The following is a 144,179-nucleotide window of genomic DNA, read 5'->3' as shown; positions in this document are numbered from 1 at the left end:
GATTATAAAGTTAAGCCAGGAATATACAAGCCCCATAGGAGCAGATAGGGAGGAGATGACAATAAATATCATTGTCTATTCAAGGAGGATACCCACATGGCAGCACAGAGGAACTGACTCCAGAGTCACAGTGGCTGGTTGGAGAGTACGTCCATCGATGGCCTCCACGTAGACTGGGCTAAGTAGTCATGGTCTGAAATTCAATGGCATAATCAGACAGGCTGTAGGAGCCCTGATGTAATGTGAATAGGTTGAAGGAGGTAGTATGACTGCAGCCTGGCATGTCAAACACCTGTCTGAAGGTAGTAATGAAGTCATTATAATTATTCACTATGGGTATATTCCGTTCCCATAGAGGAGAAGCCCAGGCCAGCATTCTGTCGTTGAGAAGAAAGATGGAATATCCCACTCAAGCTCTATCAGATGGGAACAGATGAGGGGACATCTCAAAATGAATAGAGCCCTGGTTTAAGAAACCTGTGCAGCCAGAAGGGTTGCCTCCATACTGAGGGGAGGAGGTGAACGCATACTCTGGTTTGAAGTCTGTAGTGAGTGATGCTACAGAGGACAGTAAATCTTACCATGGTGTTTTACTTTAACCCCTTCGAGACAAAGGCTGATTTTACTTTTTGTACCCTTTGTGACAATGGCCTTTTTAACATTTCTGCGCTGCTTGTGTTTAGCTGTAATTTTCTTCTTTCCTGAACCCACACACATTAGATATTGTTTTTTTCAGGACAAGAAGGGCTTTCTTTAGATGACATTGTTTTGATTGTATCATATTATTTACTATTAAAAAAATTATAAAATATGGTGAAAAATTTAGAAAAAAATGACTGTTTCTAACTTTTAGTTGAAAAATCTTTTACTCATCTATAAAAGGTAATGAAAAAACCTGCTAAATAGATTCTACTATTTGTCCTGAGTTTAGAAATACCCAATGTTTTTATGTTTTTTTGCTTTTTTCTACCCATTATGGGGCAATAAGTACAGGTAGCGTTTTGCTATTTCAAAGCCATTTTTTCCAAATCTGGTAATTCTTCCCCCCATGTGCCATTTCGGGTATCTTTGAACCCGGCCAATGCAATTTACCCCATCAAGTCATATATTTTTGAAAACTAGACAGCCCAGGGTATTTCAAATGCTAGTATTTTAACTCTTTCCATGCACCATATCTACCACCAGTCTTTGTCAAACTTTGTGGTAGTCATTTTTTTGCATTTGGTTTTCCACACACATTTTAATTCAGGTATGAATTAAAATGTTCTCGTATATGTCACTATCACAAAACACCCCAATATGTGTTCAGCAACATCTCCTGAGTACAGCGATACCTCACATGAATGATTTTGCCTGGCTGTTTTGGGGCAAAAGGGCCACATTTGGGGCATGCGCTTTTTTCAATGTTGAACTTTGGCATTTGGGATCCACTGCCCATGCCCTATTTGGTACATCTTTGAGCCAGGCCATTTCAGTGTGCCCAACAAAACCATATATTTTTCTAAACTAGACACCACAGGGTATTTTAAATGCTGGTATTTTAACTCTTTGCATGCACATATTTTACCACCAGCATTTTTTCAAAGTTTGCAGTAATATTTTTGTGTGTGTATTTTTCCCACACACACCTACTTTATGTATGAATTTACAGCTCCTGGTATATGCCGCTGTCACACGACACCCCATAATGTGTTCAGCAACATCTCCTGAGTGCAGTGATACCCCACATGCATGGGTGTGTCATTTTTGGGGGGAACTAAAAGGCCACATTTGGTACGTGTGCATTTTTCTAATTGGAAATTAGATGTGTGGCCATCCTTCCCCCCGTGTTAATTGGGACGTTGTTGAACCTGGCCCATTCAATTTACCCCATCAAATCATACATTTTTTAAAAGTAGACACCCCACGGGCATTTAATATGCCAGTATTTTAACTCTTTCCATGCGAGAATTGTTTTAAGCTAATATGCTAATTTTAGGACTTGCTCACAAAAATATATTTTTTATATATATATATTTTTTTTTTATTTTTAAAAAAAAAAAATTTTACATTTTTTTTCAACTTGGAGGTTCCCCTGATAGTGACATCAGTGGGAAATGATTTTTACATTTTACTGTTTTTTTACTATTTTTTTCTAATTATTATTAATTTTATTTTATTTTTTAATTTATTTTTACTAATCACACTGTGATTAGAAAGCTGGGCTCCATTGACTTGCATGGTGAATGCAGTACCTGTATTCAACCTGCAAGTGGAGCCAAAGTTCTCTAGATGGTCTGGACTATCTAGCGAACTTTTAAAATTTGTGGTTCCTGTTACAGGACGGCGGCCATCTTCCTTGATGGCGAAGATTGCCGGCAGCTGCGGCTGTGACCGCTCTCCGGAGCGGTCACAGCCCATCAAAAGGTTAGTGTTTGGTGTCGCTGGATGCCTCCTGATCGAGGCATTCCAGCGACACCATTTAAGTTTAGGAGGCGATCGTCGATCGCCTCCTAAACGCTTTTAAAACGGGCGTCCGCCGCCATACAAAGTATGGCGGATGTTGACGCCCCGTGGAGGGGCCAGAGATGGCCCCTTCGTGCCGATCGCGGCGTTGCTGAATGCCTCGAGGTCGAGGCATTCAGCAACGCTTTTTGGGTGCAGAAAGCGATAGTAGATCGCTTTCTGCACCCGTTTAAAGACGTGCCGGTCCTGGCACGTCAATTGTCGTAAAGCACATGCTTTTCCGTGCCGTGCCAGGACCGGCAATTGTCATTAAGGGGTTAAACTGTCTTCAGCAACCTCACCTTATTAGTGAGTTTGGCTGTTCCTCTTTATTCCTCCTAAACAGCTGTTTCTGTTTCAATGATTGTGTTTCAACTCACATATTACATTGATGATCATTAGCATATGTATGGTATAATTGTTTATTATTTATTATTCACTACATGCCTACAAAATCCTAGACTGTGTGGAAGTGTACCTAAAGGAATTGATGCTGCTTTGAAGGCAAAGGTTGTCATATGAAATATTGATTTGATTTAGATTTTCACTTAGCATTTTGTTATAAAGACCTATTAAAAAGTTTATTTTTTGCAAACTTTTGCAAATCTTACTCTATAACACTTTTTCACACCTGCCTACAACTGTAGTATTGTGTGCTTGTGATATTTTATGATATTTTTTCACAGATGGTTTTGTGTCAGCAGCTAATGTCCTAAGCTTTTATAGCTTTGTGTACAAATTGCATTTTGAGTTACATATTACATATTACACAATAATGATCTCATGACATTCTGCAACATTGCTGTCTCAAATATTTTCCAAAACCATCATTCGCATTTCAAGTTGCATCTACTTATTATTGAACTGTGTAAAACTGTCAGTTCTTTGTGTCAGATCTGTCACAGCTAGAAAATAGGGAGGAAGAGTGACATTTTTATAATGTCAACCATACATGGAGAAGTAGCCGTACCCCAATCAAAATATATAGCAAGGTTAACAGCATGTTATGTTATAGATGTGCAGAATAAAAAAGGCTCTGAAATCAATCTATATCTTCATTTACAAGGGCTAATAGGCTCATCCTGGGTTGTAGCTAGATTTCACATTCTGTTTATCTATTATTCTTACAGCCATTCTTAGATTGACATGCACAGGAGTGATGTTCCTATCCTACTCAGCTTTCCCGTATCCTGGTGACATGCCTTGTCTTTGGGATGGTTAATTTTCAGAGGTATATCAGGAAATGTCATAGAGATCCTTCCATGGACAGCAATAGAGAAAATATAAAAATAGCGATATTGATGATTATGGGCAATACAGTAGGGCAAAAAAGTATTTAGTCAGCCACCAATTGTGCAAGTTCTCCCACTTACAAAGATGAGAGAGGCCTGTAATTTTCACCATAGGTGCACTTCAACTATGAGAGACAGAATGGGGGGGAAAGAATACAGGAAATCACATTGTAGGATTTGTAATGAATTCATTGGTAAATTCCTCGGTAAAATAAGTATTTGGTCACCTACAAACAAGCAAGATATCTGGCTATCACAGACCTGTAACATCCTCTTTAGGAGTCTCCTCTGTCCTCCAATTGTTACCTGTATTAATGGCACCTGTTTGAACTTATCAGTATAAAAGACACCTGTCCACAACCTCAAACAGTCACACTCCAAACCCCACTATGGCCAAGACCAAAGAGCTGTTGAAGGACACCAGAAACAAAATTGTAGACCTGCACCAGGCTGGGAAGACTGAATCTGCAATAGGCAAGCAGCTTGGTATGAAGAAATCAACTGTGGGAGCAATTATTCGAAAATGGAAGACATACAGGACCACTGATAATCTCCCTCGATCTGGGGCTCCACGCAAGATCTCACCCCGTGGTGTTAAAATGATCACAAGAACGGTGGGCAAAAATCCCAGAACCACACGGGGGACCTAGTGAAGAGAGCTGGGACCAAAGTAACAAAGGCTACCATCAGTAAAACACTATGCCGCCAGGGACTCAAATCATGCAGTGCCAGACGTGTCCCCCTGCTTAAGCCAGTACATGTCCGGGCCCGTCTGAAGTTTGCTAGAGAGCATTTGGATGATCCAGAAGAGGATTGAGCGAATGTCATATGCTCAGATGAAACCAAGGTAGAACTTTTTGGTAGAAACTCAACTCGTCATGTTTGGAGGAGAAAGAATGCTGAGTTGCATCCAAAGAACACCATACCTACGGTGAACCATGGGGGTGGAAACATCATGCTTTGGGGGTGTTTTTCTGCAAAGGGACCAGGACGACTGATCCGTGTAAAGGAAAGAATGAATGGGGCCATGTATTGTGAGATTTTGAGTTAAAACCTCCTTCCATCAGCAAGGGCATTAAAGATGAAACGTGGCTGGGTCAGCATGACAATGATCCCAAACACACCGCCCAGGCAACGAAGGAGTGGCTTCGTAAGAAGCATTTCAAGGTCCTGGAGTGGCCTAGCCAGTCTCCAGATCTCAACCCCATAGAAAACCTTTGGAGGAAGTTAAAAGTCCATGTTGCCCAGCAACAGCCCCAAAACATCACTGCTCTAGAGGAGATCTGCATGGAGGAATGGTCCAAAATACCAGCAACAGTGTGTGAAAACCTGGTGAAGACTTACATAAAATATTTGACCTATGTCATTGCCAACAAAGGGTATATAACAAAGTATTGATATGAACTTTTGTTATTGACCAAATACTTATTTTCCACCATAATTTGCAAATAAATTCTTTAAAAATCAGACAATGTGATTTATGGACTTTGTTGTCTCATTCATTCTCTCATAGTTGAAGTGTATGTATGGTGAAAATTACAGGCCTCTCTCATCTTTTTAAGTGGGAGAACTTTTGGTGGCTGACTAAATACTTTTTTGCCCCACTGTATATCTGTTTTTTGTACCTTGCACTCTATGCAATTACTAACATAGATTTATCTTCGTGATTGAATACAGCCAACTGGGATTTGATATATATATTGTACTTTATGAATGAAAGCTTTTTATTTTTTTTTTTATTTTTTTTTTACTGTTTGTTGCCATTCTTGCCTGAAAAATGCTTATTTATCTTTTACTGTGATAAAAGATAGCTTTGTTTCTGATTTTGATGCTATAAAACAATACTTTGATTACAACTATACAATAGTGTGATTGTGGATTGGGTATTTTTGTAATATTATTTTATTAACGCAGAAACTTTTCGGTGTTTGCTTTCAAGAAGACCAGAAGTACAAAATATCTGATATAGCTAATGCGAAAACCTATAACATATAATACAATAAGAAGAAACATAACATTATTGAAAACAGCCTAACATGAATGAGTAAAAACTTATTCAAGAAACCTTGGCCTGGTCAAGAAACAATGAATACCATCTCTTGTCCCACTGTGTGCAGATCATGTTTGTACCTTTACCCTTAATTTTCTTTATCTTTTTAATGCATGAGGTGTAAATGTGAGCAGGGATTAAAGATCACCAGGCACTCTTGTTTCTATCTTACTAGAATGTTCACATCAATACTAAAATGTTTCATTCTTTGGTACTGAATTTCTACCTAGAAACTTCTGTGAGGTGACAAGGTGATATTTTGTAGGTGTTGTATAACCCTATATGCAGGTGTTGTTGAGGTTTTATATAAACTAAGCCTAGAGCCTGGGAGAGTCATTTGTGAGTAAAGCAGGGGGAAGACGCTGCCAGACTGCCTTTAAGATATTTGCATTTGCTTGAGTTGCTTAGCACACAAGCTGCCCAAGGGTAGTTAAAAAAACTACGGTGTCTAGTACGTCCTGTGAAGAGCAAGGATTTGTTTTTGTTCATTTTATTCATCTTACCCTGTCAAGGACCATGCAAAAAGAACAGGGATCTACTTATTAACCCAGGCATGGCTCTGAGTCCTTCTTATTCTACATAACATATTAGATGCTTGAGTGTTTTATATCCTTCTAAGCATTCCTGGGAACTCAGGCTTGACCGAAAAGGATGAAGCCCTGCTTTCCCAGATCTCAGGGCTATTTTCGTTTTTCTGTAGGCAGAGCTGTTTGGCCATGCCATCTCCCAGCCTTCATGTTTCCCATTCCCCAAGCACTAAAGGCTATCTGGGGCTATTAATGTACAGCTAGCTCCACCCCTTCACAAAGACATTGCCCCAGGAGAGGATGATCTACACATAGCCTCACAAATTACATCCCAAGTTCCCAGGTATCTTTCAAATTGAGTTTAAGTCCTAATATCTGATGTTCTATTTTCTTCTCTTCTCTAAAATGTTTTAAGTAGAAGATTCAATGAATTCTGCCATGTAAGTTTGCCAAAATGTTGTTTTTAATCTATTGCTGGCTATTTCTTCTTTTTGAAGTGCTTCCAAATATCTTTTATGCTTATCTGAGAAAATTAGGAATACATTATCTAGGACTGCATTCTCCCAAGAGAAATAATGGAGTAACGGGGGTTTAAAGAATAGTCGAGTTATCAACATGTGATACATCATTTTATACTTTATCTAATTGCCTTTGAAATGTGTTTGTCGTAAATTGCCTATATTAAGTTACTAACGTCTAGAAAAATGTATGTGACTAACAACATGTTTTTAGGACATTACCAATTAGACAAACCATGGTAGAAGCAGAAAACAGTACATGAATGTACAGTATATATACCCCAGAGCTCTGATTTTAATGTGTATAGATCACTAATGATCATGCGTTTTTGCATCACACAGAAAGAGGAGTAAAAAGACAAACACAATGGTAAATTATATCCTGGCTGTCCTGATGCCTTTTTTCATAGGAAGCAATATGATTGAGCTGGGAGGGTTTGGGCAGTGGAGGTGCCTTATACCCCCTATATAACACTTTGCCTCCAGAAATGCCTTTTAACCCCCTATATGCCACTCTGCCTCCAGAAATGCCCTATACCCCTATATGCCACTCTGGCAATATACTTTAACACAACAATAAAGTAATTTCAAATTACCAATAAAATGGTCTAATCGGGTAATGTGAGTCTTTACCAGACAAAGGCAGAACTTAATAAAGGAATATTTATTATAAACAAAAAATAGTCACAGTGATACAAAAAACAGATGATAAACATATTATTTACACCAAAAATACAGAAAACTTGAATGGTAAAGTAACAGTTTTTCTGTCCGTAGGGTCTGTCAAGGAAAGATGGCGACTTACTCAAAATTAGATCTTGGCCCCTAGTAAGCACACTGACCAATTTCCTATCATTAAATTTATACTTTTTCCAGTTCATCTCCAGTTTCCAAGCCGGCCCAGAGGTGGTATAAGCAGAGGCAAGGTGTACCATAGGAGGAACCATAGGTGACCTCCCCCTTGTGTGGTAGAACCATATCAGTCAAAATAACTCATTTTCATTTTATTCTCCATCCTATGCTCGCTACAGCAATAATTCTTGCATTAATGAATTTCTTGTTAGTTATGAAGTCCATAGATATGTCACACTTGCTACGTATGACTGAATACCACGGACTTTACAATTTCTTCCAAACAGCTTAGGTTGTACTAGCCATATTTGTATTCCTTTTGTATGGTGTGCTTTCCCCGTTCTAGATATGCACAAAATGAGATATGATTATCAATCTATGGGTTATTATTGATGTATGTGTTGTATATTACCCTGGAAGAAATGGTTTTCCTGACTGCTAGTGGTCACTTAGCATATCAAAAGAATTCACAATCTATGAGAAGATACAGGCATATGCTGGATTACTCAGCAAGTAGACATAGAGGCACCTCCGCTGTAACAGTTCACACCTTCCAGAGGACCCTGGCTTGATTCTCAGCTTCAAAAGACAAATCCTTCTTATAAGACCTTTTGGCACCACATGCCTATACAATTGAATTAACCCCTCTCATGCTGAAATTGACCATACCATCTCTACCAGGTAGCAAGTCCATGTACGCGTTATACAAGTTGACGTGACACCATCCTCAACCAAAAGATGCCAAAACAAAAATCAAACAATAAAATGTCACTCAGCATATCAGAGAAGACACTGGTGCAGGATAGGACACTGTGACCACACAAGCCTGTTAGTCTCAGAAGAGTTCTTTGCCCTCCAACAAGATTTCAGTGGGTTTCTGAGACTTATATGGGAGACAGGAGGAGAAGAGGTACCACATTGGTGGTATCTCAGTGACTTGTAAAGTATTTGCTTGTTGAGCGAGAGCTTGTATATATACTCTGGTGCACCAAAAGCCCCAAGTAGCTGGAAGATACATTGAAAAATAATGAAATGTTAAAGATGTCGCTCATACAGAGCTCTTTCAGTGTATATACTACACAAAGGAAGGGAAGTTCCACACAGCAAGAAGCTCTCTGAATAACTATGATTGGTAGAAGTCACAATGCTAAAAAGTCACACAAAAAAACAAAAAAGCAAATTTAGTACTCCCCATATTATAGAACTGCTACATAGCAGTGTAAGATTATCCTACAGAAATAAAAATGTTGCTTACACAATAACTGTTTGGGCAAGATTTTAGCATGAGTGAGCCAAGGGTAGTCTGGAGAATACCTGGGGTTTAACCCTTTCAAAGTGCATAGCAAATAAAACGTCTTTAAAAAAAAATATTAAAAACAAGTGTCCTGTTATGTCCGTATATCAATTAAACCCTTAATGACCAATGATGGCATGTCACGGAAAAACAGTTAGTTAACTGCAAGTTTCCAAGAGGGTCTCTCTCAGCTTTCTAATTACAATTTGATTAGTTAAAAATAAAAAAAAATGAAAAAATTAAAATGATTAAAAAATAAATAAAAATATTTAAAATTAATTATATAGTGATGCCACATCAGGGGAACCATCCAGTTCCAACAAAATCTAAAAAAATAAAAAGTCCGAAAATCTAAAAAAAAGTTCATTTGTATGAGCAAAAATTAGCGCTGTATCTTCCTAAAAATCATGGCATGGCCTTAGCTAAAATACTACCATTTCAAATACCCATGGGTGTCTGGCTTAAAAAAATGTACGGTTTGATGGGGTAATTTGAATTGACCAGGTTCAAAGATCTCCCAAATAAGACATGGGCGCAGACTGACCAGATGTCAAAATGAAAAAAAAATGTGTGATTTTACCTCCTAACCAACCCAACAAACCTATGCAGGGGTGGTATAACTGTACTCAGGAGATGTTTCTGAACATATATTGGGGTGTTGTTTGACACTGACATACTGTATACCAAGGACTTACAATGTGTGTGTGAAAAAAGAAATATCTATCACAAACTTTGACAGAAGCTGGTGGTAGAATTAGTGCATTGAAAGCGTTAAACTACCACCATTTGAAATTCCCTGGGGTGTCTTGTTTTCAAAAATACATGGTTTGATGGGGCAAATTGAATTGACTTGGTCCAAAGATGCCCCAGATAGCACATAGAGGGGAAGAGGGGGTGACCAGATTGTAAAACTTTAAAATTGAAAAATGTGCACTTCCAAAATGGTGTCTTTTGGACCCAAACAACACAAAAAACCCATACATGGGTGGTATCACTATACTCAGGAGATGTTGCTGAACAAATATCAGGGGGTTGTTTTGAAGTGACATATACCAGGAGCTGTAAATGTATACACGAAGTACAATATGAGCATTTGAAATACCTCTGGGTCTCTTGAGTTAAAAATATATAGTTTGATGGGGGGGTAAATTGAGCTGACTGGCTTCAAAGATGGCCCAAATAGGACATGGGGACAGGATTACCAGATCTGGAAGAAAATAAGGGTTTCGAAATAGCAAAATATTGCCTTTTAACTTGCAAAAAAGCAGAAAAAACATAAAAATATTGGGGCTTTCTAAACTCACAACAAATGGTGGAAAAAAAATTTCTTTAGATTGGGATATACTATGCTTTTTAAATACTAGAACCAGCATTGTGGTGGCTCTAGTAAATGTGAGTGCGATATCATGCAGTCTACCATATATATGATATACACTGTACAAATTCACACATTTGTGTATCTTTTTGGTTTTTTTACATGTTACCTTTGCTGCCTTGAGTATTATTTTATTTATTGATTCGCTGCACAAACCTTTATTACACTGCAGTAGCACTAACATGTGGTCAATGGCCCCATAACTAACACATGTACTAACATGCAAACTTGCTCTAACACCATACACTAACACTTACCTACTTAATCACATAAGACCACAGATGTCTATTTTACATACTTATAACACAGGTGCGTATAAAATATATGATTGAGTATAAGAAGATGAGGCATTGTATGTTATGTGGAATCTTATGTCGTTTTACATTTGCAATAAATAATGACTAGCAACGAGATTTGGATGGTCTTTGGATGTTGGGTGAGTGCCGCTACATACATTGTACTTTGTATGTATATTGCGATGCGTGACAGACATTTACAGGAAATATTCCTTAATTACATTAACCTTAATTGCAATACCACTACCATTACAATTATATTACCTTAATAATGAAAACAAAAAATACCCGAAATTAATAAGAATGGGAGGGTGAAAAGTAAATAGACCCAGATATTAAGATTTAAATGTGCATGGTCAGTCTAAGCTCAATGTATTTTGGAAGTTGATTGGGTGTCTGAATAATTTTGAGTGACAGGCAGTAGCATAATATTTCTTTCCTAGATCCTAGGCAGTTCTTGGGTAGTCTTACTAGGGCAAATCGGGCTACTGTGCTGTGGCTCTCAATGTGGACAGAACTGAGGTAAAATTGTAATCAGGCCATTCCGATGGTCATGTGCTTCAAGCAGCCTCTATAATAAACCACGCTTGGTTTACACATGTTTGGAATCTCTCAATGTCTGTCAGTCTGTAGGGTTTTATACCAATCTCTTTCATATTGTACACTAATTTAATGATATCCGAGGATCCCAAATGGAAATCTCACTGGCATATGTCATTGGCATGTCTCAGCTGAATGCCCTGCATAGACACAGGTGACTTAAGGATATCCCTACCACCTGACAATTAATGCTTTACATAAGGACTGTTAATAGATATTGTTCACTATCATAGAATCTCTCTTAAAAGGTTAATTTAAAGATTTTGCATGTCAACTAATATGCAAAATATAAGGTAAAAAAATAAATCACAATGCTTAGCATTGGACTTGGCAGTCACTTAAGCACTTTCATAATTTGCTGTTCATGCAGTCACTATTATAACTCATATTTGTACAAACAATGTCAAACCCAAGGCTTTAAACTCACAACTGTGGTATAGTACAGACTTCTTTGACAAGTTGTTCTGCTCAGTAAGATATTTTGGTCAAAATATTGCTTATTATTAGAAACATATTAATCACAAAAAAGTTAGTTTCATTCTCAAAGTACAGATTACCTTTAAATGAAAAGTAATATATAGATTTTGCCCGTATAATAAATAAATACAATTTTAGAAAATAATAATAAAAAATAATATGTATGAGTAAGAAGTAACCCAAAGCACAGTCTCAAAAAAGGTATATATCTGGGTGCATCTTCCAGGCAAAAAATATTAAAGAGAGAACACCTAGGACACTGTCACCATAGTTACTACATTACAGTTTTTTGCAGACCTTAATTCTCCCTCATTTTCTCTTGATTCATGGTCACTTCAGCTAGCTAGTTTGAGATATGACATATTATAATGTTATATTCCAGCGCCTAGAACAGCACCTAGAAAAGTGTCCTATGGAGCATGTTAATATTTTATATACACACTTGCATACATGTACATTATATATATATATATATATATATATATATATATATATATATATATATATATATATGAAGCTCATCACAATGTTGTACAGACAGGTACATTTTGGTGATGTTGTTTTAGATTTAACCCCTGTAATAGATGTGTCTTCTTGTCAATGTCTGTAGGGAGGTTAGGTGACGGTTAGTCGAGAAACGTCTTGTGAGAGCTCAACAAAGTTGAATGTGGCATGAAATGTATGTGTAAAAATGTATCCATTTAGTTTGTGATAATATTCTATGCAACCCACTGAATGATTCACTAGAGGCATTAATATCAATGTAATTTATGTTAGTGGTGTAACAGGTCATATCTGAATTTTAACAGGGAGTTGAATAGAAAACCATATATTTTCATTCAGAGTTCATACCACTTTAAGGTCATAAAATGATGCACCCTAGTACTTTTTCCTAGATGCATCGTATGCTATGTTAAAATACCCATAGGAAAACATGTATTTTTGACAAAGGAATAATAATCTTGCATGGATGTTTTTGAGACTGGCATAATGTCCTTCTCTACACCCATATGCTTTTGTAAGGATTTTTCTCTGCAATAATTGGTTGCTCCCATAGTCAATTAGCATGAGTTGAGCTTTCAATTCTAAAAGACTAATCACTTTAAGGAAGCTTCTTGCAGCTCTCTAACCACAAAGCAGATGATGGCCATCTTCAGAATAATTATTCTTCAAATTATTTAAATGCAAGCCATTTACTCACACCAGTGTTTTGTTATTCAGAATCAATGCCTTTTCTGTCAATTATATTCATGGTTTATTAATTAGATGTAATGACTGATGACTGAACCACTTTGGTTGACTCTCCTGCCAGACCATTGAAACCATTACATATGGAGTCATTTTGGGACATTTGAAATTTGTCAATTTCATGGATCCATGTATTTCAGACCACAGCTACCCTACTTGCACTTGATAATGTTCAGCCACCTTTGGATACATGATATGAGACCAAACACCCCAGAGAGCGCCACGTGATCAGAGTTTGCCACACATTATAGGATCTATTTGGAAAGAGATGCACACCCCTACACAAGATTGTCTCCTTTGAGTGTGACTGTCTTTTTAGACTGGGGAACAGAATAAATGGAGAATGGGGGCGGTATAAATATGTATCCCATACCTGATTTCTAAAACTGCTTTAAAGATACTTAACCCCAAAGACAGCTGGAGTGGATATATCTTACCTAGGACAACCTTCTTTGGAAACAATTACTGGGAACAGAAAACACAACGCCTATTTTTCAGCTGGAAGTTCAAAGTTGTCAAGTACTGGAAATTTTCAACAATTCCTTGTCTAGATTAAAAACCTTGATTAAAGAAAATGAACCATAGAGATAAACAACACATTTAGCTGGAAGTTCTGTTGAATCATATTTTTGTGTCACAGTTTAAAGCCCCTTGGACCTCTATGTTAGCCTTCCATTAAATGGGAGAATAGCAGAGCATGGGCACAATTGTAATTACGTGATCCTTATGATGCAATGTTTTGTTTTTTATTTACTTTCTTTGAAGCGCATCACTGTGAGAGTTACACATACTTTAACGTTTTATAAGAATTGTTATTACTAGGCCATACCAAGTAAAATTGATTTTTAAGACACAGAACAATGCTTTACAGTTAATTTCATGTTAGGTATGTATATCATTGCAGACAGGATCTTTATTTGTAAAAGTGTGTGAGTATTAAGATGAGCATAAAGGTCAACAGACAATCTGAAGGAGACAGATATTCGGATTCCACAGATCAAGGAATGTCCTGCAGCAGTCACTTGTGCGACTCCAAGGCATAGTCTGTCTGCTTGCTCCTGGCTCCATGAGTCTATTTGCATCTGCTCAACAACAAACAAAAAATCCTTTTGGCTCTCATATCCAACCATCAGAATGGATTTGTCTGTCCATGAACATAACAGGGAATCTGGCATGGTTTACCCAAAAGAGGATTTAGAAATTTTGAAGTTGCCAGCACTCAAACTATTTGTAGCATGATAACAAACTCCCTAATGGCCTGTTCTTTTACTCTTTCATGTCTGTATTGTCTTATCAGTGTTTCATATCCTTATGTCTTTATTAATTAATAGCACCATTTTTTGCATACTCAATGCACAAAAGACCTAGAAGTTTCACTTAATTGGACATTTTGAAACTAAACATAAAATAAAACTAAGGTCTTATGAATTAAATGTTTTATTTTTGGAACATAAATACTTACTGTTTCTTGTGCTTAGACTATATATTTATATACATTTACCAGTATGCACCATCCCTCAATTTCCTGGCTGCTGATGTACACCGATCAGCCATAACATTATGACCACCTGCCTAATATTGTGTAGGACCCCCTTTTGCCACCAAAACAGCCCATCAAGGCATGCACTCTACTAGACCTCTGAATGTGTGCTGTGGTATCTGGCACCAAGACGCTAGCAGCAGATCCTTTAAGTCCTATAAGTTGCCAGGTGGGGCCTCCATGGATGCATCCTGGTTCCATGTGTTCTCCAGGTTAGCGACGCACCTGGCCATCCACGTGATGTAAAAGAAAATGTAATTCATTTGACCAGGCCACCTTCTTCCATTGCTCGATAGTCCAGTTCTTCTGCTCACGTGCCCATTGTAGGTGCTTTTCGGACAGGGGTCAGCATGGGCACCCTGACTGGTCTGCAGCTACAGTAGCTCATCTGTTGGATTTGACCAACACGGGCCAGACTTTGCCCCCCATGTGCATCAATGAGCCTTGGCCACCCATGACCCATGATCACTAGTTCACTGCTTTTCCTTCCTTGGACCAGTTTTGATAGGTACTGACCACTGCAGACCGGGAACACCCCACAAGAGCATAAGTATTTGATATGCAAAAAAAAGATGGGTAAAACGCATAAGGTTTTATTCACTAAAGCAAAACTTGGAAGGAAAATTTGAGAAGATGTTTCAACTTCCTGAATTCACAGTGCATTGTAGAGGGCTTTCACAGGCACATTTCTATGCAAACAAACCAAGCTGAATCTGTATGATGTATCAGGGAGATGACATCAAAGAAATATCACTGATGTATATATGTTCTTTAGGACTGGACTGGTGATGCCGAGGCGGCCCTGGAACTTTTTATGCTCATGTAGCGTGTGGCTGGACACATTATAATCCAAACAAACTATTTGCCCATACATGTTCCCACAAACCTCTCTGTTCTATCATAAAATGCAACTATGATCAATAAGCAGCCATATCCTCTCTATTATAGCTTGTTTGAGAACCTCACCATTTGTTTCTGTAAATCAAAATTGTTAAAAGTATCACTGTGGAATATGATGGCATTATATTAATCAATAATTAATAATAATAAGTAAATCTTCACCTATACATTTGTTAACAGAATTGCTAGCATAAATGTAAGTGCACTGGTGCATTTAATTTTTATACAAATACATACCGTATTTGCTCGATTATAAGACGACCCTGATTATAAGACGACCCCCCAAAATCTGAATATTAACTTAGGAAAAAAAGAAAAAGCCTGAATATAAGACGACCCTAAAGGAAAAATTTTTACCAGTAAATGTTAATTCATGTAAACTATTTTTTTTAATAAAAGCTATGATTGAGAAAAATATTTTTTTTGTTTTTATTTCTTGTATTTTCCAACCTGTCCCCCAGTTACGCACATCTGCCCCCAGGCTTGCCACTCCAATATGGCACTGTGGCCCATGATATGCCTTTTAACCCTCTATATGCCACTGTGCCCCATGGTATGCCTTTTGACCCCCTATGTGCCACTCTGCCTCCAGAAATGCCTTATACCCCTATATGCCACTCTGCCTCCAGAAATGCCTTATACCCCTATATCCCATTCTGGCATTTAGGGGGTTAAAATGCATATTATGGGGCAGAGTGGCATATAGGGAGGTATAAGGCATTTCAGGAGGCAGAGTGGCATTAAGGGAGTTAAAAGGCATTGTATAGAGCACTCTGCCTCCAGAAATGCCTTATACCCCTATATGCCACTCTGGCATTTAGGGGGTTAAAATGCATATTATGGGGCAGAGTGGCATATAGGTGTATAAGGCATTTCAGGAGGCAGAGTGCTCTATTAAATGCCCCCTTAACGCCACTCCAGAAATGCCCTATGCCCCCATTTAACACACACACACACACACACACACACACACACACACACACACACCCTATACCCCCATTTAACTAACACACACACACACACACACTCTCCTCTCCCCTCCCCTCCCCTCTCAGCCCTCTCAGCCCTCTCTTACCGGTGCTTCCAGCCGGGGCAGCGGGTTGACGTCGCCTTCTGCTGCAGCCGGAAGGAGGTGGAGTTGGCAGCGGGGGTTTGTCTGCGTCCGTCGCGTATACTTTCCCCGGCTGTCAGAGATCAGAGTTCCCCGCACCGGTGCGGGGAACTCTGATCTCTGACAGTCGGGGAAGGTTTGCGCGACGGACGCAGACAACCCCCGCTGCTAGCCACACCTCCTTCCGGCTGCAGCGGACGTTGTCTACGCGAATCGCGTAGACGTCAACCCGCTGCCCCGGCAATACAGCAGGAAGCACCGGTAAGTGTGTGTATGATGGGGGGGGGTGAGACAGGAGGATCCAGGTCCCCTGCAGCGGTGCGGGGGATCTGGATCTTAGTCTCCTAATCAGACTCTATTTGAGGTCTGATTAGAAGACGACCCCGATTAGAAGACGAGGGGTATTTTTCAGAGCATTTGCTCTGAAAAAAAACCTCGTCTTATAATCGAGCAAATACGGTATTTTAAGATAAGGTGCTGTTCAATTTCTGTAAAGCATCTCCCATTGTGTTTATGTCAAGGCGAGCTGCGTGTTGAAACATCTCACAACATCCATTAAGCTCCAGAGACAGCACCATTCTTGGTTGAGTAAATGGTAAAATGCAATTTCCTCCCAATTTTCACTGAAAGGTTAAAAAAAATTTTGAATAGGGTTGATATAAAAATATATTCCATAGAAATATTCCACACCTAGTTTGGCTGTTTTGTTTCATTTTTCAGGGCAGCTGCACATAGAATCTCCCTAAAGAGTTATACTGAAAGTCTGCTTTTTAGAGGACCTATCAGCTGGAGAATACTGTAGGCATAGAACAGAGATAACACAATTTCTATATAATAATGGTAACGTCTGCAATCATTTATGCAACAATAATAAAACACAAGATCATTGATGCTCACATTAGGTATAGATATACACTACCATTCGAAAGTTTGGGGTTACTTAGAAATGTTCTTGTTTTTGAAAGAAAAGCAAATTTTGTCCAGTAAACTAACGCAAAATGAATCAGACATATGGTGCAGACGTTGTTAATGATGTAAATTACTATTGTAGCCCTTCATCACTACCATCACTCCTGTGTTCCGATGGCTCCTTGTGTTCGTTAATCAAAGTTTAAGTTTAAAAGGCTAATTGATCATAAGAAAAACCTTTTGCAATTATGTAAGCTACAGATTTCCTTGTTTAATAGATTGAGCGAATGGCCACTGGCCCTCCAGGTCTGTCTGTATATCTATCTATTTATTGAACAACCATCATCCTTACCTTCTGTTTACAAATTGTCCAGCGCAGTAGAATATGATGGTGCTATAAAAATTATAATTTATAATTTATACTCCGACAGTAATATTCATGGTTAAAAGACACTTTTATGTCCCTGACACCGTCATGTGAGTCCTTTTTTAAGAAATGAAGTATGTATATGTATAGATAGATATACACATATTGTTTATATTATGTCTACGTATGTATCTTTTTTTAACAAAATCATTTTAATTACAAGAATGAACCTCCTTTAAATCAAGTTTAACTAACATAGCCCTGACCTGATAAAATGCAGACTATTTTCATCAGGTTCATTCTGTCTTCTTGTAACTCAGCAAATTGCTCCTTGAGTGACAGAAAGGGAAAACAGATCGGGCAGAGAAATAAGAGCTGGCAAATCAGAAGCCACTGATCGGTGTCCAATGGAGAGAAACAGGGGAGAGGGAGCTTCTAAACTCTGATGGTGGGAGGAAGAGAAGTACTCAGATAGAGAGGAAAGGAGACAGGCGAGTGGGAGAGCAGAATAGATCAAAACAGCATTAAGGGGATACCCTGAGGGACTTCTACTAAGGAAGGCGTATACATCTCAGCTGGGAGACAAGCAGTCTTCATATAAGTCAATGCAAGGCAGCTGCAGGTAGAGCTTTCTATTACATGCATCTGCAACATAACTACAGAATCAAGAGATCTAGGGATTTCCTAATAAGGATTCCCTAATAACATTCTAGCTTTTTCATTGAAGCGGAACTCTGATTTCCTAAATGAAATAATATCATCAAAAGCTGCATGTTGCACCCTGATCCAGTTGGCATCCAGGAAGTTTTAGGTGCACAGATGGAATAATAAATACATCTGGACAGGATATTTGCTCTTTAGACTTGAAGAAAATTCTTCTTTTGGATATCAACACATTTATTCATACACCACGTAAGTTTCAACTTTTGGGGTTTTTTTCTCCTTACCTAAGATGCATTTCTCCTTCACTCTTGTTTAAGAATGCCACCAATTCCTAATGTGATGTATTCAAGTGTTTTGTATGTTTCACAAGGGAAATGTATGTCCATGAGTTCCTCTGGCAGTCCACGGGTTAACCATGCGAGTACAAAATGAATGCATAAGGCATTGAAACACAGTGATCAAAGCTGTGCATTTGCGAACCTTTCTGGTGCATAAGGGGTTAATTTCTTTTCCACATGACATGCGCTGGGCTTTATCGCATCAGTAGAGATAACAAGCCTTTAGTGTATGATAATTTTGCTAGCAAAGTCTGACACCTGCAGGATGTATCAAAGATTAAATGACAACATATATATATATATATATATATATATATATATATATATATATATATATATAATGGAGTGATAGTCATTAAACACTTGTGTAAGCAATCAAATATTGATTAATTTATAGTGAATGAATAATCGAACAATCCAAACAATGGTGTACTTCAAACATTCTAAAATGGTTAATGCACCCCATTCTCAAGCCCATCCACATTTGATCTCTAAACACTTTGTTATGACAAACAGCTTAAATAGACTAGTAGATTTGGGGATATGATCATGTTTTCACTGATATAGTTAAACATATAGAACAATTACGTAACTATATTTGTAAGTCATTTAAGCACAGTTTGGTTAGTAAAGCTAGATGGGATAAGTAAAGTGCTCAAATTACTGATGCTAAAAGCCACAGTGTAAAAAAAAATGAAAAGAAGGCGAGAACTATGTGCATTCACAAAGCCAGGATGCTGTTTTGACATTTCTGTAATGTCAAATACAAATTATCAGCATCACTGATGCATCATGATGCAGCTATAGGTTGACAATGAGAGGTTTTGCTCTGCAGCTGTAATCATTACTTTTGAGAATGGAATGGAAGGAACCTTAACCCATGCAGTGCCAGATGATTACACTGAAGGATATGTAATATGATGTTGATGTCCATTTTAAATATGTAAACTTTCAGAAAAATCCAATTAAACCCTTTAAAAATAAAATGTATACTAATACATCCTACACATGTGTACTTATTCCAATTTGTATTTGTGATCTTTGGGTTAATATAAATATATATATATATATATATATATATATATATATATATAATATATATTTATCTATATTATATATATATATATATATATATATATATTAAAGTAATTGAGGGATGATATAAAAAACATGGTCCAGAAAAATGTTGCTGTCAAATATTCTATACAATATTTAATTAAAAAAAGTTGTTACAATCTGATACATATGCAATAGCTAGAATGAGATCCTTTGATCTTCTATTGACATTTGCTGGTTGCTTCATATTCAAGAACTAGACAGTGTCTATTAAAACTGAATTTTTCATTGTTAGATGAAGTGTCATGTTAGTTGTATCATGTACATGGTTGGTAATCTGTATTGATTGAGTATCCACTATATATTCACTGTTTCACTGTAGCAGTTAATTATATATTATTAGGAAACAGTTGGAAACAATGACTATAAAACTTTTTATTAATGTTTACTTAAAACATTTTCGCTGTTCATGAAACACTGTGGAATTATTATTTTTTCTAGAGTGAAAATTGTAAAATAAATTGCGCAAAAGGAAAATAATCCTTATAAATTAGTATATTATTGAACAGTGTGATTAGTGCTACAATGCCCATAAATAAATGTAAAATAATAAATTGTGCATTTTTATATCTTGTTGTGTGTGTATACAGTACATGCTTACTTTGTTATTATTTTTAATCCCTGCCACTTCTGCTAGAATGCTTACCCACTAATCCACATACTTCTCGATGAAGAAAGATATTTCCATATATAGGCTATATACTGTATATATCATCTAATAGACTATAGCATCTTATCCTAGTTTTTCTATTCATCTGAAACATACTGTGCTCTAGTTTGTTTAACCTTTTGCTATATTTAAAAGTTTCCACAATGTTTAAGATTGATTTGTATCAGTCTGCTGGTAAACTATAAACATATCAAAGTTTCTATATACTGTAAGAAGCGCTGCGTGATTTTAATATAAATAAAAGACAATAATAATATTGCTATATAATCCATATGTCACCTGAAGAATGATTTTAATGACAATTCTCCCATCATTACAGAAGATGAATTGAAAACAATGCATATTCAAAGTAATTATGTTATCATTCACAAATTTTATGTGTTGATTGGTTCCCCGGGAATGCTTACATGAAGGCTAGCCACCATATGTCATGCTGGTGTTGAAATCAAAATTCTAAGGTTTGTAGCAATCTAGAATGCTTATGGTTAGTTAGTTAGTTAGGCCAGGACTAAAAATGTAAGCCTTTAGTTTGGCTTTAAGTTGCCAAAGATAGCCTGAAAATATTGGAAGATACAGTACATTAACTACAAGGGACCTCTATAGATCATTCTGTTGTTGTCATGTAATCACGGATAACCTACATATTTCTCATCTCTCTTTTTTTTTAATATAACTCTCATAAGTCTCAGCCAGCCCAGTCCTAAAAAAAGCCTGTTGGCATAGAACTATTACCTGTCAGTGAGCCCACTCTGGGCAGGGGTTTAATGTCTAGAGATATGGCTGGGCTTATGGTTGCTCTTAATTACGAGATTGGCATGCTCTAGTCTTTCACTACTACAGGCTTAAAGGTAACCAAAAAATCAGGTAGTATCCCACTGAGCCCACATTTTATAAGGTTAGATTAATGTATTGAAAAATCACTACAGCAAATAGGTAAGCTTCAAATTCACGGCCAGAATTCAGTATGGAAGTATCTTCGAAAGGAATATGGTATACTGTTATTTCGAAATGTCACAAAACGAGCAATGTACAATATCACAATAGTACATATATAATATGATTCAGTGTATGATCAGATTAACAATGTGTTGTAAAATGCAAACATTCTGTTTGCTAAATCTTGAAACCACATTAATAACTACAGTGATATTATGTGGTGATACATTGGTTGTAAAAGACCGCAGATAACTCTGCGGTCTATCTGTATGTAAGATTTACTCAGTCATACTAGATCGGTGAGACGTTCTTACTTACATAAGCAATGCATTAATGCAGGTCCAACTCTGCTTCTCCCTCAGGAGAAATTTACTGGGGCTTGGCCAATTCATAGTGTATTGTTAATGCAAAGTGATGAAATAAATCATAATGAAGTGAAGAATCTAATTTTTTTGTATGAATGAGCTTTTTGTTGGTTGTGATTCATTCACCACTGTATGTTAAATATAAGTATCTTTTTAGTGCAATGCTAATGTTCTGAGTAGTACATATGATAGACATAATACACTATTTTGGGTTGATCTAACATCCCAATTAAAAATAAATAGATTTTGTGTTTTTAATATGACTGTACTGGTGTGTATTTCTAAAGGCTAGTTTCCTCTCTGTTCAGGTTTTGTTTCAGTGAATTCAACAAGCCACGTTAATTATAGTGGATACTAGACTTGTGCAGTCGGATTTGTACAAATTTTAATTATAATGAAAATTGTCAATTTCATTAATTCGTACAAATCTCCTAAAATATGGAGAGACCCCAACAAAACAAAAGAAAACAAAGAGCTCAGAATTTGAATTTGCATTTTGCTCTTTAACGCTCTCTCACACTCATTCTCTGGAAATCTATCTTCATCATTCTGGCCTCTCAGAAGTACTTCTGTAAAAGGACAGAGGTATGGAGACAACCTCTCCCCCATTCTTCCAGTTGGGGAATAGGGAGTGCCTGAATGCTCCACTCTTTTGCAGAAATGATCCATGATGCCTGGTTAGCGAAGCAGATAGTGAGGAGAAACAGATAAAAAAAAAAGAAAGGAGACAGGCACACGGAAGCAGTCGGCATTGAAGGTATGGAGATATTGAGAGAAAGCATGAGATTCTGAATCAAAAGGTCAGGAAACAGTTGTCCGTTAACGAATAGACCTAAAAGGAAACAAAATATTGTGGATACAAGTCACAAGTCTAGTGGATACAAGTCACCTTTCATAATTTTATGGAAGACATGTATGGAGTCAATTGACATTGACTCACTGTCTCGCTTAAGTGGAATATGTTGATATATTCAAGGAGACTCTAGGGAAACTACAACTTCTTAAGTCATCCAGCCTGTACGGTGTATTGCAAATGTTACTTTAATTTTGTTTTCCTACTACTCAGTATGTGATTATAAAGCTTATGAGTATTACAGTAAAATCTATTTTTCAAAAATATTTTGATCAGTTTTTAGATAATGCAGAATTTTCTGTATATTTGTGATGTGTATGTGCTCTATCTCCTTTATCGCTGCCAAATCTACTATACAAACACACTGACTCCTTACCTTAATGTCTTTTGGAATACAATAGAATGCCTCAGAGTTAATCAGACAAATTAAAGTCTATAGAGGAAAGAGTTAAGCAGGACTTCATTGACATAAAGAATTGTTGTTTGAGCAGAGGAAGTCATCCAAAATATCATGTCTGATAACAATGGAAGCCTCCAGGTCTGCACATGAAAGATGTTTATTGGAACAAAATTAAATACTAGGTTTTATTAAATGCTAAACTACATTACTATATATGTCACTTTATTTAAGAGTCAAAGGAAAACTTGTTATGCTTTTTAAAATGTAAAGATGTAATGGGAACTCTTTCATAGTAAGTATTCAATTTTTTTTATTGGTCTTTGCTTTTTTTTTAGTAGATAATATTTTGTTACAAAATTTTCACACATTTAGGTAAAATCTGGCATGTGCAAATACTCTTTTTGTCCATTTTAATTGTTACTCACTATAAATGGTATAACATTTATACAAAAAATAAGATATTTTCATTTAGAAAAATTTCTTTAGCATACACACACACATACAAATACAGTCAGGGTCACGTACTTACTCTTATGCATTTCTGTTCTTTTATAATTAGGTGTTTGTAACCTGTTATTACTCTTTATTTCTCCACCTTGCTGAATCCATAGTTCATACTTATACTCCATTCAAGAGAAAAACTAGGCAAATACTCTAGTTCTTCATAATCATTGAAAATATTTTGTTATAGATCCGTTTTTGGTCTTTTCATATGTAAACCTTTCAGCGGATTTTGTACAGCCCGTTATTTGTTACTGAAGGACAAATTAGCACTCTTTATCAGCACTTGTTGTTAGATAATATGCAATTTGCTTCTTGTACGTTAAACAATGCCTAATTATTGTGTTCTTATTTAACCATGGCATTTTACGGAGCACTTTGTTTTGAAAATGTTTCTTCTTCCAGATAAATGCAATTCTACATCTGTTTTAAAATATATCCTTTACAAAAGAAAAAATAATACAGTGGACCTTGATCTAGACTAGATAAAACATAAAATGTAATGTAGTAAGTAAAAAATCATATATGTTTACTGTATGTGTAAAATATGTTAAAAAAAGGTTTTATATTGAAAATCATACCAAATCACCGAGTATTATTTAAACATTTTCAGATTGGGATGTACTTTTGTGATGTCTTTTTGAGCAGTTGTATGTCGTCACACATGGTTGTGCATTCACAGGCCTTAGAGTGTGTTCATCCATCCATTTCATCCTACCTTCGTAGCTGGGCTCAATTCTGAAGAATAATCTATGGAACACAGGCACTTGTAGGTCCCAGCGGCCATATATCTTTATGGGATTTTCTTACAGATTTTATTTACAATTGCCTTTTCAATGTGGGCAATTTTAAAATTAAGTATATTCAAATACGTTTGATTTTAACTTCTATTGCAGACAAAACCAAAAGCGCAGTAGTTGTAGTTATTTCACTATATTTATCTTTATGTGTCAAAAAGGAATCCATATGTTTAAGCATGTCAAGATCTCTGTTTTTCTTTTTTTTGCCAGTGGGAGAAAAGAAAGAGACCCTTAGTATATATAATTGTAATAAAACTTTATTTCCCAAATACATTATGTGAAACATACAAACACATGGAATAATGTATAATGCACTTTAAGATACCCTTTCCATTGACATACAGTGTTGTATTTGGATAATTTTTTGATCTTGCGCAATAGTGTTTAACATCAAAACCTAATACATATAAGACTACTACATTAAGATATGTACGAATTCCAATTTTAACAAAATTTGCTAACTTTATTGATTTGTACCAATTTCCAACAAGGAAGAGGGACCCTCAACAAAACAAAGAAAATTAAGTAGAAAGCTAAACATTTTCATTTGCATTTCATTTGTTTTTTTAATTAATTCACATTCACAAGCTCATTCAGAAGGTGCCCAGAGGCTTTGCTCTTTTATGAAAGTGCACCAGGAAGCCTGGTTCATGAAGAAGCAAATGAAGAAAGAAGACACGAGGAGAAGTGGACGAAGAAAGAAGACGAAAGAACAAGAAGAGGCAAAAGAAGAACTGGAGCTGCTGGGCAACGAAACAGGAACACAGAAGTCCTCGGCAGAGAATCTAGGGAGATATTGAGAAAGAGTGTGAGAGAGAATGAATAAGTGTATGAGAGCATGAGAGAGTGAATCAGGGGGATTGACAACAAATTAAGCTTGTGTTTGGTCCATTTGCGCAAGTGTAGTACATATACATAAGTAATTTCTGTGGGACTCACATAATGAACCTCCTTAAGTCTTGACATTTGCCTTAATCAACAGCAATGTGACATGACCATGCAGCATTGTGCTAAATTTTTTCTATGTCCTACAGTCTCAATGTGAACAATGTTTAGGCATGAAAGTCCCTTTAAGGTATCTTCTAAGAATTCTCACTTATGCTAAGATATGTTCTATTTTAAGTTTCCTTATGCATTCCGGTATTTTGCTGTGATGAAATATTTTTTTTTCCCTAAGATTCGGATCCGTTAAAGTTGTAATTCATATTCACCGTTCTAGTTCATGGACGTTCAGCACAAATGATGAACATTTTTCTTTGAGCACGTTATTTTGACAGCTCAAATTACTGAAAACAAATTTTATCTTTGCTTGCACAATACGAATAAGTAACATCCATCGCTATCACTCTATATTACACATAATGCTGTCATTTTTGTGGCTTGATGATCCAGGTGCAGTCTAAATTGATGAATATGATTTGTATTCATTGCCAAAGGAAGCACATTGCCATAAAATAACAGTTCCACAACCTAACTATATCTCCTAGTTTATGGCAAAGCATACCATTTCCTTTTTTTTCAGTATCCTGCTGGTTTCTCTTATTTAACCTCCAGGGTGCCAAATTGGTGTTCAACACATTGGAAAGCAATGTGTTGCGTATCCCTTGGGAACTGAAAAAGTCTAAGATGCTTAGTGTAATTGACCTACAATAGAAATTAATAACAGCCATGTACAGACTGTATTTTTGTCAATATGTACCAAACACTCATGACTATACTAAATAACATTAATGATCTTAAGAAATATACAAATCCAAGTCATATTGATAAAGAAAAAAAATGGACACCCTTACAGTGTCTGACTGTCCTGATTTTGGTAATTTAGAATTATCAACCTTGAAGTACCAATAGCTCTTTCTCAGTTGGCAGTGCACATTTATAAAAGGGCTGGGTGGCTCTAAAGTGTAAGTTTGCCAAAAAAGAAAAGACCAGGATATAAATAACTCCTTTAATCCACTTGTAGAAATCAAGGTAAGATAATATCAGCTCATCAGCTGAGGAAAAACAGATGACCAGGATGCACTAAGACTAAACAAACTAATTTTATCTGAATTGTTTTAAAAGGAAGCCTTTGTCAAACCAAACAGCGGATAGATCTAGTGGAACTCAATGTGCTGTATGACTATATGAGAGTTTTTGGTTTTATTCATTTTTGCATCAGCTGTATTAAATTTAAATTGATCCATTCAGTAGGGAATTGGATCAATTTTATCGGATCATATGTTCTAATCAGTTGGGATGGTTACACAAAGTGCCGATGTGTTAATAATGCCTTAAAATCTGTTGGAAGTTCATTTCTATGACTGCCTTTCTCAGTTCTGCAGATTCAAGTCGTCCTTACTCCCGCCAGGCCCAACTATACACGTACCCAGCAGCATACTTTTCAATGTTCTGTTAACTGGGCCTAGCAGAATTTGTGTATATATATATATATATATATATATATATATGGGAACCAACACTTAAGGATCATGGGATGTATAGTTCTACAACCAGTGGAAGGCCCATGGGTTTAGCTACACTTTACTGACACCCTCAGCCCTTTCAAAGATATGCTTTTTGTTCATGTTTATTGACAAGGCTTCTCAATTTATTTAAACAGAAGGGAGACCTCTTGGCACTGAATCTGTAGCAGAAGCTGTAGACTTCAGTTACATTGCCTTCCTAATTGACTCCCACTAGATAACAACAATTTTCAGGCGATGATCATTACAAATGCATAGCACCCCATAACAGAACAGTTGTCTGATCCTGGAAGATAGCTTTTGGACATTCATATATATTTTATTAAATCACTCAGATGATATTTTATTTTCTGAAATAATCTTTAACAACTTTGTTTGTTTAAGTATATTGGTTAAATGTTTTTTGTTTTATTATATTGTGTTAATCTGTTTTATAGTTGCGGGCTGATATATTAAGTTCCTAAAATAAGTAATAGCAAAAAGATTTACGTTAGTATGTGGGGAATTGCATTGAAGACATTCTACTTCTTCCAGGCAACAGTTCCTACCAAATTTTCATATTTTATAGTTATCCTTTCACAGCAAAAATATTGCTCTTTTGACTTTTTTGTCCTTGATTCTTCGGAAATGTGTGACCAACTTGCATTATAAGACCTGATTTTGGTTTTGTCAGTGTGACAATTGCATTTTTACCTTATTTATGCAGCATAAAATCACAGATCTCTGCTGTCCAATTAACACCTGACACTAACGTGTACAGCTAGACAAGCCAGTGTGGGCTTGTGCTATATATCTGGTTCATTAGGACAGGAAGAACATGAGCTCAAACAGATTAAATTGTTTCCTTTTCCACACTGAATGGACTACTCAACTTGCTGGGCTTTAAATGATTCTTGTCTTGCATCTGTATTGCCCATGTTCATACTTGGGAAGTTCTTAAGTTAGCTGACCCTGAGACTCTTAAAAATATTAACCCTTTAATGGTCCATTGTGAAGATTCTTTGCACTGACTCACTTAATATGTTAACCTAATGTTTCTAATACCAGTCCTCATGGAAATCTTGATTTGCCATTACTTAAACATACACTTAATTGAAACACATATATTCAAGAAGGAATAACAACCATAGCATACTGGTAGCAAAAGCACCAACTGGTAGTCTTATATACAGGCAGGGCAGGCTGCTTGGGTCCTAGGATGAAATGCTGCCCTCCACGATCTGAGAATCTGACCCTTCAGCCTGAGCCTTGTGATTTCCCAGGAATGCTCATTTTACACTACTGTTGGCTCACTATTTTTACTTTTTTTTTTTTAAGTATATCATAACTAGAAGTAGCTTTGGATCTTGCATAATAACTTTATACCTTATTTGTTTTGTCCCTCCTACCCACTTGCTTTGTACAAAATGATCTACTGGCTTAACTTTATAGCTTTATTACTTTGCGAAATAAGATATTGGAACCAATAGGATGGCGGTCTGCATGTTTGAAAAATATGAAGTCAAGTTAGCCAAGTTTTATAGGGGAATAATTCAGTGTAGGGAGATGATGAGTAATTTGTACATCTGACAGCACAGGTACCAATTTACATTGGAGACACTGGTTTAAGTGAAAAAAGTATTCCTGTTTACTCCCCTTTTGTCATTGTGCATCAGAATTCCTTTTCATACAGAATCACTACTGTTCTACTTCTTCCTTCCTGCTGGGATATACAGTGAAGGAAAAAAAATATTTGATCCCCTGCTGGTTTTATACGTTTGCCCACTGACAAAGACATGATCAGTCTATAATTTTAATGGTAGGTTTATTTGAAAAGTGCGAGACATAATAACAACAAAAAAATCCAGCATAACGCATTTCAAATAAGTTATAAATTGATTTGCATTTTACTCAAGTATTTGATCCCCTTTCAATCAGCAAGATGTCTGGCTCACAGGTGTCTTTTATACAGGTAACGAGCCGAGATTAGGAGCACTCTCTTAAAGGGAGTTACCTGTATAAAAGACACCTGTCCACAGAAGCAATCAGTCAATCACTTTATGGTATTGTATATTTCAGCTATTGTGTGTCAAGTGCCCATTTTCAGTATTATTCTAGTAATGCTTTAATGCTAAATGAGATAAGTATAGTTCAGTAAGGGATTTTTTTTTCCAGAATAATAAAATCTATATTTTTGCTGAAAATATTCATTTATTTCCTGTCTTGGAATAAAACAGTTTAAAAACCAAAACTCCACTTTTTACATTGAAACAAACATTAAAAATATGTCATATTGTAGCCAGGAAAATACAAAAGAGAATGCATGATTAGACCGCAGTGCACTTCTCCTTCATCATGAGATGTGACAGCTATTGAAAAAAGGAAAAGTGCTTTTGTCCTTAGCTTCCTCCTTTCTATTCCGAAAGGACCTTTATATTTTTTGTGAACAAAGGCTATACATGACAGGAATGGGAAAATCTCCTTTTTACATACTTACAATCTTATATATACTTTATAAATGCATTCTATGGAAACAGTCTAGTCTAGAAATGATGTATAAATTAATTAGGTGAAGTGCTGCCTATTTACTGTTGTCTACTTTCACAGTTCCTTTACACTAGAGATCCACATGAACTGGGTTGTGTGAATGAACCCAGTCAGTTATGAGAACTGGTTCTATGCACCCCAGTATATTTTACATTTGTGGCTTGGTTTGGTGCTGAATTCTGTTCATTAAGCAACCAAAATAGTTCCTAAAACTATTGGGTTTCACACATAGGTTAATCCCATTGGTACTACATAAAATTATATGATTTAGTCACTGCTATGTTTAGTTATTTGAAATATAATTACATAAAAATAAATGTTCAGCCTGACTGGCACAAGACAAGACACACACAAGAGCACAACACTGGCACACACATAATTACAAGAACACTATTCCCTAATGCTCCTTGCTACACTACATTTTCAAAGTTGAAAAATAAATAAAAAAAAGGACCCATAACCAGGACCCATAATTAACCAAAGAGGACCGATATTTGTCTATCCTTTCCGAACCCTGTACTCAGTAGGTCATAGTTGAATAATCCTGGGGGATATATGCCACTTTATACCCCATCTCCTCCACCTCCTGCTAAAGGGGATAGAGAGTGCTAAATAATGTGGCAAAAAACAAGCCACTCCCTCCCTTTACCCATCAAGCCTAGGTCCAGGGCAGTGCCCTTTTTGGCCTAGTGTTAATCTAGTGTTAATTTCATAGTTTAAAGAACTAACATAGGTATGAGAACAAACACTACCCACCAAAGAAGCAAGGAGTATTTTTTTAATATAAAAAAGGCTTTATTACATATAATATATTGTTTTCAAATTTAGTTTGTGTATTTATATATATATATATATATATATACCGTATTGGCTCGAATATAGGCCACACTTTTTCCCCCCACTTTTAAGTCTTTAAAGTGGGGGTGCGTGAGACTTCCGGGTTGGGGATAATGGCTACTGCACCGGGAACTGCCGGGTATTGGTGTGCACAGGAGCTTACACCGCTACTTGCTTCCTGATGGTTCATGATAGTTTTTTGGGCCACATTTTTCATGAAGTTTTATGGAGTAATTATTATTGACTATAATGTTTATATGTGGAATGATACTTCAGCACAAACCATCTTGCATGCCTGCTGCATTTCCCCTGCAGTTTTTTGACAATATTTGTCCTCAACTGACAAAGCTTTCAGATGCTAAAAGTTGTATGATTTTACCATGGAGGTTTTTTAAAAAGGAAGCTCATCTGAATGAACATGTTGTGACAACATTTTTTTAGTGACAAACCCCAAAATGTAATAATCAGTGATTCTGAACGAACTAGTGTGGAACACTGATTTTGAGCCACAAGCAGAAGAGCGTGGTTCTCTGGTGGTAGAATTAGCGCATGGAAGCAGTTAATCTACCAACAATTGAAATACCCTGAGGTGTAAAAAATTCAAAAATATATGGTTTCATGGGGGTAGCCAGCTTCAAAGATGTCTCAAAGAGGACATGGGGACAGGGATATCAGATTTTTTAAAAATGGTTTTGAAATGACACTTGCGTTTCTTGCACTATATCTTATATTTCTAAACTCAGGACAAATATTAGAATCTATGTAGCAGGTTTTTTTTCCGTTAGTTTTTTTTTCATTTTTACCATACTTCATTATTTGATAGGAAATTAGATGATGTGATTAAAAAAATGGTATCTAAAGAAAACCCTTTTGCTAAACATGAGCACACCAAAAATGCTAAAGCAGCCTCAGTCACAGAGGGTACAAAGAGAAAAAACAGCTGGGTATTAAGGGGTTAATGATTTATTGTTTTGTGTTGTCCACAAAGTAGATGTTTTGTCTAAATAGTTTTTATATTGAACAAATAACCTTACAAAATAAATTCTTACATAAAAATGAAACAAAATATGTCTGCTGCAGTCCCTGTATATCAATAATTACTAATACTATATACATAATCCAATCTCCAATCCACCCAAACCCAGTATGTTATCTGCACTACTTATACTACTACTACTGCTACTGCAATATGGTAGATGAACCTCAATCTCAGCCTCAACACTGTAACTGTTATTACCTCTAACTCCAACTCTCATCAGTCTGTCAATGCTACTGACAGGTTAAAATGGTGTCAACACACTCATACAGTATATCCAATGCTTTCCCCTTGTAAATACTGATCGGCCAGAATAAAAAACAAAAAACAAACACAGGTTGTTGGGCCCATCAATCACAGCAATAACCACCAATGAGACTTTCCCCCCATTTTTGGCTACTTCTTCCTACCAGTCTTTGTGATGATCCTCCTCCATACAGTCCCTTCAAGTTTACCTCATCAAAGAGAGCCAAGACAGGTTGTAACAGTGGCAAATGTAGCATAGAAATTAAAGAACCCTAACGAGAAAAAAGAAAAAACAAGCTTTAGTAATTTGTTTTCATTCGTTTGGCTGGGGATCTACCTAGTTTTCCAAGATTCGTAATTCTTATTTTTTAAGGATATCTGTATACATAGAGACTGGTATTTGCATGCATGCATTCTGGTTATTATAATGTGGTTTGATTACAATGTATTGTTTATGTTTGTTGTTTTAAAAGATTTTTTGTTTTTGCTTGAATTGGACTGTTGATACGTGCTTAAACATTTCATCCGCACAAGTATCTAAAGTGTGACTGATTTACTAAGACTGAGAGACAAAACATTTCAAATTTTGTAATTGAGTTTCTATGGTTCTTGTATCATACAAAACATATCCAAAAACTCTCTTTTAAGGTCTAAAAATAACCTCCTCTTCACTTTAATGTGCGTGGAAACATCCATATTGGGTTAAGGAAGGGACGTTAATGTAAAAATGTCACCAGCTATAACTAGATTATAGAGTTCAAAATGCTTTGTAACATATGTAGTCTCATCAATCCAACACTATAAAAGGAAATAATATAAATATCCGTTTTTTCAAAATTAAATCAAGAACAACTCAGAAGCGCTTGCCAAGAACATTATTATAAGTAGACTTGGGCACCAGGGGGCTCTTCGTGTTCGTCTTCGTGCTCGTCTTCGGGGAAAAAAAAATCTTCGTATTCCGCGAATATTCGCCCGTTCCTGTCTTCTCTTCGGGCGAATATTCGCGGACATTCTTCGTGCTCGTTTAATCTTCGTTTTCCTCCTGGTTGCCTAGCAGGGGTTAATACGGGGTTAATAACACATCACAGCAGCAGCAGCTGCCGTGAAGGTACGTGTGTGCAGCTCTATTGGTCGTTTCGGCAGGGGGCTGGTCTGGCATCAACGAGTGAATTGCAGAACTGCAGAATGCACTTCATTCGTTGATGGCAGGCGAGCCCCCTGCCGAAACGACCAATAGAGTTGCACACACATACCGAGGTGTACTGTCCATAGATGTTTAATAAAAGAATAGGGAATATTTTACATTTTTAAATTGATTTTGGACCACTTTACATGCCTAACATTTGCTACCTATTTACAATGGCATACTTTGCAACAACCCAACTTACTTATTGGACAGGACTGGAAAATAGCAGGACTGTCCACCAAAATCTTGGGTGTGTTGGCAGGTATGCTGATGGAAAAATGTTGGACAAGAACTAAAAAATAGCTTAGGGTTAATGTACGGTTATGTTTAAGATTAGTAGCAGTGCACTGGTTTGGTTAAAGATGGATTATGTCTAAATAATAATAATTTAATTTTAATGTTTTTTTTTTAAAAAAAATAGGGGTTTATTTAAATGTATTTTAAAGTTAGATTTATTATTTAGTACTTGATTATATTTATTAAATGTTTATAGTAGCGTTACCTACCGAGCTATAACTACCTATGTGTATTTGCATTTTGCATACCTAGTTTAGCTAAATTAGATGGGACAGGACTGGAAAAAAGCAGGACTGTCCCTGAAAAAGTTGGGTCTGTTGGCAGGTATGTGGATGGAAAAATGTTATAGGGTGAAGTGTGAGTTATAGTGTTAATGTAATGCTATTAGTGAGTGAAGGCCAGGGCAAATAACAAGGAAAAGGTCCTTGTGTTTTGTGCATTGTAAGTGTGTGTGTATGTGTGTTATGTGTGATGTCACTGTGTGTTATATGTGTTATATGTGTTATTGTGTGTGTTATGTTTGGTTGGTTGTGTATCAGAAGGAAAATAATGAAATGGAAAAGGAAATGGGAAAGGCAAATGAGTGGGCAATTGGCGACCCACTCACCTGTTTCACCCCAGGGCAAAGCACCCAAACACTGTCAGTCTTAGACGTTTGGCAGCAGACTTCCAGAGCTCAGACACAAGGCCCTAGCGTAAGCTGGCCACTCCGGCGGAGGTAGCAGGCGTTGCCACACCGCAAACAGAGGCAGCCAGGGGGGAGAAACTGCCCTTACCATTAGGGACATTTTGGGCATGACTCTAGCCAGGAAGCGAACTGGCAGAGAAGAGATGCTGGCACCACCACCAGCAGCAGCATTGAAAAGGCGAATGAGTGGGCAATTGGCGACCCACTCACCTGTTTCACCCCAGGGCAAAGCACCCAAACACTGTCAGTCTTAGACGTTTGGCAGCAGACTTCCAGAGCTCAGACACAAGGCCCTAGCGTAAGCTGGCCACTCCGGCGGAGGTAGCAGGCGTTGCCACACCGCAGACAGAGGCAGCCAGGGGGGAGAAACTGCCCTTACAATTAGGGACATTTTGGGCATGACTCTAGCCAGGAAGCGAACTGGCAGAGAAGAGATGCTGGCACCACCACCACCACCACCACCACCAGCAGCATTGAAAAATTGGAAAGGCGAATGAGAGGGCAATTGGCGACCCGCTCACCTGTTTCACCCCAGGGCAAAGCACCCAAACACTGTCAGTCTTAGACGTTTGGCAGCAGACTTCCAGAGCTCAGACACAAGGCCCTAGCGTAAGCTGGCCACTCCGGCGGAGGTAGCAGGCGTTGCCACACCGCAGACAGAGGCAGCCAGGGGGGAGAAACTGCCCTTACAATTAGGGACATTTGAGGCATGACACTAGCCAGGAAGCGAACTGGCAGAGAAGAGATGCTGGCACCACCACCAGCAGCAGCATTGAAAAGGCGAATGAGTGGGCAATTGGCGACCCACTCACCTGTTTCACCCCAGGGCAAAGCACCCAAACACTGTCAGTCTTAGACGTTTGGCAGCAGACTTCCAGAGCTCAGACACAAGGCCCTAGCGTAAGCTGGCCACTCCGGCGGAGGTAGCAGGCGTTGCCACACCGCAGACAGAGGCAGCCAGGGAGGAGAAACTGCCCTTACAATTAGGGACATTTTGGGCATGACTCTAGCCAGGAAGCGAACTGGCAGAGAAGAGATGCTGGCACCACCACCACCACCACCACCACCACCACCAGCAGCATTGAAAAATTGGAAAGGCGAATGAGAGGGCAATTGGCGACCCGCTCACCTGTTTCACCCCAGGGCAAAGCACCCAAACACTGTCAGTCTTAGACGTTTGGCAGCAGACTTCCAGAGCTCAGACACAAGGCCCTAGCGTAAGCTGGCCACTCCGGCGGAGGTAGCAGGCGTTGCCACACCGCAAACAGACGCAGCCAGAGGGGAGAAACTGCCCTTACCACTAGGGACATTTTGGGCATGACTCTAGCCAGGAAGCGAACTGGCAGAGAAGAGATGCTGGCACCACCACCACCACCAGCAGCAGCATTGAAAAATGGGAAAGGCGAATGAGTGGGCAATTGGCGACCCACTCACCTGTTTCACCCCAGGGCAAAGCACCCAAACACTGTCAGTCTTAAACGTTTGGCAGCAGACTTCCAGAGCTCAGACACAAGGCCCTAGCGTAAGCTGGCCACTCCGGCGGAGGTAGCAGGCGTTGCCACACCGCAGACAGAGGCAGCCAGGGGGGAGAAACTGCCCTTACCATTAGGGACATTTGATTCATGACACTAGCCAGGAAGCGAACTGGCATCGAAGAGACACTGGCACCACCACCAGCAGCAGCAGCAGCAGAATTGGGAAAGGCGAATGAGTGGGCAATTGGCGACCCACTCACCTGTTTCACCCCAGAGCAAAGCATCCAAACACTGTCAGTCCTTGGCGTTTGGGAGCGGACTTCCAGAGCTCAGACACAAGGCCCTAGCGTAAGCTGGCTACATTGGCGGAGGTAGCAGGCGTTGCCACACCGCAGCAAGTGCAACCAGGGGGGAGAAACTGCCCTTACCATAAGGGACATTTGAGGCATGACACTAGCCAGGAAGCGAACTGGCAGAGAAGAGACACTGGCACCACCACCAGCAGCAGCAGCAGCAGCATTGGAAAAGGCGAATGAGTGGGCAATTGACGACCCGCTCACCTGTTTCACCCCAGGGCAAAGCATCCAAAAACTGTCAGTCCTTGGCGTTTGGGAGCGGACTTCCAGAACTCAGACACAAGGCCCTAGCGTAAGCTGGCTACACCGGCGGAGGTAGCAGGCGTTGCCACACCGCAACAAGTGCAACCAGGGGGGAGAAACTACCCTTACCATCAGGGACATTCGAGGCATGACACTAGCCAGGAAGCGAACTGGCATTGAAGAGAGACACTGGCACCACCACCAGCAGCAGCAGAATTGGGAAAGGCGAATGAGTGGGCAATTGACGACCCGCTCACCTGTTTCACCCCAGGGCAAAGCATCCAAGCACTGTCAGTCCTTGGCGTTTGGGAGCAGACCTACAGAACTCAGACACAAGGCCCTAGCATAAGCTAGCTACACCGGCGGAGGTAGCAGGCGTTGCCACACCGCAGCAAGTGCAACCAGGGGGGAGAAACTACCCTTTCCATTAGGGACATCTGAGGCATGATTTCAGCCAGGAAGCGAACTGGCAAAAGATACTGGCACCACCACCAGCAGCAGCGTTGGAAACGGAAAAAGGTGAATGAGTGGGCAATTGACGACCCACTCACCTGTTTCACCCCAGGGCAAAGCATCCAAAGACTGTCAGTCCTAGGCGTTTGGGAGCGGACTTACAGAGCTCAGACACTAGGCCCTAGCGTAAATTGGCTACACCAGCGGAGGTAGCAGGCATTGCCACACCGCAGCAAGTGCAACCAGGGGGAGAAACTACCTTAAACATTAGAGAGAAAAAATTTAACTTTCCAAGCTAAGAGCTGGGTAACCCAATTTGGGCAGATTGAATTTAAGAAAGGCAATCTGCTCCATCAGATGAGGTGCCATGCGTGAGCGCTGTGGACTCAGTATGTTTCCAGTCATAGAAAACACGCGCTCACTTTGAACAGTGGTTGGCGGACATGATAGAAGCTGCTGCGCACCCCATGAGAGTGCAGGCCACACACTCTTCTTTTCATCCCAGTAGCTAAGAGGATCAACATTAGGAGCAGAAGGAACTTCACAGAGGTAAAGTTTGACCATTTCAGCAGCACTACTCTCCTTTCTGCTGCTAGCTCTGTCAGATGGTCCAACTATACTGCCAAGTGCCTCTTCCCAAAACGCAGCTGCTCCACTCAGCTGTGTTGTGCTGCTTGTGGCACTGCTGCTGATGCTGCTGCTAGGGGTAGCAGACCACATCATCTCTTCCTCCTCCTGCACCTCACCCTCCTCGGACAGCATTCCCATTTTACGCTGCCAGTCACGCACCTTGTTGACCAATTGCTCCCGGTAGCTACTGAGAACATTGAATTTCAAAGCTAGCTTTCCCTTAATTCTTGGATCACAAAGGCACGCTAGCATCATTTCGGGACTCTCTTCCATTCGCTTGCGAAGGTGTACTTTTAGCAGATCCTTCAGCTTCCTGACTATGGCTGCTACGTCAGGATGTAGAGTGCCACCTTGAACAGCCTCACGGTTTCCAAGGAACACATCCATCTTGCTGCCTAGATGGGAGAACACTGGGATTACCTGGGCCAGACTGGCAGTGTTTGAGCTTAAATTTTCTGTGGCATCCCTGAATGGTTTAAGGACTGCCACTAGCTGGGCGATCACTGTCCAATCCTCCCTATTCAATGGAGAGGTAATCCCAATATTGTGCTCTGAGGCAAGATTATGGATTGCCCTCTGCTGCTCCAAAATCCTCTCTAGCATGTCTAACGTGGAGTTCCACCGTGTACTGACATCCTGACGTAGGCAGTGTACGGGAAGACCTGACCTCTCTTGCTCTTCCCTCAAAAGTTGGCTAGCCTTAACACTATGGTGAAAGTGCCCAGCGATCTTTCTGCAGCGGGACAGAACTACTGCTGCCACATTAGTTCCTTCTGACATTGCTGCCTTCACTACAAGATGGATGATGTGGGCTGCACAGCGCACACCAACAATATGACCATCTCGCAGCGCTTTCACCATATTGGCACCTCCGTCAGTTACCACAAAACCAACTTCAACATTGGTGCCCGCCTCTGCTCCCACCCAAAGGCTAAACATTTTCCTAATCGCATGCAGAATATTTTGGGAAGTGTGCTTTTCATCCATCACTTCTGCATGGAGAAGGAATGATCGGTAGCCTGCTGCAGCAACTTCCTTAGACACACCGGGCTGCCACCAGTGTGCTGTCAAAGAAAGAAAGGCATGCTGGGCGCTAGGTGCACTCCACAAATCTGTAGTGAAATGAACACACTGACCAGCAGCCTTGGAAAGCTCCTCTTTCACTGCTGCAACACAGGACCGATACAGCGAGGGGACAATGTTCCTGCTGAAAGTGGAACGTGACGGAACTGTGTATTGTGGAGCCACAGCCGCCATCAATTGTTTGAAAGGCTCCCCTTCAATCATGGAGAAGGATGCCCCTCCAACAGCAATGAACTGACCAATAAGTCGCGTTACTTTATTGGCCTGCTGTTTGGGCATCGTTCTCTTGGAGTGGAATGCCCCAAATTCTTCCAGGGTGGGCTGGGCATGCAGTGCTCCAACCTGCCTTGGTCTCTGGCTGCCAGCACTAGTTGCTGCTGCTGCTGCTGCTGCTATTGGCTCAGAAGAAGAAGCTGTTGGGGTTTTTCCACGGCCACCAGCTATGCTGCCTGCACTAAGTTTTACCTCTGCATCTTTCCCCAATAGCACAGCGTTGTGTTGAGTGCTGAGGTGATGCTTCATGCTAGCACTGGTAAAATGGCCAGACACTTTCCCTCTGCTTATTAGCTTCCCACAATGTTTGCACTTTCCATAACGCCCTTCTTCAACATTTTCAAAGTGCTCCCAAATTGGGGCGCGCATAGCCTTGGAGTGTGCCTTGGGTGCTGCTCTTACTGCTCGGGGTGGATGAACAGAGGCAGAACTAGTGGTGGTGGGACTGGTGGTAACAGTACTGGCCATAGTGGGACTGCTAATTGCTTTAGATTTGCTAGGTTTTGCTGCTGCTGCTGGTGGTGGTGATGGTGATGATCGTAGCGGAGAAGGTGGAGGCTCAGGGGAAAATTGTGCACTAGTCATTTGGACACTGCTCCCTGAGGAATCTGATTCCTCATCTCCTCTACTTCCTCTGGCTCATAGTCTAGCTCTTCATTAGCCAGATCGAATGGAATTCCTGCTAGGCTGGAGCTAAGACTGATATCGTCGTGAGACTCGTGACTAGTAGTAGTGCGAGCAGGAAGAATAGACTCTGCACTTGGCCTCTCAGTCTCAGGCTCCTCTGCTACCTCGCTAGGTGGAGTTCCACTATGTGTAGCCCTCTCTCTAACTGTCTTTACAAAAATTTTGTAAGGACTTGGTGGCTTGCTAGAGGTACTAGGAGGACATGGCGTGGCGGTACCAGTGGGAACAGTAGGCGCAGCACTAGTGGTGGTAGAGGTGGGGGTGGTGGTGGTGGTGGTTTTCCCTACAAAGGAATGAGATCGCTTTGGTTTGGGACCCCTCTGAGTCTTGCTGCTAATTTGGCTCTGCTTGGTACCTTGCATGCTGCTGGTGGATGGGGAAGATGCTGCTTGGGGCAAAAGGCACTTCTTTTTAGTCACTGGGCTGGTACTACTTGTGCTACCCTTTAACTTTGAACGTGCTTCTGGTGCTTTAGGCTTTCCGTAAAAAACCATAGAGCTTGTGGGCCTAGCCGCACTACTACTGCCTGCTTTTGGTGCCTTTCCTTTACTTGATGATCCTTCAAGCAATGCTTCCCCAAATGATAAGCGAGAGCTTGGCCTACTTGGCCGACTAGACTGACGCAAAGGCTGCATCTTAGAGCTGGTGGTGGTGCTGGTGGTGGTGCTGGTGGTGGTGGTGGTGGTGGTAGATGGAGCTTGTCCCTCCTTAGTCCCAAAAGGAGGATCCATTTCAAATTTTGTGTTGTGTGTGTAGTGTAGTGTAGTGTAGTGTAGTGTAGTGTTTAAAAAACTATAAAAAATAAAATAAAAAAATAAAAATAAAAAAAAGGAAAAACGAATTAAAGACAAAAAAATTAGAGGAAGTTCTCTTCAGTGCTACTGCTTAAAAAGTAAAACTATGCACTACTGCACTGTGCTGTGTGCAATCTGCCAAAATCCTAAAGTTATTGAAATTATTAACTCAAGATTAACTATTTAATAACTAGCAGTATTTTATTTTTAATTTGAATTTACACGGGCCTAAGAGCTTAGCCTACCACTATGCTAGCCTAAAGCTATATTTCCTTACTATAAGTCTACCTCTAGGCAGACGCTCTCAAACCCACTAAGCTAAAGTGAGGTTAAATCAGATTCAGTATATGATTTATTAATTAATATTAAGTTATATAATATTAATAGATTAGAACTAATTTACTTATATATTATGTATTATAGATAGAAGAATATAGATTATGAATTAGAATTTAGAATTAGAATTACTTATATTATAGATTATGAATTAGAATATTATTATTTATAATATATTATAGATTAAGATTAAAGAAGATTAGAATTATTTTAGTACTACAGCTAGTAGCTTGAAGCTTTGCTTAGTACAGCTCGTCACAGTCAATTTTTCTTGAAAAGAATTAGAAATAAAATAAAATGTCACAGCAAAACAGTTATCTTCACTGCTTGCTGCACTCACTAGCCCAACAAGTTCACTTCACTGATGGACTGAGGTGAGCAAAACACTAAGGGTACTTTTAATAAAATTGAAATAAAATGTAAAATAAATGAGAAAATCTTTGCAAAACAGTTAACGTCACTGCTTGCTGATCAAAAAAAAACACAGCACTTATGCGGCTGCACTCACTAGCCCAACAAGTTCACTTCACTGATGGACTGAGGTGAGCAAAACAAATGAAATAAAATGAAAGATTAATTAAGAAAAATTGACTTGGTCTCTTACTGTTGCTAAAACAAAGCACAAACTATAGAGCTGCAGCACCAGTACTAATAAGATTAGCTGAACTATACGCTAGTAGTAATTAATTAATATTATTACTTTTATTTATAGCTAATTTAATTAACTATTAAGATAAGAAAGAATTAGAGAATTATTGATATTACTGATTTTAGATTAGACACTAGTAGATGTTCTGAATGTCTACAGTACACTCTACACTAGTATACTATTACTAACTATAACTGACAAATATATATATAATTTTATAATGAATTCAATTATTAATTATATTAATTAATATTACTGATTTTAAATTAGACACTAGTAGATGAATGTCTACAGTACACTCTACACTAGTATACTATAGTATATATATATATATATATGACTGACAAATATATATATATATATATAATATTATAATGAACTATTAAATTATAGATTCTATTAAATTGTAATTTATAAATTCTATTTAATTTATTTAAGCAGGACAGGCAATAGGCACTAGTGCCAGCCCAGGGCAAGGGCACCCCAGTGCCACTGAGGCACTGGGTGCACTGTCAACTCAACAGCACTTACACTAAAGTTGATGACAAATTAATTTTAAAAAAATTAAATTAATCAAATTATTATTATTAAATATATTAATTAAGTAGCACTGAAGTGAGGATGAAGTACACAGTGAGAAATGGCAGGCTAAGGCTTACCAGTCTCACACAGAACAGAACAATCTCTCTCTGTAACGCTCGGATGCAGCACAGCAGTGTTGCCAAAGCAGTCACAGCGAAAAATGAATGGATCTCTCAGGCAAGCTCTGGTCTTATAAAGGCGCCTTCAGAATTAAAAAAACAGCAGCACAGGCATTGGACGAGACCCTTAGCGTTACGTCACAAGAGTGAGCTGATTGGACAGACGAGGATCAGCTCACTCCTGTTTGAAATTTTGGCGGTTGCGCGGCAAAAACGAAGACGATCACGAAGAATCTTCGAATCTTCGTGATTGTGAGTCTTCGTCTTCGCCTACGGTTTGCCGGCACTGTATTCTGTTCTACGTTCCTTCGGAACGAACAAAAAAACGGCCTCTTCGTGCTCGTTTTCATGTTCGCCCGAAGACGAATGCACAAGTCTAATTATAAGTAATATCATAATCAACCACAGGAGCACCAAGCAGTGGGAAGCACCAACACTAGTCTAAATGGTTTACCACCGTTTAGGGAGGCATTGGGCAGGGCCAGTTTGGCTTTACCTGGCCCAGATACCTGCGCCCATATCTATGGCACAAAGTCAGCACCATAAAGCAATGTGTAATGTGGTCAGTCCCAAGTGCTGCCATGTATAATATTACTCTAGCGATGATGTGTTAAAGCAATAGAGGAATGTATAATGTGGTCAGCATATACATTAGTCATAATTTATATGTGCATATCAATTCACATGGGAAGTCAGGCATGACGGATACATTGTTCATCTTGAGAACCCTAGGAACATTCCTGAATACGATGATAATACTGATCTCACCAGACATCACTGCCCTTTCAATAATTAAAACTTCAGATGCCTGAAAAAGTCCTACATAAAATCAATGATAAAGCTGGTTATAATGGTTCTATGTATTTCATTTACAAGAAATACGTCGATATTTAGAGAGTAAATACATTAATAAAAGCAATTAGCTAATTAGACTGCGCCTTTAAACGTCTATTGGCTGTTCCAGATATTCTGAAAACAATAGGATAACGAGGCAGAGATGTAGGCGCTGATGTATACTATTGTTCCAGTTTAATTATGCATTGTACTCATTTGGAAGAGACAGGCGGTAAGCAGTGATATAAATAAAATACACAAATAGTTACAATAAAGGAAGTAGGAAAATGAGTTTCTGCGTGTGGCATTCAAACAAGCCATTTTAGGACACCAGGATCCTTGTAACTGGGAAACATTTCATTTGATATGTTTATCTTGTGACTTAAAATTGGCACTGCTTGCAATTTGAAATATTTGGCTCTCTGTAAATAAAAAACGTGGGCACATACAGGTAGCTGCATAATGCCAGCTAAACAGGGTTGAAATTTGAAAAATAATTTCGTCCCATGTTATAAAATACAGACACGTTTAAAACCTAAATATTTACTAAACAAACTTTAGAGAAATAAGAAAAGAATCTTTCTGTTTGCATAAGGCACATACCGTCGGGTGCTCGCTTTCTTCTTAAAAAAAAAGGATGCTAGGAAGAGATTTTACAAACAGTTTGATTGTTAACTATACTAGATATTTTTTGGAAACTGTGCTAAATTTAGTTGTGCATTCTGAGTATGTCTTGCATATTTTTGGCATTTTACTTGTCACCCTCTGTAAAAGGAATTTTAGCTGTCCATGTAGAGACTTGTGTCTCTGATACAGACCAGCACAACTTTTTATTACCACATTTTGTTAAAATAACAATTACTTTCTGGTATTGCAAGGAATTATTATAATTTTCAGCCGCATCATGGAGATACAAAATGCATGTAGCAAATTAACTCAGAATTCAGTTTTGCAAACGATTCATATAATAAAGCCATACAAACAGGATGGGCATATCCACTGCCAACAAATATGCTTATGTGTGGGTATCTATAAATTATGTTTATATCTCCTTGGCTCCAGGAAGGAAAGTTTTCATTGTGAGTGGGTTTTTTTGGGTCTGTGTAATACATGTAGTTTGCTGTTTTCCACTATATGTTAATGCCTGCTCTTTTGGGGCTTATGATTTATGATATATATATGTACGTTTGAGATTTTAAACAGGCCTGTACAGGACTGGTATATTAATGAATGATGATTCAGGGGGTGTTGCATGTTTTGGGCGATTTGTTTTTTTGCAAATATGTTGCGCATTATTTTTCTCCTTTGGTAAACACAGGGATGTTCTATCCTTGAATATAAAAACGGGATTATGTGATTTGGATATGCACAGGAACTAAAAAGGTCTGAAGTATTAACAAAGTGGATTGCTCTGTTTTTTTTGCATGTCTCTTTTTCAGCATGCATACTCTTGGGTAAAAGCTGGTCCCTGTTGCAATTTTCTGTTCTACTGGATGGATAAAAAGCCTTTAGTCATTAAATGTGTATCTGGGAGCATTGGCATAACTGAGAACTGACCCAGAGTCAGAGGAACAGTGTTTAGCCACGCTCACGTCCTACCCAATTATCGTTCCATTCCCACTTTTGAGCTGATTTTTTGTAACAAAAACCCATGTTTTACCACCAAGCCTTTCTGTACAAAGACAGAGATTTTTGCCATCCGGTGGATACAATCCAATTAAGAGCCTGTTATCAGAAATACATTTACTCACAACTTCAGCTTGTCTGTGCCCAAGGACTCTTCTTTGTCATCTTGGATAATGGACCAAGCTTGGTTATAACTGGCCAAAAATTGGAATAGTATTTATGATCTGCCAGAAGATGCCTAAATAGTCTACACTGGAGTTTATGTATTATTGGAGTTGGTGTTTGAGAGGCTCCACTGGATATCAAAAAAGAAAATCAAATGTTATTGCTGTCTGCCTGTGCCAAAGAAAAACATTTAGCAAATGAAAACTCTTCTAACCCTACCCTTCCTAAGCATACCATATCAAATATTATGCTGCCGCTCTCTGCCATCACCAATACCACTGCAAGCTAAGTCAGCCTCTGTTGCGGTTATGAAACCAATGTGTTGCAGCAGACACATTGTGTGAAAAAGGTGCTTCTTGATGACCCGGTAAGTAGGTTAAGCGTTTCAGAACAGCAGCTTGACAATAACTAGTACCAGGCCACACAGATTGTTAGTACCAGGCCACACAGATTGCTAGCCCCCACCAGTAGTGCAGTAAAACAGTTGGTCACACAGCACATTGGAGAAACACTCTGAAAATGAGTAACACAGATACTGGCTGGTATCTTAAGACAGCCCGCCTGTGCCATTTCTGCCCCTAAATAGCCCGCCTGTGCCATTTCTTCCTACAAACAGCCGTCTGTGACAATTTTGCCTACAAAGATCCTGCGTGTGCCATCTTTGTCCCCAAATGGCCTGCCTGTGCCATTTTGCCCACAAACACCCTGCTAGGGCCATTCTGTCCCTCAAAGAGTCTTACCTTGCCATATTTGCCCCTCCAAACACTTATATATACATGTTAACAAAAACTGATAAAAAGGTTGACCTTTTCAGAGCCTATCCAACAATTCACAAAACCTTGAAACTTTTTTTAGCCCAAGCACACAACCCCCCTCCTCAGGTTTATAGTGAGCCCTGGGACCACGTTCCTTTTTTACTATTTATTTATTGTTATAATAATTTTTTTTATTATTATTGTATAACAGGGGTTATAAAGATTTAAATTAGGGGGAAAAGTGTGATCTATAATTGAGATAATAAAGTACATCTATTAAAAAGGGACCCTCTATTAATCAAGGGAGGGGGTCAAGGATTACCCTCTCCTCTACCCTCACCCTATAAGCAATGGGGGTAGTCAATAAACCTGTCAGGATATATTGCGTAGGGGCAAGGAGGGGTAAAATAATAGGAATGTTGCGTGTATGACCCAAGCTATGCATCCTCCTAACCACTCCAATCATGTTCCCAGTGGGATGGGAAGGGGTAAAATTAAATACCTACCCTTTTATTTAAGTATTTTTTATACTTTTATTGCATAGCAGGGAGAAAGGGGCTCAATCTTTCCTGTTGTTCTATTATTTAATAAGTTTAAGGTTGAATATATTAGTGTCAGTACATCATTCTACACACCTTTATTATGTAGTATTTTTATTTACACAATATTATAGTGTATACAAAAGACTACATTAGTGTAAATTAACCCCTTAAGGACCAGGCTGTGTTTTACCTTTTGTACCATTGGGACCGAGGCTGTTTCAACACTTTTGCGGTGTTCGTGTTTAGATGTAATTTTCTCCTCACTCATTAAGTGAACCCACACAAATTATATGTTGTTTTTTTCAGGACAAGAAGGGCTTTCTTCAGATACCATTGTTTTAATCATATTATCTAATTTTCCATAAAAAAAATTAATAAAATATGATGAAAAATGTAAAAAAACCCCCACATTTTCTGACTTTTACCCCAAAAATCTTTTACTCATCCAAAAAAGCTACTAAATAGATTCTACTATTTGTCCTGAGTTTAGAAATACCCAATGTTTTTATGTTTTTTTTGCTTTTTTCTGCACGTTATGGAGCATTAAGTACAAGTAGCGTTTTGCTATTTCAAAACCATTTTTTCCAAATCTGGTAATTCTTCCCCCCATGTGCCATTTCGGGTATCTTTGAAGCCGGCCAATGCAATTTACCCCATCAAGTCATATATTTTTGAAAACTAGACACCCCAGGGTATTTCAGATGCTAGTATTTTAACTCTTTCCATGCACCATATCTACCACCAGTCTTTGTCAAACTTTGTGGTAGTAATTTATTTTGTGTTTTTTATCGCTAAAATTGTTCTTCAGGTATGGATTTACAGCTCCTGGTATACATCACTTTCAAACAACACCCCAATATGTGTTCAGCAACATCTCCCGAGTACAGTCATACCCCCATGCATGGGTTTGTCGGGTTGTTTGGGAGGTAAAACGCCACATTTAGGAAGTGCACATTTTTTAACTTGGAACTTTTACATCTGGTCATTCTGCCCCCATGTCCTAATAGGACCATCTTTGAAGCCGGCTAATTCAATTTACCCCATCATACCATATATTTTTGAAAACTAGACACCCCAAGGTACTTAAAATTGTAGTATTTAACCCTTTCCATGCATCAGATTCTGCCACCAGCCGTTGCCACACTTTGTGGTAGTATTTGTTTTGGTATTTTTTTCACACAAATTGTACTTTGGGTATAAATTTATAGCTCCAGGTATACGTCACTATCAAACAACACCCTAATATGTGTTCAGGAACATCTCCTAAGTACAGTCATACCCCACATGTTTGGGGTTAAAATACCACATTTTGGAAGTGCGCTTTTTCCCCCCCATTTTGGTCAGTCTGTGCCTATGCCCTATCTTTGAGCCCGGCCACTCCAATTTACCCCATCAAACCATTAATTTTTTTAAATTAGACACTCCTTGGGTATTTGAAATGCTTTTATTTAAATTTTTCCATGTCAGGATTTTTGGGAAGATACAGCGCTAATTTTAGCACTTGCTCATAATAATAAACTTTATTTTTTTATTTTATTTATTTTATTCTTTTTGGACTTTTTTTTTTACATTTTGCTGGAACTGGATAGTTCCTCTGATGCATAATAATTTTTAAATGTTACCATGTTTTTTTAAGCTTTTTCTTTTTTTTTTTAAATTTTTTTAAAATATTTTACTAATCACATAGTGATTAGAAAGCTGGGCTACATTGACTTGTATGGTTGAATGCAGTACCTGTATTCAACCTGCAAGTGGAGCCAGAGTTCTCTAGAGGGTCTGGAGACCATCTAGCGAACTTTTTCAACTTTATTATTTTCTTTCCCGGGCCGCCGCCATCTTGCGGATGGTGAAGACTGAGTGCAGCTGCGGCTGTGACCGCTCTCCGGAGCGGTCACAGCCCGCCCTGGGGTAAGTATTTGGTGTCGCTGGATGCCTCCTCATCGAGGCATTCCAGCGACACCATTTAAGTTTAGGAGGTGATCGTTGATCGCCTCCTAAACGCTTTTAAAACGGGCGTCCGCCGCCATACAATGGCCCATGGCCCATGATGCCGATCTCAGTGTTGCTGAATGCCTCGACATCGAGGCATTACAGCAACACCATTTAAGTTGATCACTTTCTAAGCTTGTTTAAGTCTCATGACGTGCCAGGAACGTCATAGGTCCTTAAGTGACCGTTTTGCATGACGTGTCTGACCTGGCAATGGACGTTAAGGGGTTAAAGAACATGGCTCTCAATTTAAATTGACATTAGGCACACTATAAATTACCTGTAAATAGATACACTGCTCTTGTAACATTATTTCCAGTACCAAACCACCAGGGATGGTAGAAAAAAGGCAAAGCTTGTTGGAGGACCAGTCAGAAATCACATAATGGATGTTTTAATTCAGAATTCTGGAGCTCAGTGACAACTTTAACTTCTTTGTTTGATATATAAGAAGCCTGTTTTTTTTATATTTGAATATCTAAAATGTGTCCAAATGTAATATCTCTCCAATATGGTTTTTTTTTGCATAAAAAGCTTTTTTTCTGCTTTAATTTATACAGTGCTTTATAAAATGTGATCACAGTTAGTGTTCTGAAGTCTGATTAAATGCTTCTGGACTCATCTAAATGTTCTCTGCAGACACCATCTGCTTGATTAAAAAAAAGCTGGTTTCTAATTTATTAAAGTAAGATTGAGAAAATAAAAATCTGTTACACAGATAATCTTGGATGTTGGCACGTTTACTTTGAATTTGTAGTTTTATACGATTAATAAAGGCAGACAAACCTAATTTTTTCCTTCTGAAAAAAATGAAACGTCAGTAGTTTTTGGTTTGCTAAATAAATGCCAGAAAAATCTTTACTTTTTCCTGACATTTTTAGATGTTACTAAAGAGCTATGATTTTTTTTCAAGACATAGATATCACATGTCACTTGACCAGCACATGTGAAGTCACACATCAACATACCATAGGGTACTACTTTACTTGTGCTGGTTTACATCTTGTAAAATGTATGTGTATTATAGAAAAATAGCTGATTTGGTCACCCTAACTTAACGTAGATATATCTTTTAGTTTCGCGATTCCTTACCATGCAACCGTTCTTTTTTCTGTGGCACGGGCTTGCTTTCCCGCAGAGCTGCCCCACTCTCCCGTCTTTGCGGGCAGTAGTTATCTTGTGCCTTTTTATTTAATGTTATCTTACAAGCTATAAAGAAATAATTCAGTGTTACATTAGGTTCAACAGATTTACAAATATGTCTTTGTTGCTTGACTGCATATAACCTCTTAGACAATCTCTTACAAAGTACTGCATTGTTCTAGATTTACTTACATGGTACCAAATTAAATACCAGGAAAATCTTTCCTCTAGTCATTATACTACTCATGTTTTGTCAAATGAGGCGCAAAGCAGTTTTATGATCAAGGTGGTGATTAAAAAAATAATTAGTAAGATTCCGAAAGTCTTTTGAAATGTTTGAACAGCATTAAGCAATTACGTGGTATACTTGCTTATGATGGTAAAACAATCTAAGCTCAAAATATACTGGGAATGAAAATATAAATGCATTGTATTTGATGATATCATTTGACAACTCTCACCTAGTCATGAAACACGTGCCAGTCCTCTTCATAGTTAGCCTGTGAACACCATTCGAGGGAGAGGACACAGGAAGTACCATAATTTTTCCCCTTAGGTGAACTTCTGCCAAAATCACATTGCTTTGGGTGATTCACCAGAATGAGGAATCTGCACACACACCAAAGGAACTCAGGTGCTTAACTGTGCCAGGAAGGGACAGCTCCCCAGTAGATCAAAATAAATAAAGGCTCCAGGCACTCAAGGGTTCCAGCTCAGGCAGATTTATTAAAGGAAGACAGCAACAACGTTTCGACCCCACAATGATATAGACCTTGATAAAAACTTGATAAAGACCTCATTGTGAGATTGAAATGTTGTTGCTGTTTTCCTTTAATAAATCTGCCTGAGCTGGAACCCTTGAGTGCCTGGAGCCTTTATTTATTTTGATCACTTTGGGTGATGTCCTGTCCCTGATGGTGACACTTAGTCATGTCTGTGGAGATGTGGTGGATATAGAAGAGATAGAAAATAGAAAAGAGAAGATAAAACAAAGAAGATGAACGATAGAAGATAGAAAACAAAGAACAAGAAGATGTGGAAGTGGAAGCAGAAGTGGTCGGCAGAGGAGGTAGGGAAACATCTAGGTGTGTAGGAGAGGAAGAATGGGAACAAGAGTGTGAGCGAGTAAGTGAGAATTCGAGAGTAAATGTAGACACCGGATCAAAAATGCCCCCACGATTTTCATCTGAACCAAATGGACAAGAAACGTAATTTGTTGCCTGAATCATTTTTGGCCCATTTGCACATGTCTAATATAACTTCTGATTACACATTGTATTGCACAGTATAAGATATACACAGTATTTCTTGAGCCCCAAAGTGTGGATAATGTACACAAGAGTGAGCTGCACATCATTAAGGGTGACTATTAGAAACCTGTATTACCTGACCGTTTGATGCAAAAAATAAACAGTTGTTTTAGGTTTATGCCAAGAATCCATTGTGGATTCCATCTGTCCACTCCCAACTTACACACACAGACTTTAACACACAAACAGTAACAAACACACTTATGGAGCAAGGTGCCTCACATATTTGATTCATGTCAAGGGCCAAGTGGAACTAGGAGGACCATGTCTAACTGCTTAAATGTCTTCTCCACCTGTTTCTGGGTGGCAGATGTAAGAAAAATGAAAAAAAAAAAGTTTAGGTAAATGCTGCATACTAGCAACAGTGATCAGTTTCAAAATTAGCTATTTTATTGCATATTCATAGGTTCTCTATTCTTTCATCTAAGTGGATTTACTTTCAGAAGAAATAAACCATTCTGTAAATTTGGGCCTTTGATGGATTCCACCACCTACTGTCTGTTACAAGTACCCGCTGTCATTGCACTCCTTGTATTATTTATACATTTATGCTGCTCATTTAATTAAAATATTTATGCTCATGTGTCATGTTTTTTCATAGTAAAAATGAATTATGATATTTTTATTTCATAATAAAGTAATAATATAATACACATAATACACATTAATAAGGTTTTGGTAGCAATATAAACTGCTTTGTGTGCCCACTATGTAGGAGGTGAGAGCAGGTTCTCACCCTATTGAGAGTATGCCTTGACGTGGCGGGTGAGCTTAATTATGCTTTGGCCAATTCATATAAAATTCATATAACCAAAACCTCTCATTTATATTATGTTTATATATTTGTTACCAACTTTATTAGAGTAAGAAGAAGATAATATAATAAAGAAATAATAAAAACAAAAATAATTTGTAGTTTTCTTAGGAAGCAACAAATGTAGACCCAGCTACATTTTATGCCATTGTATTCAATAGGTTAGGCTTTAAATTACTTTTACATTTACTTTGTTATAAATTGAATTTCTGTATTTTTCAGGGATTCTGTTGACTATTCTCTATAGATGCAATCTCTCCAATCACTTTCTCCATTCTTCTTTCAATTAAGTACCAGTCAATATTTGTTTAACAATTTTCATTTTTATATTGTCAGTCTTTTACGTAGTGGATGACATAAAATAAAAGATCGACCATATAAAAATGAAAATTGTTAAACAAATATTGACTGGTGCTTATTTGAAATAATGGTGCCGATATGAAAATAAATGGATTCACAAAAAAAGTCACGTAACAATCGCTGTGTAGAGATTATATTTTAGTCTAATTGTTCTGAATCATGCAAGTTCTAGTTCAGTTTTGTATTGTATTTTTTTTTTTTTTGCGGGAGTTTGAGATAATAATATCATCAAGGCGCGTCCAAACACAACGCTTTTGTATCTGTCATCTGAAATAACACACAGATGTTCAATTACACGGTGTGAGATTAATCATACGTTTTTTTGAATTATAGCTGTTAAAAATAGCTGTAATTTTTCCTATTTTGTTTCACTTGCTCAGTTTTTTGAGCTTGTGTTAAAATAGTATAATATGTTCTTTACTATCCATTGAATATTCCTGTGTGTTATCTTACTTTATATTTTTCATTATTAATAGAGAGTCCTGGATAAGTGGAATTAAAGCAGAAGTCTCAGAGGTTAGTACAGCGAGAGGATATAAAAATTTGGGGTATACAAACTGTCACAAAAATAAGGCCAATGGCTTAGTGAGGTTTGATGTCTTATATCTGACACCAGGTAGGAGCCAATTAGCCCATCTAGTCTGCCCACCACTTAAATTAGTGAACACAACGTGCCATTGGAACACAGGAGTGATGGTTTTAGGGAACATTATATATAATCCATGCCTGGTTTGTTGTGCCTGGCTCCTGGGAATGAGGTAATTATGCACACCTGTGGCTTTTCACTGCTGGGGTATGTGTGTGAATGCCGAAGGCAAAGCTAAAAAACAGTTTAAAGATGGTGTTTTGAAGAATCTTTGTGGTCTGTTACATGCTGCAAATGCAGCTGGAAAACTCATCCACTTTTCTGGTGATTTCTTTGTGTTACCCTGAATGACTGTGCATACAACCCTGTTAATAAAACCCTTAAAAGAATGTTAAGGTTTGAAATTGAAAAACATTGTAACAATTGGGACTTTCTGTCACCTTACCTTATGTTTGCCATAAGAAAAGTACCTCAACAGAATTTTTGTCTTTTCCGGTTCCTCTTTATATAAAGAGATTTGGGAACAAGAACCAGCCCCATATCAGTGTGATTGAGCATATAGGTAAGATGCAAGACAGAATGGCAGCTGTTATGCCCATTGTAAGAGCGCATATGCATAAAGCCCAATAGGCACAATAGAACTGCTACAATAAAATGCGAGGGTCAGACTTTTTGACCCAGGAGAAATGACTTGTTTTGTTTTTTATTTTCAAAAGTTCCCAATGATGTTCAATCGTCTGTTGATCAGGTCATGCAAATTATGATTGATTGGAAGTGAGAATACATTGAGTGGTCTCTAACCAATCAGGAGCCTCAATAAAGTTTAACAAAATAGAAACAAAAAATAATAATTTAAAAAGTTATCCGACAGCAGCTTAGGGAATGACCATTAATCCTCCCAGTGACTGAAGTCTCACTCACTTCCTTCCTCAACGAACCCGACAGATACATGTAATCTGAGCAAACAATGATCAAAAAGCAATGACAATTAACTTTATGGCTCCTTTTGCCAGGGATTGGTGACCAACTGGTTGCCCAAGTGTATACTTATGTGGGAGTATTTTGAGCTGGTGGTCTGCCATTCAGTCCCAAATGAGACATAGGTATCATGAAAAATGATATGTGTCATTTTGTGCCCTGTAACTTTCAAAATGCATGAAAACCAATGCATTTGGGGTATTTCTGTAATCTAGAGATGAAACATAAATACATTTAGGTGAAGTTTTCTGCAGTTAAATGTAATTTGTGCAAACAATCCTAAGAAAGATGGAAAGTTTAGTGAAAAAAGCAATAAAAATTAGTGTTATGGCTCCCTTTGCCAGAGATTGGTGATCAACTGGTTGCATGATAAACGTCCCAATGCTCGTGGTGAAATAACCTTGATTGTTTTCTCTCCTAAGATATATATTTTTGTGTGGTATTTTGAGCTGGTGGACTGCTAAACCGTCTCAAATGAGACATAGACATCACAAAATAAAATTTACGAATGTCTACTTTGGAAAAGGGAACTGGCACGTTCTATTTCTGTAACTTAAAAAAAAAACATTAAAAAATGTATGTTGTTTTTTGTTTTTTTCAAATTCAGGACATTTACGTTAATATACGTTGTGGTATTCTGGTCAACTAAACTGATTTGGAGACCATTTTCATAGTAAAATATCTGGAGACATTTAAAAAATATATATTTTAATATATTAGTCATACTGCATGTTGGAGTGCATCTGAAAATCTGAAGGAATGCTCTATCTGTCCTTGGAAAAAAAATATAATTTGTGTGGTTGCGCAAAAGTTTTTTTTTAAAATGGATCATGGTAAAAAAAACAGTGTGAAATGCTGAAAACGTCTCAGGTTTTGGGCTCAAAACACACTCAGTAAGCAAGGGTTAATAATTAAAAGACAAATACAATGTACATGTATGGTAAGATGTTTTGGGAACAATATATATAGTGTCTCAGCAGTATTAAAAATGTATAAGAAAATGGTGTGTGAAGCGGATATTCATCTAAATAGCAATTTCACATACATATTTAACAAATAGATTAAAAAATGGATTTGTCTCAGTGTTAAGTAATCCTGAATAATAAGTATCAACTTACTACATTATATTACTACATTAATTAATCATTAATAAATGATCAAATAAAACAATTTGGTAAATAGTGTTCGTATTTTGACTCTTAATGAGAATTTTCAGTGAAGGCATTAGATAGGCTTCAAGGAGTTTGTCTTACAATAATCATTAAGCTAGCTGAAATGGACCTTCGCTGACCTTTCTAGATATAATTGGAAAACCTGTAACTTATTGCATTTGTAGTATTAACTATCACTGTAAATGCAGGATTTGATAAATGTATTTTGCATTTTATTATATATTTAACTCATTTGTTTCTTCATTGCAGAGACAAAAATACTATGGCATAAAACATGGCTCAGTTTTATTTTAAAAGAAGTGTATATTCTCCTTATCAAGATCGGATCCCTCTTCGTATTGTGCGTGCAGAATCTGAACTCTCGCCGGCAGAGAAAGCATACTTGAGTGCAGTGGAAAAGGGCGATTACGGCAGTGTCAAGCAGGCACTTGAAGAAGCTGAAATATATTTTAAAATCAATATTAATTGCATTGATCCATTGGGAAGAACTGCATTACTTATTGCCATTGAAAATGAGAACCTTGAGCTTATTGAACTACTGCTAAGTTTTAACGTCTACGTTGGTGATGCTTTACTGCATGCCATAAGGAAAGAGGTTGTCGGGGCAGTTGAACTGCTATTAAATCACAAGAAACCAAGCCGAGAAAAGCAGGTGAGGAGATGACTATTTATTATATTATTATATTATATTACTATTTAGTATATAATGCTTATGGGAGCATTTTTTGAGTAACAAAATGAAATATGCATCATTATGAATACTTTACTTAATGTTATGTGCTTGAATTAGAATACTATTGTTTTTACTCTGATTGTTAAAATACTTCACTGCATGATAAAACATCTACTATATCTAAAATTCTCAGAATGGTCAGCCAGCTCCCAAGAAGATAAAAGACTGGTCCTATGCCTAGGATTATGAGCAGTGGCGTCTCCAGCTTTCATATTTAGCTGGAGGGCACATGGGGGGACAGGGACCAAAGTAGGGGGCAATTGTAAAACGCTATATATATATATATGCTAGACATCAATTTTTAACTACATAATATGTACTTATCTCTTTGAAGGAAAGGCCTTGGTTGAAATATGATTTCAAAATAACAGCTGAACTGGCAGTTATTTTTCATTCTTTAATATTAGAACCTACTGCCAATATATATATATAAATATTAGATAACTAGTGGACCCTACCTAAGCATTTCCTTGGGCCATGTTCCACATTCCCTAGCATGCAATCACTCCCTCCGCTACAACACCAAGAAAAGAAAAAAATTGCCACACTGACTGCAGATCAGGGGAAGACTGTGAGAGTCAGTAGTCTTCCCTCCTTCTGACTGTACCATGACATTGAGAGGTCCCTTTGTCCCCTCATTCACAAAACCATACCTCTATTTTACTTACTCCCTGTAGTTTGGGTATAGATCAAATAAACAACACATGGAAACAGCATGTGCAACTGAATAAGACAAAAAATTAAAAACTCTGGATTTGCAGGTATACATAAATAATATATGGAAACATAACATTGCAGGTATAGATCAACTGGAAATCACATGTAAACTCAGCACTGAAGGTATAGATTAAATAAACTACACATGACAACAGCACTCCAGGTATTGATCAACTGAATACGACATACAAATCCTGTATTTGCAGGTAAACATTAATGTATGGAAACATAGCATAGCAGATAAAGATTAACAGAATAACACAAAAAAAAACATCTTTGCAGGTGTAGCTCAATTGGAATTCACATAAAAACTCAGCATTAAAGGTATAGATAAAACCCCCTAAATAACAGGATTAAATCACAGGTTGCACACCCCAAAGCCGGCCCTGGCATCCACAGTGCCCACATATACCCTAACCAGCACCCAAATTACACACACATAGGATGTGCCATCTTTGACCCAAAACAACCCAGAATGAGTCAACATTGTCCCCAAACAGCTGAGCATATGCCATCTTTGTCCCATAAACACGCTACCTGTGCCATATTTGTCCCCAATGCTTAAACACCCTGCTTATACCATCTTTGCCTTTTTGACAAATCAATTATACACCTATGATTCACACACTTTTACAGTCACTCACTTTCATTCACACAATCATTTATTCTTTCACACAAATTATTTACACGTATTCATTAATGCATTCTCACAAATGTATTACTTCTCTCACTCATTCACACAATGCATTCACACATTAATCCTCATTCATTCACTCTCATTCTGACTCTTTATTTCAATATTCTTGCTAACCTCCTTTCTCACTATCTATCCCCCTCTCCCTTCTCACAATATATCCCTTCTCCCTACCCTGTATCCCTCCAGCATGTGAAAAACCCTGGGGTGTCTAGTTTTCAAAAAATATATGGTTTGATGGGGTGAGTTTAATTGGCCGACTTCAAAGCTGTCTCAAATCAGACATGGGGCAGGATTACAAAATTTAAAAAAAAGGTTTTGAAATAGCAAAATTCTACTAGTACATATTGCCCTGTAACTTGCAAAAAACATAAAAACATTGGGTATTTCTAAACTCAGGACAAATATTCAAATCTATTTAGCAGGCTTTTATATGAGGTTTTGTAGATGAGAAATAGATTTTTCAAATAAAAGTCATATTTTTTTGTTCATTTTTCACCATATTTTTTTTATAGTAAATTAGATGATATGATCAAGATAATGGTATCTATAGAAATCCCTTCATGTTGTGAAAAAAAAACAATATATAAGTGGTGTAGGTATACTAAATTAGAGGGATGAAAATTTCAGCTAAACACGAGCACTGCAAAAATGTTAAAACAGTCTCGGTTAGGAAGGGTACAAAAAGAAAAAAAACAGCCCAGTCCTTAAGTATTCAAATATGTAAGAACAAGGAGGTAATGTAATTATCATAACATGAAAATGAATAAAACAATTAAGGATTTAATTGGAAAAATCTACAAACTTGTATGTATGTATTTTTTGCACCTTGTTCCAGTTGTACTTTTGACAAATATTAGAAATAAAAAAAAACAATTTTTTCATTCATAATGAAATTATGAAACCTCAATACTTTTATCACCCCACAATTCTAGTAGTCTTGCTCTATGTCCTATTAGGCAGAGCATGTTGTCATATTAGTTACTGCCGGACCATTGGCGATATAAAAGACAAGAACTGAAATAAAATACAATAAAAGGGTGCTTAATTACAAATGCCACACTAGACCAAAATACAACAAGATGGAAGCTGGAATCAGGTAGTTTAATACTACGCAATGCACAACATAGGAGTTAACTATTTTCGATGGACTTTATATATATTTTTTATTTAATATAAGCTCAGTGTTATAAGAGATTTGTCAAAAAAAAATAAAAATACTAGAATATACGAAATAAGTATTTTGAAAAAAAAATTATTATATAAAATATAAAAAATACTATTCAAATGGATAAATAATATAATTTATGTTCTTTTCATTATTTTTCATGCAGAAAACTGCAATCAGTAGCAGCATTTGCTATAATATTCCTGGAATATAGATAAAATGAAGGATACAATGTAAATTAATGTTGCCTATTATTTTGCTGATTCGTTGAGAAATGAAGCATTTAAGACAAATATTGACTTGCAATTTCCTCTATATCTGAGTCTTAGTCAGACTTTATAATATTAAGTATCTAACAATTAATCTTTATAGATTTCCTGTCATTGATGATAATGTACTGTTTGAATATACGGCAAACAATTATTATTTTTACTGCAGCTTGTTATTTACAGGAACCAACACATTTATATAATATAATTATGAAGGGAAAATGCAAGTGCTCATTACCAAGGCTAGAAGCCTAGAAGTGTTTACTGTTCCTGAGCAAAATAACAAAACTGAATTTCTATTCCTAATGGATATTCCTAAAGGAAAGGTTTCCATTATTGAACCGTGTTCCAAAGTGTTTTCAATGTTTTTATGCATCAAATTATGGCAGTTCCTTAGTAGATAAAAATAAGTAGCATTTTAAATGTGAGTCTGATTTATTCAATTGCAAACAGTAAGCAAGTGCTTGTAATAAAAGAGCAGCAACTCCCTATAAGAAGTACTCCCCTACTTTATATAAGAAATAGTTCCAAACAAAACATATTGCACCAAAAAAAAAGAAGTTATATATGTGTGCTGTAATACTTAAAATTGCCCCCCTTAAATATGAAAACATGGAGTAAATTGCAGGGGTTTTTGCTGTCTAGCTGCTTGACAGACACAAAGAAATTAAAAAGAAGGGGGAAAAAACTACAGCAAAACTTGCAATTACAGGACGTTTTCAGACACTCCTAGTGCTTCGAGTGACAGTCCCTAAATAAATCAGCTCTTTATAGCAGCCTGTGACTGGTATCCTTCCAGGGACTCTTGCAGGGAGTATGTTCAGTATTATTTATTCAGATTTTATCATTCAGCAAGGTGAGCAATCTCATGTCAGGCTCTGACGGAACAGACTGTGCTGTGGCTGTCTATGAGTTAATAGTTATATATGTTAATAGTTATATAAATGTTATATATGTAATTATTCTGCAGGGGGCCCCACCTGACATTTATTAATCTCTGCTTCTGTGCAAACCCGGCCCACATCCTTCCTTTAAAGCCTGGACTATCATAACAGAAATGATGCTGTGGGTGCTATATCTACACGGTGTCCATGGTAATTGGGGGTTTGTCAAAATACCAGGGTTAGTTAGTTTGTTAGTTAGTGAATTAGCTGCCTCTCTAATCTTTGCTTTTTTTTACATTATATGGGAATAAACAAATATCACATTAAAATAACATCCATCATAAAACAATATAAAAGCTATCTATAAAATGATTCCGTTTGAAATGTTGTTTTATCACCATAGCAACCAATTGCGTGAACCAATCAGCAGGAACGTTTCCTTTCCATTTCCATTTCCACTTTTCACATGAGTAAAATATAACTCTTCTGTATCTTAGAGACACTTAGCTAATAAACACAATTGTACTATCCAGTCCCCATGGGTCTCAAACAGTATCCTTAGAAAGATAATTAGTGAATCTTGTTAATACATGCTGTATGCAAAACATAAACAAAAATGTCAGAACTGCTTTAGTGTAGTAGGTAAGATTAACATACAATTTTATATATTTTCTGAACTGCTGACATACCTAATGCTTAGCTTTGCATTAATTAACTACTGTTTATAACATAATCTTGCTATGATGTGACAACACTAGAACGAACATAACCAGTTTCATTAACATTCTTGTGCTAGAGAATGTGTGTCCAGAAGTAACATTTAACAGTAGGATTTACTGATACAATGCAGTCAAGAAGTCAAACACGGCCAGAAGAACCCAAATTAATGGCTGCCTGGAGTTTGCCCATGCCAGTGCTAATCAGGCATCCAAAAGCTTACGGTGAACCCTATTCTCTGGGCTGCGACTTAAGTTTGAAAGCTTGATGGACCCATTCTTTAGCATGTAGTGAATTGTTTGCAAATTAGTGGGGCCAAAGGTGCTGAGTGAGGAGTGTGTAACCAGAGTAGTAAGGTACAGTTGAAAGGGATGAAAAATAAGAGAAAAAATACTTACTGTATGTATATTGTATATTATATACTGTAAAGAGATTTTAAATTATAGAAAGCAGGTTTAATGAAAGGAACCATGAGTCATAAAAGTAGCTGAAGAAATCCTCAAATATCTTTGCCTTTAAAGATATGCATTATCAGTAGATTTTAATCACTATCTAAGAAAAATAACAGGATTGATATAGGTGATCAAGTATGAAAGGACAATTGTGGAATAATTTAGCAACTGAATGAAATCAGTCCTTTTTTAAAGCTTCATGGAAAAAGGTTAAACCATTAATTTATTACTCAAATGTAACAGAAATAGACTTTAATTACATTTATTCTGGATTCATTTCATGCCTATGAATAAATAAAACCAATAAACTATTGTAAAGTGTTCTTCACTTTTTTTATACATTCACTTTGTTAAGAAATGTGAAACCTTCAATCAGAGAAAAAACAAACAATACAACTGCAGACTGCAGCATTAGTGTTATTTGTTGTAAGAAATTGGTATTTTAAGAATACGGAATTTTCATCAAGAATAAAAGATGGAAAAGGTAAAGATGCCTTGTCCATCCTTGTGTTTTTTTGGTGAGAGAGCTCCAGACCCCTCTATTTTGTTGCCAGCAGTATAGTTACTAATACTAGTATTCCTTAATACTAGCACAAAAAAAAGAGACATTTGACTTATTCCATTAAGGATGTCAAAACAATTAGTGAACAGACATATGTTACCCTTTGAGACCTTTTGTATTAAAAGTAATACAAATATTAAAAAATATCCCAGTACTGGTCCCTGGGGTAAGAGACGGGCTGGATGCTCCAAAATGTGAACCGTGTGAAAGCAGCTGTAAAAGAAAGGCTCTGGATAAGGTAAGACTGGGTAAAAGAGAGTGGAGGCATGAGATGTTCACCATTAGGAGTCTTTTATAGGATCTTAGAATGTTGGACAAGTATAAATCTATCAATGTGCTCTACAACCATAAATATTTCAATAATTTGTATAGAAAAAAGACAAAAAAAGATTATGTTTTAAATTGTGTTACCCAATGAAATATCCAGTACTTTTTATAAATGCATTACTCAGGGTATCTCAGGGACGAGGGATTGGGACAAGTCAAATCTACTTTATTTACTGACATGAGTTTCGCCATTTTTAGGCCACCTACAACCACCTGATTGTACTTGTTTGTACCAGTTGTTAATCTTAAATATATTTTAGCTGTGATATTAATGCTATTTATTCAACAAATAATTTTAATCTGAATTCCTGTTTGGCAAAGATCAAGTTATATTTGCTGTGTCAATTACTGAATCATGATATCAACCAATTCAAAAATTATAATTAGGTATCAATAAGATAACTTATTAAGCAGATACTTACTTTGAATTAGAATTATTACAAAAGTTGAAGTACCGTATTTGCTCGATTATAAGACAACCCCCGCTGCTAACCGCACCTCCTTCCGGCTGCAGCGGAAGTTGCCTACGCGAATCGCGTAGACGTCTACACGCTGCCCCGACTACACACCAGGGAGTCAGAAGCACCGGTAAGTTTGGGGGGGGGTTACCAGACATGAGGATCCAGGTCCCCAGCAGTGCTGCGGGGGATCTGGATCTTAGTCTCATAGTCAGACCTCTATTTGAGGTCTGATTATAAGACAACCCTGATTATAAGAGGAGGGGTTGTCTAAAAAAAAAACCTCATCTTATAATCGAGCAAATATCGAGCAAGTATTTTTCTTGAGAATCAAAGCAGTCTTTGAGTTACATGCTGTTAAACTAACTTTGTACCTTTTGGTACCATTTGTTTTGCCCCAACTGCTATACATTGTTTCTTGCAGAATACTCACTTTACTATTCTCATGTTCTAAAAGTATATGGGATTTCGTTTTATTAGTTTAAGCCATTGTCCTTCAAATATATAACACAACTAAAAGAGAAATAGGGTGACGTCTTTACAGTGGAAAAGGTTCTACTTGAACTCAGACAAATCTTTCGGACCAGATGGGATATGCCCAAAAATTAATGGAAACCATCCTAATTATAGGATTGTTAAATAAATGGTTTGCCTGCTCAGAAACAGCATGAGTTTACTACAGGAAAATCCTGTCAATTTGACTTAATTTATTCTTTTGACTTGGTAACTTAGATAATAGACCAGGGAGGAGATGTTGATATAGCCTATCTAGATTTCAGTAAGGAATTTCACACTGTCCTCCATAGAAAACATAACAAAATTACAGTCTTTGGGTTTGAGAATAAAAAAGTTCAATGGATAATGCAAATTGTGAGTGATAAGAGGCAGAAGGTTGTACCTCATGGGAGAGACATAAAGCCAGGGCCGGCCCAAGGCAAAATGCTGCCTGGGGCGAATTTTAAAATGCCGCCCCCCTTATCTACCCTTCCTCTCCCTCCGTCCCTGCCGCCCCCCCCATTATCTACCCTTCCTCTCCCCCCCTTATCTACCCTTCCTCTCCCTCCATCCCTGCCACCCCCCCCCATTATCTACCCCCCCCTTGTACTTACCTTGCTTTCAGCAGTCCTGCGGTGAGTCTCCCTGTTCGGCACTCAGCATTACAAGCCGGCACCGAGACCGAACAGGGAGACTCGCCGCAGAGGGGAGAGAGAGGGGGGCGCCGAGCGGGTACTGACAGCTTGGTAAGCGACAACCACTCGGCGCCCCTTTCTCTCTCTTTCGCTTTTTAAAAAAAAAAAAAAAAAAAAAAAAAAAAAAAAAAAAAAGGGCACTTTGCCGCCCCTTCAAAAGTGCTGCCTGGAGCAGTTGCCCCACTCGGCTCCATTGTCGGGCCGGCCCTGCATAAAGCTATAGGACCTGATCAAGGACTGATAGGGGTTTAAGATCCTCACATCAGGACAAGTGGGTAGACTAGATGGCCGCCACATTCTGTGTTTCTATTACTAAGATAATTTTGTACTGAGTCACAAAACAAGTTCCATGCTTCATCTTCAAGATGTTTTCAATTAGTTTTGTATTGATTTTCTTATGTTCTAGTAAAAATAGATTGCATTACACATACACAAGTATGATCACAATATTTGTACTATATATCAATCAATGTATAACACTACAAAATGAAAGGTTGAAAAAAGCATTAGATTAATGACTTGTCTTGCTAAAAGTCAGTTTCCAGTAAGAATATAGCATCCAGCCTTGTTCACTTTTAGTAGGCTACAGTTTATTTCTGTTTGCATAGATCCAGGCCCTTGGCTAACTTTCGCTAGTTTGAAAAACATGATATATAACTTATATGGGTACATTAAATATTAAGTAGAATAGAAATATTAAGGGAAATTGTGATTGAAATGTATGGTAAAAATGGAAAAAAGAGCTGTGGCCACTAGGATGTGAAAAACCCTTATGACAAAGGATTAATTCTGAATCATATGACTTATTGTCTCATATGTTTGCTGGGTTTGCACCCATAGGTAGAAAGCACCTTGGTGTTACTCATATTCATCTCATGTACGAGAGCATGGCAAATAAGTCATATAATAAATGTAATAAACATTAACTGAACAAACACAGCTGCAAAATAGTTGGTTTCACACAGCATTAAACTGGATATTTTGTTTAAGTATGCTTATATAACTCCAAAGCATGATGGAAATTAATAGATTGTTTTTTGTGATTCAAGCATCTTCTAAACATGACATGAGTTGGTTTATATGAATAACCTGTTGTTATTTAAGAAGTAAATAATTACTTCATGTGCATTCATCTGATGTTTAGTCATGGATTTTGAAGCTCTTGCATGGGTGTAAAAGTGTATATGTTATTTAGTTCTAACTGTTTACATAGCATAGCTACTTTAAAAAAATAAATAATAATGGTGTATTTGCAAAAAACACATTTATATACGTTTATCCCAACCTTTAGTTTCATACAAGGAGCTCTTTTCATGACCACTTAAGCCTAAATCTTCAAGCAGCCGGTTCACTGCCATTCCCTTTCCCTGAAATGACAACATAAAACCAGGTGTGAGTAAGGGAGGTAGCCACAGCTTTATTAAAGTTCCCTTCAACTCTGCAGGGCCGGACTGGGAATGAAAAGCAGCCCTGGAAACATTTGGAGAGCAGCCCCATATAGTTTATCTCACGGTTGAGCTCTTGTACCCACACGCACCCCTTATACATACCCGAGGCACACTATTTGCTATACAAATAACTATAAAACATTATTTTTATCACATTATTTGTATTAAAATGCCAGAAAGCAAAAGTGTTAAAAGGCCCTAATAAATGAAATAAGTAAGACATAATGGAATCAAAACATTTGCTACTGCAAACATTTTTAGATTAAAAAGTTCCATTTTATTCAGTGGAACAAAACAGTGATCACATTATTCTTCACGATATTCTTGTAAGAAACTGCCCCCCCAGTTATGCACATCTGCCCCCAGTTATGCACATCTGCCCCCAGAAATGCCTTATACCCCCCTATATGCCACACTGCCTCTCTGATATGCCTTATACCCTCCTATATGTCACTCTGCCCCATGATATGCCTTTTAACCCCCTTTATGCCACTCTGCCTCCAGAAATGCCTTTTGACCCCCTATATGTCACTCTGCCTCCAGGAATGCCTTATACCCCTATATGCCACTCTGGCATATAGAGGTTAAAAGGCATATCATTGGACAGAGTAGCATATAGGGGTTACAAGTCAACAGATAACACCAGATAACAACAGACCAACAGATAACACCACATGATACATCGCTTCTGTCATTTTATTATTAAATTATTTATTGTTTTTCATCTCTGTGTCTCTGACTACTCACCATTTGTTCATTATTATACTGTTGACCCCAATTGTTTTCTCAGACGTTGTGTAATTTTTGATGCGAAAGGATGAAAGTTCAATTTACTAAAGTTGGTTTAAAAAAATAAAACTATAGTAAAACAAAAAGTAAATAAAACAGGTTGATCCAACTCAAGTCCTAGCTTGACTCTTCACAGTTGAGTTAAACTGGAGAAGTTACCTGCAACTAAAAGAAACCTAATTCATGACTAATCTTTCATTTTTGCCAAAGAATACACTGGATTTAATTGAATTTGGTTGTGTATTTTAGATGCCTATATCCCTGAATCCCAGTGTTTGAGCCGATTGCCTTAGATCAAAAGTGCTGTTTCACTTGTTCTGCTTTGTAACTGAATCCAGAATTATAAACTTCAGTGCTGATACTGTTTAATACCTAAGGACTCCCATGCTTTATGAAAGAGAGCAATAGGCCATCATCTAGCAACGCATTGGATATTTAACCGCTGAGCCCTATGGCCAATTAAGGCCTCATGTATGAGCACTACAGAATATGATGGCATTGAGGACTGTTACATTAATCATGAATATCTTTTTTCTTCCAGGTCCCACCGATACTTCTAGATAAACAATTCTCAGAATTTACTCCAGATATCACACCAATAATTTTGGCTGCTCATACGAACAATTATGAAATTATAAAACATCTTGTGCAAAAGGGTGTCTCAATACCAAGGCCACATGAGGTTCGTTGTAATTGTGTTGAATGTGTCTCAGGATCTGATGTGGACAGTCTACGGCATTCTCGGTCAAGACTTAATATCTACAGGGCATTGGCAAGCCCATCGTTAATTGCACTGTCAAGTGAAGATCCATTTCTGACAGCCTTCCAACTGAGCTGGGAACTACAAGAGTTAAGCAAAGTGGAAAATGAGTTTAAATCAGAATACGAAGAACTGTCAAAGCAATGCAAGCAATTTGCTAAAGACCTTTTAGATCAGACAAGGAGTTCAAGAGAATTAGAAATTATTCTTAACTATAGGGATGATGGAGGACTGTTGGATGAACAGAATGGCAATGATCTTGCCCGATTAAAACTAGCAATTAAGTACCATCAAAAAGAGGTAATTGTTTTTTTTTACAACTTGTGTTGGTTTTGTAAAAGTAATGATTATACAAATAGCTAAATTGCTGAAATGGAGTACATGTCCCTCTTTGTGTTTTACCACTGTGGTCCTTTAAAATATCCTTTTTGACATCCATTCTTTTCACTACCATCAAATATGAACTATTACTATTTATTTGTCCATCACGCTTGACCCATTTCCATGCAAGCAGCACATTACTTACACGCAACATTATCCATTGTTTACACTTCTTCAAAAGATATTTATAATTTTAGAAGTTCAATGAATAAATACCATCCTTTTTTAAATAAATGATTAAAATAATGAACTAAATAATGTAAAAAATATATGCAAGTGGGGGATAATATATCTCTACAATTAATCATGCTTGGATTTTGTTGCCATGGGCTACCTGTTCAGATGGATAATGCTAATCCTCTGTTGCTGAAAAAGAAATTTTTTCTATTTTTCTTGCTATATCGATAATTGAGGAATAAGCTTTTAAACAACCCTACAGATATTGTCTGTCTGTAATAAATATTGTATAAATTATTTGAAAGATATGAATCCAGAATCTACTGATCCTTTACCAAGCTGCTGATCATAATGTACATAAAATAACGTTAAAGCCGAACATATTGGATTGTACAGGGTATGAAAAAAAACACTTGCTAGGGGTCTATAGCATTCATAATAAACAATGCGGCAAAATCCATTATATGCTCTGAACCTAAGGATTTAAGTGTAATGAACGTGGTGAACAATTTCCAAGAAGTGAAAAAGAAAAGCATCATATTTGTGTGTTTCGGCACGAAAAGGCTAATGCAGGTCATTAAGGAACAAAGGGGATTGTAGGATGGACAATATTTTAGAGAGCTCATTCTGGAAGCCAACCTTTTTTCTGTTTCTGAGAGACCCTAATAACACACTCAGTAAACAGTAAAATTTTGGTTTTGGTTTTTTTGTACCCTGTAATAGAATGATCCCCTAAAAAAAACATCCTTTAAATATCAGCATTCATTTTCAGGTCATTTAACCCTTTAATGACCAATGACGTGCGAGACACATCACAGAAAAAACGCCAATTAACGACGAATGACATGCCTGGCATCTATGATCACTTTCTTCACTTAAACGGTGTTGTCTCGATGTCGAGCCATTCAGCAACACTGAGCACAGCAGCAGAGGCTCTGTGTGGCCCCTCCTCAGGCGTCAAGTACACTATATATAGTATGGTGGCGGACGTCTGATTTAAAAGAGGTCAATGGTGTCGCTGAAATCCCTCTATTGCGAGTCCCCAGGACACACCGTGACTGTTCTGGGAAGTGAATAACCAGAATGAGGAATCTGCACACTCCAAGAGAACCTAGGTACTTAACTTTGCCAGGAAGGGCCGGTTCCCCAGTAAATCCAATAGATAAATAAAGGCTCCAGGCACTCAAGAGTTCCAACGTCAGGCAGATTTATTGAGACAAAGAACAACGTTTGGACCTCACAATGAGGTCTTTTTCAACGTTGTTCTTTGTCTCAATAAATTGCATGTCGGTGATATGAGCTTTGAAAGCATGTCTTAATGCTTTCTGGAGTATGAAACAGTAATGACATACAGGGCAAAGGGTTTAGGTTATGGAAGACTGGATAAGAATCCTCATTATCATTAGAAAGCACTATAATAGTGACAGACCTCTTTGGATAATTTGCTACAATAAATTGTTGAGTCCTTACCAAAGCAGATTGTATCAACCATACAGCAGTTTATCATGTTCCTAGCTGTTTAATAGCAGTACATAGCTTATAATGTCCAAGTATACTATTTCTGAGGGCATTATGCAGTTTAAAATTGTATGTGTCTCCTTGCAGCATGAATTAAATAATACTCCCGTATACTGCCAGCCCTTTGCAGGTTTTAAGTCTGGGGATAAACTAGCTCAATGCTATGTGTATTGTATATCAAACAATATGCTGCAAATTGCTGGGGTGAGATTATTCTGATGCAGGATCCTGGGGCAGCAGACTGATTTATACACACTGATCCGCCATAACATTATGACTACCTGCTTAATATTGTGTAGGTCCTGCTTTTGCCACCAGAACAGCCCTGACCATTAATATAATGTCTGGTGTTTTAACTACTCCTGTTTTAACAACAGTAAAGTTTCAAGTTTTCAAGTTTACTAAAATGGTGAATGGTCTGCGTTTTATATTAGCCAACAGACCTTTAAGATGATAAACTGCAACAAGGAAACTTAAAAAAAAGTCTTAATCCCTGTTTGATGTAAAGTCATAAGAGATTCTATTGGGCTTGCATGTCTTAAATTGTGTACAAAGCTTTGTTTCCTTCTCTTGAAAGCTGTTCAGTGGCACTGCGTAGTTAATTTGCTTTTACATTAGAACATGTAGTCCCTTGCCTTTTATTCATTACCTTTACATTGTGCAATATGTTGCAAAGGAGCCTTTTCCTCCATTCGATTATCAGTTCACTGCCAGTTAAAATTGCAGTGCTGTAGTAAGCATGTGGCGTACATTCTTTGCTTCCATTTGAATATTTTCTTTCCTTGTTTAACCCCTTCATGACAACTGACGTGCTAGAAATATCAATCAAAATCATCCCGTTGACAACAGTTAATGTGCCTTTTCCCAAACGGTGTTGCTGTAATGCCTCAATGTCGAGGCATTCAGGGACACCGAAATGTTGAGGCATTCAGGAATACCTCTCCACAAACCATCAACGTGCACCATATTAAATATGGTGCCGTCTGCATGTTTAAAATAAGTTAGGAGGCGATCAACTGTGTTGAAAACCCACCCTATGATGCACTGTGACCGATCCCGAGACTTTGCCTCTCGCAAGATGGCGGTGCCCCTTTAAAAAATAAACAACTTCTCAAGGGGGTCTCTTTAAGTCAATCAAGATGTGATTATTAAAATAAATAAAACATTTAACAAAAAAAATAAGAAAAAAGTAGTTTAAAATAAATAAAAATGTGGTAACATGTAAAAATAATTCCGCACTGATGTGACCATCAGGGGAAACATCCAGTTCCAACAAAATATATAAAAAAAAGTTTTATTTTTATGAGCAAGTCCTAAAATTAGCGCTATATCTTCACAAAAATCCATGCATGGAAAAAGTACTGGTATTTTACAAAAGGTGTCTCGTTTAAAAAAATGTATGATTTGATGGGGTAAATCGAATTGACCGGGTAGGGCAAAGGCAGACTGACAGATGTCGAAATTCAGAACCCTTGATATCAAACATTCTAGTAATATGGGATATAATTGTTGTTACATTCATGCCCAAGTCCGTTCAGGTCAAATAATCTTAAATGTAATTATAGATTGAGGTGCCTCAGGATGGGAAGCCAGGCAGGAGTTTTCACCACAATGCTCCTCTTGAATAAAATGGAAATCTGATGTCAGGTCGGGAGTTAGCTATCCAAAGTATGGCCAACTTTAGTGGCAGTAGCTGTGGCTACTTGCAGGACTGGGTTCCTGGGGAGTACATATTGAACCCCAACTGTGCATGGAGGATGTGCCAGTAGCTATTAGTATTATGCCTACATCAGGAAAGTAATTTTTTTACACATTTACCAGATTCAGGAGTCCACACTTGTAAGGGTGCAATGGGGGTTTGTGGTCCCACGAGGTCTGGCTCCGAGTGACATTAGCCAGAAGGCTACATACAGGATTCCCCATAGGCTGGCCATGGGGAGTTTGTATCTGTTTTGCTATGTGTAGGGATCATGCCAGTAAGCACCTTCTCAACAGTTACGCCTGTGTCAGTATACCCGGGGTATACCTGCCCAGCCTATTAAACTAGGATGTTCTTATTTGGTTGGTATACATAATCCGGTTTGCCCGTGACATGAATGGATGTGGCTAGGGTTTTTACAGTTGCAACCAGGGAGTGACCGCCATTGTTTTAGTTTAATGTCCTACCCCATTGTGCACTACTATGTTGTATAAGTTAGTGCAATTATATACACAGCAAATAGATACAATTGTATCCAGCTCTACACATGCTATGATTTTATTTGTGCTGCTGGGTGTTTTTCCTTACAAATAAAAGGCCCTTTACTGCCATTCAGTTAACATTTTACTAAAAAGAAGTGAGAGTAAAATTGCTCTTCCCTATTGGAGGATCGGGGGGGCATCACTGCAAGTACCGTATTTGCTCGATTATAAGACGAGGTTTTTTCTAGAGCAAATGCTCTGAAAAATACCCCTCGTCTTATAATCGGGGTCGTCTTATAATCAGACCTCAACTAGGTCTGACTATGAGACTAAGATCCAGATCCTCCGCAGCGATGCAGGGGACCTGGATCCACCTGTCTCCCCCCACCACCACAACTTACTGGTACTTCTGAGTCCCCGGTGCTTAGTCCGGGCAGCGTGTACAACTCTACGCGATCCGTGTAGAGCTCTACACACTGCCCGGACTAAGCACCGGGCAGCGTGTAGAGCTCTGTGTGATTTGCGTAGACAACTTCCGCTGCAGGCGGGAGGAGGTGCGGTTAGCAGCGGGGGTTGTCTGTGTCCATCACGCAGACCTTCCCCGGCTGTCAGAGATCGGAGTTCCCCGTGATCTCTGACATCCGGGGAAGGTCTGCGCTAAATGCACCTCCTCTTGGCTGCAGCGGAAGTTGTCTACGCAAATCGCGTAGAGCTCTACACGCTGTCCGGACTACGCACCGGGGACTCAGAAGCTCCGGTAAGTTTGGAGGAGGGAGAGGGAGGGAGTGTTAAATGAGGGGCATAAGGCATTTCTGGAGGCAGAGTGCTCTGTGAAATGCCTTTTAACCCCCTTAATGCCACTCTGCCTCCTGAAATGCCTTTTAACCCTCTATACACCACTCTGCCTCCTGAAATGCCTTATACCTTCCTGTATGCCACTCTGCCCCATAATATGCCTTTTAACCCCCTATATGCCACTAAGGCAATTCTGGAGGCAGTGTGGCACATAGGGGGTCAAAAGGCATATCATGGGGCACAGTGGCATTTAGAGGGTTAAAAAGCATATCATGGGGCACAGTGGCATATAGGGGGTATAAGGCATTTCAGGGGCAGAGTGGCAAGCCAGGGGTCAGATGTGCATAACAAAAAAGGAAATAAAAACAAAAAATCATAGCTTTTATTCAAAAAAAAATGTTCACATAGTTTACATGAATTAACATTTACTGGTAAAACTTTTTTCCTATAGGGTCATCTTATATTCAGGCTTTTTCTTTTTCATAAATTAATATTCAGATTTTGGGGGGTCGTCTTATAATCAGGGTCGTCTTATAATCGAGCAAATACGGTAAATGTTATATGGTACGCAGTAATTTCACAACCTTACTAAAATGAGACCCAAAAAGCTTAGAGGAGTGAGATAAGCTAAAATTATTTACAACAGAGGCTGTTCACCTCCGATCCTGCTCCCTTGCGATGCGCGCGGCAACTGATGCCGTGCGTCGGGATTTGATGTCAGATCCCGGCGCACAGCACTGAAGCCACGCCCACCAGGGGTGTGCGACATGGTAGCAGGGGTCTCTGCCCGGGACTTAAAACATCGGGTTTTTTTGGGTTTGTTTTTTTTTTTTTTTAAACTTTATTTAACATCATTCATGTTAAATAAAGTTTAAAAAAAACAATTAAAAAAACGATGCTTTAGTCCCAGGCAGGGGCGCCGAGCGGTTGCTCGTGCTGTTTTCAGCAACCGCTCCGCGCCCCTTACTCTCCGTGACTCCGTTGCGGTTCCGGCATCTCATGTTGAGTGCCGGACTATTCCGGCGCTAAACATGAAATGCCGGCACCACGGCAGAGCGAGAAGATGGATGCCTCCCGCTCTCCGGCAACAAGGTAAGTGTGGGGGGGTGTAGTTTGAAGGGGCAGAGGGGGGGGTGTAGTTTGAAGGGGCAGAGGGGGGTGTAGTTTGAAGGGGCAGAGGGGGGTGTAGTTTGAAGGGGCAGAGAGGGGGTGTAGTTTGAAGGGGCAGAGGGGGGTGTAGTTTGAGGGGGGTAGTTTGAAGGGGCAGAGGGGGGTGTAGTTTGAGGGGGGTAGTTTGAAGGGGCAGGGGGGTGTAGTTTGAAGGGGCGGGGGGGTATAGTTTTAAGGGGCAGAGGGGGGGTGTATTTTGAAGGGGCAGAGGGGGGTATAGTTTGAAGGGGCAGAGGGGGGTATAGTTTGAAGGGGCGGGGGGGTGTAGTTTGAAGGGGCGGGGGGTGTAGTTTGAAGGGGCGGGGGGTAGTTTGAAGGGGCAGGGGGGGTAGTTTGAAGGGGCGGGGGGGTGTAGTTTGAAGGGGCAGGGGGGGTAGTTTGAAGGGGGTAGTTTGAAGGGGCAGAGAGGGGGTGTAGTTTGAAGGGGCAGAGAGGGGGTATAGTCTGAAGGGGCAGAGGGGGGGGTGTAGTTTGAAGGGGCAGAGAGGGGGTGTAGTTTGAAGGGGCAGAGGGGGGGTGTAGTTTGAAGGGGCAGGGGGGGTGTAGTTTGAAGGGGCATAGGGGGTGTAGTTTGAAGGGGCAGAGGGGGGGTAGTTTGAGGGGGTTAGTTTGAAGGGGCAGAGAGGGGGGGTAGTGAGGGGGGGCGCCAGAGGAGTAGTCCGCACAGGGCGCCACAACGCCTAAGGCAGTCTTTACTGCACCAGAAGGAGAGGAAGGAGAGGACATAGAAGAGGAAGAAGGAAGAGGAGGACAGAGACAGAAAAGGTAGGAAAACATTCTGTGAGAGTGAATTAGTAAGTGTGTGAGAGTGATGGGTGTTAAGCTGTAGTGTGTGTGTGTGTGATAGCATGGATGTGTAAGTGTGTGTGGGGGTGGATAGCATGGCATAGGGAGACTGTAATCATATTCCTATCATGCTCAGGTTCCAGCATGTACTGGCTGCCTGGGCATGATAGGAATGAGATTGCTGGTAGCAATTATATATTTTTTTGTTCAATTTTGGTGTTAACCACACCTTTATTAAAAGTAAGTAATCCCACTCCTATCATGCCCAAGCAACCAGTGTGATTGCTGTTAATTATATGTAATATATTGTTGTTGATTTTTTTGTCTAATTTTGGTTTTACTTTTAATAAAAGTGTTTTGTTTTTTTTTTAATGTGTGTGGGGGGGTCATTTTCGGTTTCAGTCAAGTGAATGCTAAATTTTCAGGTCCAGAATTTTCATTTTGGTGCATCCCTATATAGTATATATATATATATATATATATATATATATATATATATTGTGTATATATATAGATACTAGGCCAGACACTAAAGTGGTAGGCCTACACCACATCAATGTTTGGCTTAGTATATAGTGATTGGGGTTATGCTGCATTATTGTCAATGTCTGGCTTGTACCATGGTCAATGTGTGCCTCTCTATATAGTGATAGGTGTTATGCTGTACCACCGTCAGTGCGTGCCTCAGTATATAGTGATAGATGTTCTGCTGTACCACTGTCAGTGTTTGCCTCAGTATATAGTGATAGGTGTTATGTTGTACCACTGTCAATGTCTGCCTCAGTATATAATGATATCAGTTATGCTGTACCACCGTCAATGTTTGCCTCAGTATATAATGATAGCAGTTATGCTGTAACACCGTCAATGTCTGCCTCAGTATATAGTGATAGGTGTTATGTTGTACCACCGTGTTATGGTCTAGCTGCTTTTCTGCTGCATTGCTGGAGGCTTACAGCCTGGCTGGGTTGCCATGGCTACACTCCTGTCACTCCTGTGACTCAGCCCATTGTCCAGCCCACAGCCAGCCCCTTTTGGCTATTTAAGCAGCTAAACTTCACTTCCTCCTGGCCCTTGTGTTGTTTCCGGCTGCAAGTGCTATTGCTGTGTTCCTGTGTTCCTGAATTCCTGTGTATGACCTGGCTTTCTCTGACGTCCATCCCAGCTCCTGATTCCTGGCTTGTTCCTGACTTCGCTGATCTCTGTATTCCTGACCCCGGCTTGTCTGAGTACCCGTCTTGGTTCCTGACCCCGGCTTGTCTTTTGGTATATGCTTTTGGATCACGATTTGGCTTTGTTCACTATTGTCATTACAATAAAGGTGATTGCATTTTACGTTTTGTGTCCGTCTGGTTCCTGGTCCCTAACATTACACAAGGGCCGCTCAGGTAGATGCACCTGCTGAAACCCCCTCAGGGCGATGTTTTGTACCTGTCAACCTGCGTACCAAGTTACTTTCCACCTATCATAATCCTAAATCAGCAGGTCATCCCGGGAGGAACCAACTTCTCTGGTCGGTTTCCCGTCTCTTCTGGTGGCCAGGAATTAACAAAGATATTGTTGCCTTCGTAGCAGCCTGTCCTGTCTGCGCGCAGACTAAATCACCCCGTCACCTTCCAGTGGGCCTTCTCCAACCCATACCTACTGGTGAGAGGCCATGGTCTCACCTTGCCATGGATTTCATAGTCGATCTTCCGCTGTCTAACGGTAACACAGTTATCCTCATGGTTGTTGACCGGTTTTCTAAAATGATACACTGCATCCCATTCAAAAAGCTCCCTTCCGCTAAGGAGTTGGCTACAGTTTTTATCAAGGAGATCTATCGGCTACATGGGGTTCCCAAAGTCCTACTTTCTGACCGGGGTAGCCAGTTTGTCTCGAGATTTTGGAAGGCCTTCTGTGCGCAACTGGGTATCCAACTCTCCTTCTCCTCGGCCTACCACCCACAATCTAATGGGGCTGCGGAAAGGGCCAATCAGGGCTTGGAGCAATTCCTGCGGTGCTACATCTCGGACCACCAAAATAACTGGTCGGATCTGCTACCCTGGGCGGAATTTGCTCATAATAGTGCTGTTTCGGCCTCTACCCGGTTCTCCCCTTTCATGGTGAATTATGGGTATCAGCCCTCCATGATTCCTGATAATTTCACTTCCCAGGGGATTCCGGCACTGGAGGATCATCTCCAGCAGATCCGTTCCACATGGGTGCAGGTTCAGGAGGCACTTCAACGCTCACAACAGTGTCAGGAGCTCCAGGCTAATCGTAAACGCCTACCCGCGCCTTCCTATCAGGTCGGGGAGAGGGTCTGGTTATCCTCCAGAAATCTCCACCTCCGGGTGCCCTCCCAGAAACTGGCTCCCCGGTATGTGGGGCCCTTCCGTATCCTGCGACGGGTAAACCCTGTGGCCTATGCCCTGGATCTTCCTTCTAACATGCACATCCACAATGTGTTCCATGTCTCACTGTTGAAACCTCTGGTCTGTAATCGTTTTACTACAGTCACTCCTCGCCCCCGTTCGGTGACTGTAGACAATCATGAGGAGTTCGAGCTCCGCTCCATAGTCGACTCTCGTTGGTTCCGTGGGAGGCTCCAGTATTTGGTCCATTGGAAGGGGTACGGTCCCGAGGAGAGATCTTGGGTTCCAGCCTCAGATGTCCATGCTCCCGCTCTCCTTCGTGCCTTTCACTCGCGTTTTCCCCTCAAACCCGGCCCTGCTCCGCGGGGAGGGGGTCGTTGAGGAGGAGGTACTGTTATGGTCTAGCTGCTTTTCTGCTGCATTGCTGGAGGCTTACAGCCTGGCTGGGTTGCCATGGCTACACTCCTGTCACTCCTGTGACTCAGCCCATTGTCCAGCCCACAGCCAGCCCCTTTTGGCTATTTAAGCAGCTAAACTTCACTTCCTCCTGGCCCTTGTGTTGTTTCCGGCTGCAAGTGCTATTGCTGTGTTCCTGTGTTCCTGAATTCCTGTGTATGACCTGGCTTTCTCTGACGTCCATCCCAGCTCCTGATTCCTGGCTTGTTCCTGACTTCGCTGATCTCTGTATTCCTGACCCCGGCTTGTCTGAGTACCCGTCTTGGTTCCTGACCCCGGCTTGTCTTTTGGTATATGCTTTTGGATCACGATTTGGCTTTGTTCACTATTGTCATTACAATAAAGGTGATTGCATTTTACGTTTTGTGTCCGTCTGGTTCCTGGTCCCTAACACACCGTCAATGTCTGCCTCAGTATATAGTGATAGGTGTTATGTTGTACCACCTTCAATGTCTGCCTTAGTAAATAATGATAACAGTTATGCTGTACCCCTGTCAATGTTTGCCTAACGATAGAAGCTATGCAGTTTTAAAGTGTGTGTGTGGGGGTCCCACGTACAGGATCCGCCCCAGGTGCCAAATACTCTAGGTACGCCCCTGCGCTCAACAGTTTTTCCCAATTTTTTTTTTTATCCTTTATGCGGCCTGGAGCCTCCGCTCGTGATCCGCTCATAATTTACTTATGCAGTGAGAATTTCACCTTTAAAAAAACATTACAGTAAGTAATACTGTTGTCTAACTAATACTACATTATCACACTATAATGTAGTGTTATTAACCATGAGCGAGCTGTACCAAAAATATAGAATAACAATTTAAATGTAACGTTTGCAGAAGCATATTGTGCGCACAAAATTTTGGCTCTGGAAAAATTTTTGCACAAGAGAAATTTTCTGCGCACACCACCTAAGAAAAATTAGAGGGAACATTGCCATGGAGAGTACCAAATTGAAGATAAGTAATTCAGTATGCAACCAAATTGTCTCAGTGTTTTTATAAACTCTGTGGCGATTATAATCCAGCATGCCTCTGTGTATTTATTATAGAAAGATTAAATTAATGACGTTTTGGTATTGCACAGTCAAGAAGAAAAATACAACTAAATGAAAAACAGCAGAAATGTCAAAACAGAGACTGTTACAAATACAAAATTTCACAGAGGAGTCAATGCAGTTATACAACAACTGTATCTAGCATAACGATCTGCAGGATCTCACACTAAAATGACATCCTCGTGCAGCAATAACAATAGTACAGCAGTATTAATCAATAATATTGCAAGCTCAATCAATACTGCAGTAAAATTGAAAGACAAATCTGATTTACATTTAGAGTATGTACGTAGATAGATAACAATATATAAGCACCACCACCTGAGCATGTAAACGTAAAAAGTAATATAATAATAGTTCAGATGCTAAAGCGTGGAATTTGGAACATCATGAATATGTAGGGTATACAACAGGTTTGAGAATGTAAGTGTACTGCTTATAAGGTTCGATTTAATGAGCTGTCTTGAATCCAGATTTCATGAAAAAAAGCAGATTGCCTGCTAAATACATACTCACCAGTAAGCAGTTGGAATTTCATTGTTAGATTGTAAGAACACATTTAGCATGTACACTTTATGTAACTTGACTCAAGTTGAAAAAATATTTATTAACCTACGAGTTACAAATGAAAGTTTTAACAAACAATATTTACTTTGCATCCCCAGGGAGATATACAATTAAGAAACATAATACATAAGGTTAACTTCTGCTACTTGTATTTATACTATTATAGCTGGAAGAACCAGCACTGGCTTGAGCCTAATGCCTAGCTAGACCCTAAGTGAAAGAATGGAAGAAAGCTGGACCTGAGCATGTTTACATGTTTCCTCTTACATCAATAAGGATCAGCATAAATACTTTTTCCTGTGTAATGTGTACATCTGCCTTGGCTCAGGCATAGCTTGATGAGTCCAGGCTTTGGCTTGTACCTTGCCATCAACCTACTTGTCCACATCTAACCACTGTCATATTGTGCGTTTTATAAATTATTTAGATACATTAAACAAACAAGTATATTGGTATGAACATACCTTTTCTTGGGTTGAAAAAAACAAAACTAAGCTGGCTTATAAAATTTCTAGGGGTAGATTGCTCTACTGGGACCGAAATCCTTACCTCCCTTTATGTACCTCCTTTCTAAAAGCTCAGAATATCTGCCAGGTATGCCCTATGTGATATAGGCAATATATTTTTTAAATAAAACTGCAAAAAATAATAATAAATCACAAAACGTGTTTATGGAGAAAAACAGCATAAACACACACAATGGAGAGGTTTATTGTCGTCAGATGGCCATTTATGCTGGTGGAGATGTATTCCAAAAGCATACATTAAATTGCTGTGTATCTTAGCAGATACATGATGATTTCTTAAATTACCAAGAAATCCAAATTAATTTTTAACCCTAACAGTTCTGAGAACATTGAACATTAAAAGGAAATAATGTTTACATAATTTCTACTTTATTTCCTTTTGCACGTCAGATATCAGTTAGTCTACCACAATAAAAGTCCAATATTAATTCAGCTCCTCCACTGTCAACCTTTTCCAACCCATTAATCTCCATTGTGTTTTTAAATGTCACTGAAAATGTATGATGCATGCCTCTTAAAGCAAGCGTAGTGCTTTATTCCACCACTGAAGCCGTCAGAAACAATCAGTGCATAAAATAATAATTTAGTAACACTTCATCCAAGGTAGAAAATAAAGACTTAAGTCTGAAATTTTCAACCAAGCACATAGCTGGGTTTCCCAATATTTTCTATTTTTGTACCTTATTTGTCAACCCAAATCAAAACATAACATTTATATTATTAAGCCATATTTTATAAAGTTATATAAATAATAATGTTAATGATACAGTATATAAATTAACATTAATCATAGGCAATGTAATATTTCAGCGTTTTGAAGTATGAAAAAAACTTCTTGCTACAAAGCTATGCTATCTTCCAATTGCAGAATATTTTTCTTGTATAGCTAAAAACCAATGAATATTGCCCAGCATTAACTGAATTTCCAAATAATAAAGTTAATTTAGAATTTTTTAATGACTTCATTCTGTCTTTTTTTTTAAACACTCAAAGTGTTTTTCATTGCTGTGATTTGTTATCCAATTACATCCAATTACATTATCTACTATTTGAGGAATAAATACCTAGTGATATCAACTAACAAGGGTCTGGTCTGTGTGCTTTTGTAAAGACAGAATCACATAATCTTTCTAAAGATGCGGTGTCTGGAGGGAAAAGTTAATCCTCCGATGGAGCACAATTTCACAGTACATGCTTCTCGGTTATTGCCAACATTTGTTTTTATTTTGTAAGCCTGGAATTGAATTTGAGGGCTTGTTTGACTTAGGACATGCTTCTTTGAAAAACAATTAGCAATATTTGGGCAACATGGTTTTAAAGTGATTTGAGAACACAGTGCCTTTATTTAAAGAATATATTTTTTCCCTTAAAACAATGTGTTATCACTGATTATTATGGTTTATGGTATTACTTTTTGTTATTCAACTAAAATGTTATTTTCCTTTTTTTGTGGAACGCTCAGCCTTAGAACTAAATTTGCATCCTAAACAAAGAATTTTATAGCAGAACCATTTGACCCATCTAGTCTGACCATTTGTCCAGCTGTAAAATTTGATACTGCAAGGTATTATTATAAATATCATGGTGATAATATATCACCATGGGATCTTTAATTTTAATTTTAGTGAACTCAAGACCAAAATTATATCTGCCTCAATAAGATTTGACACAGTATTTCCAAAAGAAAATGAAACTTAGGACAGCTAAAAAGCTAGGAGGACATTGTAAACTTGATAAGTAAAATTAAATATTAACTGTTAAGGAATCACCTATATGCTTTGTGCTTAATTTTAAGAGTGATTTTTCTTCAACATTAACATTTAATCTGATTATTATTGTTAGAATTGATTTATATATTGTCCTGAGATTCTACAATCGGTAAACAGACATAACAAGTAGGGCATCACATAGCATTTTGGACTTCAGATTATAAAATGTGAAAGTGCAAATGTTTTAATTGTACCAGTGATGGTAGGTGGGGGAGGGGACTTAACCTGTCATTTCACAGACTTTGTTGAAGAAGTGGGTTTTAAGGGATTTTTGAAAGACTTTAGATAAGGGGAGAGTCTGATAACTAAGAGTTATTCCGGAGTATAGGTGCATTCTTTGAGAAGTCAAGAGACATTAGATAAAAGGACAGACAAAGTCCATCAGCTGAGTGGGGTGACCAGGAGGGTATGTATTTGGACATAAATGTGGAGATGTAGGTAGGGGAATTGATATGAATTTCTTTGTAGGTGAGAATCATGATTTTTAATGTAACCCTGATGTATACAATACGCTTCTGTCGGTCCAAGTCTGAAGGGGCCTTTCTAAACTATTTTGAATCGGTACGAGGAGACAATAACAAGGGGTCACACCGGGCCCCCTAGAGGCACAGGCCCTGTCTGCAATCTGTATTATATTCTAAGAGGTTGGGAAGCTCTGATATATATTTGTGAGGTTTGGTGGTTGAGCTTAGGCGCTTCTATTAACTGTTGAAGGTGAGGATCACTCTCCTTTCCCCACCTCCTGCACAAGTGGCAGGGTTATAAAATAAACTGAGGGGTATAAGGTCCAGGAAATTCCTTCTCACCCCATTCCTAGGCCCAGGGAGGCATAGACCTCATCCAATGGCTCCCCTTCAACCCAAATCCTGTTCCCTGTAGGTTGAGAGGTTTATAAATAAATAAAATACCATTGGTGGCCATCTATGCCCCCTCCCCCCACCCTTTTGGGGTACATAAACACACTTTTGGGAACCAGGAAGGTGAAAAGGGAAAACTAGTTCAGCCCCCATGATAAGGGTGAGAGGTGCATGGGATGGATTGCATGCCTTACGTAGACTATTTTTTAGTAACCATCACCTTCACAATCTTCTGAGAAAGATGTATTCAGCAATACCGACTCCTCTGTTTCTTTTGTTATGTGTCTCTCTTTCATTTTCTGTTAAAAAAAAAACCCTGATAATTATTTTGATTTGACTTGATTATGATTTAACTTGTACACATAGGGTATTCCTGTTATCAGGGGTTGTAGACTATACATTTTGTCTTAATTTTGTTATCGTTTTGGAAGTAGAATTACCTTTGTTAAGTCCCTATATTGTCTGATTTTTAGAATCATATACTTTTGTGGGTGGTTTTGATAATTTAGAAAATCCTTGTAATTATGAAAAATCCTAGGCATATTGTGCATTTTTTAAAGCAGGGCAAATACTCTCTCCGCCATTTGTAGTAGCTGTGTCAAAGAAAGGACAATTTTTCCTGAAATAAACAATGTATAATTTTGTGCAAGCAAATTAAACAGGAAAGAAGGAAATTACGGTTAAAAAAAACAGCAAAAGTGTGTTTGTGTTTAAATTGTTTTAAAATTTAAATGTAAAAATAAAACAGCTAATATTTTCAAAAATCAAATTGTTTCCTTTGGGTATTTAAAAAACGTTACTATGAAGAAGCAGGCTGAAAACACCAATCTAACGCAAGCTATGGTTTAAACTACTGAATGATAAACCAGCTTCTGCTCATTTTATAGGATAAACATTTTCACATTAGGGTTTTATATAATTAAAAAAACCGCTGAGGTATTTCACACAGAATTATATTTTTAGAATTAATAGGAAAGACAATTCTCTAGTTTTTATAATTATAAAAAATGAATTCCATAAATGCCAAGATTTTTTTTTTTTGAACACTGTTTAACACTTTTGTGTCCATTCACAAGTAGAGTGGTTAGTGGAATTAAAGGGTATAACAAATAGGAATGTTGTTTTCAAAGGCATGTGAGTGCCTGCAAATTTGTGAGGTTCGGGCACAAGTATGTCCTGTCCTGAAACACTAATCTTCTCTGGATGCAATACACATACATGTATACAAATAATAATAATAACTAAACTTGTGCGTTCGGATTTGTACATATTTTGAAGCAAAAAACACATTGCCAATATAATACACAGTGGCAAGAAAAAGTGAACCCTTTGGAATGAAAGCATTTATGTATAAACGTGTGTACAAATATGATATGTTCTTAATTTAAGTTACAATAGTGAACAAACACAATCTGTTAACTAATAACACAAATATTATTGTATTGTTATTGTCTATATTGAATATATCATTCAAACATTCACAGCGCGGGTTGGAAAAAGTATGTGAGCTCCTAGGCTAATCACTTCAACAAAAGCTAATTTAAGACAGAAGTTATCGTACCTGAAGTCCAATAAATGAAATGGGATTGGAGGTGTGTTTTAGAAAATACTTTGACATAAAAAACACTCAAATATTGTGAGGCATGAATGCCTAACATTGAAGTAAATATTGAAGTGGCCCAGTCAGAGCTCTGACCTTAACCTGCTAGAGTAGCTATGGAATGACCTCAAGAGAGACGTTAACACCAGGCATCCTAAGACTATGCTGAGCTTAATCAGTTCTGTAAGGATGAATGGTCTAAAATTCCTCCTGAAAGTTGTGCATGTCTGATCTGTAGCTACTGAATGGGCTTGTTTGAGGTTATTGCTGCCAAAGGAGGTTCAGGTTCTACCAGGTATTAAATCCATGATTCACTTACCTTTTCCACCAGGTCTTTGAATGTTTAATGGGTGTTCAAAAAAAACATGAAATATTATCATTTTTGTGTGTCATTGTGTTTGTCTATACTTGTGACTTACTGTATCTATGTATGCAAGGGCATATGTCTGTCACAGCAACACTTGAAATGTAGTTAAAATGTCTACATAGGGTGACTTAAGATGACCTAGGGTGATTTGCCCTATAAACAACAAAGTGTTTTGTGACCACTGATGTCCAAGCCGCAGGGCCCCTCCTTTGAACTAAAAAGATCTAAGATGTATTTATGAACAATAATTAAGAGCACATGAAAGCTAGGATGCAAAATAAAGAAAATAAAAACAGGAATCATCCTAGTAAAACTCTTTTTGTGTAAACATGTTGCACACACGTACCTGCAAGCAGTAAAACTGGCACAGTGCTAAATAATTGTTGTTTGCACACCATTGTCCATTTTAGCTATAACTGCTTCCTTCTTAACTACTAATTCAGTGCTGTCTTGTTGAAACATAGAAGACATCTAACTTGTTTAAGCATTGTTAGTATAAACATGGCACATTGTAGGACAAAAAAACACATAGGGGGTTATTTATGAAGGGCAATTATGTTACAAAGTTTTCAAAGTGGTCCTTTGCCCATAGCAACCAGTGGAATGCTCCTGCTAATTGAACCATTCCATTGAACCATTCCGTTGCTCCAGACCTTTTTTAAAACATTTACCAGAACTGCTCTTTATAAAAGGAGCTTTTACAAGCCCTGTGGAGTAATAATATAATTCTGAAGCAAAACATTTAATGTTTAGCAATTTGTTTCTATGGTGATAGTAAGGTATGTTAATTAAAATGTAAAGTCTTGTTTATAAATATGACATATTACCTTAACTGGTTAATTGTTCAAATTATATTTTAAACTTAAAATTTAAAGTTTTAAAGACCCATACTAATGTTTGTTCTTATTCTAAGTTTCAAAAGAAATAAATAAACTAGTCTAATTAAAACTTACCTGTTACCTTGCAACAGGTCAGTTTGTAAAATTTCTACCCTGGTAGATTTGCCCCAGTCCACTATGAGTGCTATTATTGTGAAGAGTCTATAAGTAACAACAGTTCAGCCGTAAAGTGGTAGACCATACACAATCGCATGGCATGGCCACTGAGTTCAGAAGTGATTAGCACATAAAGATCCATGTCGTCTGTATCATCACTCACTATAGAGTTCCAAACTATATATATATATATATATATATATATATATATATATATATATATATATATATATATGTATAGGACATAGTACACATGATAATGTTCCTAAAAAAACATATTCTCTCATCAGTAAGCAGTAAGACATGACCCCCCAAGGAGCTTACTACTAATTTTAGTGAGTGTTGGCTCAGTGGAATGCTTTGGACTGAAACTAGATTGTAGAGGGTCAAGCAGATAGTTAGAGGAAAGAAATTAGCTAGTTAATTTTAATTTAATCGTTACAGCGATTTGGATGCTAGGGGGGAGGGGAAACTGGATGGTAGTTTGATGGGGATGTGGGATCAACGTAAGATTTCTTTAGAGTGGGAAAGCATGTTTAAATGGGGATGTGGATACTCCAATGGAAAGAAAGAGGTTACAGACATTGGTTAGGGTTAAATTAATGACACCAGAAAGAGATGTGAGGGCACAGGGTCGAGGGGGAGAGTTGCTCAGGTTGGAGTACAAGAGGTGACTGGATTAAAGCTGTTGAGGTTGGCTGAGGGTGTTGAGGGTGGCTTGTGGCAGGAATGGGTAGCAAGGTCTTGGGGAGAGAAGGTGAGGGAGGTGCTGGGGGGGCAGAGAAGTGTGTTGAAAGTGGAAAACAGATGTTTAGGGTTGTGAGATTAATGAAACAAAATATGTTTGGAGAAATAAAAATTTGATGTATAGGAACGGAGCATATGTTTGAAAAATGTGCCTGCCATGTCTTTCTTGTTTCAGGTATGTTCTGTTTTTTACTTATATTATATTTGATAGTTTATGGAGTTACCATACCTGGGAACTCTCTGGGATTTTTGCCAGGAGACTCCGAGTGAAGCACTGCTTCTCTGGGTCTCCGGGTTACCACGGGGAAATTCTGGGTCGCGGAAGTGGTGTTGCGGCACACCTCACTCCCTGCCCCCTTCCCCTAGAAAAATGGCTTCATCTTGCGTGTGGGGCTAGCCACTGACATCAGCTGGACCACCCAGTTCCCAGGTATGCATAAAACCAGTTAAACACCGTTATATACTTCTAACTTCATTTATATTGTTAACAAAATTTTAACAAAATTCTTCTTTTTTTTCTAGTTTGTTGCCCAGCCTAACTGTCAACAGCTGCTTGCGTCCCGTTGGTATGATGAATTCCCAGGCTGGAGGAGACGACATTGGGCAGTAAAGATGGTGACGTGTGTCATAATAGGATTTCTTTTTCCTGTCTTCTCTGGATGCTACCTGATAGCTCCAAAAAGCACACTGGGACTCTTTATAAGGAAGCCTTTCATCAAATTCATATGCCACTCTGCATCATACTTGACTTTTCTGTTCCTTCTTTTGCTTGCATCACAATACACGGAATATAAGATGCGAGAAGGACCCGCGCCTACCATTGTTGAGTGGATGATATTGCCATGGGTTTTGGGTAAATGCATTCCTAAAGAAAATACAATACAAAGGTTGAATGCTTTAAGTTTAGTTTCTTTGTTTTTCTTCAATATTTATTGAATGCATGTAGTCATTAGTTGCAGTTATATTAAACAACAAAAAAAAAAAAACTAGCTGCCAAAGCTAGTTTTTGAATTATTTCTTGCATATTTCATGGTTGAATGTTGTATATCCATTTAGAAGCTAAAAAATTCTATATATGATATATAAAAAGTAGTTCTTGTTAAAAGTGGTTTATCACCATAGCAACCATATGCAAATGCCAAGCAACACCCCCCTGGTTGCCATGGTGAAAGAATCGCTTTTAAACTTTATACATAAGCCTCATTACTAAACATGTGCGAATGGGCCAAAAATGATTGGGACAAATTCTGTTTTTGTCCATCCATTTAGGATAAAAATCAGGGTCTGTTTTAAATTCAGATACAAAGATCGCTGCTCGACACCCACATTATCTCTCACTCACACTGTCTTATACTCTCACTCTCTCACACTCATTTTCTTTCACTCTCTCTCTCATGCTCTCTGAATCTCACCATACCTCATCTGCCGACCACTTCCGCTTCTGTGTCTCGCATCTTCTTGTTCTGAATCTTCTTGTTCTCGTTTTTCCTCTCTCCTATCTTCTTTTTATCTTTCCTGTTTCTTCGTCCGCATCTCAGACATAACCTCCCAGCAAACGTCCGCCAAAATGGTGTTGTCCTCTCCCCTGATCCTTCAATAAGGGGAGAGGAAGTCACCAAAAGCTCCACTATTTTGGTGGAAGTTCATACGAGGTTATCTTAGGGCAATTTGGCAGAGCTTCGAGGTCACGTCAGCGGAGATGCGGACTAAGGAAGAAGAGAGAAAAGAGAATAACAAGAAGATGCGAGACACGGAAGCAGAGCTGTGAGACACAGAAGCTGACCTGTGAGACACAGAACTGGCATAGAAGGTAAGGAGACATTCACAACAGTGAGAGAGTGGGAGTATAAGAGCCTGTGAATTGTTTTCTTTGGTTTTGCGTGGGGTTCTGACTTCGTTTTCTGAGATCTGTATGAAATTAGGAAAAACGCAATTTGCAATTTGTATGAATTCTATTACACAAGTCTACTCATTACCATTTGTTTAATATACTCAAATGTGCCAAATGAACTTAACTGGACGGGGAGTGGAGCTGGGAGGATATGGGAGGGACAAACACATCTTCCTGTCTATATTTATTAAACAAACTTACCTGGGATCAGCTATGATTTCCAGAGCTTATGACCAAAATCTGCAGGTATTTTATTGTGCTTTTTGAGAATTCCCTACATCTGTACTCATTTATTTATTATAAAGAAATAATCACTTGACTCACACTACCTCTCTTTCACTCTGCAAATATTAAATATTAAAAAAAATAGCACTATCATATTCCATAATGTTGTATAACAGGTAAAAATTATTACTATTGTAGTATGTATAGAGCATATAGCATAAAACAGTCACACATAAGAAGGGGTAAAACTGAATAACTGTGCTAAATAAATGAAAGTAGAAAATAATACATTCCATAAGTATATTACAACTCATTTTGCTACTCAAGTCACTCTCATTATGCCAGAGGGTGATGGAAGTCATGGTCCATCAAAGATCATCATCATTGCATACTGTGAAGGAAAAAATTATTTGATCCCCTGCTGATTTTGTACATTTGCCCACTGACACAGACATGATCAGTCTATAGGTTTATTTGAACAGACAGAGAGAAAATCCAGAATAACGTATTTTCAAATAATATATAAATTGATTTGCATTTTACTCAGTGAAATAAGTATTTGACCCCTTTGCAAAACATGACTTAGAACTTAGATGTTTCTTGTAGTTGGCCACCAGGTTTGCACACATCTTAGGAGGGATTTTGTCCCGCTACTCTTTGTAGATCCTCTCCCAGTCATTAAGGTTTCGAGGCTGACGTGTGGAAACTCGAACCTTCAGCTCCCCCCATAGGATTAAGGTCTGGAGACTGGCTAGGTCACTCCAGGACCTTAATGTGTGTCTTCTTGAGCCACTCCTTTGTTGCCTTGAGCATGTGTTTTGGGTCATTGTCATACTGGAATACCTATCCAGGACCCACTTTCAATGCCCTGGCTGAGGGAAGGAGGTTCTCACCCAAGATTGGATGGTACATGGGCCCCATCCATCGTCCCTTTGATGTGGTGAAGTTATCCTGTCCCCTTAGCAGAAAAACACCCCAAAGCATAATGTTTCCACCTCCATGTTTCAAGATGGTGTTCTTGGGTTCATATGCAGCATTCCTCCTCCTCCAGTTGAGTTAATGCCAAATTTTGGTCTCATCTGACCACAACACTTTCCCCCAGTTCTTCTCTGAGTCATTCAGATGTTCATTGGCAAACTTCAAATGGGTCTGTACATGTGCTTTCTTGAGTAGGGGACCTTGCGGGTGCTGCAGGATTTCAGTCGTGCAGGGCATAGTGTGTTATCAATTGTTTTTTTGATGATCATGGTCCTTAAGATAATTGACAAGATCCTCCCATGTAGTTCTGGGCTGATTCCTCAGCGTTATCATGATCGTTGAAGCTCCACAAGGTGAGATCTTGCATGGAGCCCCAGACTGATTGATATTTACAGTTATTTTGTATTTCTTCCATTTGCGAATAATCGCACCAACTGTTGCCACCTTCTCACCAAGCTGCCTGTCAATGGTCTTGTAGCCCATTCCAGCCTTGTATAGGTCTACAATCTTGTCCCTAACATCCTTGGACAGCTCTTTGGTCTTGCCCATGGTGGAGAGTTTGGAATTTGATTGATTGCTTCTGTGGACAGGTGTCTTTTATACAGTAACAAGATCCCGAAAGAACAGGCTTCTTTTAGGCCCCCAAAAGAACAGGCTTTGTCAAAGTGCTGCCTGGGTCCCAAAATGCGACTCCTGTGTTCACAGGATCTTCTATGAGCGCAGTAACTAGTGAATGCACATTTTTTTGCCACAATGTCAGTAATTTTGGTAATACGTCCATAAATCTGCAGTCCTTAATATGCAGTTGTGATTTAGATGTTATCGACGTAGTCTTGACAATCATAATTAAATTTAGCTTTTTTGTCTGAGATTGATGTTTGTCAGTTGCCAAGAGTTTGGGCTGTCCTGTTCTTTCATTACATAAATGTATCTAATGTTAATGTGACTTTTAACAGAAAAGGTCACTTGCTTAGTTAATCCACAGCAAAAGTGGCCAGAAATTAATGATGTGGCACACATCCATAAACAATAAATTTAGTGCAGTTTTTTGTCAACTTACGTATTGTAGACTTCATTATGCAACAAGTAATTTGGGAGCACAGCCAACCCTCTGACTGTTGACATACGGGAGAGAGATTAGAGCATGGCTACTATAATGGTAAAAGGCTTGTATTATACATAAAGGCCGTAGACCCAATCTGAAGGGTCAGAAGTTTAAATATAATGTAAGAAGCTTTTACTGTACTGGGAGGGTAGATGATACGTAGAGCAGCCTCCCATCAAAAAGTGGTAGGGGCTTATACAGTGATGGAATATAAACCTGCATGCACTAATTAAGGTGTGAATCTCTACATCGGGAAAAATGAGCCAAAAAGTTCTTATGTCTTTGCCCATATTTTCTCTGTGTGCATAAAAATTTTATTGAAAGGTTCACCCTTTGGAAGAGGTATACTGTCTGCTTACTTGAAGACTGATTCCCATGTACACAAATGTACATGTATATTTAAAAAGCCTCTGCTAAATGTGGTATGTGTGCATGTCAAGTAATCAATTGTTTTGCCTTTTCATTTTAATTTTTTTCTGCTTTTTTGTAAGAAATATTTTTATGGTTGTTGTGAATCTAGACATTAGTGGTTAATTATTTAGCAGCAGCATTTAGTAACAGCATAATCGCAAAACAATAAAAAATGAGTCTTGAAGTTTAAAATATTGTCTTTATAATGATGAGTTTGGGTATATAAAAATGAGCTCAATGCTTCTTAAAGGATGTCTGAAAATCTAAACGCCATAGAAAATGTTGGTTTGGCATTCGCAATAGGAAGCCTTCATAATAGGTTGTGTGAATTTCGCATGCTGTGCGTCTTTAAGCTGTAGTCTTCTTATTTAATGTAACGGTTTAAAGATTTGAATCAGAGTATTACAAAAATTGTGATGAATCAACAGTACCACTATCAACCTTCACAGATCTCCTTGTTAGATGGTAATTTTAGTTTGTTGAAAATATGTGAAAAGGCTAAAATAAACCAAGTGTTATCTCTGATAGATTTGTTGAAATGCTAAATTGAGCATTTTGATGATTTTGTAAAATATATATATATATATTTTTTTTTTAGCTGTATAGTCCCTGTAAAAAAAGTATTGATTGTTATCCACATTCCTATTGAATTGCGGAAAAATTCACTTTCCGAACCTAGTTTGTGTAGGGCACAGGTCTGTATTTTATAAAGATGGGTATTCTTTCTTTATTTATTTTTTTAACATAGTTTATATTTAATTTTAAATGTTTGTGTTAGGAAGGGAACATCCTTATATGAATTCTTATTGTTTAGTTCCAATGAGTAAAATATTTTTATCACATTAAAAAAGCAGTATTTATTTTTTTAACATCCTACACGCTTACGAAGGATATACTGTAAAATGTCACATATAATTATCACAAGTTGTCTTATTTTAGGACACTGAGTGGGTACATGTTATATATGGCTACATGCTAAAATGGCGTGCATATAAAATGTCACTGTAGCCTTAGTTTCAGAAGAAGCAGGTATATTATTAACAAGTGTGTGTTATACCAGGCATTTATGGTATATAATATAGTATGGTAAAGCTTGTTTAAGTGTCCTAGACTTTGCTTTGGTACATCTGTAGCATTCTGTATATTCCTAAATGAAGTTAACAGTTAATTGTTAAGTTAGCTAGCTAGCTTTGTATACACCCTTTGTGACATCAAACCTGATTAACCTGAATCTATTTTCAAATTTAAATTAAAGCCAAATTCCTCCCTATCACCCATCTTATTCAACATATGCATCAAACCACTAGCAGACCTGATCAAGAGAGCTAGATTTCCACTGGTATGCAGATAACACCTAAATATGCCTTGGAGCATCAGAATAGCAAAGAACGCATCCCAACACCATTATCTCATGCCCAGAGACATTCTTCACTGGAGGCAGCTAACATACTACAACTCAACCCAGATAAAACTGAACTGATGGCGCTAGACTTCAGATGTCACCCATCAAGTATTACTTCCCAACAAGCAGCAGAACTCCCCATCTCAACAGGTCAAAACCTAGGAGCAATAATAGACAACACATTTTCAATAAAATCTTGAATCGAGGCAACTACGAAAACTGTTTTGAAACCACTACACTTCCTACACAGAATAGCAACCTGCTAGACAGGACATGGAAATAAAAACCACACCACTAGTCCTATCACGGCTGGACTACAACAGCGCCCTATATGAGGGCATGCTAGATTATCTGTTCTCCCCCTACAGGCAATTCAGAAAAATGCAACAATCTGGAAAACTCAAATTTAATTCCATATCTGTTGAACTGAGGAAACTACCTTGACTACCGGTGAAGCAATGCGCACCTTTCAAATAACTAACAATGATTATATAAAAGGCATTATATAAAAGTAAATCATTATAATTACAGGATAAGTTTACCATCCACTCTTCCTCAACTGCCCTTGCAACAAACAAGACATACTGTAAGGAAAAAACATAGAAGCCATGCACCTAGCATCTTAACTAGGTGCATGGCACTAGAACACCCTCCCTCCACCTATTAGGAAAACAGAAGAATTCCCTACATTCAGATGGAAGCTAACGACTTGGCTCTTTAACGAGGCATTCCCTGATAATCTACCCCTACTATTTTCCTTTTCTGGCCCCTTAACTACAAGGACAAATTGTCTACCCTGCTTATGTACTATATATGCTCACAGATAATAAGACAGACATGTAGATTATTCTGGAAGTAAAAATAAAAAGGCACATCTTACTACATGGTAACCTAGACCATAGGGAGCCATGCACAATTTGGTGGAGTGCTATGGCACTCTTTCTATTATAGTTCTATTCATATCAATTACCTTACATAGTAACATAGTAACATAGTTCATAAGGTTGAAAAAAGACCAAAGTCCATCAAGTTCAACCTATATACATATTGTGTCCCTACTGTGTTGATCCAGAGGAAGGCAAAAAACCCTTATGAAGCAGATGCCAATTGCCCCATACCAGGGGGAAAATTCCTTCCCGACTCCAAATATGGCAATCAGAATAAATCCCTGGATCAACGTTCTGTCCCTATTAATCTAATATCCATAACTTGTAATATTATTGCTTTCAAGAAACACGTCCAGGCTCCTTTTGAACTCTTTTATTGAGTTTAACATTACCACTTCCTCTGGCAGAGAGTTCTATAATCTCACCGCTCTTACTGTAAAGAACCCCCGTCTGTGCTGGTGTAGAAACCACCTTTCCTCCAGCCGTAGAGGATGTCCCCTTGTTATAGATACAGTCCTGGGTATAAATAGGTCCTGGGGGTGATCCCTGTACTGCCCCCTTATATATTTATACATAGTTATTAAGTCCCCCCTAAACCGTCTTTTTTCCAAACTAAATAACCCCAATTCTGATAATCTTTCTGGGTACTGTAGTCCTCCCATTCCCCTTAATACTCTGGTTGCCCATCTTTGAACCCTCTCCAGCTCCACTATATCTTTCTTGTACACTGGTGCCCAGTACTGTACACAGTGTTCCATGTGTGGTCTGACTAGTGACTTGTACAGTGGTAGAATTATTTCCTTGTCGTGGGCATCTATGCCCCTTTTGATGCACACCATAATTTTATTTGCCTTAGCAGCAGCTGCCTGACACTGGTCGCTACAAGTAAATTTACTGTTAACTAAAACTCCTAAGTCCTTTTCCATGTCAGTCGTCCCCAGTGTTTTCCCATTTAATACATATTCCCAGCCTGGATTTTTCTTCCCCATGTGCATAACCTTACATGTATCTGTGTTGAACCTCATCTGCTACATCCCAGCCTAAGCCTCCAACCTATGCAGATCCATTTGTAACCGTGCACTGTCCTCTATTGTGTTAACCACGTTACAGAGCTTAGTTTCGTCTGCAAAGATTGATACTTTACTATACAATCCCTCTACAAGGTAATTAATAAATATATTAAAAAGAATAGGACCCAAAACTGACCCCTGTGGTACCCCACTAGCAACAGTCACCCACTCAGAGTATATACCTGTCACTGTCCCGGCTCCGGACGCAGCCGGGAGTGTCTCCGTCCCGGCTCCGGACGCAGCCGGGAGTGTCTCCGTCCCGGCTCCGGACGCCGCCGGGAGGAGGTCTGGCCGCGGGTCCCGTACGCCGGCCGTTCGGGACGGCGGTCGGTCCTCCGCCCGCGGCTCTAGTAGCGGGCGAAGGGTTGTCCGCGGGTCCCGGGAAAATATCCTCCCGGACAGCGGACGACCCTCCGCCCGAGGTAGTGGGACACAGGGAGGCTTCGGCCCCGGGAACAGTAGTTCCCGGAGCCAGTATACTTACCCGTCCTCCGGTCGTCGGTCCGCCTCCTGGGCACGCTGCACGTTGCAGGAGGATTGATGGACGGCGGGGGGCGTGGTTTTGGTCCTGGTCTGGGAGGGGCTTGTGGAATGGCGCCAGTTTTAAAAGCCGGCTGTGCCTTTCACAAGCACCCTGTTGTGGTCTTCAGTTCGTGTATCTAGCTCGTGCATCTGGTGTCCTGTTTTTGACCTTCGGCTTGCCTGACTCTCCCTTGCTCCACGATTCGGTACCTTTGCTTGTTATCTCTGGTTTTGAACCCTGGCTCGTCCGACTACCTGCTCCGTGTATCAGACCCCTGACTCGTCCGACTACCTGCTCCGTGTATCAGACCCCTGGCTCGTCCGACTACCCGCTCCGTGTATCAGACCCCTGGCTCGTCTGACTATCCTGATTTGTGCTCCTGTCTCGTGCTGTGCCTTGCCGCGGCTGCTGCCGCTCAGAATCTATCTCCAGCTGGTGGGAGGTTGTCCACTGTTGGGATCGTCTAAGTCCTGGACTGCTGCTGCCGGGAATTCCCCTCTCAGTAGCGGTAGTTTGGGCGGAAGAACTTCTGCGGGGACGACCTTCCTTAATAGTCCAGCGAAACAGTGACATTACAACAGGGTCATGGATCCTTCTGAGCTTGGCAAGGTACTCTCCACCCACGGACAACGGCTGGATTCCCATGAAGTCCGTTTCTCCAGCATACAGGACACTTTAGACCAAATGGCCCGGGCTATTCAAGTTTTGGTGGCCAGATCTGATCCTGGCTCTGGGGGTTCTCCGTCTGCCTCCTCCACTTCCTCTCCAGTCGCGACTTCTCCTCCTGCTGCGAACACCGGGACTTCCTCCGTTCCCTCGTCTGTGAAACTCCCTGCTCCCGCTCGCTACCATGGGGAACCGGAGGCCTGCCGGGGCTTCCTTAACCAGTGCTCCATTCAATTCGAACTAACTCCTCACTTGTTTCCTTCTGAAAGAGCCAAGGTGGGATACCTGATTTCCTTGTTGTCTGGCAAGGCGCTAGCCTGGGCTTCTCCCTTGTGGGAGAGGGACTCTCCTCTTGTGTATAACTGCTCTGCCTTCATTTCGGCCTTCCGGAAGACTTTCGACACCCCAGGCAAAGCTGCTTCAGCGTCCTTGTCTCTGCTTCATACCACCCAGGGCTCCCGTTCGGTCGCTGAATATGCTATTGAATTTAAGACTCTTGCAGCTGAGGTTAATTGGTCCGACGAAGCTCTCATCGCGGCCTTCTACGATGGCTTATCAGAACGGCTTAAAGACGAACTTTCCACCCGGGATCATCCTGCTGAATTGGATGATTTCGTCGCCTTGACACTCAAGCTGGACAATCGGATCCGAGAACGTTTGTCGCAAAAGGCCATGAAACGTGAACTCAGTTTTTCTCATCAAGCACGCTCCATCTCTCCTACGAATCCTTCTATGTCTTCTGAATCCTCTGAAGAACCCATGCAGTTGGGAGCCACCAGACTATCCACCATGGAAAGATCTCGCCGTAGATCTGAGGGACTTTGTTTCTACTGTGGCCTCAAGGGCCATTTTGTTCGCACTTGTCCCAGTAAACCGGGAAACGCTCGCACCCGGACCAAGTAAAGGAGCCTTGCCCGGGTGAGCTTAGTACCGCTCCTACGTTTTCTAACAATTTACTTGTTCCTGCTTCGCTGGAATGGGATGGAAGAAAGGTTTCAGTCTCCGCCATGATTGACTCTGGGGCTGCTGGTTCATTCATTGATAAATCCTTTGCCCTCCTCCAGAAGATTCCTCTCGTCGAAGTACACCCTCCTATCGCCGTCTCAGCCATTGACGGACGACCCCTTCAACCCTCCCTCATCACACACCAGACGTCGCCGTTGCTTTTCTCCGTGGGCCTGTTCCATCGTGAAACCATATCCTTCCATATCATTTCGTCCCCCTCCTGCCCTATGGTTCTAGGACTTCCTTGGCTCCGCGTCCATAACCCGACCATCAAGTGGTCCACTGGGGATATCCTAGGTTGGGGTTTGGACTGTTCCCAGCGATGTCTTTCCACCACCACCCCCATTCGTTCTGTTTCTGCCTCGCCTATACCCTTGGTGTATTCTGAATTCAAGGACGTGTTCGATAAAAAGCAAGCGGAGGTTTTACCTCCCCACAGACCTTACGATTGTCCTATCGAACTTTTGCCCGGGACACTCCCACCGCGAGGTCGTATTTATCCTTTGTCATTACCCGAGTCTCAAGCGCTTGAAGAGTATATTAAAGATAATTTAGACAGAGGATTCATCAGAAAATCTACCTCTCCTGCCGGTGCCGGATTTTTCTTTGTGGAGAAAAAGGATGGGGGCTTAAGACCTTGTATCGACTACCGGGGCTTGAATCGTATCACGGTCAAGAACAAGTACCCATTGCCCCTTATTCCGGAATTGTTTGACCGATTGCGGGGTTCCACTGTTTTCACGAAACTGGATCTCAGGGGAGCGTACAATTTAGTTCGGATACGTAAAGGCGATGAATGGAAGACGGCCTTTAACACACGTATGGGCCACTATGAATATACGGTCATGCCCTTTGGACTATGCAATGCTCCCGCTGTGTTCCAGGAGTTTGTTAATGACATATTCCGCGATATCTCCCTTCAGTTTGTTATCGTCTATTTAGATGACATCCTCATTCATTCCTCTGATATACAGTCTCATCGCCTTCACGTACGTATCGTCCTGCAGCGCCTGCGCCAGCATCGTCTCTACGCCAAACTCGAGAAGTGCCTGTTCGAAGTTCCCCGAGTCTCCTTCCTGGGTTTCATCATTTCCGCATCAGGCTTTGAAATGGATCCTACTAAACTTGCGGCGATTTCAGATTGGCCTCAACCTCAGGCTTTACGGCCCCTCCAACGATTTTTAGGTTTCGCAAACTATTACAGAAAATTCATTCAGAACTTTTCCAAGATTGTAGTCCCTCTAACCAACATGACCAAGAAAGGTGCTGACTGCAAGAATTGGTCTAGGGAAGCTGTCCTGGCCTTTATCCACCTTAAGAAGGCCTTTGCTTCGGCCCCGATTTTGCGTCATCCGGATGCCTCCAAACCGTTTATTGTGGAGGTTGATGCCTCCGAAGTTGGAGTGGGAGCAGTCCTTTCTCAGAGGAAGGACTTCAATGACAGGCTTCATCCGTGCGCCTTTTTCTCAAAAAAATTTTCTCCTGCTGAGATGAATTATGATGTAGGTAACCGTGAACTTTTAGGTATTGTTATGGCTCTTCAGGAGTGGAGACACCTTCTGGAAGGGGCAAGGAACCCTATCACAATTTTGACCGACCACAAGAACCTTGAATACCTTAGTCACGCTAAAAGACTGAACCCTAGACAGGCCAGGTGGTCATTATTCCTTTCCAGATTTTTGTTTATCATTTCATACCGGCCTGGATCAAGGAATGTCAAAGCGGATGCGTTATCCAGGCAGTTTGTCTCCGACCTAGACTCCAAGTCTGAACCTGAACCTATTATCCCTCCTTCTCAGATTATTGCCTCCGTCTCCACTCATCTATTTTCTACTTTGGTCTCTCGTATTCTCTCAGCTCAAGCTAAAGCTCCTGTCCATAGTAAATGGCCCATGGACACCCTGTTTGTGCCGGAGCGGGAGAGGGAACGCGTTATGTCCTGGGGTCATGCGTCCTTAACCTCGGGTCACCCTAATGCCCAGCGAACCTTTCGGTTCATTCGTAGACAGTTCTGGTGGCCTACTATGCATATTGACTGCTTAGATTTTGTCGCCGCATGTACTAGGTGTGCTACTGCTAAAAACTCTCATGTCAAACCCTCGGGGTTACTTCAACCCTTGCCCGTACCCTCCCGCCCGTGGTCACATTTAGCCATGGATTTTGTTGTGGACCTTCCCCCTTCCCAGGGCTTCACCGTCGTTTGGGTAGTAGTCGACCGATTTTCTAAAATGGCTCATTTTGTTCCCCTCCCCAAATTACCCTCGGCCCCGGAGTTAGTTCCTGTGTTTGTCAACCATGTCGTTCGTCTGCACGGTCTCCCGCTCCAAGTTGTGTCTGATCGGGGGGTGCAATTCACAGCTCTGTTTTGGAGGACCTTTTGTGCCTCTCTGGGTGTTTCCCTAGCCTTTTCTTCTGCCTACCACCCCCAAACTAACGGTATCACGGAAAGAACCAACCAGTCGCTTGAGCAATTTTTACGTCTTTTTATTAATGAACACCAGGATGATTGGGCTTTACTTCTACCGTGGGCTGAATTCGCTAGGAATAATACTGTTCACGAGTCCTCCAAGATTAGTCCTTTCTTTTGTAACTATGGTTTTCACCCTTCTTCTTTGCCTTCTTCTTTCGCTCCTTCTCAAGTTCCGGCAGTAGACCTATATGTAAAACAATTACCGTTAGTTTGGGACGAAGTGCGCCGTTCTCTGGTTAATGCTGCTCACAAGTATAAGCGTTATGCGGATCGGCGTCGCCGTTTGGGTCCCTCCTTCATGAATGGGGATAGGGTATGGCTCTCCACTAAGAACCTTAGACTTAAAGTTCCGTCTATGAAATTTGCCCCCCGTTATATCGGCCCTTTTCGAATTCGTCGCAAGGTCAACCCGGTCGCTTATGAATTAATTCTTCCCCCCTCCCTTAGGATACCCAGGGTTTTTCATGTTTCTCTGCTCAAACCCCTCACCTGTAACCGCTTTACCCGATTGACTCGCCGTCCTCGTCCTGTTGTCATTGATTCCCAGGTGGAATATGAGGTGCAGTCTATTTTAGATTCAAGAAAGATTAGGAACTCCGTCTCCTACCTGGTCCACTGGAAGGGGTATGGTCCTGAAGAGAGATCTTGGGTTCCTGCTCGGGACCTACACGCTCCTGCTTTGCTCCGGTCTTTTCATAGGAAATTTCCGCATAAACCTGGTATGTGTCGGCCTATGGCCGGCCCTCAAAGGGGGGGTAATGTCACTGTCCCGGCTCCGGACGCAGCCGGGAGTGTCTCCGTCCCGGCTCCGGACGCAGCCGGGAGTGTCTCCGTCCCGGCTCCGGACGCCGCCGGGAGGAGGTCTGGCCGCGGGTCCCGTACGCCGGCCGTTCGGGACGGCGGTCGGTCCTCCGCCCGCGGCTCTAGTAGCGGGCGAAGGGTTGTCCGCGGGTCCCGGGAAAATATCCTCCCGGACAGCGGACGACCCTCCGCCCGAGGTAGTGGGACACAGGGAGGCTTCGGCCCCGGGAACAGTAGTTCCCGGAGCCAGTATACTTACCCGTCCTCCGGTCGTCGGTCCGCCTCCCGGGCACGCTGCACGTTGCAGGAGGATTGATGGACGGCGGGGGGCGTGGTTTTGGTCCTGGTCTGGGAGGGGCTTGTGGAATGGCGCCAGTTTTAAAAGCCGGCTGTGCCTTTCACAAGCACCCTGTTGTGGTCTTCAGTTCGTGTATCTAGCTCGTGCATCTGGTGTCCTGTTTTTGACCTTCGGCTTGCCTGACTCTCCCTTGCTCCACGATTCGGTACCTTTGCTTGTTATCTCTGGTTTTGAACCCTGGCTCGTCCGACTACCTGCTCCGTGTATCAGACCCCTGACTCGTCCGACTACCTGCTCCGTGTATCAGACCCCTGGCTCGTCCGACTACCCGCTCCGTGTATCAGACCCCTGGCTCGTCTGACTATCCTGATTTGTGCTCCTGTCTCGTGCTGTGCCTTGCCGCGGCTGCTGCCGCTCAGAATCTATCTCCAGCTGGTGGGAGGTTGTCCACTGTTGGGATCGTCTAAGTCCTGGACTGCTGCTGCCGGGAATTCCCCTCTCAGTAGCGGTAGTTTGGGCGGAAGAACTTCTGCGGGGACGACCTTCCTTAATAGTCCAGCGAAACAGTGACAATACCATTAATAACCACCCTCTGTTTCCTATCACTGAGCCAGTTACTTACCCACATACACACATTCTCCCCCAGCCCAAGCATTCTCATTTTATGTACCAGCCTTTTATGTGGCACCGTATCAAATGCTTTGGAAAAATCCAGATATACGACATCCAGCGATTTACCCCGATCCAGTCTGGAGCTCACCTCCTCATAAAAGCTGATCAGGTTAGTTTGACAGGACTGATCCCTTGTAAACCCATGCTGATATGGAGTCATACATTTATTTTCATTGAGATACTCCAAAATAGCATCTCTTAGGAAACCCTCAAACAGTTTACACACAACAGAAGTTAAACTAACAGGCCTATAATTCCCCGGATCACTTTTTGTCCCCTTTTTGAATATTGGCACAACATTTGCTATGCGCCAGTCCTGGGGAACAGACCCTGTCACTATAGAGTCCTTGAATATTAGAAATAGGGGTCTGTCTATTACATTACTTAACTCCCTCAGAAGCCGGGGGTGAATGCCATCTGGACCTGGTGATTTGTCTCTTTTGATTTTTTTTAGGCGGCACTGCACTTCTTCCTGGGTTAGACAGGCGACATGTACTGGGGCATTTATCTCATCCTGCTGTATATTACCTGGCATTTCATTTTCCTCTGTGAATACAGCAGAGAAGAATATATTTAATAGATTAGCTTTTTCCTGATCCCCGTCTATAACTTCTCCCTCATTACTTTTTAAGGGGCCAACGCTTTCATTTTTAACCTTTTTACTATTTATATAGTTAAAGAACATTTTGGGGTTTGTTTTACTCTCTTTGACAATGAGTCTTTCTGTCTCCAATTTTGCTGCTTTTATCTGATTTTTACATATTTTATTTTTTTCCCGATAGCTTTTTAGTGCTTCCTCACTGCATCCTGTTTTAGTAGCTTAAATGCCTTTTTTTTGCCATTTATTGCCCCCTTTACATTTTTATTTATCCACATTGGTTTTCTCTTGTTCCTGACTCTCTTATTCCCATACGGTATGTACCTTTCACAGTGAGAATTTAAGATATTCTTAAAAATCTCCCATTGAGTGTCTGTACTCTTGTTTTTGAGGACATTTTCACAATTTACAGTGTTAAGGGCTTCTCTTAGTTGATCAAACTTTGCCTTCCTAAAGTTCATAGTTCTTGTGGCTCCTCTAAGAGTTCCCTTATTGAAGGACAAGTTATAATGTATCATATTGTGATCACTATTTCCTAGATGCCCCTGACCTGCACATTAGTTACTCTGTCAGGTCTGTTGGTTAATATTAAGTCCAGTAGGGCGCCCCCTCTGGTCGGGTCCTGTACCATTTGGGACAGATAATTATCCTTACTGATAGTCAGAAACCGGTTTCCTTTATGAGATTCACAGGTCTCGGTTTCCCAGTTTATGTCGGGATAGTTAAATTCCCCCATAATAACCACCTCATTGTGATTAGCTGCCTTGTTTATTTGCTTTAATAATTGATCTTCTGCTGCTTCCATTATATTTGGTGGCTTATAGTAAACCCCGATCAGTATTTTATTATTTTTCTTTCCATATATTTCTACCCATAATGACTCCACATTATCATTTCCCTCACATATATTCTCCCGCAGTGTGGCCTTTAGGCTGGACGTTACATAAAGGCAAACTCCTCCCCCTTTTCGTTTTTTTCGATCCTTCCTGAATAGACTATAACCCTGTATGTTAACCGCCCAGTCATAGCTATCATCCAACCATGTCTCTGTTATACCCACTATGTCATAATTTTCTTCAGACATTATTAACTCCAGTTCGTCAGTTTTATTGGTCAGACTTCTGGCATTAGTAAGCATACAATTTAGAGGTGTATGTTTTTTTTCCCTATGAAGCCTATCCCTATTAACTATTCTAACCCCTCCCTCCGTTCCACCCCCAGGTACATTTATAAGCCCCAGCTCTCTATCTACACTATCTTCCCCTTCTATATTGTAGTTTCCCTCCCCCCCTTTCCCTAGTTTAAACACTCCTCCACCCTTCTGGCCATCTTCTCTCCGAGCACAGCTGCACCCTCCCCATTGAGGTGCAGCCCGTCCCTACCGTAGAAAAGTTGGCCCAGTTCTCCATGAACCCAAACCCCTCCTTCTTACACCAGCTTCTGAGCCACTTGTTTAGCTCCCTAATCTCCCGCTGCCTCTCTGGTGTGGCACGTGGTACAGGTAATATTTCAGAAAATACTACCTTGGAGGTCCTTGCCTTAAGCTTGCTACCGAAGTCCCTGAAATCATTTTTAAGGACACTCCGCCTACCTCTCACTTTGTCATTGGTGCCAATGTGCACCATGACTGCTGGGTCTTCTCCAGCCCCTCCCAGTAATCTGTCAACCCGATCAGCGATGTGCCGAACTCGAGCGCCAGGCAGACAACACACTGTTCGGCGATCCCGGTCTTTGTGACAGATCGCCCTGTCTGTCCCCCTAATAATTGAGTCCCCCACCACCAGCACCTGTCTGGCCTGCCCTGCGCTCCTCCTTCCCTCCTTACTGGAGCAGACACCCCTCTGGTCGTCAGAGGCAGTGACTTGCTGCAGTACTGCTAACTCTGAACTAACATCCCCCTCATCTGCCAACCGGGCAAACTTGTTGGGGTGTGCTAGATCAGGACTAGCCTCCCTGGCGCTTTTCCCCCTACCCCGCCTTCTAAATGTAACCCAGCTAGCTGCCTGACTGTCCTGTACCTCCATCCCACTATCCTCCCTCACCTCTACCTGCGAGAGAGCTTGCTCAGTGAGCAGCAGACTCCTCTCCAAGTTGTCAATAGATCTCAGTGTTGCCAGTTGCTCCTCTAGACTCAGGATTTGTGCTTCCAAATGAGCAACACGCACACATCTCGCACAGCAATATGCACCTTCGAAGCGTTGCTCAAGGATTGCATACATTGAGCAGGATGTACACCTGACCGCATTGTCAAACATGGAGGACGTCTTGGCAATGGGGATAGCTCAAATAACTGGCAAAAACAGACAGTAAGGCGCAAAATATATATATAAATATATTATATGGAATCACAAGGATTTATACTTTATCCTCCTTCTTGCTTTTTAACTCCTTCTTTGCTTGTAACTCCTCACTTAGAGATGTCACTTAGGAGATTCGCCCCAGCTCAGGATTCGCTTGTGTGTCCAAGCTAAATGCAACTGCAAAAGCCAAGCAAAACTCACAGAGAAGGTTACTTAATTAGCAACACACCTGAAATAGCCCTTACCCTTTTTTTTTTGCTTTTTTCAACAAAACTTTACACTGAACACAACACAAACAAACAGTGCTCCTCCTTGCAATAGTAATGAATATACTCTCCTTCTTTGCTTGTAACTCCTCACTTAGAGATGTCACTTAGGAGATTCGCCCCAGCTGAGGATTCGCTTGTGTGTCCAAGCTAAATGCAAATGCAACCTTGATATTGTCAATGGAGTTTTCTTTTTCCAACTTGCTCATTTGTTGTTCTGCTGCAACTTGACATTTGATAAATCTGACCCTATCCATCACCAACCCTCATCCAGTTCCTCGTTCCCTCCTCTCCTACCCCATACCGTATCCTGTATCCTGTGGCCTGACTCACAGGTAACGATTTTGGATTTGTATTCAAACTTGCTTACCATCTGACCCCTGAATTTGGGGTCTGTGTTTACTTCTGCCTTCTGTCTGCCAACAGTCTCGCTCCTAGCTGCCTGCCTAGAGTCTCAAGTCTTGCCACTTGCCAAGAGTCAGCAGTATGTCTGCCAGCCAGAGACTCCTGTCCCATTTGCTATAAATTGCATTCTCTATTGGTAACTTGTGGGTGGGCAGCGCAAAGCGGTGTCTATCTATGTTAGGTTTCTACCTTATTGACCTGGTGGGTCTTAACTTGAGGTGCCATTTAGTACCCTGACTTACATTATAATAATCTTAACAAAATATGTTTTGGTATATATTCTTAATTTAAACAGCAACAAGTATTAGGTTCTATTTTCTGACATCATACTCTCTTTGGGATATTTAAACATATTTACAGTATGGTCCATCAATGCTATAAAGACCATTATTCTTTGGGCTATCAAAGAGTTAAAAAATGCAAGCTATTTTCTATAATTTGTTTTCCACTCATAACTTTGTGAAGTAGCAGTAAAAATAGAATAGAATGTAATGTGGGAGAATATTAGCAGGGGACCAGAAGGCTAACAAATTATAAAAAACCAGCTTGTTTTGTGTAGTTTTGTACATTCCCACAGCTCTATAAATAAATTGAATATATGGTTTATGTAATGTTTTCTGAACAACACTTTTTAATAATAGAGAGTGATTAACAACATGCTGACTGGTCAAAGAAAAACTGACTTATATTTAGAGGATTTATTGATGTTTTGTGTACTTTGTTTAAAAACAGTTGGTTTTGGGTTGAGACCAGTTGAGGTAGCCGGTAGGGGCCCTCCTACATGTACATGTATGTGCAAATAGAATAGGCTGACACTGTTAGATACTTATTGATAGTGGATTGTGCTCAGCAGAATCCATGCTATTTAACAAAAGCTGTTTTCATGTTTTATTATTGAAGCTACTAACTGCCAAAGCCCTCATAGAAAGGGATGGAAGGAACTAAATTCTAAATAGAAATTATAATATACATTGTTAACTATTGCACATTCAATATTATAGAGTAGGAGCCCCATTATTAAGGGACTCTTTGGCACTGGTTCCTTTCTCGCAAGCATTGATCCTTGTTCTAAAAATTTTTCATACATGTCCATATTTTTATTTATAGATCCAGTAGGACCCTCCTGCCCCCAGGAATGGGCTGGGGATTAAATACTTAGGGTCAGTTGCATGATGGATACACACGGCCACACACTACACTTACATTTTTGCAGTGTGCAGCCATACCAGTACTATTTTAATGCAAAATGCATATCTGAGTCAATTCTACATGGAGTTCTACTATACATTAAAAATATATATTTTTTTAATTTAGTAAACTAGACATACACTAATATGTGTTTAAAATTCAAAGACATTTTTGGGGGACTAGAAAGTCCCTGTAACAGATGCAGGTTTTAATTATAAGTAAGAAAACTAGCAGACACAATATACCTATATATAGGATATAATTAAATATTTTTCTTCTAATATGGGGAGTTATTGGATTGCTTCAGGTAATTTCATGTTCCAGAACAAAAAAAAATGAAAAATCTTAAATCAGTCCCTGACTAATCCATTGCCGTTCCTAATATTTTATTGGTTTGAAAAAAAATCTAATACATTAATTATTGAAGTTTTGCCATGGATCATGCACAGGAAAATGCGAAAGCCCTTTAATCCCAATAGTGGCACAGTTTATGAATTATTCATGCAGTGTTGTCTAATACAATGGCTTCTGGATCTCAAAGAACCAAATTAGGTTACTAGATTACTTAGGTTATTAGACTTCTTTAAATAAATGCAATGGTGGTTACAATGGTGATTGATCTACTTGTCTTATGAAGCAACATTGTTTGCAAGAGCTGGCACTAAAATGTATTGGACAACTAAGTCTGAATTTGAATGTAAAGTAAAGTTGGACTTGTGGTTAATAATGATGAACATGTACATCAGTACGAGTTTAAAAAGTCTTCATAATAAAAAGTGTTGACTGTAGCTGAACACTGGCTGGTTAATGAAACTAGAGTTAGAGTGACATAAAACTGAAATGTAGGAGAACAAGTCATCTACCTAACACCATTGTTGAGAAAACATGCCTTCATGCTTAAGCAACAAAGGCTTGGTTACAGCTGAACACAAAGATATTGGATGAATAGTTCTATTGGAGCAGATAAATGAAGTTCATTCCTCAAGGGGCCAGTTCAGCGAATACAGATAGTTATTCAACAACAAAAGAAAGATATTTCATAGATATCATATTTCATAGATATGTATGTTATTGCTCATATATGTATTATTAGTGAAAATCCAAAGACCCAAGGGTTAAAGAACTCTTGGATACCAAAGATACATATGCCAGTTTGATTGCATTCCTTTTGCATTTTTGTACCTGTACATGTAGCTCTACTGTATTGCTATAAAAAGGTACAACAAATAGCGAGCGACACATCATAAAACGGTTAGGTGAGATGAAGTAAAGCACATTAGACTGTGTCTGAAGAAGAATTTTTATTGATATTTGCAAGTGCAAGATATGAAAACTGGAAGGGTTAGACAAATGTGCTATTTCAGATGAAACAACTTGTTACATGAGTGTTAAAATACCTGTGAAATAATATTGCTATTCAAGATCAGAATTGATGCTTATTTTGACATACTCTATGACTTCTTTGACTGAAATGGCAGTTTACAGACTAAGATGTTCTCTGCAGATAATTAAGCAATAAATATTCTTATAGCTCTTACTAAAGTGTCAGTAAGCATTTATGGGCAATTACGTGTAGTTCTGGATGTCTATACAAACATACAGATTTTAAGGCTGTGAAGATGTCTTACATACGGTAACCGTTATATATATATATATTTTTTGGTTCTATGTCATAGAACTGCTTATAGCGGACTAGGCTGGCAAAATTATATTTCAGGCAAAATAAATAATAGTTTTTCCTGCTTTTACTGTAAGGAAACTCACATGTTTTATTTCTTTAGTCAGTCTTTAATATATTTTTTAAGCATAAAAAAAATAATACTTATACTACATATATACTTTATTGGACTAACATTCCAGTTTTAGGATGAGCTTTGGAGAGTATAAATCTCCCTTTGTCAAGACAAAAGCAACACTAACCAGAGACATCTAAGTGAGGCATGGGGAGCAGTATAGTGATTTAAGAGGAGGACAGAGACTGATTTAATGTACAGGTTAGCAGTTTAAGGTGTTTGTATATAAGTTTAGCCAGTTTGAAACCAAGTTGGCCCTGTATCACGGAGACAATGCATAAATTAGAGTAACATCACAGAAAATATCATACAAAGTACTGGTAATGTGACAGGAATCCTACCTTCAAGTGTTGAAATGGTTAATCATCTTTATTTCAAGTTTATCTGGCTTGTGTGTTCCCCTTCAATACTTTTATCCTGAGGTTCATAATGCAGTGATCTGTTAGAGTGACTGACTGCGGTGCAGTTATTATTTTCATTGTGTCTGTTAACGGAGAGGTCCGTCTGGGTGAAGTGGTGGCCAACCGGGGTGCAGTTATTAGTTTTGTTGTGTCTGTTAATGGAGTGTCTCCATAGGTTCACCCTTAGGTTACGTTTTTTTCCAACGTAACATACTGCTTCACATTTGCTGCACTGGATCATATACACAACATTAACAGATGTACATGTGTATAATCCATTGATGTTCTATGATTTGTTGTGACAGGCAGTGTTGTGATTACATACACTCACTGGCCACTTTATTAAGTACACCTGTTCAACTGCTTGTTAACACATATAGCTAATCAGCCAATCACATGGCAGCAACTCAATGCATGTAGGCATGTACACGTGGTCAAGACAGCTTGCTGAAGTTCAAACTGAGCATCAGAACTTTGAACATGGCATGGTTGTTGTGACAGACGGGCTGGTCTGAGAATTTCAGAAACTGCTGATCTACTGAGATTTTCAGGCACAACCATCTCTAGGGTTTATAGAGAATGGTCAGAAAAAAAGAAATATCCAGTGAGCGGCAGTTGTGTGGACGAAAATGCCTTGTTGACTGGTTTGAGATGACAGAAAGGCAACAGTAACTTTAATAACCACTCGTTACAAACAAGGTATCCAGAATACCATCTCTGAACGCACAACACATCGAACCTTGAAGCAGATGGGCTACAGCAGCAGAAGACCACACCAGGTGCCACTCCTGTCAGCTAAGAACAGGAAGCTGAGGCTACAATTTGCACAGGCTCACCAAAATTTGACAATGGAAAACTGGAATTAATTTGCCTGGTATGATGAGTCTCGATTCCAGTTGCGACATACAGATGGCAGGGTCAGGTTTTGGCGTAAACAACATGAAAGCGTGGATCCATCCTACCTTGTATCAACGGTTCAGGATGATGGTGGTGGTGTAATGGTGTGGGGGACATTTTCTTGGCACACTTTGGCACCCTGTCCATCCCTTTATGACCACAGTATACCCATCTTCTGATGGCTACTTCCAGCAGGATAATGCACCATGTCACAAAGCTCACATCATCTCAAACTGGTTTTTTGAACATGACAATGAGTTCACTGAACTCCAATGGCCTCCACAGTCACCAGATCTCAATCAAATAGAGCACCTTTGGGATGTCGTGGAACGGAAGATTCACATCATAAATGTGCAGCCGACAAATCTGCAGCAACTGCGTCATGCCATCATGTCCATATGGACGAAAATCTCTGAGTAATGTTTCCAGTACCTTGTATAAACCATGTCACGAAGAATGAAGGCAGTTCTGAAGGCAAAAGGTGGTCCAACCTGGTGCTAGCAAGGTGTACCTAATAATGTGGCCAGTGAGTGTATATCTTTGCATAGTTTACAGTGAGTAAAAGTAGTTAACAAAAATATATAAAAATAAAAAACACCACAGTTATTTCACCATGACATCATAAGAGGAATCATCGAATTTAAAGAAAATATGAGCAAAAAATGGACGTCTAAACAATTTTAAAATATAGTTACTCAGCAAGTCTTAAAATTGGCATTGTATCTTCCCAAAACCCCTGTCATGGAAAGAGTTTAAATACCAGCATTTGAAATACCCATGGGTGTCTAGTTTGAAAAAATATATGGTTTGATGGGGTAAGTTGAACTGACTGGCTTCAAAGATGAAAACATGAAAACATTGGGTATTTCTAAAATTGGGTAAAATTGTGTGTGAGCTTGGATGTGTAATTGTGTGTGAGCTTGGATGTGTAATTGTGCATGTGTGAGCATGGATGTGTAATTGTGTGTGTGTGAGCATGGATGTGTAAGTGTTTGTGTGTGAACATGGATGCGTAAGTGGGGGTGAGATGAAGTGTACGTTAGAATGAATTTGTAAATGTTTGTTAGTGAATAACAGTGACAAGGGGCAAAGAAGGCACAGACAAGTTGTTTGGGGGCAATGATGGCACATGTTAGCTGTTTGGGGGCACTGACAAGCTGGGGCAAATATGGCATAAACAGGCTTTTTGGGGGTTAGAATGGCACCGTTAAGCTGTTTGGGGCAAAAGTGGCACTGTGAGACATGTTGCTTAGTGAAGCTTGGGGACCCCTGCGCAATTTTTCCACTAGGACCCTATGGTTTATACTTACACCCCTGTAGATCAGTAAAATATTTTTCAAATAAAAGAAAAAAGTGCTTTTTAAAATTTTTCACCATATTTTATATTTTTATAGTAAATTAGATGATATGATCAAGATAGTAATATCTAAAGAAAGCCCTTCTTGCCCTGAAAAAACAATATGTAATTTGTGTGGGTTCACTAAATGATAGAGAAGAAAATTACAGCTAAACACGAGCACAGCAGAAATATTAAAACAGCCATTGCCACATTGTGCAAAAAAGAAGTCCAGGTCCTTAAGGAGTTAAACTGCTGTGACCTGTACCTTAATAGTCTCAATCCTGCTCCTTGACCCATATACTGCAACCCATGTCTCACTTAGATGTCTGTGATTAGTAGACTTGGGCACCAGGGGGCTCTTCGTGTTCGTCTTCGTGCTCGTCTTCGGGGGAAAAATAACCTTCGTATTCCGCGAATATTCGCCCGTTCCTGTCTTCTCTTCGGGCGAATATTCGCGGACATTCTTCGTGCTCGTTTAATCTTCGTTTCCTTCCCGGTTGCCTAGCAGGGGTTAATACGGGGTTAACAACACATCGGAGCAGCAGCAGCTGCCGTGAAGGAACGTGTGTGCAACTCTATTGATCGTTTCGGCAGGGGGCTGGTCTGGCATCAACGAGTGAATTGCAGAACGCACTTCATTCGTTGATGGCAGGCCAGCCCCCTGCTGAAACGACCAATAGAGTTGCACACACGTACTGAGGTGTACTGTACACAAAATGACCTAGAGACAAATGCTCCAAGGAACTTGGCCTCCGTTTATCATACACAAGATCATCATCCATAGATGTTTAATAAAAGAATAGGGATTATTTTACATTTTTAAATTGATTTTGGACCACTTGTAATACATGCCTAACATTTGCTACCTATTCACAATGGCATACTTTACAACAACCCAACTTTTACTGGACAGGACTGGAAAAAAGCAGGACTGTCCACCAAAATCTTAGGTGTGTTGGCAGGTATGCGGATGGAAAAATGTTGGACAAGAACTAAAAAATAGCTTAGGGTTAATGTACGGTTATGTTTAAGATTAGTAGCAGTGCACTGGTTTGGTTAAAGATGTATTATTTCTAAATAATAATTTAATTTTAATTTTAATGGGTTTTAAAAAATTAAGGGGTTTATTTAAATGTATTTTAAAGTTAGATTTATTATTTAGTACTTTATTATATTTATTTAATGTTTATACTAGTGCTACCTACCGAGCTATAACTACCAACGTGTATTTGCATACCTAGATAGCTAAATTAGATGGGACAGGACTGGAAAAAAGCAGGACTGTCCCTGAAAAAGTTGGGTCTGTTGGCAGGTATGTGGATGGAAAAATGTTATAGTATGAAGTGTGAGTTATAGCGTTAATGCTAGTGAGTGTAGAAGTGAAGGCCAGGACAAATAACAAGAGGAAAGGTCCTTGTGATTTGTGCATTGTACGTGTATGTGTTATGTGTGTTGTCACTGTGTGTTATATGTGTTATGTGTTATGTCACTGTGTTATTTGTGTTATTGTGTGTGTTATGTTTGGTTGGTTGGTTGTGTATCAGAAGGAAAATAATGAAATGGAAATGGAAAAGGAAATGGAAAAGGCGAATGAGTGGGCAATTGGCGACCCACTCACCTGTTTCACCCCAGAGCAAAGCATCCAAACACTGTCAGTCCTAGACGTTTGGCAGCGGACTTCCAGAGCTCAGACACAAGGCCCTAGCGTAAGCTGGCCACTCCGGCGGAGGTAGCAGGCGTTGCCACACCGCAAACAGACGCAGCCAGGGAGGAGAAACTGCCCTTACCATTAGGGACATTTTGGGCATGACTCTAGCCAGGAAGCGAACTGGCACAGAAGAGATGCTGGCACCACCACAACCACCACCACCAGCAGCATTGAAAAATGGGAAAGGCGAATGAGTGGGCAATTGGCGACCCACTCACCTGTTTCACCCCAGGGCAAAGCACCCAAACACTGTCAGTCTTAGACGTTTGGCAGCAGACTTCCAGAGCTCAGACACTAGGCCCTAGCGTAAGCTGGCCACTCCGGCGGAGGTAGCAGGCGTTGCCACACCGCAAACAGACGCAGCCAGGGGGGAGAAACTGCCCTTACCATTAGGGACATTTTGGGCATGACTCTAGCCAGGAAGCGAACTGGCACAGAAGAGATGCTGGCACCACCACAACCACCACCACAACCACCACCAGCAGCAGCATTGAAAAATGGGAAAGGCGAATGAGTGGGCAATTGGCGACCCACTCACCTGTTTCACCCCAGGGCAAAGCACCCAAACACTGTCAGTCTTAGACGTTTGGCAGCATACTTCCAGAGCTCAGACACTAGGCCCTAGCGTAAGCTGGCCACTCCGGCGGAGGTAGCAGGCGTTGCCACACCGCAGACAGAGGCAGCCAGGGGGGAGAAACTGCCCTTACCGTTAGGGACATTTTGGGCATGACTCTAGCCAGGAAGCGAACTGGCACAGAAGAGATGCTGGCACCACCACCACAACCACCACCAGCAGCAGCATTGAAAAATGGGAAAGGCGAATGAGTGGGCAATTGGCGACCCACTCACCTGTTTCACCCCAGGGCAAAGCACCCAAACACTGTCAGTCTTAGACGTTTGGCAGCAGACTTCCAGAGCTCAGACACTAGGCCCTAGCGTAAGCTGGCCACTCCGACGGAGGTAGCAGGCGTTGCCACACCGCAGACAGAGGCAGCCAGGGGGGAGAAACTGCCCTTACCGTTAGGGACATTTTGGGCATGACTCTAGCCAGGAAGCGAACTGGCACAGAAGAGATGCTGGCACCACCACAACCACCACCAGCAGCAGCATTGAAAAATGGGAAAGGCGAATGAGTGGGCAATTGGCGACCCACTCACCTGTTTCACCCCAGGGCAAAGCACCCAAACACTGTCAGTCTTAGACATTTGGCAGCAGACTTCCAGAGCTCAGACACTAGGCCCTAGCGTAAGCTGGCCACTCCGGCGGAGGTAGCAGGCGTTGCCACACCGCAGACAGAGGCAGCCAGGGGGGAGAAACTGCCCTTACCGTTAGGGACATTTTGGGCATGACTCTAGCCAGGAAGCGAACTGGCACAGAAGAGATGCTGGCACCACCACCACAACCACCACCAGCAGCAGCATTGAAAAATGGGAAAGGCGAATGAATTGGGAATTGGCGACCCACTCACCTGTTTCACCCCAGGGCAAAGCACCCAAACACTGTCAGTCTTAGACGCTTGGCAGCAGACTTCCAGAGCTCAGACACAAGGCCCTAGCGTAAGCTGGCTACACTGGCGGAGGTAGCAGGCGTTGCCACACCGCAGCAAGTGCAACCAGGGGGGAGAAACTGCCCTTACCATTAGGGACATTTGAGGCATGACACCAGCCAGGAAGCGAACTGGCATTGAAGAGACGCTGGCACCACCAGCAGCAGCAGCAGCAGAATTGGTAAAGGCGAATGAGTGGACAATTGGCGACCCACTCACCTGTTTCACCCCAGGGCAAAGCATCCAAACACTGTCAGTCCTTGCCGTTTGGGAGCGGACTTCCAGAACTCAGACACAAGGCTCTAGCGTAAGCTGGCTACACTGGCGGAGGTAGCAGGCATTGCCACACCGCAGCAAGTGCAACCAGGGGGGAGAAACTGCCCTTACCATTAGGGACATTTGAGGCATGACACTAGCCAGGAAGCGAACTGGCAGAGAAGAGACGCTGGCACCACCACCAGCAGCAGCAGCATTGGAAAAGGCGAATGAGTGGGCAATTGGCGACCCGCTCACCTGTTTCACCCCAGGGCAAAGCATCCAAAGACTGTCAGTCCTTGGCGTTTGGGAGCCGACTTCCAGAACTCAGACACAAGGCCCTAGCGTAAGCTGGCTACACCGGCGGAGGTAGCAGGCGTTGCCACACCGCAAACAGACGCAGCCAGGGGGGAGAAACTACCCTCTCCATTAGGGACATTTAAGGCATGACACTAGCCAGGAAGCGAACTGGCAGAGAAGAGACGCTGGCACCACCAGCAGCAGCAGCAGCAGCAGCATTGGAAAAGGCGAATGAGTGGGCAATTGGCGACCCGCTCCCCTGTTTCACCCCAGGGCAAAGCATCCAAACACTGTCAGTCCTTGGCGTTTGGGAGCGGACTTCCAGAACTCAGACACAAGGCCCTAGCGTAAGCTGGCTACACTGGCGGAGGTAGCAGGCGTTGCCACACCGCAGCAAGTGCAACCAGGGGGGAGAAACTGTCCTTACCATTAGGGACATTTGAGGCATGATTTCAGCCAGGAAGCGAACTGGCAGAGAAGAGACGCTGGCACCACCACCAGCAGCAGCAGTAGCAGCATTAGAAACGGTGAATGAGTGGGCAATTGACGACCCGCTCACCTGTTTCACCCCAGGGCAAAGCATCCAAAGACTGTCAGTCCTTGGCGTTTAGGAGCAGACTTCCAGAACTCAGACACTAGGCCCTAGCGTAAATTGGCTACACCGGCGGAGGTAGCAGGCATTGCCACACCGCAGCAAGTGCAACCAGGGGGAGAAACTACCCTCTCCATTAGGGACATTTGAGGCATGACACTAGCCAGGAAGCGAACTGGCAGAGAAGAGACGCTGGCACCACCACCACCAGCAGCAGCAGCATTGGGAAAGGCGAATGATTGGGCAATTGGCGACCCGCTCACCTGTTTCACCCCAGGGCAAAGCATGAAAGTCTGTCAGTCCATGGCGTTTGGGAGCGGACTTCCAGAACTCAGACACTAGGCCCTATCGTAAATTGGCTACACCGGCGGAGGTAGCAGACGTTGCCACACCACAAACACGTGCAACCAGGGGGAGAAACTACCTTAAACATTACAGAGAAAAAAAATTAACTTTCCAAGCTAAGAGCTGGGTAACCCAACTTGGGCAGATTCAATCTGCTCCATCAGATGAGGTGCCATGCGTGAGCGCTGTGGACTCAGTATGTTTCCAGTCATAGAAAACATGCGCTCACTTTGAACAGTGGTTGGCGGACATGATAGTAGCTGCTGCGCAACCCATGAGAGTGCAGGCCACACACTCTTCTTTTCATCCCAGTAGCTAAGAGGATCAACATTAGGCGCAGAAGGAACTTCACAGAGGTAAAGTTTGACCATTTCAGCAGCACTACTCTCCTTTCTGCTGCTAGCTCTGCCAGATGGTCCAACTATACTCCCAAGTGCCTCTTCCCAAAACGCAGCTGCTCCACTCAGCTGTGTTGTGCTGCTTGTGGCACTGCTGCTGATGCTGCTGCTAGGAGTAGCAGACCACATCATCTCTTCCTCCTCCTGCACCTCTCCCTCCTCGGACAGCATTCCCATTTTACGCTGCCAGTCACGCACCTTGTTGACCAATTGCTCCCGGTAGCTACTGAGAACATTACATTTCAAAGCTAGCTTTCCCTTAATTCTTGGATCGCAAAGGCACGCTAGCATCATTTCGGGACTCTCTTCCATTCGTTTGCGAAGGTGTACTTTTAGCAGATCCTTCAGCTTCCTGGCTATGGCTGCTACGTCAGGATGTAGAGTGCCACCTTGAACAGCCTCACGGTTTCCAAGGAACACATCCATCTTGCTGCCTAGATGGGAGAACACTGGGATTACCTGGGCCAGACTGGCAGTGTTTGAGCTTAAATTTTCTGTGGCATCCCTGAATGGTTTAAGGACTGCCACTAGCTGGGCGATCACTGTCCAATCCTCCCTATTCAATGGAGAGGTAATCCCAATATTGTGCTCTGAGGCAAGATTATGGATTGCCCTCTGCTGCTCCAAAATCCTCTCCAGCATGTCTAACGTGGAGTTCCACCGTGTACTGACATCCTGGCGTAGGCAGTGTACGGGAAGACCTGACCTCTCTTGCTCTTCCCTCAAAAGTTGGCTAGCCTTAACACTATGGTGAAAGTGCCCAGCGATCTTTCTGCAGCGGGACAGAACTACTGCTGCCACATTAGTTCCTTCTGACATTGCTGCCTTCACTACAAGATGGATGATGTGGGCTGCACAGCGCACACCAACAATATGACCATCTCGCAGCGCTTTCACCATATTGGCACCTCCGTCAGTTACCACAAAACCAACTTCAACATTGGTGCCCGCCTCTGCTCCCACCCAAAGGCTAAACATTTTCCTCATTGCATTCAGAATATTTTGGGAAGTGTGCTTTTCATCCATCACTTCTGCATGGAGAAGGAAAGATCGGTAGCCTGCTGCAGCAGCTTCCTTAGACACACCGGGCTGCCACCAGTGTGCTGTCAAAGAAAGAAAGGCATGCTGGCCGCTAGGTGCACTCCACAAATCCTGTAGTGAAATGAACACACTGACCAGCAGCCTTGGAAAGCTCCTCTTTCACTGCTGCAACACAGGACCGATACAATGAGGGGACAATGTTCCTGCTGAAAGTGGAACGTGACGGAACTGTATATTGTGGAGCCACAGCCGCCATCAATTGTTTGAAAGGCTCCCCTTCGATCATAGAGAAGGATGCCCCTCCAACAGCAATGAACTCACCAATCAGTCGCGTTACTTTATTGGCCTGCTGTTTGGGCATTGACCTTTTGGATTGGAATGCCACAAATTGTTCCAGGGTGGGCTGGACATGCAGTGCTCCAACCTGCCTTGGTCTCTGGCTGCCAGCACTAGCTGCTGCTGCTGCTGCTGCTGCTGCTGCTGCTATTGGCTCAGAAGAAGAAGCTGTTGGGGTTTTTCCACGGCCACCAGCTATGCTGCCTGCACTAAGTTTTACTTCTGCATCTTTCCCCAATAGCACAGCGTTGTGTTGAGTGCTGAGGTGATGCTTCATGCTAGCACTGGTAAAATGGCCAGACACTTTCCCTCTGCTTATTAGCTTCCCACAATGTTTGCACTTTCCATAGCGCCCTTCTTCAACATTTTCAAAGTGCTCCCAAATTGGGGCGCGCATAGCCTTGGAGTGTGCCTTTGGTGCTGCTCCTACTGCTCGGGGTGGATGAACAGAGGCAGAACTAGTGGTGGAGGGACTGGTGGTAACAGTACTGGCCATAGTGGGACTGGTAAATGCTTTAGATTTGCTAGCTTTTGCTGCTGCTGCTGCTGCTGGTGGTGGTGGTGATGGTGATGATCGTAGCGGAGAAGGTGGAGGCTCAGGGGAAAATTGTGCACTAGTCATTTGGACACTGCTCCCTGAGGAATCTGATTCCTGACCACTCATCTCCTCTACTTCCTCTGGCTCATAGTCTAGCTCTTCATTAGCCAGATCGAATGGAATTCCTGCTAGGCTGGAGCTAAGACTGATATCGTCGTGAGACTCATGACTAGTAGTAGTGCGAGCAGGAAGAATAGACTCTGCACTTGGCCTCTCAGTCTCAGGCTCCTCTGCTACCTCGCTAGGTGGAGTTCCACTATGTGTAGCCCTCTCTCTAACTGTCTTTACAAAAATTTTGTAAGGACTTGGTGGCTTGCTAGAGGTACTAGGAGGACATGGCGTGGCGGTACCAGTGGGAACAGTAGGCGCAGCACTAGTGGTGGTAGAGGGGGTGGTGGTGGTGGTGGTGGTGGTTTTCCCTACAAAGGAATGAGATCGCTTTTGTTTGGGACCCCTCTGAGTCTTGCTGCTAATTTGGCTCTGCTTGGTACCTTGCATGCTGCTTGTGGATGGGGAAGATGCTGCTTGGGGCAAAAGGCACTTCTTTTTAGTCACTGGGCTGGTACTACTTGTGCTACCCTTTAACTTTGAACGTGCTTCTGGTGCTTTAGGCTTTCCGTAAAAAACCATAGAGCTTGTGGGCCTAGCCGCACTACTACTGGCTGCTTTTGGTGCCTTTCCTTTACTTGATGATCCTTCAAGCAATGCTTCCCCAAATGATAAGCGAGAGCTTGGCCTACTTGGCCGACTAGACTGACACAAAGGCTGCATCTTAGAACTGGTGGTGGTGGTGGTAGATGGAGCTTGTCCCTCCTTAGTCCCAAAAGGAGGATCCATTTAAAATTTTGTGTTGTGTGTGTAGTGTAGTGTAGTGTTTAAAAAACTATAAAAAAAAACCAAAAAAAACGAATTAAAGACAAAAAAATTAGAGGAAGTTCTCTTCAGTGCTACTGCTTAAAAAGTTAAACTATGCACTACTGCACTGTGCTGTTGTGTGCAATCTGGCAAAGCGCTAAAGTTATTTAAATTATTAACTCAAGATTAACTATTTAATAACTAGCAGTATTTTATTTTTAATTTGAATTTACACGGGCCTAAGAGCTTAGCCTACTACTATGCTAGCCTAAAGCTATATTTCCTTACTATAAGTCTACCTCTAGGCAGACGCTCTCAAACCCACTAAGCTAAAGTGAGGTTAAATCAGATTCAGTATGATTTATTAATTAATATTAAGTTATATAATATTAATAGATTAGAAATAATTTACTTATATATTATGTATTATAGATAGAAGAATATAGATTATGAATTAGAATTTAGAATTAGAATTACTTATATTATAGATTATGAATTAGAATTTATATTGTTATATATTATTTATAATATATTATAGATTAAGATTAAAGAAGATTAGAATTATTTTAGTACTACAGCTAGTAGCTTGAAGCTTTGCTTAGTACAGCTCGTCACAGTCAATTTTTCTTGAAAAGAATTAGAAATAAAATAAAATGTCACAGCAAAACAGTTAGCTTCACTGCTTGCTGAACAAAAACACACAGCACTTATGCGGCTGCACTCACTAGCCCAACAAGTTCACTTCACTGATGGACTGAGGTGAGCAAAACAAATGAAATAAAATGAAAGATTATTAATTAAGAAAAATTGACTTGGTCTCTTGCTGTTGCTAAAACAAAGCACAAACTATAGAGCTGCAGCACCAGTACTAATAAGATTAGCTGAACTATACGCTAGTAGTAATTAATTAATAATATTACTTTTATTTATAGCTAATTTAATTAACTATTAAGATAAGAAAGAATTATAGAATTATTGATATTACTGATTTTAGATTAGACAATAGTAGATGTCTTGAATGTCTACAGTACACTCTACACTAGTATACTATTACTAACTATAACTGACAAATATATATATAATTTTATAATGAATTCAATTATTAATTATATTAATTAATATTACCGATTTTAAATTAGACACTAGTAGATGAATGTCTACAGTACACTCTACACTAGTATACTATAGTATATATATATATATGACTGACAAATATATATATATATATAATATTATAATGAACTATTAAATTATAGACTCTATTAAATTATTATTTATAAATTCTATTTAATTTATTTAAGCAGGACAGGCAGTAGGCACTAGTGCCAGCCCAGGGCAAGGGCACCCCAGTGCCACTGAGACACTGGGTGCACTGTCAACTCAACAGCACTTACACTACAGTTGATGACAAATTAAATAAAAAAAATTTTAAATTAATCAAATTATTATTATTAATTATATTAAGTAGCACTGAAGTGAGGATGAAGTACACTGTGAGAAATGGCAGGCTAAGGCTTACCAGTCTCACACAGAACAGAACAATCTCTCTGTAACGCTCGGATGCAGCACAGCAGTGTTGCCAAAGCAGTCACAGCGAAAAATGAATGGATCTCTCAGGCAAGCTCTGGTCTTATAAAGGCGCCTTCAGAATTCAAAAAACAGCAGCACAGGCATTGGACGAGACCCTTAGCTTGACGTCACAAGAGTGAGCTGATTGGACAGACGAGATCAGCTCACTCCTGTTTGAAATTTTGGCGGCTGCGCGGCAAAAACGAAGACGATTCTTCGTGGTTGTGAGTCTTCGTCTTCTCCTACGTTTTGCCGGCACTGTATTCTCTTCGGCGTGTCTTCGGAACGAACAAAAAAACGGCCTCTTCGTGCTCGTTTTCATGTTCGCCCGAAGACGAATGCTCAAGTCTAGTGATTAGTATTGTGTTTGACTTGATAAAGGGAGGACCATACTCTGGGAACCTTGACCGTAAAATGGAATGTAAATCCAATAGAAAAGGCTCTCTCTCTCTCTCTCTCTCTCTCTCTGTAACTATACATTAACGATTATTTTACTGATCCACTATAATGTTAAGTATTTGGCAATGTTTTCATAAGCGTTAATAAAAGCATTAAGTTTAACCAAGTTATATAACTTTCTCTTAAAAAAACTCTTTTTGTTTACTAAACAGGTTTTATATGGGGAGAAATTAAACAGATGTGGGATGGAGGATTCCAAGATTATATCCATGACTGGTGGAACTTAATGGATTTTGTAATGAATTCATTATATCTGGCAACAATATCATTAAAAATTGTTGCATATGTAAAGGTATAGTAAAAGTTGTAGTTATTTAAATTATTCATAAATATTGTTGCATATTTGTATTCAGTAGAATAATAGGTTTAATTAATTTTTACTATAATATCCTGCATTATAATACTTCAAATAGTAATAATTAAAGCTGCTGTTGCACTCCAAAAAACATTTTGAAGATATGTGGATCCAAGCTATTATGTTGCTTCTATAATATAACTGCTGTGATCAAAAATTACCCTTAGGAGAGATACTTTTCAATGTTTCTTGTCTGAAAATTTAATAGATCCTATAGTCTGTGGTGAAATCCATGGATCCTTATATTGGGTAGCATTCAGTTTGGGGACAAAGAGTGTGAGTATTAACTAAATGAGCATTACAACAGCCAAAATATACTAAGCTCACCAAGTTCTGTTATACAAGAAATATGAGACAATGTTTTACCATATCTTGTTTCACTGTTTGCATAACCATATATTGTTTTCGTGGCACTACTGCAACACATTATTCACATGAATTGTTATGACACAAATGAAAAATACAAAACTGGGATCGCTTCAGGTTTTACCCAGATTTTTTGTGTGAAGTCCTTTCTCTGGGTAGGGGAGCCCAATAAGACCATATGACTGTATGTTACGCATGGTCAGCTTCTGAGTACAATCTCAGACTACTATTAATAATTAAATATATTATGATGAGAATATTACAAAATATAATATAGTTACCAAATAGTAACACCTTTCCCAGTTGTCCACATATTATATTCTAGATTGAGAAATGCATATTATAATAGCTCTAAATATAATATAATATATAATATAATAATAATATAATATAGCTCTAAATATACAAACTAATAAGACAAATTCAAAAGGGTATTGCAGAGTGAAGTAACCTTTTATATAGCCAACTTTATTTAATTTTCAAGATGAGCTATCAATGAGCTTTCAATAAAATGTTATGCCACTAAAAATGTGTTACAATAAACCACTTTATTTAAGGCACTCAAAATAACAGGGCTGTTAACTCTTAAACTACACCCCCAAACCGTTATTTTGTATCCAGTTCCTTTAATGCTAAATGCACAACAAAGCAACATATTAGTAGGGGGTGCCTTTTTAATTTCACAGCCCCAAATCAGTTGCCATTGCAATGAATTTGCTATTATTTGTTGTGTGCTTTGATTACTATTATGTAGTTATTTGTATGTTAACGAGTTACAAACGTTCACACACCCCTTGGCAATGAGACAGTTAATTTGTATAGCTTGGCTCCAATAGAAATGTGTGCCATTAATGTGTGCCTATTTGTTGCCATGGTGTTTATTTTTTTTATCTGTGGTTTGTTTTTATGCATATTTGCATTACACAATACACAAGGTAGTCTTATCACACCATAACAGACAAGGGGCACTTAGGTTTTCACTTTATTTACTAATAGCTTCCACTTGGCAAAGCCAGTATAATGGTATTCCAGCGGTTCATTTGAATATAGATTACCTTGTAAATTGATACTCCTCATCTATATTCATGTTATATCCCCACTAGGTTAACGCAACCTGACTTTTGTGCTTCTGGTAATTATGTTTTTTGTCAAATTAGACTCTACCCCACACAACAGAGCTGCTAATTCTCCCTGATATCTGACCCAGTAAGAAAAGGCATATTACCACTTTTTTTTACCAACATAAAATTTTCATAGTACCATGGCTTGAAACGTGATGCTTTAGAAACATTTAACACGGTATGACATTGTTTCTATTTTGCGTGTTAATATATTTTTTTCTTTCTGTAGTTCCGTGGAGAGAGGGATCGAAGTGATTGGGAAACATGGCATCCAACCTTGGTAGCAGAAGCAGTCTTTGCCATTGCCAACATATTTAGTTCTTTGCGTTTAATTTCATTGTTTACCGCCAATTCTCACCTTGGACCCTTACAAATATCTTTAGGCAGAATGCTTCTGGACATTTTGAAGTTTCTTTTTATATACTGCCTTGTGCTGTTGGCATTTGCAAATGGCTTGAATCAGTTATACTTCTATTATGAAACAAATGAACCACTAGATTGTAAAGGAATCAGATGTGAAAAGCAAAATAATGCCTTCTCCACGTAAGTCACTTTAACAAATGTAAATTATGTGCAGAAATGCTCATTTTTCTCTGCCAATCTGGCATCATTATTCTGACCTCCAGGTCACTGCACACCTTCTCACTCGTTCCTCTAATCGGGGGAGATGGTGCGCCCGGAGCCTCCACCAGTCTGCACAATATTAGTAGTAATGTTGATTAAGATGTAAGCCCATGAAGTTCAACGTGTTCGAGATTTTCCTTAAGGCACTGATGCAGATAATCACTAAGATTGTTTTGGGTTATTAAAATGCAGTAAAATTTATGATTTTAGTACTATGTTATTTTTTTAATTATTTAATGGAACAGAATGTTTTTATCCATTGTTTTATCCCATACTAAATTGTGACTGAAACATTAATTAATTTATTGATTAACGTATTAAGATGGTATATTGCTTTTAAAAGTTATAGCTGTATTTTTTATCTTTTTTTCATGCAAATATTTTCTTTTCTTTTCAGTTTATTTGAAACTTTGCAGTCCTTATTCTGGTCTATTTTTGGACTAATCAATCTATACGTGACAAATGTAAAACCAAAGCACAAATTTACAGAATTTGTTGGTGCCACCATGTTTGGAACCTATAATGTGATTTCTTTAGTTGTTCTCTTAAACATGTTAATCGCTATGATGAACAACTCCTACCAACTGATTGCTGTAAGTATACTCCTCTATTGCATAATAGCAACACTTTTTATATTTGGAATTATTGTGGCGTGTCCAAGTACCAATAATAGACATAGAAAAGCAAATAACCACATTTGTCACTCAAATATATAAAATACATGAGAAATAATTTGGAAATTATTTGAAATATGTAATTTTTCCTAGAACATAAAATGTTTGACTATTCCTTTTAAAATGTTTACTATTACTTGGCAGTCACTCTCCCTTTAAACCTTTTATTCCATGCATTACAATATTGTTTTAGCATTTTTATTGAATGTTGTGATTAGGATCATGCTGATATTGAATGGAAGTTTGCAAGAACAAAGTTGTGGATGAGTTACTTTGAAGAAGGAGGTACACTTCCCACTCCGTTCAATATAATTCCAAGTCCAAAGTCTTTGTGGTATTTATTTAAATGGTTGAGAAAACAAATATGCAAGAAGAACATGAGACGAAAGCCTGAAAGTTTTGGAACAATTGGGGTAAGTATAATCTAGAACAAATGTAAATGTTTTAGTGGAAAGGTTATTTTTAATGCATTAGTGAATATAATAATTATTCAAAATTTCAAACATATTTACTAATAATTGAAGCTATAATTTAAATTTCAAACATAGAAAAGTAGCATTTGATGGCAGAGAAAAAACCTATGGCCAATCTAGTCAGCAAAGACTTGGCAGAAATAATGACTTTTCTAAAAAAAAAAAAATGTCACATTTCTATTTCCAACAGAGGCTAAAAATAGGGCTGCTTGGGTTTATCCAAGTTGAGTTTTCCAAGATATTTCGTCTTTGATTTATCTATATGAAACACCACCTTAAGATCTTTATAATTTAGCCTGAAATTGAGGAACAACTCCCTTGCAACTTGACTCTGTATCCAGGACTTTCAATAGGAAGGTTCCTATGAAGGAACCACAGAGATGACAGCAGTGGCCCACAGGCATCCAGGCATTTGAGTTCATAATTAATTTAATGTAAAGCAGCAGCTTTGTTTCAAAGAAGTATTAAAAATAGATCCTGGATTTAACATGGTTTTACATCAAGTGAGAACCAGGTGTTTTTCTTGCTAATTGCTAGATCGCTACATGGTTCTTTATATCTAAACACCAAAATGACTTTAATTACTATATTTTAGGAATATGTGATGCATTTCATTATTTTCATTATTATTTTCATTACCATTAGTTTTGGAATGTTTTTATTTCTGTAGAATATTCATTATATTTATTATTTGTTTTTAAATAAACTAATGTGTATGATTCTATTGTGTTTGTAGATAATAATTTTTGGCTGTAATGATTTTTTTCCCTTATTTTCCTTATAATTGTACTGCAGAGAAGAGCAGCTGATAATTTTCGAAGGCATAATCAATATCAGGTAATTAGTTATGCATGAAACCAGATATTTTTGCACCATACCATGGGCCACATAGAAGCAAAAGGAGGCACTTTTTCCTTTGGAATTTTCCCACAGTAGCACTGCCCCTTCTTGTCCATTTGATGTTTTGGGGGAAGCAACCAAGAGCAATTGTAAGACGATACAATTTAAGAAGTGTAGTGGCCTAACATAAAAGAGGGAGAGTATATATATTTTAAATAAAGTAAGAGGCAATCAAGTGTAGATTTACATTACAAGGACCCTTGGCCACATTGACCAGTTTTACAAAGTTAAGAAAGGCTTTGGATGATTGGCGTTGACGTACATTAAGAGAGGTAATCGAGCATTGACTTACCTTGTTGATCCCATGGTGCTCTAAGTATATGCCTAGTCTGCCTAGTAAGAAATCTGTCTTTGAGAGGAATGCATTGAAAACTATTAAACGTGGCAAAACAGAAACACAATATATGTATATATGAATGTAGATTAACGCAAATTAAAGTGATTAATATTGTTCATATCTACCTGTATGTATTTCCTATTTTAACTCGGCACATTGTATATACCATCTTATCTTTTTTCCTTAGTTGTATAAACATATAACCAAAATTATTTGAAATATACACCAATATTGTGCGGTTTGCAAGCTTTTTACAACCCATCAGATGTATTATTATGTCATATATACATAAACATATAAAACATCCTTAAGGGAGAAAACAAAAATAATGGTAATGTGTGCACACATTCTTCAAACGAAATTCATCGTCTGAAGACATTTGCACAAGTCTAGTAAATATTAGTATAATAAATGTATGATTAATACATATTTAGAGCTACCAGTTCAACCATTTTACAAGTAGCAGATTTGGCACTTTTCACATATCCTACATTATTGCAATTAAGTTCCCCAAATAAAAGTATTTAAAATACGATTTCTTTATATTTTACTTTGGTAGGAGGTGATGCGGAACCTTATTAAGAGATACGTTGCTGCAATGATAAGGGATGCTAAGACAGAAGAAGGGTTAACGGAAGAGAATTTTAAAGTATGTTGTATTCTACACATTTGTGAATGCATTATTGGTTGCATGTATTTCTTTGTTATTTCTTCAAACTAATCATTATTGTTACTGTTTTCAAAATTTCCCCTTGAATGTTCTGTATGAGCTCTTTACAATATATATTTCCCCTTGAATGTTCTGTATGAGCTCTTTACAATATATATATATATATATATATATTAGCATATGTGCCCATCATTTAAAAGGGGTAGCCATCCTTCACCCATTCCCATTTCTGTCCCTTGCCTCTACCCAAATATCTCTCCTCTGACTTTTCCCTGTTTTCCTGCTCTCTTTCTCTCTCGTTCGGTTTTCCTCCATTTTCTCCTTTTCTTTTTTCCTCCCCCCTTCTCTCTCTTACCTATTCACTCTTCTCCTTCTCTCCCCCTCTTTTTTTCTCTCTCCCTCCCTCCCTCCCCACCCATCCCTCTTTCTATCTCTCTTTCTCCCTTTCCCTCTATCTTCCTCCCTCCTTCTCTCTCCCTTCCCTTCTCAATTTACCTATAATATCCTTATTTACATTATTTTTTGTTAATCTCACCTTTACCTCTCCTCATTAATTATTTGAAAGCATTCTTTTAATTATTTTCCTCACCTCCTCCTCCTTCTCCATAACTTCATCCTGTGGAACCTGCACCAGAGTCTCTTGGCAGTCGTCCAACAGTCAATTTACTCTTGTTACATTTTATTTGTGTCATACTTCTCACTACCACACTCTGAAAATCTTATAAAATAGACGCAAACAATAAGTAAAAATGAAGTAGATAAAATAAAGTTAATTAAATCAACGTCGCTGTACTTCCGCTCAGAGCAGAGGGGAGAAGATGGGTGTGAGGGGGGAGTGACAGAGCAGACTGGGAAGATTAGAGGGGAGTTGGAGGGGGAAGGGAGAGGAAGGGGAAGCAGTAGGCAGCAGAGGGTCAAAGGAGTACAAAAGAGGACTTTTCTCCTTTTGGGAATTCAGACAGCACTTGCTGACCCTCTTACTCCAACAACACTCTGTTATGACCTGCCCCCTTAGGCTTCCCTCTGAGCCTTCCTGTCCCCTTCGCTCTGACTCATTACCTCCAGTTCAGATCTTATCCTCTAAGCCAGACCTGGGCAAAGCACGGCCCGCGGGCCACATCCGGCCCGCTGAATAGCTCGGACCGGCCCGCAAAGAGTGTCCTGGTGACTCACCAATGAGTCCGGTGTCCCCCCCCGCCCCGGTCACTTACCTTAAACTCCTGTGTTGGAAGCGTTTGTCTCGGGTGCCGGCGCTTTACGCTGGGCGCCGGCATATGACGTCAGACGCCGGCGATCAGCAGTGAAGCGCCGGCACCCGAGACAAACGCCTCACGCTTCCAACACAGGAGTTTAAGGTAAGTGACCGGGGCGGGGGGGGAGATCCTGAGAAGGGGGGGTTAGGGAGTTAGAGGGGAGATACTGAGAAGGGGGGGTTAGGGAGTTAGAGGGGAGATACTGAGAAGGGGGGTTAGGGAGGGAGGTCTTACTGTGTGTGTGTGTCTTACTGTGTTTGTGTGTCTTACTGTGTGTGTGTGTATCTTACTGTGTCTGTGTGTGTCTCACTGTGTCTTACTGTGTCTGTGTGTGTCTTACTGTGTCTGTGTGTGTCTTACTGTGTCTGTGTGTATCTCACTGTGTCTGTGTGTGTCTCACTGTGTCTGTGTGTGTCTCACTGTGTCTGTGTGTGTCTTACTGTGTCTGTGTGTGTCTCACTGTGTCTGTGTGTGTCTTACTGTGTCTGTGTGTGTCTTACTGTGTCTGTGTGTGTCTCACTGTGTCTGTGTGTGTCTCACTGTGTCTGTGTGTGTCTTACTGTGTCTGTGTGTGTCTCACTGTGTCTGTGTGTATCTTACTGTGTCTGTGTGTGTCTCACTGTGTCTGTGTGTGTCTTACTGTGTCTGTGTGTGTCTTACTGTGTCTGTGTGTGTCTCACTGTGTCTGTGTGTGTCTTACTGTGTCTGTGTGTGTCTTACTGTGTCTGTGTGTGTCTCACTGTGTCTGTTTGTGTCTTACTGTGTCTGTGTGTGTCTTACTGCGTGTGTCTTACTGTGTTCATAGCTTATTCAGTTATTGTAATAAATATTTTAGCCCATTTTTTAGCTCAAAATATTTTTTCTTTTTTTTTCTCCTCTAAAATCTAGGTGCGTCTTATCAGCAGGTGCGTCTTATAGAGCGAAAAATACGGTATGCACTCCGAAGCCTTGTTCATTTTGTTCACTTCTGTGCTGTGCTAATAGTTATTCAGGCCTTACTTATTCAAGCACCTCTACCAATGACGTAGGCTTGAATAACTTTATTAAACAGCACATAAGTTAACAAAATGGACAAGGCTTCGGAGTTTGTAGTTTGTAGAGGTCTGGCCCTCTAAAACCATTCCAATTTCTCATGTGGCCCCATGGGAAAATTAATTGCCCACCCCTGCTCTAAGCCCTTTACTGCCATCTCTCTTCTGATATGCCCACTCTAGTGCCCCTCTGCTCCAACCTAAAATGTAGTCACATATGTTTAAATAAAGTTAATAAGGAGAATGGAGGGAGAAAAAGGATGGAGGGATGGAGAGAGAGAGAGAGAAGAAGGGTGAGAGCAAACAGGGGAGAGCCAGAACATGGAAAAGAGGGATCTTACTTTAATCCCTGTCCAGCATGACTTGCAATTCCCACTCTAATAGGGCTATTATATAATATACTACAAATAAAACACATTTGAATATATATTTTGTTCATATAAAACACATTGAACAAAAGAAACAGACTAAAGGTAAATACAAGGGCATGCTAAATAAATGTCTTATGCTTTTATCACACTAACATTACCATTTACAGAATTTACTGCATTCCATTCCATTTGTACTCTGTGGTTCTTGTTGTGATTCAACTTGCAATGTCTCAAAGAACTTCAAGCATGAAGAATTCCACTTCAATTATGTTCCAGTTCATTTTTGTCATGGTAGGTTTTTTAAGAATGTTCTGCATGTCATCATCTGGATTGGAAGTTGCATCTTCTATAAAAAAAAGAAGATATATTGTTATTTTTATAATTAACACTTTGTGCTTTTTAGCTAATAAGGAACAACATGGGTGCTAACTTCAACCTATAGACAGCTAAAAGACATGCAATGTGTGATCAGTATACTGGATTCAGCGCAAATTTAGAATTCTGACAAATTGAGGAGTGAATTTCCAAAACAAAGGGTTTCTTGCTCCTTGATTTCTAATGTTCAAAAAGGTCTGATGCATGCAGAAGAACATCTCAATATCTTAACTGCGTGGAAGGGAAAGACACTGATGGGGTTTGTTTGCATGAGTGTCTGATTAATGTATGGCTAGGTTAATATAGAATGCTGAGTTTATTTTTGTTCGTCTTTTTGAGCAATCTGTGGAATCCTAACATAATTAAGCACCAAATTAACATTTATGATGGAATGTATAAATAATGCTACTTTTTGGACAAATGCACCTATAATTTCAAGATTGGGGTTGTTAGCAGTGATGAATCATTATCAAAACATTGTTTTCAGACCTTGAAAACATGGGGTAGACGATGCAAAATGTATTCAACTTTTCTGTCATTTGCATTTCACTACATTTAACATGTTACATGGTATTTGAAGTTATTTTACTTTCAAGCCTTTATATCAGTCTAGATTTGCCATCTTGCACAATATGATGATGCCTAATTAAACCTGTCCCACCTCCTTGGATGCCTTACATAGCAATGTAGTGTGTTGTACACAGCCACAATCTACCCTTCTATATAGGCTGTCTATCTTTCTGTCTGTATATGTTTAATCTATTTGAAGCTGAAGAATATTATAGAACATTCATCACTATTTCAACCCAAAACAACTTCACTAGTGTAAAATATAGAAATATACACAGTAACTATACATAACTATGTAACAATATTTTAGCTATTTTTATTATAGCACAGTGCATGTTTTTCCACCTTCTAGTTTAAAATAGTTGTTGTCATATGGTGACTTGACACATGATAGTTAAATATTGCACTAATCTGAGCACAGATTTCACAAGTTCAGTTTCTAACACGTTACAGAACTTGAGTCCTATAAAAAGCAGCCAAAAAGTCACTCATAATTAACACTCCATTCCTTGATGCATGTTAATAATTTTAGAGTTTTTTTCCTTTATTATATAATGCTTCACCAAACATGAAAACTATATAATATAGTTTTCTTTCAATCAAGAATGTCATTATTCTGCCAGATGTCTTGTAATTTAGTAATTCACATCTAACCAACCAATAACAATCAGGTTGCATTTCACATTTAAAGACTCTTTGCTTATCATATATTTATACCATTGTTTTATAAAACATGTTTCACAGAAGAAATTTTACTATTTTGGAAATATAATTTAGGTGGGACAATAACAGTTAAATTCATGCAAATATTTAATATTTAAAGTATCACATCTAGTATATAATCTTCCAACATTCATGAGGCTTATTATTTATTCAGACTACTGCATGACTTTACTATGAATGCAGAGATAAGCTTAAAATCACTATAATTATCCTAACAACTAGAATCAATGCAGAGCAGATACGTATTGTAAAGGCACAGGGGGGTACATCCGGTATTGTTGTACCAGGCCCAGCTGCCCTGCTTGGCCACAGGGAAGCGAGGCCCCAGCTGGCCCTTACAACCAGCTCCCCTCGGACTGGCGTTCCCCTCTTGAGCTTACCAATATGTTAGTATTTTGCGTGTGTGAAAGTAAAGATGTTAGTCTGTGTAAGTATTAAAAACAAAGCAAGAATTCAGCACATAGCCAGCAAATACCATTCAGGAACACCTATCTAAGGCAGAAGTATTGGGGATTATTTCACACTATATGGCCAGATATTCATTAGCCAGCAACCACATTAAAGTACCCAAAGTTTGGAGAGTCCTATCTAACTTTCCAAGGCTATATTTCTTACCAAGGAGCTGAATCAATGAGACTGCACTGCATTTTAACCCATTTGAGACTCTCAAGCAATGTAAAGCCTTCTCTGGACACCATTAATGAGGCACTCATTTGGCAGGACGGGGGGGCTCAACCCAAAGGTTTGGTCAGAACCTGCAAATATTCACAGCACAAAAAATACAAGTGGATGAGCACACAAGCTGAAAATCATAAAAAGAATATGCATACGGATTCCTGAGTTGCTGCACCAGTAATAATGACCAATAAGTACATAAAACAAGGCAAGAATTTAGTAAATACCCTATCTATGGCATAAGTATTGGGAATTCCGTCACACTAAATGCCCATATATTGCTTAGCCTGTCCCAAGTTTGGTGAGTCCTATATAATTGTTCATGGCTATATTGCTTAAAATGAGCTGATTCAATGGGACTACTGTGCATTTTAACCCAAACTCTAAAGTGCATATTTGCAGGTTCGGACTAAACCTTATGGGTTGAGCAACCCCTCCTGCCATGCAGGTGCCTCATTAATGGTGTCCAGAGAAGGCTTTAACTTGCTTGAGAGTCTCCGTTGGGTTAAAATGCAGTACAGTGTATGTTAGTAGGTGTGTGAACGTGTATGTTGTTGGATAGTATGTGCATGTATATAAGTGTGTGGTTTTAGTGTGTGTATGCATATGGTGTTGTGGTTGTCCCTGTTATCTAAAGGTGGAGTGATGCGTGGAGAAATGGTTGGGAGAGTGGGATGGACATGGGGCAGGCTGATGGGAGGGCATGGGGGCCCAGGCGTTAAGCATTTATTTGGCCCGAAGATTTCTGAATGTTGCCCTATAAAGGCATCTTACATTTAGCAATATAAAGTTTTGTTTTTAATTGGTTCTATACCATATTTCATTCTATCTTTTATCCATCTATATCTATCCATTTTTTCTGCCGTGTATCAGTTAACCTATATAACTTAATATGTTTGCTCATTTATGGTGATCCATATCATTCCCCCAAAAAAGGTTTTATTTTTTATAGTATAGTGGTTTATAATATTATTGTTTAAAATTTCAAACTGTCACATTTCAAAATCAATTTTGTAGTGTTCTATTGAAAATGTCAAAATTATAGTTATTCAATGTAAAAATGAGAAATGATAATTTGGATAACAAAATGTACCCTATCTATTGTGTTTCGCTCTCAACAAAACTTTAATTCATCCTTAGAGACACATGTGTCAAAATAATTAGTGTCCTTGTGGCAATCTTAGCTCTATGTGCATTTATGTAGGAATATTTATACAGTTAAATATAAATATTTGATTTAATGTTGGATGTGAAAAATATATATATGTTTATAAGGTAGCTGCTGATCTATATACAGGCCAATTTTACAAAATGAATTAGACAGTGATTCTTGTGCAATGTTCATAATTGGTTTATATAGTTAGATACTTTTATATCCTGGGTTGGGTACACAACTAGCAAAGCATTTTATAGCAATGTAAACCAAGTAATAACAGTGTGTTTTTTTAATATATTTTAGGAACTGAAGCAAGACATTTCTAGCTTCCGCTTTGAGGTTTTGGGATTATTAAAAGGAAACAAGGTTAATCTCCAAGCTTTAAAAATTAATAATGGTGTGGCAGATGTATCAGACACGGAAGAATCAGGTGTAACTAAAGAGAAGAGAACCAGACCACAAAAAAAATCATTTAGCCTTTTTGACATAACTACTCTGATTCATCCCAAAACCGCAGAGATAGCGACGGAAAGACATAATAATGTAAGCAATGGGTCTGCCTTGTTGACAACTGAACCTACTAAGGAGAAACAGAGAAAAATACACTTCAGCAAAGACATTAAAAGTTTTGCTTTGTTCAATAGACATTCCAAAACCTCATATTTGCAACAGAGCTCCAACAAAATATACTCGGTCTCTGAAGAAGTTCCAAACCAGCAGATCTCTGATCCGAGTGAGAAGACCCTTCATCTAGAAGTCAAAGCTCCAGAAACAAATTGTGCATTAGATGTAAATACACTTGAATCAACAATAACTAATGAATTGAAGGATACCTCAGTATGTCTACCTTTACAGCCTTCAAGCAGTTGCCACAGCTTGGTAGCTGAAAATGAAATGAACACAAATGCTACTAATCACAACGTGGAGCAAGATACAACTGAAAATGCAGACAGTGACTCTCTTGCACAAGAAGATTCTATAACAAGACTGTGATAATCAAAATAAGCAGTAACATTATTTGTATATATAAAATATATATTTTACATAGCGTTTTTTTTGGAATGTTCTGATATACATTTGAAAAACCTGAGTAACACTTTGTCTACAATAAAACTGTTTCTGTAGAAGAATGGCAATATAACATAAGAATATTATGTTTAGCACATACTCCCCTTACTGTATATAGTAATGAATAGGATATCCATCTATTTTTTGCAATAACACAGACCATTGTAAATAAATAGAAACATATACACAAATACCGCATTTACAAATTTATCAAATATAATTCTATGCAAAGTAAGCATATTACAAAATTGACATATATGTACTATATTTCTAATTTAGGATAATGAAAGCATATCACTTTGTTGCATGCAATATTCATTTAAAAAGAGAACAACTGTTAGAATTAATATGCACATCAGTATTCTGAATGCGATCCACTGCTCAGGGAAGTCAAGAAAATCCTTTTTTTCTTTCACAAACTGGCTTTGACAGTACATTGTGGAAACAGGGCCAGAAATGGGTGTCAAAATTATTTAATATATAGTGCTATTTTACCAGTGGTCTTTTACTTTTTAAATCTATGTAGAAGCTCACATTTAGAAAAGTTCTATTATATCCCACTATTCCAGACTAGGAATACTACGCCTAGATATGTTTGCAGTATTTTGACCACCACAGTTTGTGTGACTGTTTCTGGACTGACAAAGGTCTGTACATATCATACATACCACTGGCAGATCAATTTCTAGTTATAATTAAACAATATTTTCACTGGAAGTATTACTACATTTTATATGCATTACCATAAGCATACTAACCTACATCCCAACATTTGAGGCATGGCTTGGGGCAGTGTTTTACCAAGACTTTGTATACTTATTTGTGTCCTGTCAATATATATATTGTGACGTTTGGGGTTGAAGAACACTGTGATATACTCATACCCAGGAAACATTCTGAGCTCCTTCAAAAAAATTACCATCAGGGAAAGAAAGAGTACTACAGGGATTTAGGTGCCAAAGAGGGACTATCATCCTAATATAGATAACTTTGGGAGTTATTTACCAATAAACTGTCTTTAAATCTTTGACATTTGCATTAAACAAAATCTCAGTGTGAACCAAAGTAAACAAACTGTTTTCTTGTTTTAACTTTAAATCTTGGTTTTATTTTAACATCATTAAACACAATGACACGGTTTAAAATCCTAAGGTACATTACATGCATCATGGTCAATTTTTTTGAAATCAAAAGCATTATTCAGTAAGGCTAGATTCTAAGAATAAACTTGATGTAATAAAACGAAAGAATATTTCGCAGGCAACTTGATGGATTGACAAATTCCCTGAATTAAATTCCAGTTTGCTGAGTTTTTGGATAGGAGGGTTAACTAGTCGAATCCTTATTGATATGAAGCAGACAGACGCCACAGAGTTTTAGCTACAGTGTTTTAGCTACAGTAACCCAAACTAGTACAAACGCAAATATCAAAATCAGGCATTGACTGCACACAAATATATTACTCTACATGATCATTTTTATTTCCTCCCCAGATTTACTGAAAAAACATCCCAGAATCATTTTAAGAAGCTTTTACAGTTTCTATAGCAACAACCTAGCCTACTTTTAATTCACATGAAGTAATGATACTTCATTTCCAACAAGGCCATATTTTTTCTTTCCAGGCCCTGACTGGCCATCTGGCTAGCTTTACTGCTGCTTGCGTGGCAGTTCTTGGCCTTAAATGTATGACCATAGGCTTAGATACATGCAGCTGCACATCTGTTAAAGTTCCAGGGACACTTTTCTTTGTAATCTGGCCCTGTTTGCATCTATAATACACAATCATATATCATGTTGTAAAATGGAAAAGTACAATATATATAAGATATAACAATAAATAAACATAATACATCTGACACAGAAAAAAGAGAAAGGCCTCATACTTTTTGGCATATTGTATATTAAAAGAAATATGCCTGATTTAATGCTCTGACTTTTTTGTAAAATATTCTATATTTGAATTAGAATGAATGGATAGTGAATGCATGTTGGCACAATTCAGGTTGCAAAAGCTTTAAATTAATAGGCAGGGACTTTCTTTACTTCAATGATGTTCATTATTTCAAAGCACTACATTAAGGAACCTCTTTCTTACTGAAGGCAATTTGAGATTTTTGTGTTTTTTCATGTGTAACAATTATCTCAGAGATGAAAATCCATGGGGATATTTGCATCAGTCACTGGTTGCCCTTTACATGATGATTAACAGCCTGAATGATTAATAGGCACACTAGCAGGAGAGCCAACCTTATGATCGGATGGTACGACATGGCAAGATTGATAAATAACCCATTCAGTGCATTCCATAGTCACACTGTTGAAGTTTTCATGGCTGAAATAGTAAAAGGATCCCAACATCCTGCATGCCACACATTTATTCTTTTTCATACTGACATGCATTTTCCTTACACTGTACCTGATGATATATTATTATTATTATTATAAGTATATATCCCACTGTAAAAAATATGCATATGCTCATTCACAATTATGATATAATTTACCCTATCTGTAAATGCTCATGGAATGTTACATATTTGGCTTAACAAATAGGCATTTCAAGTGGTGTATAAATAAAAATGATGTATTAGTATCGCCATGCATATTTATTCATTTACAAAGTTACATATATCCTTCAGATGCAGAGCTGTACCCAACATTTAAAAGGAATAAAACAAACTTTTTGTATTGTTTAATAAACACTGTTTGTGATCCAGTCGTATGTAATAAGCATTACATTTTTGCTGTGGGTTTCTGTATTATTGATAAACATCAGCTTTTCCTCTAATGTGAACAAGTCACTGTTGGCATAGACATATTAGATTCTAAAGGCAATCATAGACAATTTGTTTTTCATAAATCCTTCTGTTGTGTTTTTTTTGCTGTGCCACTTGCCTTAGCTGGAACATTCATTCATCAATTTGGCACCCATACCAGTACCAGTTATATAGAAAACTGCAGATCAATATACGGACATACTTTACTGTTAATAATAGCTCCTGAAACAGCCAACAAATAAATGAAATTACCGTCTTTGCTATTAAATGCCCCTTTAATGCTCCCTTAACGCCACTCTGCCTCCTGAAATGCCTTATACCTCCCTACACACACACACACACCGCCCCGGCAATACAGCAGGAAGCACCGGTAAGTGTGTGGAGAGGTGTTAAATGGGGGGGGGGAGACAGGAGGATCCAGGTCCCCTGCAGCGGTGCGGGGGATCTGGATCTTAGTCTCATAATCAGACCTCTATTTGAGGTCTGATTAGAAGACGACCCCGATTAGAAGACGAGGGGTATTTTTCAGAGCATTTGCTCTGAAAAAAACCTCGTCTTATAATCGAACAAATACGGTAATTTGGGGTATCACTCTGATTATGGCCTTTAAACCCAATTATCAACTACTGTATGACTATAATGACCAAAGCAATAGGTATTCCGGTCATTGATTAAAAATACCTTATCTGATTCCTTAACATTTAACAGTATGGCAGTTTTCCTTTTTAATTAGCCATCCATTACAAATTACAAAAAAAGAGAGAACATGGCCCTATTAACAAACTGAACTTAATAATAATAATAAAAAACCTTTTAAGAAGCACTGTAGGACTGGTTACTAGTAAAATATCCATCTTTGGCCATTTTACCTGGTCTCCAGTGCATTGTGCTAGATGCAAACACATGTTAACATTTCTTTTTGACGTGAGTTAGAAAAGCAGAATTCTCCCTCCTTCCTCATCTAGTGTTTTGTTTGTTTTTGTTTTATTATTTTATGCTTTCCTATTTTTTCCAAATTAAATTTTATTGAGTTTTGTTATTTTTTTGTTATTAAGCAATGTTGGTCATGAATTATTTTTTGAGATCATATAAAGTGAACAGATTTACACAGGTGTTGCCTTCCTATTTTAATATGCTCAAGTGCATAATACTGTTATGAACACTTTGTAGTAAATATATATATATATATATATGTATACAGATGGACCTCTGTGGGTAAATATTGCTTTACTTACTGTATATAGTTTCAGGGGCGTACCTAGAGTATTTGGCACCTGGGGCGGATCCTGTATGTGGCACCCCCCCCACACATACACACTTTAAAACTGCATAGCTTCTACCGTTATATAACGGCGCAGACACTGAAGGTGGTACAGCATAACACGTACTGTTATCATAATATACTGAGGCAGACATTGACATTGGTACAGCATAACACTTATCACTATATACTGAGGCAGAAATTGACGGTGGTACAGCATAACACCTATCGCTATATACTGAGGCAGACATTGACGGTTGTACAGCATAACACCTACCACTATATACTGAGGCAGACAATGACGGTGGTACAACATAACACCTATCACTATATACTGAGGCACACATTGACGGTGGTACAGCGTAATCCCTATCACTATACATTGAGCCAGACATTGACAATAGTGCAGCATAACTCCTATATACTAAGCCAAACATTGATGTGGTGTAGGCCTACCACTTCATTAGTAGTAGGGATGCACCGAAACGAATTCTGGACTGAAACCGAAAATGCAGCATTTACCTGGCCGAAACCGAATATGACCCCCCCACACCATAAAAAAAAAAACTAACACACCAAAATAGGACAAAACTATTAAATAACAATATTAATATATATATATATGATTGTTAACAGCAATCACATTCCTATCATGCCCAGGCATACCCAGATTCCAGGATGTACTCGCAGACTTGGCATGATAGGAGTATGATTGCCCTATCTACCCCTTCTCACTCCCTTTTGTCCTACCTACCCCTTCTCACTCCCTTCTCCCTATCTACCCCCTATCCCCCCATCTCACTCCCTTCTCCCTATCTACCCCCTCCTAACTATCTCTCCCCCTTTGAAGTTCACTTACCTTTCAGGAGTCCTGCGGTGGGGTTGCAAGGCCTCTGTCTCCCAGCTCTGCCACTGTATGGAACAGTATAGAGTGATGGGAGTTATGATGTACTAGAGCATAATTATATAATGAAACATACATTGGAAAAGGTACAGCATAACACCCATCACTCTCACACACTTACCAATCCGCACATATACCAATCCACACATATACCAATCCACACACATACCAATCCACACACATACCAATCCACACACACACCAATCCACACATACCAATCCACACACATACCAATCCACACACATACCAATCCACACACACACCAATCCACACATACCAATCCACACATATAGTAATCCACACATATACCAATCCACACACATACCAATCCACACACATACCAATCCACACACATACCAATCCACACATACACCAATCCAGACATATACCAATCCAGACATATACCAATCCACACATATACTAATCCACACATACCAATCCACACATACCATTCCACACATACACCAATCCACACATATACCAATCCACACATAGCAATCCACACATATACTAATCCACACATACCAATCCACACATACCATTCCACACATACACCAATCCACACATATACCAATCCACACATACCAATCCACAGATATACCAATCCTCTTCTTCAGTTCTTCTGTCTTCTTCCGGTTCAGTGGGCGCGGCTTTAGTGTTGTGCGCCGGGATCTGACAACAAATCCCGGCGCACAGCAGCTGTTGCCGCGCGGATCGCAAGGGAGCGATATCGGAGGTCTTTAACAGACCTCCGGCTCCCTTGAGTGATTTTAAGCCGGGTTCAAGGGTTAAAGACCTCCGATACCGCTCCCTTACGAGCCTGCTCCTCCAGCGGCGGACATTACTGTCCGTCTCTGGAGGGGTGCCGGGTGCCGGCAAGTTGGCACCCCCCTGATGAGCGGCACCTGGTGCGGACCGACCCCCCGCTAGGTACGCTACTGTATAGTTTACCATCAGTAGTATATTCTGATCACTGTTATATTTTTTATATAATTTTTGAAAATAAAATGCTTAGTAGGCTGGTCAGATTCCAGCAGATGTAATGCTATCACTATACATAAAATATTTAAATATAAAACCCAAGGAGTCTACAGAGGGAACAACCTCAGAACAATGCCACGCACCATGTTATTATAAATCCCAAAGTGAAAACTGCAGAGCCTTAGATTAACAATGTCAAATTTTACATTAGCATAAATTGCAGTTAGATAATATTAAAGAAGAAGGTGACGTGGAATATTTGTAGCTTTATAGAACTATACATATTGAGGCTGAACTACATCTCCCTGCTCCAAGAGTATAAGGTCCGTACGAGCGACTCTATTGGTCGTTCGTACAGACTTTTAACTCTTGGAGCGGGGAGACCAGTGGTCTCCCCCAGTGAAGTTGCGTCACCAGGATTTTAAAAGTCTGTACGAGCGACTCTATTAGTCGCCAGTGTGGGACACCAGAGGAGGCCCTGCCGGTGACCAATAGAGTTGCTCATATAGACCTTTAAAATCTTGGCACCAAATCTGCTGCGTAGTGTGTACCGTGTTAACCCCGTATTAACCCCTTCTACAAAAAACAAAGAAAAAAACGAACATGAAAAATGTACACAAATATACGCCCAAACCAAACACAGGAACGGGTGAATATTCGTGAAATATGAAGATTTTTTCCCCCCACGAAGAGTTAGCCCGGGCTCAAGTCTAATTAATTTAGAATCTTAAAGCATAGCTTAGTAAAAGCTTGGAACATAGTACAGACTGATCCAATAGTTTATTGTATTTTCCACACAAACGGACAAGCTAGTTCACAGTATTCTTCAGGGGGAGAATATATATTTTTCAAAAAAAAGCTATCAATGTTGGGCATGTTAAGCATGTCAGTATGTCAGCGAGAGGACAAAAGGAATTTTCACTACAGGCCACAGGGAGGATGTATAAAGTGAGTCAGGTTTTGACCCGTAAAAAGCAGTACATAGGGAACACCAATAGGAGCTTCAAACCGAGGAGAATTCACATAATATCAAGAAAGGTTACAATAAATATTGTCGATCTATTTTAGAGAAAAGCATAAACAAGTTAACAGTTTACTAAAGACTGGAGAGGTATAAGATTTAGCAGCACAAATAAAGTACATTTTCAATCTAAATATTGTAGTGCTGTCACCAATCAGTTTTGCTTATATATTTCTGAATATATTTACATCACGCTACGTGCATTCATACCAGCTAATGTGTCCTTCATTAAAATAAATGTAAATGTTTTTAATGGATAATAGTGAACTGCAGAAATAAAATAGTTTATAGAATCTATTAGTACTAAATTATCACCGAATGAGATATAGAATTACTTTGATCGCATTCAGGAACAAGGCAAAAGCAGCATTCTTTTGATCTCTAAATTGTTAATATATTTTATTGTTTGTAAAAAAGAAGATTTTCTGCCAATTTGTAATTAGCATGGCAAGGGAAGAGTTAACTGTTCTAGGAAAGATATAGCAATCTCAAAACCACTTTTTATATGAAGCACATGCCTTTGAGAGAGAGCACTCACACCGAGAGGACGATACGGACTGAGCCATAACGCAGGCATTGAATTTTATCCCCGAGTCAAGGGAACCCATGGGGGATCATAAGGAACATATGATTGATATCTGATATTTTTATTCGGTTTCATGTGAGCATTTTACACTCTTCTTAAGTTAAAATATCTTCTACAGTCTGTGCTCCTTTTTCTCTCCCTTTCCATACTGCTGCATCAGGAAAATTGCTTTTCTATAGCCTATAGTACCAGATCAACTCAAACTACCCATACATACCTGGAGAAAAGAGGCAGGAGGTGGGAGGAACCAGCCATTTGACACCCATCAGCAGCTATGTCTGAAAGATAAAGACAATAAACAGGAAAACGGAAAAGGTCATACTTTCCTATAGAAAATATAGACAAATGAACAGGGTAGGGAAAGCCTTGCCATTTTTTATTACTAATAATTATACCTGGGAACTCTCCGTGTTTGACCCGGAGATTGCTGGGTGAGCGCTGCTCCTCCGGTTCAAGACCCGAATCCTCCTGGTCGTTGGAGCGGGGTCTTGACACGCCCGATCCCCGCCCATTTTTTCCTTTAAATGGGGGTGTTTCCCGTTGCCATCAGCCGGAACGCCCCTGACGCCAGTGGGAACTCCCCCGATGTCGGCGGAACGGCCCACCGACATCAGTGGTACTGCCCACCAACATCAGGGGACGGCCCACCAATGTCAGTGTGCAGTCCTGGCCGCGTCCCACAAGGGAAGGCTCTGGGTCGCCAGAGCCGAGAAGTTCCCAGGTATGCTAATAATATGATTAAAAAACTTTTTGAAACTATTCTAGCTTTAGCTTAATATAATGTTTTCATACAGCTGCATATTAGCAATTTCTAGCTCTGTTAGCCTACCTTGACTCAGGGTACCTTGACTCAGGGTCAGACTGTCCCTTGGGACAGAGAGACAAGGGCCCCTTGGGCTAGTGCAAAAGTCTTCAAACAAGGACTCATGGAGATAGGGCCTCTCAGTAAAATTGTGGCTGCTCATACAAGGTGCGAGGTAGAGGGTTTGATAGTGTAATGATAGCGTGTGGATATTTTACTGTGAGTGTGTATATTAGAGTGAGCATGTATGTAAGTATGTTTTACTGTGAGTGTGGAAAGTGCCACAGAATATGATGGAATAAATCTATAAATGCATTTGTTAGAATGAGCGTGTGTTGCCATATTACAGGGAGTGTATGTGTGAGTGTGTAAGGATGACTGTGATGTTGTGTATATATGTGTGCATATAAGAGTGAGTATTTGTGTAAGTTAGAGTAAGTTTGTGTGTAAGTGTGTGCTAGTGTGTGTATTAAGAAGTATAGGGGCAAGGGGTTTCTTGGGTTAACTTGCCCCTCCTCCTGACCAGAAGGTGATAGCCCTCCCCTGCCCTAACTCCTTATCTTAATAACTGTGGCAAACAATAGAATGGCTCAGTCGTATTCCACAATTTGTTGTTTAAGCAAAGAAAGTAACTCAAATACCACATGACTTACCACAATGGCAGCCATCAGGTCTACAGAGAAATTAAGTTTATTTGAACACAATGCTGATCTGTATTTATGTATACAACACTCTGTACAATGGTTATTACCAGTGTAATATATCTTGTTCGACATTAGGGCCCATTAAACATTTTACAACATTAGCACTTGTAATGATTTCAATATATTATTTGTTGACACCCATTTAGTTTTATAGACCTGTCAACATTTTGAAACTAAGAAATGTCTACAACATAGCAGATTGTTGGCTAACTTTGTTATGACTCTCATTACTTGAGGTTGTGTTGTGCAGTTGACTGCTGAAATTTACACTTCCTGGCTTTTGGAAGCAATACAATACAAAGGCATCAAACATCCAACAGCCTATAAAAGCTCAATTTGCACAAATTAACTTTCTCCTGCAAGAAGAGCTGAATTGTCCATGTACAATGCATAAATAAATCGGGGGGGGGGGTCTGTTGTGAACTATAAGAAATATCTGCATGTTATCTATAATTCATGCCTGTATCTTTTTTCCCTTTCTGCAGAATAAATTCCCAGATTTAAACAATTTACATCCCAGAGTGAAAGCACATGAGATTACAATGGGATGTTGATATGAATGGAAAATATTTTGCTAAAAGACAGTTTAAAGTAGTAATATCCATTTGCGACTTTAATAGTTCCATTTGATCAGCTCATTTCTTATGCTCTATGTCACACCCTAAAGTATGAGTTTTTTTATCATTAAAATGTTTTCACAGTTATATCCTTGTTGATGACTAGGTTGTAAATACATGCTTTCATCCATAATAAGTTTCACCCAACTGATAGCAATAATAATATTTATATAGAATAAAAGAATCATGATAGGATTAGGCTACGGGATTTATTGACTAAAGCAGAAAGTTACACTTTTATGTTACTGACTATGAAGGGTCAATGCTAATAGTTTTCTCATGGAGGAACTTCCAAGGGCAGAAGGGAGATCTGGGTTTGTGGCTACATGGAGGGTGGAGCTAGTGTGCTGTGTGGGTGGGGCCAGTATTTAATGGGCCAGGTCAAGCCCCAACTGCATTCAATAGCAAGGAAAGTGGACATAGCGGTCATTTTTCAAGGACATTGTGTTTTACCTGTGACTGACCACGACATATAATGTTCTCCTGCAGTGTGTAGGCTGTATCAGCTCACAGAAGGAAACAACTTCATGACATTTATAATCTCTTAATGCGGGGATGCGCTTTTTAAATTGTGGTCAGCAACATGTAAAATTTAAATGTGTCCAGGAAAAAAGGCTTGTATTTCCCACCTAGATGTCCTTTATGTGCAGATAAGTGCCTGAAGTAATGTACAGAATAAAAAGACCTTGTAGATCAATTCTTTTGTAATAAAAAAGTTGCTTAACCTTTCAGGACTTCAGAGGTCTCTTTCTCAGATTGTTTCGGTATCAACTTCTTTTAGGCTAACATAGCTATATCCATTTTCTAAACAAAAAAAAAGATACAGAACAAGAATCTATTGAGTGGTAGAATCAACACTACAAAAACTTTTAGGAGAGTGCCCTGAGCCAATAACCCACACCGTAATATGTATGCGTACATGCTTTATGGAGCATTTTATTGTCACATGCTTTACACTATTTATCTTTCTAGTGCAAGCTGTTTATATTCTGCAGGGATACTTGGCGCCAGACATCTTTGATAGAAAAGTGTTTAGTGTCAGTTTGCTGAGTTCTATCTGTAAGACGAACAAATTGTTATAGTTTTTTGATAATAAAAGATGTTTAAACTTTTTATAGAAGAAGACTGAAGGAAAAGTATTTGTTGAAAGATAGCCATGCTTCTATTGCAAACTGCAGTGGTATGGATCCTTCAGATAATTTAAACAAACAGTTCCAGCTATATTAAATAGAATTATATGCTTCTTTGCTTCCAATATATAAGCAGCTACAGTCAGAGGCGTATATAGGGTATGGCAGCCATGGCACGTGCCATGGGCGCCATCTCAAGGGGGGCGCCGGTGAGCGGCTTTTAAATGCCGCTCACTGGCATTTATTATTTTTTTTTTTTGATGCGGAGGAGAGAGAGGGGCGCCTAGCAACCGCTCGGCGCCCCTCATTCTCCTCCACGAGCCCTCTACCCCCATCCCGGTGCCGGCATTTCATGCATGAAATGCCGGCACCAGCGAGTGGCTTTTAAACACTGATGCGGAGGAGATAGAGGGGCGCCGAGCGGTGTTAAAAAGTGATAAGGAAGGAAGGGAGGGGGTGGGTTAAAAAGTGATGAGGGAGGGAGGGGGTTAAAAAGTGATAAGGGAGGGGGGTAGATATAAGTAAAGAGTGTGCATTAATGTGTGGATGCATTGAGTGAATGAGAGAGAGCATGAGTTAATGTGTGGATGAGTTGTCTGAATGAGGGCGAGCATGAGTTAATATGTGAATGTATTGTCTGAATGAGGGAGAGCATGAGTTAATGTGTGGATGCATTGAGTGAATGAGGGAGAGCATGAGTTAATGTGTGGATGAGTTCTCTGAATTAAAGTGTGAATTAGTGAGTGACAGTAAAAGTGTTTGTGTATCATAGATGTATAATTGTGGAAGGGCAAAGATGGCACTAGCAGGAGGTTTGAGCCTTGGGGACCGAGATGGCACAGGCAGGGTGTATATGGGACAAAGATGGCACTGGCCGGACTGTTTGGGGACAAAGTTGACTTGTGGTGGGCTATTTGGGGACAAAGATGGCAAATCTTATGTGTGTAATCTGGGTGCTGGTCAGGTTCTATGTCGGCAGTGCGGACGCCAGGGCTGGCTTTGCGGTGTGCAACCTGTGATCTATACCTGTAATTTAGGGGGTTTTAAATATACCTTTAATGCCGTGTTTTTATGTGAATTCCAATTGATCTTTACCTGCAAAGCTGGGTTTTTGTGTTATTCTGTAGATCCATATCTGCTATGCTATGTTTCCATACATTATTTATGTGTACCTGCAAATACAGGGTTAATATGTCTTATTCAGTTGATCTATACCTGCGATGCTACGTTTCATATATTATTATTGTATACCTGCAAATACAGGACTTGTATGTCTGATTCTGTTTATTTGATATATACCTTCAGTGCTGAGATCACAAGTGAATTTCAATTGATCTGGGTTTGCGTGTTGATCTATACCCGCTATCGGCAGCAGGGACTAATATATATATATGTATATATATATATATATATATATATATATATATATATATATATATGCAGCAGGGGCTAGTAAATGGGTTTTTATTTGGACAGGGGCGCAATTTCAGTGCTTGCCATAGGCGCTATTTTCAGTAGATACGCCTCTGGCTACAGTATATGTCTGTACGGAGTGTTATAGACACTCTATGCTCACAAACACCTTACAATAACACTATACACTTATACACACCTTTTCTGAGGAGCATGAAATCTTTTTAATCTAACACTCTAAACCAGCCACCTACAGGATCAAGAGCCTTCTCCATATCATCTTCACTTCAATACTATCTCACTTCCCCTTTAACCAAATACATTGTAAGATCTCAAGAGCAGGTCCCCTCTCCTCCTTCTGCACCAGTATGCATCAGTATGTGTTGTCATTTAAAATTGTCAGGTTTTTTTGCTACGCATTATTGTAAAAGTGCTACTGAATCTGCTGGAGCTATAAAAACAAATGTAATTTATATAGTGCCAGCAAATTGCATAAAGAGCTTCTGTCACAGCCAAGCAGCTGCACACAAGCCAAGGATCACTATGCACAATGCCAAGTGTCAGCTGGAAGTGTGTGACGCACACCGCTGCTGAACTCTGGAGCAGTGGAAATGTGTTCTCTAAAGTGATGAATCACTTTACTGGAAGTTTGGAGAATGCCAGAAAGCTACCTACTAGAATGCATCGTGCCTACTTAGTTCCAATGAAGGCTAATGTTAAAGTTTCAGCATATAAAGACATTTTAGACAATTGTATGCTTCCAACTTTGTGGCACCAGATGGAGGAAGGCCCTTTCATGTTCAAGCAAGATTGTGCCTCTGTATATAAAGCAAGACATGGTTTGACCAGTTTGAACTTGAGTGGCCCGCAAAGAGACCTAGTCGTATACCCACTGAGCACCTTTGGGATGAATAAGAACAGCGATTTTGAGCCAATTCTTCACATACAACATCAGTGCCTGACCTCACAAATTCTCTTTTGGCTGAATTGGCACATATTCCCACATACACACTCAATAATCTAGTCACTATAGAACTGCCTACATAAACGTATGGCTCTCAGCATTCAGTGCTAGCATATTATAGTTTCCTTATATGTGGCTCTGTTTCTTGGAGATTCCTTGTTGCTGACCCGGCTTCCCTCTGAACCTACTTTTCCTGTGGATTTTCATTGTTGACTCAACTTGACTGTGACTATACTGTCATGTCATTTGCTAAAGGTGTCAAGGCCTCTGCATACGGCCGCTGAAAGCTAGGGACCAAATCCCTGGGAAATAGAGGTTGCTTTGCTCAGAGTCTTGTGTGTGAATCTGCACTTTTTTCCTTAATATTAACTATAATTGGGTAAAAATGAATCTCTTGTTACATTAGACTTCTTTCTTTTCTTCTCTGATGGTCTGCATACTAACATTATCTGATCTCATGGGTGTCCACACTGTGTCGTCATCATCACTCCTGTTCTATCTTTGTTATTGTTATAACTGCCTCATTGTGTGGGAGTTTACTTTAGTGTACATTGAGCCTAGATGTCTTTGTTTAAAATGCCTGATTGGTTTTCATGTGTTTAGCCTGCCATAATAACATTCTTTTTGCAACAGTATATTTTACTGCAGGGCCATAGGAAGGGTAAGGCGAGTGATCTCCCTAACCAGCCCAACATTAAGGAGACCATCTAAATGCATGGGCACTCTGGGTAGTTGCCCAGGTGCCCAGCGTTCTAGGGGCCCGTGGTGAATTACATTGCTGCCAGCAAAGTGATTCACCACGAAGCCCTTAAAAAAATTGTAGCGTCTATATAGGGGAGGGGTGATCAGAGAGGCCACCTCCCCTGGGGCGGTCTTCAGGGGAGTGTAGAGGCAACTGCACGATTGTGCTGTCCTCAACCAGCCCTGCTCATCGGGCGCCCCCCTGGGCATTGCGCTGGTCTGGGTATGAGGTGTCCGATGAGCAGGGCTGGTTGGGGAGAGCACAATCCCCCTCTAACCAGCCCAACATTAGGGAGTGCGAGGTCTGTGAATTCAGACCTCGGCTTCCGTGCTCCCTAACCACTACAGAGCGCAGGGATATGACGTCACCGAGGCGCTACGTATCAATAGCCAGCGCATAGTGATGAGGGAGCACTAACGCAGAGGCTTGGAGTTACAGACGTCACACTCCCATTACAGCATAGAAGAAAGAAGATGAGAAAGGTGAGAGATGGAGAGAAAGGGTTTAAGGAATGTGTAGATAGATAGATAGATAGATAGATAGATAGATAGATAGATAGTAGATAGTGAGAAGGAGGAGAGGGAGTAGATAGTAGGAAAAAGGGGGGTATAGATAGTGAGAAAAGGGAGGAGAGAAAGAGGGTAGTAAAAATACTGAAATAAATAAAGTGAGAGAAGGAATTAATGTGTGGATGAATAGTGTGAATGAGTGAAAGAATAAATTATTGTGTGAATGAATTATGTGAATGAAAGT

At 39.5% G+C, this 144,179-nt stretch overlaps 1 protein-coding gene across 1 annotated transcript; it reads left to right on the top strand.

The window, feature by feature from the left end:
• The first annotated feature begins 53,991 nt into the window (after positions 1–53,991).
• Positions 53,992–129,446, top strand: LOC149286475 (short transient receptor potential channel 4-like). The gene is made up of 10 exons (XM_089493906.1): positions 53,992–54,369; positions 64,667–65,185; positions 83,709–84,039; positions 116,932–117,071; positions 118,851–119,164; positions 119,643–119,838; positions 120,138–120,332; positions 121,188–121,229; positions 122,189–122,278; positions 128,757–129,446. The coding sequence occupies exons 1-10, from the start codon at positions 53,992–53,994 to the stop codon at positions 129,444–129,446; spliced, it is 2,895 nt and encodes a 964-aa protein (XP_089350032.1).
• Positions 129,447–144,179: the final 14,733 nt, after the last annotated feature.

Source organism: Sceloporus occidentalis, unplaced genomic scaffold (assembly GCF_023333645.1).
Source record: "Sceloporus occidentalis isolate IW3139 unplaced genomic scaffold, rSceOcc1.0.p SCAF_68, whole genome shotgun sequence".
Lineage (NCBI taxonomy): Eukaryota > Metazoa > Chordata > Lepidosauria > Squamata > Phrynosomatidae > Sceloporus > Sceloporus occidentalis.
The sequence above is the reverse complement of the archived record's forward strand: the minus strand, read 5'-3'. Positions and strand labels throughout refer to the sequence as shown.

Excerpts from the sequence above, each read along its gene's own strand:
- LOC149286475 (XM_089493906.1), top strand. The coding sequence starts at position 53,992 with ATGGCTCAGTTTTATTTTAAAAGAAGTGTATATTCTCCTTATCAAGAT. Across the intron at positions 54,370-64,666 it reads AACCAAGCCGAGAAAAGCAG|GTCCCACCGATACTTCTAGA; the intron begins GTGAGGAGATGA and ends TTTTTCTTCCAG. Across the intron at positions 122,279-128,756 it reads TAACGGAAGAGAATTTTAAA|GAACTGAAGCAAGACATTTC; the intron begins GTATGTTGTATT and ends AATATATTTTAG.